Here is a 116,320-nt window from a genome sequence, read left to right on the forward strand (position 1 = left end):
CTTTAGATTAAAAGCTAAATGATCATTGACAAGAGATAAAAAAAATGTGTATAAGAACCCCGTGAGATTCCTCCGCTTCCTAGTATGTTCTTTTACCCAGTAGTTCTCTCCTGGTTGAGCTGCTTTGTCTGAGAAGTGTGAGAATCACAATAAAATGAACGTATTGCCAAACACTTTTGAACGTATTAACAAAAACGTTCAAACATACTGTCGTATTGTCATTAAAAGGAGGTTAAAGTGTTCATTCAATGATATCATAGCGGGGAAATAGGGGTGCGATCTCTCACCTAGTGGATCATGGGTAGTCTCGCACAATGTATATAAATATCCGTGCTCCATGTGACATGTTCTCTCGGATCTCGGGGTGGGTTTCCTGCCTCATGTCACATGGAAGACCCCTACTTGAACATGTTTGAGGTGGAGTAAGATTATGTCTCATCAGCAGCCGATGGAGGTCCCTCATCTGCAACGCCCCAACTCTCGCGACCGGCCAACTTCAGCGTTCCCTTAAAACTACCAGAGTTTTGGCGCAGCGATCCTGCTCCTGCTCTTGACCAGAAGTCCACGTCAACCGGTGGAAAATACACCGTACTGAAGTAGCTTCTTCTAAGACTGGCTACACAGCATTTTTCGTTTTTTGCTCGAAGGCCATGCATTTACTCGACCATAAACCGTTGACATTTGCAATGGCTAAAGTGACTGAGCCCTGGTCCGCTCGCCAGCAGCGCCACCTGTCTGTGGTCTCAGAGTTCACTACAGACATTCAGCATGTGGCTGGTAAGGCGAACTTGGTGGCGGATTGCCTTTCTCGGGTGCCGGTTTGTCCTGTTCACCTCGAGATTGATTTTTATGGCATGGCTGCCGATCATTCAGGGGAACCTGACATGGCTCTTAGGTCAAGCGGTACTGGTCTCAAGCTGGAGAAAACAGCGGTGCAGGATGGTGGTCCAGCACTCCTGTGCCATTTTACAACTGGCCGCCCCCGACCATAGGTGCCTGTTGCTTGGCGTCGTCACGTTTTCGACTTGGTACACACTCTCTCCTAGCCAGTAGTCCGGGCGTCATTGAAGCTTGTCGGGGGGGGAAGTTTGTCTAGCCGGGCCTGTGTATGGATGCGAAGGGATGGACAGTTACATGCGTGGCATGTCAGCGTGCTTAAGTGCACCAACACACCAGGGCGCCTCTGGAGCCTTTTTAGGTTCTAGCCAGACGCTTGTGCACATTGATCTGGTAGGTCCTCTGCCTCCTGCCCGACGAGGCATTTGTTTCCCCGTCCAAAATAACATCCGATAGAGGTTTGCAGTTTGTTTCCGAGCTATGGTCAGCGCTGGCGAGGTCTCTAGGTGTGCAGCTTCATCATACCACGGCGTTCCACCCTCAGGCTAATGGCATGTGTGAACGTTTCCACCAGTCACTTAAAGCGTTGTTGCGTGCGGCACTCATGGATGCTAACTGGGTGGATCGTTTGTGTTGGGTCAACCGCTCCGTGTTCCTGGGGAGTTTTTTTGCATGAAGGTCCGGCAGCCTTTTGGTTTTCCCGTCGCCCACAATCAGTCTTCAGGCGGTTTTGCTCCGGTGCCGATGCATCATTGTTTTCAAAGTAATTTGTGCCTGCGGAGCACAAACGTTTTGTTTTCGTTCGCCATGAAGCTGACCCTTCAGCCCCCATAGTATGTCCCATTTCGGTGCTCGAAACAGGTCAGAAAAGTTTTGTGCTGGAGATGGGTGGGCGTAGAGAACTGGTGTCTTTGGACCGACCAAAACCAGCCTGTTTTGTGGTAGGGGAGGAAGTCGTGCCACCTTATGTTCCACGTCGTGGATTCCTTTCCAGGGATCCAGGTTTACGTTTTACTGTAGTAACAAAAAATATTAAACTTTTTCATGATATTCTAATTTTTTTTAGATGTACCTGTATGTATACTGTATATATATATATATATATATATTAGATAATATTACAATATTATATATGTATTGACGATCTACATCTAGTTTCTTCGTTCATTAAAACACTGACATCAGCATTTGTTGAAAGCGGATGACATTTATGAGCAGGCAAAAGTGCAGATAAATGTAAAGAGTGCTGTAGACATGAAGCTGCATTTGTAGAGATTAGTATTTTTTTACGTGAAAAAAAAACATCACATTGCCTTGGCTCAACCAGCGTGATTCAAAGGGTCTGATGTCACAGCAGCTGGTAGCTACAGTTCATGCAGTGTGAGGAGCTAGCTAAAGTGCACTGTGAGTTGATTTTAGCCACAACTTCTTAAACTTGTAGAAGATATTTGATGTTCTATAACATTTGGAATGAGGGAAGGAAAGGGACAGCTGAACACAAATGACTGATGAATCCTCAATCATTCAACAAACAAACTTCATCGGTAAAGTCACTTTTATTCATTCAGACTCATTTCATTGAAGCAATTTTAGAAAATAGACTACGTCTTCAATCCTGCAAAATCATTAAAACTGTGGGCGATCCACTAACACACACGTGACCCTGGACATAGCTAAGTGCACAGCAACACGTTTCCTCATTATAACCAAAGCTAAAAGCAAAGTTAGACACACATGTTATCAAATGACATCACAAAAGAAAAGCAGACAGTTGTGTGGAGAAGGTTAGTGCAGACTCAAGATTGTAGTGACACCTCTATTAGAATAAATAAGGTAGAGATGTCTTAAAGATTGTCATTTAAAAGAGGGCTCATGTAGAAGGGAGGACATTAACACACTGATTTCTAACTAAGGGACACGAAGAAGGTCAGCAACACTGCCTGAGTATTAACCCCAATCAAGTGCAATTTGTTACAAATAAAATCATACCACACATGCATCCTCAGACTGTCACACAAATAAGAAAGAAAGAAGAGTTAGAAGCTGGTCTCAGTCCAATCCTCTGCGATGTGGGCTCTGCTGGCAGCAGAACTCTGTGCAGGTGGGTTGTAATGTCATAAAGCGTCTCTGTTACCGAGCTGTGGGCTCTCCAAACCTGATTCGACAAACACAAACATGGTGTCAGCAGGACAGAAACTGGAGCATGATTACACTCACAATTGTATTTTAATTGCTCCCCTGAAATGTTAGCGCGCTTTATGGAAACAAATTAGACATTTAAAAATGCAGATCCCTTTAAATGTGGCCGAAGTCTCCAAACAAAATCTGTTTGGAGCATCAGATGAGTCACAAACTTGTACAGTTGGTGCATTTAATGAAATAAATGAGTTAAAAAAACTCTTTAAATTGTGGACATGAGTATTTTAAAGACAATATATACTGTATATATATATTGATTATTTTCTAAAATGTACCATTACCATTATTTGTATACATTAAAAAAAATGTGATGAAACATATATAATTCATACCAAGTACAGATTTCAAGAACTTCAGATCATTTTGCTAATTGCAAAGAGGAACATAGGGGTGCAAAATCATTTGTTCAGCCCCATGCCGATGCAAATAAAGGATCTCGTCTAAGTTCCTGTGCAAGTCCAAGAAGTCAAAGTGAGTACTTCATATGAAAACATGGCCTCTGATCGACCTTTGTAAAGCACAGACTCTCCAGTGGGGGTTGCCCGGGCAACGCTACGTAGTAAAGAGCATTATTGATGAAAAAAATAAAGAGTTCTACTCCAATCAAACTGTAAACAGCATGATTAAAAAAAATAAGCTTTTTTTAATAAAATAATTTAACTTCACAAGATCTTAGGTAAAGTATAATATGTTGAGCAGGAAAAAATATAACTATCTGTTTTTTAACATGATAGCATCTCAGGCTTTAATGGGGAACTAATGTGTCGATTTCAGTGTCTCTTAATTGATCTTGTACCTCTGTTGTACTCACCAGTAGTGATGCATTGATCACCCAGCTGATGCTATTTCATACATACAGCATACAGTTTGATAGACCACTAGATGGCACTCTCAGAGAAAATGTTAGGTTTAATTGAATCAGAGCCAGAGATTACAAAGTAGAGTGCCATCTAGGGGACTTTCATAATTACAACACTGATACAGCGTTATTATGACGACATAATTGGCTTTGCTCTTGTTACCTTTTGTTTGCCGAGATTTCAGACGGGGGAGAGCTTTATAAAGTAATTACTTCAAAACATCATCATGATGAAGAGCTTACTACATCTTGGAGAAGAAAACTTCAATATTTGAAAGATTTGAGCGAAGCAGGAGAGTTGGGTTTTCACATTAGTTGCTCTTTAAAGACTAACATGTGTTCTGCATGATTGACAAAGCAGGGGTCTTCATCTGTAATGGGAGACAGCTGAGTGGTGAATCTGAACTCATGAGTCAGCCTTCTTGCCTGCCGATCACACCATTAACACAAAATAGATGAATAGGAAGTGGATTTACTCAATCAAATGATAGGACAAAGAGCCAGCTGCGTGTTGAAATACAGTCAAATGATGAGGATTTCTATGCCGCTGCATGCAACCTGTGCGGTATGAGGCAACCACATGCAAGGAAAAGCTCTTAATCTTTCAAGCAAAAACTTGGATGGGAGACGGATACATACACCTGGTCCCGGGTACAGAGTAGTCCAGAGATCTGTTTCTGTACTGCCGGAAACTGGGATGTTTCGCATGGACTCTGCGATCTGAAGACCTCTCCAGATCGTAGAGGCTTTCCCGTCCCATGCCTGGTGAAGGGAGAAGCCATGAGAAGGGGCGCAGGTGTGTGGAAGTCAGGCAGGTGAGGATGCAGGGAGAAGCAGTGATGTCGCTTGAATATGCACAATAACCATGATGTCATTGAAATCTTCGACTTCAGTTTCCACTATAATCATTGTTTCTCTGTCCAGCATGACACAATATCTCTGCATTATTACTGCAATATTTAGGGTTTCGTCAATCTCTGTGGTGCAGAGCAACAGGCTGAGTTCTAATGCCTGCTGTGTGAAGAAATGCTTCTACAACCTGCTCTTTTAATCAGGCTCATTGTTTTGAATGATATCTCAAACGCCTAACAATATAACATTCAGCAATGTTTGCTTAATATCTTTTTTAAACAACTGAGCTGAAAAGTGGAATATTAGTATCTCAATATTAAACCTGAAACATTGTTCACATGTGTGAATGGATGCTGTAGTATAGATCCTGCATGTACAAGTAAATACCAGGTTTTCAATATAAATTGTGCAGCATGGACATCCCAGCCACTGATCCACTAACATAAATAAAGGTGAGCAAACAGTGAGATGACATCCAGGCCAAGTGCTCAGCAGGCTAATGACTGACTGAGTACACAGAGTAATCCCACGCTGTGACAGTACCTGTGTCGAAAGAGCTAGACTTCCTTGTCTGCTGAGATGCTGCCGCCACCTCATTGTGGCCCTTTTCCTCTGCGAGTAAAGGAAAGGTGGATTAAAACCTCAATAAAACATTTTGTCAATATCAAACAACAATTGCGAATGAGATGAGACTCAGTTGGAGAGAACATTTCAAAACATAAAACACTTTTCTTGAGCCTCACTATAAAAATCCAATGATGATTTGTTCGGCCTAGTTAGACACAGCATTGTAGAATAAGAAATCAGTGATGGGACATTACTTTTATTTTAGTTTCTAAATAACACACCAGCTCAAGCTAATGTGTGCCTGGTCGAATACCACCTTTACCATCACCTTTTGCCTTCAAAACAGCTTCAGTTCCTCTAGGTACACTTGCACACAGTTTGTGAAGGAACACGGCTAGTAGGTTGTTCCAAACATCTTGGAGAATTAAACATAGATATTCTGTACATGTAGACTTTCACAAATCCTTCTGTCTCTTCATGTAATCCCGGACAGACTCGATGATGTTGAGATCAGGGCTCTGACTAGTCTCAATTCAATTCAATTCAATTTTATTTAAAGTGTCTTATCATAACAAAGTTATCTCAAGACACTATACAGTTGAAGTAAGACTATAGTTGATTAAGGAAAAATAGATCCCAGCAATTAAAGATCTCAAAGCATTTCCATTTTTTACTTTTTTTGAGGGGGCAACACAGTTGAGTGCCTCCCTGTTAGGGAGGAGCTTTTCATCTCGCACATGCGCAGAACATACACTTTTGTCGGCAATCTCTTTGTTGTGTTCCGAGGCAGACCACAAGGGACTGCCCGATAATCCCCGCGGTGTGTCCAGACCTTAAGGGCTTAGGTTCATGGACAAAGTCCAGGTTAAACATAACAAAGGACTGATCACTCAGATGGACATCATGTACAGACACACTAAAAGCTTCAGTTAACAAGTTAAAAGTTCTTTAGCAGATTGAGATGGGATGTCATCAACGTTTAAAGTCTCCAAGAATAAGAACAGATTCTATTTGAATAATGGAAGATAAAAAGTCACTAACGTCCTTCAAGAACACTACCCTAGGACCAGGCGGTCGGTAGATTGAAACACAATAGAAAGGTTTTGTAGAACCAACCAAGATCATCTGAGACTCAAATGAAGTGAATCCTGTGTCTGAATCACTTTGCATGATCAACTACCTCTATTAACTGCAGCCAAACCACCCTCACGACGTCAGGGACGAGGCTTCCCTATAACAGCACAGCCAGCAGGAAAGAGTTCATTAAGATGAATTAACTCTTCCTCTCTCTGCCATTTCTCTGAAGGACACTATAAATCCAACTGTTCTCTAGTAAAGAGATCTTTCAGATATAAAGATTTATTTGCAATGGAGCGAGCATTCAACAGTCGGATGTGCAGCGCTGATGACATCACTGAGGCAGTGACAGCGGAGCACTGCGGGACCTTTCGAAGGCTACTCCAGCGATCACGTGGGTTACAGCTCTCTCCACGATTTCTTGTAGAACATGCCCGGTATCCAACAGAGCAGCAGATATTCTGGAGAGTCCGTGTCGATGACAAATGGAGAAGGAAACGCTCGATCATAACTATCCTGTGTGTAAAAGTCCTCCAACCAATTTCTGATGCTAAACAGAGAATCACATCATACATCTGTAAGGCTTGAGACATATCCTTTGAGAGATGAGCATAATATCAGAATAAATAGTTGTGAATAGCACTCAATAGCAGAAGCCGACTTCAAGTGCTGCGATCACTGGCAACGCCGGAAGCGGAAATAAAACTATTACACCTGCTTCGCTATGAAGCTTTTTTGGTACATTCTGCCCCTTTAGTTAATATGCTAAAGGTGACCAACTGCTACTCTTCCTTTTGTTTTTCTTTTTCCTCTAAAACCTCTTGCATGTGTCCCCTCAGTTGGAGGAAACCGGAGTGCATGGAAGACTTCAAAATCAAACCAGGTTCAAACTGGTACCAGGTTAACCCAGATTGCTTTTAAACTGGAAGATGTCGAGCTGTGAGGCTTCAGCATTAACCACTACTTCTCTGCCCTGATTGTAATTCATACATTCATTTTTCAATTATTCTAAGACCCAAGAAGAACTAATGTGGTTAACTGTTGCAGGGTGATGTAAAAGGCAAGGACAGAGATCAGTTGATTTCATCCAGGTGTTCCTCAACAAGCACAACATTTTTCGTATCAAATGTAATCTAGTTACCAAGACTGCTGGCAGGATCTGGTGTTTCCAGACTGGATTTGGCAGACGGGCTCTTCCTATCCATGGCCACCTCGTCATAGATCACAAGCTCACCGGGCGACATAATCCTGTCCATCTCTCCATCTCCCATAGGACTGGCTGGTGAGCTTTTCAGAGAAGTTCTGGTGTTTTGTGGAGAAGTCATCAGTTCTAGACTGGGCTGAAGGTGGAGATGTCAGTGATGAGAGGATACACATCTTTAACGTTTGTATAGCCATATAAACACCTTGGTGGGGATAAGAGGACGCTGCCCCTCTGGTCCTCGAGCTACTTTTTTATCGTCACTCTTCCATTCACTCTGGTCCTTCTCTACTTCCAGACGTCCGGCTTCTTCTGCAACAACAAACCACATAAATATAGAGATTTGTCAGTAGTCAGACAACCTCAAAGAATTCCAGGTTAATCACAAACAATTTAATATTTTTGGAGTATCATGTGTTTAATCCACAATTGATTTAATGTCAAACCAAAATAGCTGTGCTGATGGTTTTATAAAACATGATTTGGGCCACGTGAAACTTAAATAATTTAGAAATACACACCGGTAACCAATGGAACCAAAATATATAATGTATGTCCTGAGTGCCCTGTGGAGGCTTAATCAAATGTTTTTTATTATAAAAGTTAAGGTTAAAATTTCAGATAATGGAACACTTCCATGTCTACTAGTAATGAACAAGCTTATATGCAGCCAATATACATATGAACAAGTACCCTATGTATTACTAATGTGTTTCTTAATCTGAATTGTTACAATGATTTCAAACATTTCCGTGCACTGTTGCGGGGAATTTCTATAGAAGCAGTTTATCAAGTGACTGCTTTAGGCTGGCTACAGGAATACAGTAGACACAGACACCTGCAGACCAAAAAAATGATGACGGATGAAGTAATTGATTTTACGATCATATCTTATACAGTCTATAGTTGACATGATTGTTGCACAGAAAACATGGAAAATGTTCAAGACAATCACATGAGAGGTGGAACCTACCAGTAAAATAATCCCCGTTTATTGTCCGACTTCAAACTGTTATCATCACTAACTATAATATGGTATGAAAAAAATTGATCATTTCACAACAGAAATGAATAGCAGTGAAGAAACCAACTGGAATAAATGGAAGAAATACAAAAAGTAGTTAAAAAAAAATAGATAAAATAAAAATAAATAAAAATTCTAATATAAAATGATAGGGAAATTGTTAATTGCAGAATCGTTTTTTTCATTTTTACTAAGTTATTATCAGCAAATAAATGATAGCTGAGCCGCCATTTCATTCGAGTCCTTCCTTCTTTAAAAGACCAGACAACGCTACCATCCGTACAAGCTCTGGGCTACTGTGACTGCTGCCCCTAGACATATTTTTAAGAGGGGATTTAGAGTCAATTAGAAAAATATTATAAACTCTGTGCTGTATGCAGGATACACAGGATACAAAGAATACGCTGACTCAGTCAAACTCCAACCACAGTGCAAAGACAAACCCACCCTAAAGATAATAAACTTTTCTTCTTAAAAGATTCTGCTGCTGAAACAGGTGAGTCTGTTTCTTTTATGTTATCCTTGATGCTAAAGAGTTGCATGTAATGAAAGTAATAATAAAACTCAAACATAAACCCAGAACCTTGGAATATAATGCATTAATCATATTTTCATCAATTGTCCCACAGAAAAAGCTCAATATGACTTTTCTAGTTACACTAAATTGAGTAGAATTTGAAAACAATGACCTTAACACAAGTTTTTAAGATAAAAGAAAGAATTGAAGCACACACACATAATTCATTTGATTCAGAGGAGCCTGACTTGATTTTTATATTCCTAAGCCATCAGGTTAGAGAGATGCACAAAAAAAGTTAGAGTAGTACCTAAACTCTCCTGCAGATGTCGTTGCCTCATTGCCGACAAACTGGGCTTGACATTTTGAGGTGGGGGCTCCGGCCTCACCACACTAGGTGCTCCATCCTCACTGCTGTCCTCCTTCATCTCAATCCGGGAGGCTGTCAGGGCTACTATCCTCTCCTGCCTGCTCGCCTCCATCTGCTTATCCGTCTGTTTTTTGGAGGACACCACATGGCCGTTCGTCCGTGCCACTTCAAGGGTTTCAGAGATGGCCATGGATCCATTGCCATCGTGATCTGAAGCTTTGATATCGCTGGTGCTGCTGCTGTCCGAGTCCTCGATCTCAGCCCCGATGCAGCTGTACACCATGCTGACCAAGTCTGTGGACTGAGAGGTAAAGACACACATGGTTCAAACATTAGGCTGCTCCCTCTTATTGCTGTTTGGCATGAACACTTTCATCAAATTTCCAAGTCAGGGAATGCCTTTGGCTTGATATCTCACGAGGACTGTGCACATGAATCTTTTATTTCCTTCAAATTTTCCCAGATATGTTTAGACTTACTGAGACTTTAGCCAGAATCATTGGTGCTGGATAAAAGAATACTTTAGATCTACATGGCGTAAGAGTCAGCTTTAGCAAAATGGATGAACAGGACTTTTAAAAGAAATGGAATACCTGTCGCTGAATGAGGCATGTGGGGCTGGAGGTTCTCAACCCTTGCACTGGAGCCCCATCGCTGACACAAGGTGATGGCATGGCCATCGTCCCGTTAGCACCAGAAACATCGTCTGCTTTCCCAGCATCCTTTGTGTGCTGTATCATGGAATAGACGTTCTCAGAGGCGCAGCTGAAAGAACACGAGGAAACATCTTTTGTGACGTACTTATTGCAGCAGAGAACGTGTTTCAGAGCCGACATAGCATGGTGTGGAAATTCACTTTTCTTTCTCTTCAATTTTTAACCCCAAAGCTGTTCTTAAGTTAAACAGTAGCAAGTTTCAATCGTTACATATTTCCAGTTGCATTTAAATAATTATCAACTTATTAAACAATATGTTTTTAGAGACTGAAAAGAGAAAATAATAAACTTCATCAGAAACACAAACATGAGAGTCAAATGTGAGGGCCGGAGTTGATCAAAGTTTTTTAAACAACAATACAAAATGCATTTGCAGATCCATGGATTGTTTTAAAACAAGCATAAAAAAATAAGTTTGAAAGAAAACATTTGGAACTTTTCTGAGCGATAACTAGAAAATATTTAAACTCCTTGCATAGGATTTTTTTCTCCTGACTGTGCTGTGCGTAGTGATATTGTGTGTTGAAGCCCATTTCACACCAACATGATTCCAATTTCAAGGCAAAGGTTTGGACTGACAACAGGAGCCGTCAAAACCCCGAACAAGCTACAGTCTGGGTCAGGTTGGTTGTTGCACAAGCAGAGAAACTACAAAGCAGTAGAATCCGGGGATGCTTGATTTAGCTTTTCTACCTTCCCTTTAAGTTCAAACCCATTGATGAGCTGAAGGCTGTTGAGAGCTGGATCACAGTGACAGCAGAAGGTTCAGCTCCTGTGTCAGTGCAATTCCACAGCTACACTTCAGATGTCAGAGGCATATGCCAGACAAAAACAAACAGTTCTGTATCTCAATGTCAACTTTCAGAAACAACCAATGAAGACGTTTTTGTTCATAGCTGTCACAGAATCGGTGTGTTCTTCCTAAAAAAAGTTTTAAAACATGTGGAAATCAAACATGGATTATGTCATTCACAACACTCAAACTCACATTTTTCATACTTTTTATACTTTTTATACATTTTTACGGGCTCATAGAGATGTAACACCCCTGGCTGGATGTTCAGCTAGTCAGAGGGAAGCCATTGCTTTCGGGAAACCTTACACAGTAATGAGTGTGAGACGTAATGTATTCATACACTTGGATTTAAAGAGAAAGATGAACTGCCTTAACCTATTTTTCTTGAAAGCATTATAGACAATTAAATCAAGGTACAAATATATTCAAACAAGATCAACTGATGTGCATCGATGTCAATGTTGACCTTGTTGTTTCTCAACGTAAAAAGATAACTTTAACGAAGCTGTCAAAGCTTTAAAGGAAAACTATGTAACATTCTGACATTATATTTTCTATAATGATCGGTTTGATCATTATTCATGTAGTAGAATTCTCTTGCCGTTGTTTCAATGATGAGCTTTACTAGTGATGGGCGAAGCTGTTTATTTTAGCAACTTGGTTCATTCACCTTCGCTTACAAAATCAAGTCATTTGCAAGCGATTAATAACTGTAGTTCTTCCGTTTAGCCACTAGGTGCCGTCATTCATGGTTTGAGTGTGTAATGGGCACGTGAGCAGTGAGGACTATTTCTCTTCCCAGATCCTGTGGTTATGGTTTTAGGCATGAGCGATTGAAGTATATTCTTCTTTACATGTATGAACAAAAACCAAGGGTGACAGTATATAATAATAATTGTATTTATAAAGCACCTTTCAGATATTCTGTAGTCTTGGAAGGGAATTTATGAAGTTCACTTCAGCTATTCTGACATTTAGAACGACTCTTAAGAAGACGGTGATTTGGTTGCCCCTTTTCAAAATAAAATTACTTTACTTTGAAACCAGAAAAAAAATCGGTATCAACACATGTGAAAAATGAAAGAGTTGTTCAGTCCCAGTCAATTTAAATACTTATAAATACTATTAAAAGTTAATTTTAATGTTGAAAACAACATTTATACAGAATTGGCAACAGTGAAATAGAAAATTTACGACATTGCAGTTACAGTATTGTAACACAAGGGGAGCCAAAAACACAATTTTAAATACGATTGTTTGGGTGTTTAGATTAGATAAAATTTATTGATCCCTCTGGAGGTCTCCTCTGGGAAATTGTTCAAGTTGTTTAAGCCTACCTTTTTTTATTGCAGCAATTTAAAATATATAAATAGTGAGAGCATGCACCCTCTAATGACTTACTCAGAATCCTGGTTAGAGATGGTTGAGTTACGATTTTTTCTGAAGCCAGAAAAGATGGACAGCATACTGCGTCTTTTCTTCCTCCGCAGTGACTGGCCTTGATGGAGGGATGACAGCTGACTGGTAGAAACAGAACAGAACATAGAGAGTTTAAGGGTTAAGCTGAAATACTAGATTGACTTCAATCTTTTGCTGCAACATTCTCTGCAGCATGATAAAGACTAGAATTCACTCAGCAAATATATTTTATTCTTTGCATAAAACCAATTTTACATTACCCAGGATTACAGTGAAATAAGGATGACTCTCTTTAAATTGCAACCAAAATAAAGGTTTGTGAGTTTAGGTGATGCATAAAACATGTCGAGTTCAGCATAACCAATGTAGTCAAAACTGTTTGTTTTGTTTTGGGCTGCATAAGTGGACACAATTCTCTTGCTTTGTTGAAGATCTTTCACCTCAGATCTCATTCTCATATTTCAATCCCACACGTGTCTAAAGTTCCGTCTCATCTAAACATGGCAAAATCAATTCTCCTCGAAACGTAACACAGCTTCAGATTCAAATGACCAACTTCACATCCAGAGCAAACATATGCCTTCATACCCCACCCAGCTTAAACTTCAGGACAAACTGCCATAATTTAGATTCAAAATGTAACCTTTTAACGTTTACAAACAATCTCAAATACATGCCTTAATCTCATTCATAAAAGTGTATGAAAAACTGGGATCTTTAATACAACTGTGACTTATAAACCCTTCATAATAGGATTAAATTATTAAAGTTACAAAAAGATTTAATACAGTGATGATCATTAATCGTTACCATCTGTTATTTTACCACTGTATTAAAATTACTTCCTTTGATGTTAAGATATGCAACTAGTAAGTAAGTAAGTCATTTGTATTTATATAGCGTGAACAAAAATTAGCTTGTGAAAGCTTTAAAATGACTGACATGGAATATTCAAAGAAAATACTGTATATTAGTGAATTGTTTTAATTTACCTTCATCTTTATTCGTTAAAATGTTTAAATATATAGTGAGAGATTTTTTTGCTGCTCCACATTTTACTTTATGTTCTCACTGTGCTTTCCATTTTAATGAATGATAACACATAGTTTATAAGAGACCAATTACAAATGGATGGTTATATTACACAGACTCATCTGCAGCCAACATTAGCGTTGGGCAAGAACACATGCACTGTATATACGGACTAAGGACTGCGACCGTATCCCACCTGTCAGGTAGAACTCTTTTGCTGTAGAAGTCTGGCAGTCCATCCTCAAACATGTTGAGTCCTCCGTTCTCAGAACAGTTCTGCACAGGTAGAGAACAACATAATCACATGAGACAATTACAGACCTTCAAATGTATTTTTCTATGGCAAAACGTCATGGTAACATAAAACATGTAGTCTGTGGCACAATTACATTTATTCCTGGTAAAATGTATAGTCATGACTCTCAAACTAATTAAAACTCTCTTCACTTTACTTAGGAAACTAGGAAACAAGGGCATTTCTCACGTGTTGCATTGACGCAATTACAGTGCTTTGACAGTGGGGGGAGCCAGAAACAAACATGTACAATCTTTCCTACTGCCGCTTGAAAGTACACGAGTGCTACACTAACAGATGGCCTGCTTTATTTTTGATGTACGAATAATTGTTAAAAATGTGCCCTCAGTCAGAGCTTGTGACATTTTTAGATAAGATTAATTAAATTAACCACATCTGGCAGTTATCCTACATTACTGTGTATTTGACTTTGTAACAGTTTCAAAGGAGAAAAAGAGCGTCAACTCAACATACATTGCAAGAACTCTTGAATTAGAAGAATAAGAAAACTGAGATGAGAAAATGTTGTTATTGTTAATATCTGAGATACTTTACTTTTTAGTTTTTGAGCTGATTAAAAACTGCAATATTCCAGTTATATTCTGCTGGTGTCTAAATAATTGAAACAGTTCCTAAATGAATATTGCTTAAATCATAGTTCTGGTTGAGGCTCTCCCTCAAGAACACTGTCCAACTAGCCTTTTTTCTAAAGTAAAATTACATCCATACTTGTTTTTGCATTTAATAAACAGTGTAACACACACTTGCTCTCAGTTAACTAAAACCCTGTAACAGCTCCTTCATTACTATGACATGTATCACTGCAAAGGTCCTTCTTTCCACAATTTGATGAGGAGTTCAGTAGTTATTGAATAGAACTGAATAACCTCGTAACTCTTGATTAGAGAATAGTGAAGTTGTGTACAGCTGGAGCGACTGGAGACGACATGATGGCACAAAGCCCGAGGCATCTCTTTTTAGTTGATGTTAAAGCTTTGGAAAGAAAATAAATCTCAGAGGAGTTCATTTAATAAAAAATGCACATTAAAAAACATTTACAACCATGTCACTGTGAAGAAAATATTGTCAATCAATCATCAAAACAAGGAAGCTGTCGAAACAAATAGGGTCTCGTTTGATGTTAGACACATGGCTTCAGCAACCAGACATGACTTGCAGCCTTGATTTGTAGGTTATGACCAGCAGACAAGTAGAGCGAGATGATCTATCTAAACTGTGGGAAGGGCGGTGGGGTGGGCTGTATGGTGCATCTCTGGACAAAGACTGCCAGAGGTCTACATTACTGTCAGCTGCCAACAAAGAGCCTGAAGTGGCCACTTCACTGTTAGGTCTTCATTAACCAGCACACAGATTCCTAATCTTCAGATGCAAGTGCCCTCTATGTCACAGTAGAGAACCTCTGCAACTGAACCACAGATACATTTAAAGAACAACAGAATTAAGTGTTTTAATGACCAGATTTACAGAATACAAGCATGTCTTTAATGAGTAATCAATAAAAATAAAAATAAATTATAAACTGTATATATATAATACACTTTAATATATATATAATACACTTTAATATTCTCCAATTTACCATTTTACCATAAAAAATAAATCTCATGTTGCTGTTCAATTATTAATCTCTACGTGTGGTAGACGATGACGGTCTTTAACCGGCACACACATCTAAACCGTTTTTGTGTTCCAAAAAGTCAAAAAAGTCAGCAACATAATTTTTAGCAACATTTTATTTAAAGTCACTTGTTTATTTGTGACTAGAGCTCAACACTTGTTTGCAGTTGTATAGTAGATGTTAAAACTGAAGTTCAGCCAATTTGAAAACAACTCACTGCCACCATCAAATAAAGTCTCAAACGAGTAAACAAACAAACAGCGGAGAGATTCTCAGAGCCCCCGGTAGATCTTGGTTCATGACTAACATTTGAGTCACGGCGAGTGCGACAAGTTGCTCCTCAGAAACTTATTTATGGAGCGTGCCACCGGCTGTGTTAACCAGACAAGTTACAAAAGTTTCAACTCAGGCACAGAAGATAAGAGAAGAAAGACGTTCTTATTCTTGCAAGAAACACTCTCAACACTTCAAATGTGTAAAAGAAATGCTTCCTTATGGTCTCCAGTGAATCTCAGGGTCTCAGAATTGGGTTGGGACGCGACAAGGACAAACAAACCCCACAGCCTAGTCAAAGGTTTCCGATGTGTCAGTTGCAATTAACTCACAGATTCTGGTGGAAGGTGACCGGCTCTGTGCCTCCGTGGTGGGCGTGGCCGGACGTGGGTCACGTGGCGTAAGGGTGAGCCGTTGGTCGGGAGGGTGGACAGACACTCCCAGGATGCCGAGTGAGACAGAGGAGCCGAGTGTGGCGCAGAGGGGGGGACAGGGGAGGAGCTGGGCTCGTCTCCCAGGCCTGAAGACATGATTGTCAGACAGGATGTCAACATGGCAAAGTACACTTTAAATTTTTTTTTTTAGTTTGTAAAAACATCTATAGGTTTTTAACAGGTTTGATTTTGTCATGGAAAACATCGACAAATGCAAGCAAGTTTGGCATTGATAAATTGATGGTGAGATGTTGGAGATGGAAACCACTTAGCATAAAATAAATAATTTAACTCAGATGGAAATGTCTCCAATGTGAAACCATAAAATGTGTGACGGTGAAAAATTATTCAGGGTTATGATTATAGCACTATAAAACAATTGAAGATTTATAAGGACAACTGTTTTTCTGTATTTCTGCCCCTTATTCACTGAACCAAATATTTCGTTGAGTGAATTTATGTTTTTTTATTGTTGGTGGTTTTACTGAATTTATTGATGGTCCTGTGAATAGTTTTAATGTTTTTATCATCACGAGTTTTGTTTTCAACATATGTATGTTGCACTGCATTCTCTGGTGTTTTGTTTGACTTTAGTTTTTTTGGTCTATTGATAAGTTTTGTTCAGCTTCTCCATTCTAGTGCTCTATGAAGTTCTTAATCTTATCTTGAGTTACAGTTTGTCTTTGAAGACTCTTTGAAGACACATTGGTTAGCTTTCTTTTCAGTTGAATAGAGTATCACAAAAGACAAAACAATGTTGTTTGAAACGAAATTAAGAATTATTGAAATAACAGAACTAACTAGATTAAGAATTAATTAATTAATTAGTTAAAATGGGCTATGTCACCCATGACTTTGCAATTTTATATTAATGTAAAACTCTAGATTGAAAGAGGAAACTTAGAATATGTTAAAAAAAATAGTCGCCAGTCGTTGCCATACATGATTATTAACTGTGATAATGTCTACTATAAGGTTATAAATACATGTTTTTAGTCTTGTGAATATGTTTGTAGCTCTCCATATAAAGATACAATAAAGAAATTGTGTGACACTTTGCTGTGAGAGTTGTGGGAATATATGAAGACACTTACTCAGTCTTGTGGACACCGGGCGTATTCTTCTGGTTCTGGAGCTCCGTTTCTTAATCGCCATCGTGTCCTATTGAGGATTAAATACACATTAAACTTGATTTCAACATTTTATATTGAACAGTCAGTTACTAGTGCATATATATTTATATAATATTATAATTGTCGCCACCAAAACACAAAATAAAGTGTCACAGTAATAATTAATTTAACCATTTTGAGCTTTGATTGCGATAAACAGCCTCAGGTGTTGGATTTAATTTCACCAATATCTTGTTTTGCTAGGAGAGTTTGACCATTATGTTTAAAATCACATCCCAAAGATTGTCGAGAGGGTCAACTTGTAAAGGTAATTTGGATCCTAAATCATCCTAAAGCATTCTGAAGCACTCATTTAAACCAGGTGTTTACCTTTCCAATGATGCCATTATATATTTACATATTTTTTAAATTCATTGTCAAAAGGGCTTACAACAACATTTCCATTTTTTTTTGTAAATTATCACAATGTTAAACATAGATAAAGTATGTCTTCTTCTTTTCCTTTCGACTGCTCCCTTCAGGGGTCACCATCTAACCTTGTTCTATGTATCTCCCTCTCTCTCACCAACCAACTTCATGTCCTCTTTCACTACATCCATAAACCTTCTCTTTGGTCTTCCTCTAGACCTCCTTCCTGGCAGTTCCAACTCCAGCATCCTTCTACCAATATACCCAGTATCCCTCCTCTGTACATGAGCAACCCATCTCATTCTGGCCTCTCTGACCTTATCATCTAAAACATCTAACATCTTCCTCTGATTGACTCATTCCTGATCCTATCCATGCCTTTTCCTCAGTGCCAAGTTCTCTAGACCATATAGCATCGCTGGTCTCACCACTGTCTTGTATATCTTTCCTTTCATTCTGGCTGATACTCTTTTATCAAACATTAATCCCTGACACTTTTGTCCACCCATCCCACCCAGCTTGAACATGTTTCTTCACTTCTTTTAGCACAATCTCTACTGCTCTGGACTAATTATTTTTCCTCCACCTGGTCTCAGCTCTCAACACGGATCACAATGTCATCTGCAAACATCATAGCCCACGGAGATTCCACACCTATAGCACACCTCATCGCTGTCTCACAGTTGGCCTCCATGTCCTGCCCCAGTCTAACAAACTTCTCTGCCACTCCAGACGTCCTCACACAGTACCATGGTTCCTCTCTCGGCACCCTATCATAGGCTTTTTCCAGCTAGGACATATGTTAAGTATGTAATGTGAGATAAATGTGTATTCTCTTCATTGTTATAGTATTTGCACTACCATTCAGTTGAAGATGGTATATAAATATAAAGTTACAAAGATACTTGTGCGATTTTGATTAGATCTGACTATGGGTCAAAATCGCAGTGTAACATACTAAGTAGGGGAGATTTCCAAACTTTAAGCTCCTTATGTTATGAAAAGGGAGACACCCATGAAAATCGAAATAGGTTAATTTTTGATACAATTTATACCATGTTTAAAATAAATAAAATGATGATGTTTTCCATAATTTAATCTACTTTCGGCAGATGTAAGGTCCATAATCCGCCTGTACTCTCTTTCTTCTCTCCTCCTGCTCTTTCTTGTATTTGGGGTAATTCGTTCTACAAATTATTTTTATACCTCACTGAGAGCTTCAGCTCACTATAATTGTCAGCTTTAATGTCTAGTGAAACGATTTCAGGGGCTACAGAGTTTAAAATTTGGGAGTGTTTAACACATACTTCCATTAACACAGCGTAACACAATATCATTTCAGAGCTCCAGCTGTATCATAATGGTGACTCTAGGGAGTGAGCAATTATGTATACACAGCACACACACACACACACAAGCACACACACAACACTTACGATTCCCAGGTTGACCCCAAGCTCTTCATCCGGAAAATCTAGAGACTCTGCCAGTCTGGGCTGACGGACGGTCCGACGGCCTGTCCCGACCTCATCCCAGCGCTTGGCCTGAGACACCTGCCGCATCTAAAGAAACACACACACAAACACACTTTCACACCGCATGACGACACATCACAACAGTGAGCTATGATCTAAGAGGGCATCTGCCCTTGTTCTCCACAACCTCAAGCTGCTGCAGAGAGGAAGAGTGAAGTGTTTCTGCCGATTATAAAAGCAGTGAAGACTCAGGAGAGGGTGAGCCCGGGCTGTGGCTGCCTGACCAACAGTACGATGGATGGAATGCAAAGCAGAGCATCTATTTCTGCGGGCTCTGCAAACATCGGATTTCAATCTCATCACGTCTGCTTTTCAAAATCTCATCCTGGCAACACACGTGTACTGCCGTCCTAAAGGTGGTGATCAAATATGTTTTATGTCCAGACTGAAGGTGGTCAAGAAAACTGACAGAAAAATGCAGAATTTACTATGTGACTGACATGATCTGAGTTGAATGTAAAAGGTCAGACAAATGGAAAAAGAAAAATGCTGACTGTTCAAAAGGCTTCAAAGACCAAGTTGTTCAACTCACATGTCGTCTGTTTTTAATCTTTCTTTCCTCGGACATCGACCTTAAAGGGCAACTAATGTGTAGATTTAAGTGTGTCTTAAATTGATCTTGGATCTCCATTGTATCATCAGTATGTGTCCGTTTGTACAAAACTCTTTTAATTGAAATATTTACATTAGAAAATGTGCTTAAGCCCCGCCCATTGAAAACTTTTGTTTTTTTCTCAAACTAAAATCTCGTTTACCATAACCAAACCCACTCTGTTGTGATTGGTCAAGCAGCAAGGTTTTTCACCGCAGGGCCATCAGTCCAGGAAGTCTCAACCTTCAAGGGAATCATGTAAAAAGAAAGAAGCGGCACGTTCTTCGCTCCGACCATTATTACGTCAGAACTACGTTTTCGTAACCTCTCGTTCTGTGAGACGGGGGAGAACTTTTAGTCTGAGTTTAATTCACTTAAATATAAACAACTGGCCTTAAAAAAAACAAAAAAACAAGCACGTAGCATTTTATACTTCTCAGAATGTATTTATTTTTATAGTTGAAGGGGATGCACATTAATAATTACTCGTATTCAATAATTAGGTTCAGTGTTTTTAATTATACCAGGGGAAAGAGTCGATGCTGAGGCAGCATTTTCCTCAATAGAATAGTTCAATATTTAGTGAATGTTTATTTTTACGAGAAAGCAGGGACACATGACAATAAGTGAAGCATGCTGTCCATCCTTAACATCAATAAACTAAATGTATTATTCAACTAATATTGACTGAACATTTGATATTCAAAATTGAAAAAAGTTTATAATCAACTATTGAGATGATTGGAAATATCAATATTAACAAAAAAAATCAAAAAAACACATATACTACACAAACATTTTCCTTAATTCGAAGCAAAACACATAAGATCCCATTGTAAAAATATGTTCAGAATTTGAAAACATACATATATATATACAGTATATATACTGTATATATATTTATAGCATTTCATGCAAGTACATTTTATGCTTAAGTCAATTAACAAAATGAACCAAAAAGATACATTTTTTAAACAATTACATTAAAATGAAATTACTAAATCAACAAAAACGGTACAGAGTTAAAAATAATTCAAATGAAAATTGTTAGATTACAATAAATTCCGGGTTATTCACAAGATATAGATTATTCTTTAGCTTCAAGTATATTATTAGTATATTATTACTATGTGATTGTTCTACTGTCTACAAAGAAGGCATGCAGGAAAGTGATATTACCAGTACCAGGGATTTATGGTTGTTGTACAGCTCTTGGAGGATCTGGTCCACAATTGAGTTGGTTAGATAGGAGACAACAGATAACTTCACCTCCCTGAGGACGAGAAATTTGCAGTTGCAGGTTTGTTAGTAGAAGCAAGTGAGACATACGGAAAAAATTCTTACTCCAACACTGTGTTGATATCCTCGGCCGCACGCTCCATTAAAGCGTTGCGAATCGATGAGCGAGGGATGGAGACTTGCTCCGAGATGGAGGACAAAGGTGGACTGATTCTCTCAGCTGCAGAGCAGGACATGGGGCACAGCTCGTGGCAGAGGGACACCATGGAGTCCACAACCACCTGGATGCACGGGAGATGTTCAATTTGGTTTAAAATCAATAAATGCACACAATCTACAAACATTTTTAGATGATAGCACGACATTTGATTATCTTAACATTCCTTCTCCGTCTTCACAAGCACCAAAAGTTGAGACAGAAAATGGAAAATTGACCCAATATGAGCCAGTTCATTTTAAATTATGATGGCTTTCATAGATTAAAAAAACAAAACGCTAAAATATATTTGGCTTTTACTTAATGTTCCAAAACTGATCGTGGTGTATAACAGAAGTTTTGATAGAATGTAACATATCCTCTGCATTTGTTTTTTTTTAAATAATTGAACTTCCTGTTCAACACTAAATTAAAATTAAAAAAAAAAAATTTTTAAGTGCATTTCCTAGAAATGTTTCATTCTATGTTTCTTCGAAGTCTGCTCTGACCTTTGATACATTTACAAATATACATTTGGTATGTTGCCGTCAGAAGAGGAAAGAGACTATCAAAAAATATACATTTTCTTGACTGGCAAATTTTCATGTGTTCCGGGTTATGGATAAATAATTTCAAAATCTAGAATGATAATAACCATTCACTAATTGCAGGAACAGCAGTTGGGAACAAGCAGAGCCAGAAAAATTAGCATCAGTCTTACCTGCAGTTCCTTGTCAGCAGCCTTGGCCAGTTCTCCGGCAAGATTGTCGAGACGCTGTCGGACTGGACCGTCCACAGACAGCACGTGTGCCAGTTCACACAGGGATGGATACAGCTACAAACACAATACACACACACATACACACACATGTACAGTCAGGAGAAAAAAAATGTGTAAAATTGAAATATCTTCTTGAAGAATGATAATGAGCAACAATAACCATTTGAAGCTCAAATAACTTTTGACGTATTTATAACTCAATATTCACAACTTACAGCCTTAGAGTTCCGGGCTTCTTTGAGGATTTGCTTGGCTGTCTGCACCTCCTCTCCGTCATCGCTGCCCTTGAGCATGCACACCTGCTGCTGCACTCGCACACACAAGCGCTCCATCACCTACAAATAAAGGGAAGCAGACAGATTTCAGTTTTCTCAAGTTAAGAACGAGATCAATTAAATCAATGTTAAGTCAGTTATAGTCATCTTCCTAATTCAAATGAACACAGAAAGTGGTTTGTGTCAACATATTTCTGGTTTGTGGTGCTTTTTATTCTCGGTTGAGGATAAATTGTTATTTTATTTAGAGGAAATATTATCACTCTGTTTATACCGTCACATTATGTGTCTTTTTCCGCCAAATTTTGCATTATATATATATATAATATGACAAACAACAATATAACGGTATATTGAGAGAAAATGTTTTTTTCCTTTTTATACATATGTTTCAGTATATACTAGACTGTACATAGACTGCATGCCTCTTTGTTCTATCTCTTTGTAACATATTCTGGAGCTGCTGAACCGTGAATTTCTCTAAGCAGATGAATAAAGTATCTATCTATCTATCTATCTATCTATCTATCTATCTATCTATCTATCTATCTATCTATCTATCTATCTATCTATCTATCTATCTATCTGTTGTTGTCTATGAAATATGGCACAATATAAGGAATATGGATTTTATCTTTTATTTTTTTCAAGAATTTCAAGAATTTAGCAATTTGTAAGGAGGTGCAATGAGAGGTTTGTGTGTGTATGTATGCATGTATTTTTAAAAGATCACGAAATGGATATATAACAACAACAACAACGACGACACAATGACTTTGGCGAAGAAGGATGCGAGTTATGTAATCTGACCTGCTCAGCTGTGCTGGTGACGAGTCCCTGGTGCAGCCGCAAAGCCTGCTTCTGGGAGAAACGCTGAGTCTGGTTATTCCTCAGCAGAGCCCGTTGGATCTGTCACAGACACAAGTCAACAAACGAGACGGAGGTGAGGCGGGGGATGTTCACAAACAGCAGCGTGGAGACAAGTCAATTTGCATGGTAATCAGAAGACCTGCGAGAGGTCTGTGTGATCTCAGCAGCCACAGAGCTCTAGTTATCTTGACTCAGCAGTCAGAGGCGTTCACAGCCTAATCATCTCTCGGAGAAAAAGAGAACAAAAGCCTCCTCAGAGAATTTGGGGTTTCTTCTTTGAGCACCTCAATCGAAAAATCTTCAACCCCTACATATTCATCTAACCACATGATGAATTATTTAGAAGACTCAAATAAGTGCTCACCTCAGAATATCTTGCACGGAAATGCTAATGTGGAAACAGATGTGGAGACAGATTGACGGGAAGTTTAGTCGGCAGGAGGATGATCTATTTATCTCCATCAACAGTGGTATTTCTCATGTAATAACATAAGGGAATGTTGTAAGATATGAAAGACATCTCATATTTCTCTCGCAGTGACAAAACTTATGATGAGTAATGATGTTTCGAAACAACTGACTATGATTTTCTGCCGATAAAAGACTCTTCAATGTCGACTGGTGGTTGCTCAGTGTTGAATGTGTTCAATTTTCTTCCATCCAGTTTCCATTTTTTACTGAGAGAGTCAAGTATACGTTTCTGTGTGGAATGGTTGAACAAATATGAATTAACAACGTCTTATTCAGGAGAATGAAAGTCGAGCAGCCATTTTATGTCTACGTTCTAACAGAAATGTGCTCTGAATTGTCAAGAAACATAAATCTGAAGACAGAGGAAGAAGGAAATGTTCCTGAGGGGAAAGTAAAAAGGTACCAAACAATGCCTCGGGGTGAGGCACATAGTCTGCAGTATTTTTGATCTTCTGTAAATGACTTTGGCAAACAAGTCATTTTCAGGAAAAAGGATAATACTGTGCCTCCAAAAAAATGACTGGCAAAATCACTTTAATCAACATTTCTAAAAAATGTTTCACCTTTCATTTTATTTCATTTCATGAATGGAGATATTATCCGTTTTCTGTCCTTTTTGTTTAATGTTTTACCAGCATATTCCAAGTTTCATGTTGTGGGAATTATTAAAAGACATCGAGGGATTTTATTTTTTTCCAACAACACTATGCAACATTGTGATTTTTTCCTTGTATTTTCTGCGAAGGGTCACCCAGAAGAAACCTCTAGCTATTATTATAGAGGTTCTTTACTACACAACTTTGGCAGAGTGACTCGTCTGGTCATGACAGTGGGTTGAGAAAGCATGCAGTCATTTCCATAATGGCTGAAGTACTGAGAGGACTCATAATTCCAGGCAGACAAAACGGGTAACCACCCAAAAATAATCTTTCACTTGTTTTGAAAAAAAACAAGTGAGGAGTGGGGGATTTCAAGACAATGCTTTAACACAGTGCAAGAAAAGTCGTCAAATCTTTGCCTAGTGCCACTATAGCACTATATGCTGTGCAAAAATGTTGTGTTTTGTTTTACATTTCACCTCAGTCACTAAGAATTTAACATGCCAGTGCTTGCCAATTCATAGAAAAGCACATCAATATAAAATAATAAAAATAGTAAGTAAGTAAAGTAAGTACATTTTTATTTATATAGCGCTTTTCCAGACCAGGGTCACAAAGCTCTTAAACAATCAATACAGTATATACTTTAAAGGGCAAGATAAAACTGATAACACAACAGGAGTTCCAGAAAATCAAGCAAAAGCCTGAACAAATAAAAACGTCTTAAGATGTTTCTTGAAGGAGTCAGTAGATCCATCAAGCGCAAAGAGAGAGGAAGATCGTTCCAAAGCTTTGGAGCAACAGCCTGGAAGGATTTCTTTCCTCTGGTCCTGAACCGTGTACGAGGAACTGGCTGGATCAGATCAGTAATGTAAGGAGGAGCCTGACCATGAATAGCTCTGAAAGTAATAACCAGAATTTTAAAGTTGATCCTGAAAGAAACTGGAAGCCAGTGAAGAGTTTTCAGGATCGGAGAAATGTGAGTTCTTCTACTAGAGCGGGTCAGAATTCTCGCTGCAGAGTTCTGAATCAACTGCAGGCGAGACAGCTCCTTCTTGTTAACACATGAAAACAAACTGTTGCAATAGTCCAGGCGAGAAGACACAAACGCATGGATTAGAAGCTCCAGATCATGTTGTGACAACATTTTCCTAAATTTAGAGACTAACCCACCGTTTCCAATATATTCAATTAAAATAATTGTCCTCTGATCCATCTCTCCATTTTTTCCCTATTTTTTTATATCACATCCAATTGTTATGCGGACGATACCCAATTGTACCATTCAGCCAAAACCCTCCAGTACCCTCTCTTGCATCTCCCTCTGTGACCGCCTTCAAGATTCAATTAAGTCCTGGTTCTCCTTAAACTTTATAAAACTCAACCATAGCAGAACTGAACTTATTCTCATTGCCTCAAATCCCCCTGTTGCAAAACGAAAACCGTCCATCAACTTCTCCTCTTACACCTCCAGGTCTTACAGGTTAAAAAAAACTTCGGCACCATCCTTGAGAGCATCCTTTTCTTCCACGCTCACATCAACAACATCATCTGGTCATCTTTGTATAGTCATCAGCTCCTTCTTTTAGCCCCCAAATTATTGCACCTCCATACCCTCTTCACGAGTGTCCTCACCTTAGCCAGCGCTTGGTCAGTCTTCTCGGGGGCATTTCGGTGGGCCTGAGCGACATCGCTTAAGGGGAGTGGCATGTACTGCAGAGTGAAGTTGCTAACAAGCAGAGAGAAAGAGAAGAGACATTTGTCATATTGCTGCAGGATGGCAATGTTAACAAGGAGGAAAACCAATGATCTGATTTTCCAATCAGTCAGAGACACTTACAAGCTTCAACATCACAACAAACCTTACACATCCACATGGACGTTTGATTGACACCCACTTGTAAGGAGTGATGAAATGTTGTGCAACAGAAAACTCTCAGTAGTTACCCATCTGTCATGTTGGTGCTTATGTCTTTTGCCGTTTTATGTGTGTATCCTGCTTCAAAAATGTGGTGTGTTGCCTTACTGCTCCAGCGCCCGCGCCACATCTTGGAAGCCCGTCGCTGTTGTGTTGTTGCGGTCCCATGTTACACTCCTGAGAGGAATCAAACCACCGGCAAATGGAGAGAAAGAGAGAAGAGAAGATCAGTGGCATCTGACTCAACACATAACAAGGAAAAATGTTGTTTGAAAAAAGGCAAATCTAGAGGGAGAGTTGTTAGCAGAAACATATATTAGTGTCAGACGTGAGATAAACTATCAAATATGATGCAGCTATTCAATGACACAGTGGCAGGCAGGAGGGAATGAGACCAGCAAATAGTCGCAGACACATTCAGGTTTACATCACAACTTTGGGAAACTTTGTCTGTACAAGTAAAGACACTATTTTATTGTTTTTATTATTTTTATGCTCGTCTTAACGGAACATGGTCCATGGCTGCTGCAGTTTAAAGACAGATAGGTCATTGGTTGATCTAAAAAAATCCTGATTTGGATCCAAAAGTTAGACTGTAAAATCTAAAAATAAAAAATATATTAAAATCTATTCAGAATGTTGATGCTGTTTACAAACCTACAAATCCAAACATTTTAACAGATTGTCCTAGGTTGTGGTGATAGGTTTCAGTTGAAAAGAGGATGTAATACAAAACTTCTTCTAGTCTTGTTCAACACATTTCTGCCTCTGGGCCTTTTTTTAAGGCTCCTTTCACCCTTCCCTCACCCCCACACAGACTCTTCCAGCTATCTCCTGGGCTCAACTCAGACTTGCTATCTTATTTCTTTCACAGTTCACTTAGTCTCTGAAACTTTCAGCAGTAAAATTTCACCATTTTTCATCATTTACATCCTCTCCCTTCTCAAAATGCCGGGCAAATTCTTCCGCACAAACGTTAAGAATATGTGTTAAGATGCTAACCTGAGTGTTGTGTTGATCTGCAGAGCTTTACTTAGCATCTTGGCACCAGTATCCTCCAAACCGTTTCCACTAAGGTCCACTTTTTTGAGACAGGTGTTGGAGCCCAGAGCATTAACAAGCACTGTTCCTCGCTGGCGGAGTCTGGAGTCAGCAAGGGACAAAGACTGCAAGGCCTGGATTGAGATGGAGGACAACATAAATGTGTTCATTTTTTCCCCAATCACCTCCATACTTTACATGTTCCATTATTCACTTTGCTTTATTCTTCTTACATTCTAGGTCAACTCAACAAACTGTTTCCATCAAAAAGCAGCTATTCAATTTAGCGGTTTCTAATGTCAACTATTTGCTTTAATGTGATTATAAATTAAATGTTTTAAATGCAACATTGGAAAGAATGTTTTAAACATTAATGACATGGTTATAAAAACCACATAGTGTCAGGAACTTGGAAATCACCTGCTGCTGATAAGATGAGGTTTGCCTGAAATGGGTGTACAAAGTTAAATATAATAAAGCAGACATTGCTATCTAGTGGCCTATAAAGAGTGAGGCCATTGACTGAAAAGGCTCCATTAAACAAGGTGGCTGCAGGCTGTATTTTCCTGGAGAGTGGTCAGCTGATGGAAATTCTTAGAGCAGTTAATTGCAGGGAATTCATGAGGACACAATTACCGGTGGACCACTTCATACCACTTTATGTATCTTTGAACGAAGCATACATAGGCGCCACTCATGTCGCTCATCCTACAATCAATAAAAATATACGACACACTGATATAAGACAAAGAAGTCCCTTTAAGGTGTTGAAAGTCACGATCCATACTTAGAGATGATTGTTTCCCGTTATAAGAACTGAAAAGTCCTTTTTTTTATAGAAAAATATCTGCATTGCACATCGGCCCGTTTGCTGAGTAACTTTGATTATGCATTCATAATATTAATTATTTAATTATTATTAAACATCAGGCAACCCGAAGGCCATGAACAGCCTTTTAAGCCTTTTGTGAAATTTAAAATAGCAGGGATACATGAACATGTCGCTGATTTATTTATTTCTTTTGTTCAAGGTTTCTATTTGTTTATTGAATTTTGCTGAAATATCATTTATTTAAAAAGGTTTTAACTTAACATTAACAATACATTATTATTATTATTATTATTATTATTATTATTATTATTATTATTATCCTTTTACAACATAATGTTTTACTCAACTATTGTCGACTATATTAAGATTTTCTTTACAGTTACAAAACCATGTTACTAAACCTACTAAGCCTTATTCCAGCTCGTACAAACAATTTGGAATATCCTCATAGCCCACTGAAGAGAAGTCTTGAGTTATTCAGATTTTTTATTTACAAATTATAACTTATCTGAAATATTTACTTTTACACGTTATTTATTTTTTCAGCTTTTTAAACAAAGTAAATAACGTCAATACATTTTTTTTCCCTTAATTTTAGAATATCTCAGGGATAGGGATCCGAAGGGAAATTAGATTTATTAGTGTTTTCAGTGTTTCACATTTAGGTGCATAATGTTTTTTTTTTTTAGAAAAATCATCTCAGTCTAAATATTTTACATCAATGTTTAATACTGAGAATAAAATTTCAAGTATTAGTGTTACTCTCTCTCTAAGCTGGTTGTGTAACACAAAGCCACATCATCCCATTAAATTTGACCATTGGTGCTGCTGTAAATGTAGTACTACACACGCATCAGTGCAAGCGGAGCTCACTTGTGAGCTATTGCTACCAACAGTGTTAAAGAAATGAGCTAGCTACTTGTCAAGATGAATTTACTGAGAAGAGAGTGGAAGGGATGCCCCAGAGGTCTGAATAGAGACCAGATTATCAACTTTGTGGAAACATACTGTAGAAAAAGCAAACAGAAGAAGTGAGCCACGGTCAACATTAGCTGCTGATGCAAGTGATTAGAGGTTCACTCTTAAATTGCATGACTCTGTGTACGCCATGTTTTGTAACCGGAAGCTTTATCGATTAAGTTCCTCCTGCAAAATAATTCCCATCCCTGTCTATCAGAGCACAGGGTGGTTAGATGAGAGGGAAATGTTCACTTGATGGTTCAATAGTGATTCAATATATGGCTAATTTCTGTCCAGTTACTTCAAAACGTCAGTCAGAGGAGTAAGTTTATATTCATTATTCTTTATGTAATTTATAGATTTTGAGCAGATGGCTAAGATGTCAGGGGACTTTGCTTCTGACTGTCGTGGTAAAGACCTCAGCCCAAAGTCAAGTGTCAAGATCATTTGAAGTGGTAACTGTTTTTTCTTCTGGTTGATAGACTCAGAAGGTTAACATTTATTAAAGTCAAATAAACATATTATAGCTATATCATTAAAAATAAAATAATTCATATTATGGAGCGAGTTTACAATTAACTGACAATGTAACCCTGATCCTTGTTCAGGTGCTTCTATGGTTAAAGTGTTAAAGGCTACCATAATGGCAGTTACTTGAGCACAAAGACATGGTTTGAGGCTTCAAGTAATTATGGTCCCTGAAAGTTTGCCATGGAAAAACCTGTTAGCAGCCACAGGAAATTCTAAAAAGGTTTAAATTCAAGGCCAGTGTTTAAATATTGGGTGTGAAACTTACAAACAAGGCTAGGTTCAGGTTGTTTGTGAAAGAACATTTTTGCTCCGACACGAATGATGGTGCTATTACATTCAGTGTGATTCCTCTTTAACAAACACATATTTGCTCCTCACATGAACCATTTCATCCATTTGCTTTGGTGTGAGCGTGGGCATGTGTGCGGGGGTTGCATCTGCGTAAATGTGTACGCTTGTGTTCAATACGTTACATAATACAACTCACACAGTCTTCCTCCTGCATCAGCTGAACCAATTTCTGCAGAATCTCCTCCAACACCCTTAGGAGGCAGAGAGAGGAGAGGAGAGAGTCAGCATCGGCATCATCTACACCGACAACAGTGTTTTGCTCAATTATTATCAATACCGGCCCTTGATGTTAAAGTTCTTTCCCAGCATTAAGTGTCTGAGGGACGGGTGGCGGGAAAACGCTGGGATCACAGAGAGCAAGTCGGCATCCAGACCTGTAGAACAAAACAGTTTATTCCAACAATACATTGTTCAGATAAACACTTTTTTCCAGAAAATGTTTCTGAGAACATTAAGCAACCTTTAAATGTTTTTTTCTTCCTGACACTACAATCAGAAGGCAGAATATAATCTTAAAAAAATCTTGTAATTCCAGGCTGAGGAGGTTGATTAACCAGTTAACTGTGAATTAACCTAATATATAAATCAAGTAATAAATGATCAATGTTAAAACACTTTAGAATTAGAAAACATATTTTTGTTCAAAAACAATGTAAACATTGTGCAAGTTAGCTGACCAAAGTGCGAAACCTCTGAACTATTACATAATAAATAATAAATAAATAAATAATTAAAACTAACCTCAATCAAACTGGGTCAGTCAATAGAAAGTTATTTTAAGAACCAATGGCCACATCCTGTGTATCTGTCCCTGTCTTCTGTGTAGCTGACAGCAATGCATTGTTGAGATTTTTTACTATAAACAATATTAAATTGATCAAAGATCAAAGATCCCTCCCCTTTTGTGTGGAACCTCTGCTGTCACTGAGCCTGTCTCCACCTAGTGGGCCTTCTTTTAAACCTATAACTCTGGCTGATATTTCGTCACTGGTGAGCAAGATGAAACCCTGTTCTTGCTCGTCCGACATCCTTCCCTGTAGGCTCTTTATTAAAGTATTTAATGTAATTGGCCCCTGGGTTACCAAAATGGTAAACCTCTCCCTTTCCACAGGGGTTTTTCCCAATGCATTTAAACATGTCATTGTGGAGCCTTTACTGAAAAAGCCAGGCTTAGACCCGACTGACCTCAGTAATTTCAGGTCTATTTCTAAGCTTTCATTCTTGGCCAAGATCTCAGAGAAGGTGGTGTCTGAGCAGTTATCATTGTTCCTGGATCAGAGCGATATCCATGAAAAGTTTCAGTCTGGCTTCTGCAAACATCACTCTACGGAGCCTAACTGAAAGTGCCCAGTGACATCATGATGTCTGCTGACACCGTTCTGGTTCTCTTGGATCTGTCCTCAGCCTTTGACACAGTTGATCACCCGATCCTGCTGAGAAGACTCTGTGACTCTGTGACCTATCTGGGCGCAGATTCAGTGTATCTGCCAATCAAATGAATCAGCGGATCTATTGTGTGGAGTACCTCAAGTTTCTGTTGTGGGTCTTTTATTATTTTTGCTGTACTTGATTCCCCTGGGTAAAATCATTCAGAGATTTCCTGATGTTTCTTACCACATTTTTGCTGATGACTTCCAGCTCTACTGCTCTTTTGATCCAACTGAGCCCCAGAGGCTGAACAGCTTAGTCAATTGTTTGCTAGAAAATCAAACAATGGCTGAGTGAAAACACTTTGCAGCTAAATGCATACATCAGTGATCTGATCCAGCCTTACACCCCAGCTCGGGCTCTTAGGTCTGTGGATCAGAATCTGCCGATGGTTCCGTGCATACGCTTCAGGACCAGAGGAGAGAAATCCTTCCAGGCTGTTGCTCTTAAGTTTTGGAACGATCTTCTTCTCCCTCTCCCAACATCGACTTCAGTGGGTATATGAGCCGTTATTGTTCTTCTGGATCATTAATAAACCGGAAACTGGGTCATGTAGAACCATAAAACATCTATATTTACCAGCTTCTTCCATCTAGACCCATAAAGATTCTGCATGAAGAAGTTTTAACATGTGAACATGCCTGATGCAAATTATCAGAATATGTTGGATTAAATATGATACATTTACTACATCAAATGGAAAACACTATTTATATTTAAACCTGAAACTCTATATTGAAAAAGGATGCAGGAAAAGAAACTCCCTTAAGAAGTATTCATAGAAATATGAAACATTTCCCCATTTTTTCCTAGTATGTATTCTTTAGGGCATGATGATTATGTCAGACTTGTTTGCATACCAAACCATGGAAATGCAATTGATTATTACATAAAATGTAAAAAAAAAGATAAAAGGAAAGTCATTCTGAAATGGTGTATTACTGATTTATTTGGATATCATGGTTACAGTTAAGTTTTGGTTAACATTAACTTAAAATTGCTAAAGCCTGACTGACCAATAATAAGTACCTACCAATAGAAATCTCTGTTCAAAATTGGGAGAATACATGTCAAAGGGCTCATAAACTATTAGCTAACAAACTTTTGTCTTCAATATAAATGGTGAATGAGAGTGTATATGACTCCAGAGAAACTAAATAAGTGCAACTCAAATATCCCAGACCAAGGGAACATATTTTCATGGGAGTGTCTACAGATTCTCAGATTTTTGAGTGATCTAGTCTCTGATTTAGGGAAAATGTTAGATATTAGAATTAAATGTGACCCTTCATTATGTATCCTTGGTGTTCCACTGATGTGGAAAAGGATAACTGGACCCAGTATTGGTTGCTGGTTGCAAGGACATATTTCCATATGAGAAGATCACTTATTCATTGAAGGAAAAAGAAAAGTGTTTTAAAAAAAATGGGACCTTTTTTCTCGAATATCTTACAAAAAAAAACTTTTCTCACCTATTGGAGGTACTGGATTAAGGAAAACAAATTGTATAAATGTGTATACTTATTGTACTGAAGGCAAAGTGCAGTTTTTTTGATTTCGGTTTTGCTTGTCAAAAGAACATTTCTGGGCAAATTCATTGTGCTGAAGGTTTAATTGTTTAATTGGGGCATTAACATATTTAAAAGTAGAAACAACAAAAAATGACTAACCAACAGAAGTATTTGCATGACTCTTAAATCTTACATTTAAGAGTCAACACACTCAAAACAGTAGATTCAAATAAGTTGTCTTTCAAATATTTGTAATTGGTACTAGATTTTACATATTTAATTATCAAATAAATATAAATTTTAACGAGTTATCAACAAGAGAATAAATATGTTGCTCAAGGCCCACATAGCTGCAAGAAAATAACTTTCCCTGCAAGAGAATGTTTCAAGGCCTAAAATACTTGATCATGTGCTTAGATTTTCTCCTTTATTCAGGTAGACATTTGGATCCCAGAATCATTAAGACAAAACTTACCGTTTTCAGAAATGTCTAACGTCCCAACACAAGTCACCCGAGGGAAGAGCTCCTGGATCACTCCAGCGCCTGCTGATCTTAACTTTGGGGAGGAAATAAAATATAACAAGTTGATGTGCAGATGGATCTATAGAGCCAACACAGCATGGTTGTCAGTGTTTACCTCACAGCAGCTGATGTCCAGATTTACATCAGATAAATGAGGGTTATTGGACAGGCCGATGAACAGAGCCCTAGAACAAACAAGTGATAGTTTAAACTTAGTAACCCACATTAATGACAAAATAAAAACAACGCTTTAACATGCAGATCAGTTTTCCTAAAAGAGCGGCGGAAGTATTTTGGGAGAAAAATAAAGTAAATATAATATTTTTTTTAGGATGCTTGGGCAGAGAAAACACTACCTCTTTTTCTATTTCTTACATTTTAAGTGACATTTGTACTTTACCTGTGACAGTGTGGCTGTAGATGCTTTTTTTGTTTCACAATCTAGGAAGACATTCTTGACACAAACCCCCTCGAGCTAAGGCATGTCAAACAATTCAATGTTGAGGTCAGTCTCTGGCATATTGATGTTGCATGTAAAAACCCCAAAAAGGATGAAGGAGCAACGTCCTGATCAAAAATGTGTTTTTATTTTTGATAGACAGTTGGCTTAATGATGACGGACATATGACTGATCACAAAGCAGATCGTGTATAGTTTTAAAAATTGTAAATATTCTACTTTGGAACTGATCTTTAGGTTTGGTCACCAGTTTGAAATAACTACAATTTTTTTTTTATAAAAAGCCTGCCCTGTGAGACGTGTCCCAGTAAGTATGAATATAGTTTCAAAACAAGCAATAGGTACACCAATGTGTGGTCAAAGTTCCCAATGTGGTTACCTCAGTAATTTTAGGCCTATTTCTAAGCTTACATTCATGTCCAAGATCTTAAAAAAGGTGGTGTCTGAGCAGCTGTCATTGTTCCTGGATGCTGTGTTCTTCTGTGCAATGACAATAAAAATAAGTCTAAAGTCTAAGAGTGGCTGATCATGATGTCGGCTGATTCGGGTAAATACACTGTTCTGGTTCTCTTTGATTTGTCATCAGCCTTTGACACAGTAGATCACCAGATCCTGCTGAGAAGACTGAGGGATAAAGTGGGACTGTCTGGGTCTGTGTTCGGTGGTTCTTGTCATACCTTTCTGGGCGCAGTTTCAGTGTATCCAATGAGGTCTGAATCAGTGGTTGTGTTGTGTGGTGTCCCTCAAGGTTCTGTTTTAGGTCCTTTATTATTTTTCGTAAAATCATTCAGAGATTTCCTGATTTTTCTAATGACATTTTTGCTGATGACATACAGCTCTACGGCTCTTTTGATCCAACTGACCTCCAGTGGCTGAACAGCTTAGTAAATTGTTTGCTAGAAATCAAACAATGCCTGAGTGAAAACACTTTGCAGCTAATTGTGTGCAGCGATAATTCTGACCTGCTCTAGTAGAAGATCTCACATTTCCCAGATCCTTAAAACTCTTCACTGGCTGCCAGTTTCTTTCAGGATCCATTTTAAACTTTCAGAGCTATTCATGGTAAGACTCCTCCTTACATCAGTGATCTGATCCAGCCTTACACCTTAGCTCGGGCTCTGAGGTCTATGGATCAGAATCTGCTGATGATTCCGAGAGAAATCCTACCAGGCAAATTTTCCTAAGCTTTGAAACAATCTTCATTTCCCTCTGCATCTGATGTCTACTGAATCCTTCAAGAAACAAGACATTTTTATTTGTTGAAGTGCTTTGTGACCCTGGTCTAGAAAGGCGCCTTAGATATAACCATTACTTAATTACTCACCTACTTGCCTCGTCAAGATAAATCAAAAACAAAATAATAAAGCAACAAAAGCAGTTACTGGGGTTCTTACTTTGTGACTTTCCAGAAATAACTAAATCATTTTTTGAATAAGAAATCATAATAATAACATTTTTTCCAAGTCCAATATTGAGGATTTATGTCAATGACGCCGTGAAATTGATTACTTCAACTTTGTTAATTCAAAATCTTTCACTCCTTTCCATCCTAATCCACTTAAAGTTCAGTTTGGCTTCATTTCAATGTACTGTGATTTTTGGATTTCTATCTATGTATCTATGTATCTATCTATCTATCTATCTATCTATCTATCTATCTATCTATCTATCTATCTATCTATCTATCTATCTATCTATCTATCTATCAATCTATCTATGTATCTATGTATCTATCTATCTATCTATTACATATATATTATATTACAACACATCCGCCATAACAAAGCTCTCACAGTTGGTCAGTCGCACTTACGTAACTTTAAGGACTGCTGTTTTAGATAAAACCAAATGCCACTTTAGAGGTAAAGCAGACGAAAAGATTTCAGAAGAACCTACTAATTATGATCAGGGTTCATTATGTGTCTAAACCATATCAACCCAAGAGGTAGCCTGTAATTGATCCTTATATGTCATAATAGTCCAGCAGGGGAGCACAAATAATTTGCAGATTAAGGCTTTGCTGGCAGTTGCTTGTGTGTAATGAACATGAACATGTACCAGGAGTAGGTAATGAGCATCCGTTCTAAGTGGGGTGTCTATCTATATTGGCTTGGCTCCATTATGCAGCACTGTTGACTTTGCTGTTGCTGGCAGTTAATTTTGTTTGTAATACTTTAATTGTGTGTGTGTGTTTGTTCGTCTAAGAGAGATATTGTGTATAATTTCTGGCAGCATCAGCTACACCTGAGCTCTTTAAATGTTTTTTTTATAAATATCTATGAAACCAGAACGATCGAATGCAACTGGACTGATGTGAGGAACTACACTCTGACTTATGTTGCAATTCATGTTCAACATGCTTAAGGCAATTTACCCTTTTTGTCTCTGTGAAGTTTGGATTGTCAAGAAAAGAGACGTGTTCATATAGAGAGTCTTCAAACACACATTCATCATTCATAAATCATTGGCTATACCTTTGAGATCATCATCACAAAGTTGTCAAGCTGAAGTTGAAAGCAATAAAACAGGGCCTCTGGGCCAGGGGTGTTAAACCTAATCACACAAGGGGCCGAAATCCTTTATCCGTCTTAAACACAGGCTGAACAAAATGTATATTTACCGAGCTGTCCATAACAGTATACAGTAGTATCAGTAAAGGTCACCATATCAATATGAACATTCATCTACTTTGAGGCGACCATGAGCTTGACACATGTGTTTCACGACTTCCTAATGTCTGTACTTAGTCATAAGATACGAGCACAGTGGCATAATGGCGAATCCCAATCCTGGAAAAAGCCAGTCATGCTGCTTGGAGATCAGGCGCACTAATGGTAAATACTATTGTCTCTTCTGTCCAACTGTCATGGTTTGAAAGATTGTACAAATTGTTTTGTGCACTATTGACATGAACTTTTTCACAGGTGCACAACTGCTGCTGCAGTTAATCTAACACGAAAGAAACATTCCAGGTGATGATGTGATGCTAAAGCATCCAAAACTGAAAGCAGAACCCCTTCAGGTATTTCAGACTGGTGCATCATACAACATCAAGAGGAGGAGCATTTTTAGAACAAGTGGCCAATTGGGAAATTTCCGCGCCCACATAATCCTAAATTTGTCAGCAGCTATTGCACATGTTTTTGACAGAGAACTGTGATCAGTGAAAGACATAAAAAAAAACTGAAACTAAACATCTGAAACATGTCTGTCAGTAAATATTGCTACCTAGGAACTCAACATGTGTGCCATAGTGTTTAAGATGAAAATATTTTAAATAGAACAATATAATATTATTAAAATATAACACCAGCCCTCAATTCAAGACAAAACATGTATTTCAAGGCCTATTTGTACAATCCCTCAATTCAGATAATTACCAATAATTGACGTATCATCATCAGTCAAACAATTTTATAAAAATGTTTTTACATCACTGTCTTATGATCCTGCCAACAGTTAATTCATGATGACAACAAACCATATTTTGTTCAACCACATTCAAGTGGGAACAATTAATTTTCCCTTCAGGTACTGACAAATAATAAAATAATAATTATACATTTTATGCATTTTGCCCCTTATATGCAAGACTTATGCTGATTATTAAGCTTTTTTTTCAGGTTTATTTTTTTCCTCTGTGCCTCCCCTGGAGTCCTCTGGCGGCACCCAGGGAAGTCGCACCTCGCGCTTTAAACCTGCTGGTTTAGAGGGTTCCTTAAAAGGAAAATAAATACAAATATCTGTTGTTTTTTGCAAATTGTGTTTATTATTCCTGTACTTTTGTATCACTTCTTCAAAATGATTGAAATGTGTATTTTTGCAGAATCAACCCATTAGCAAAAGATAGACATTTATTAATTTATTATTTTTAATACCCAATCACGGATTGCACGTATACTTGGGCTACATGTAGACTTCATAGGGAAACAATATCACAAATCCATGCTTTCTTGACTAGAATAAACTAATAATAAACAAAATGATGAAACAGTTTGCTCAAACCATACCATCACCAGATTTCTGTTAAAAATGTGAGCTGGTGACTCACCTGAGGGAATCAGGAGGGACCTTTATTGATGCCAGGCTGACATGGGTCAGACTGAACGCAGAGCTGAAGAACTGTCGGAAAGCTGGCAAATAATCTCTTGCTTTCCTGAAACAAGAAGAGACCAGATTAATGTTCTGTGAAACCATAAGCCCTGGCTTAGCAGTTAAAATACAGGGGTAGGAGAGAGAGGCAAAAGATGAGAGAATTTGATGACAGGAGGATGTGATGAGATAAGGGAAAGTTGAACACAATGACATCTAAGAGGATAAATGCATGATGGGTAAGGAGGCACGATTTAGGTCCTCATCACGTTGACACTTTTATTCGAGTAGTCATCCGCCTGCACATACCGTCAGTGAGAGCAGCACACTTCTGTCCTGAGAAAACACCTGAATGATTGAATCCCTCCTACATGACGATATACAAGAAACGTCCCAATCTCTGTTTAGAAATTGTCAATAATCCATTTTAGACTCCACTGAACAAAAACCAACAGGAGAGCAGATCTTGAAGACTGCAGAGACCAGACTTGTTCCGGAAACATAGGTTTTCTTTTCTATTCCAGGATTTCTAACAACGTCTCCCAAGGCAGCTGATTTGTTGTTTACCTTCACCACAGAAAATGCCTTTTTTACGCTCCATGTGTTTCCACCCACACCTGGGTATTGTTCTCAGTAATGAGGCACTTACACACCCTCTCACACAAAAGCCCAAATACACAGATACACACACACTTGCAGAGTCTGCAAATAGAAACTCAACAGTTTAAGGAACTCATTTTGTGGAATTTAAGAATTTTCTCTGAACTTAAACACCACAGTGAAAATAAAAATGGACAACGATCATGGAGCTGACACTATAAAACAAAACATCATTTAATTAGTGATGCCATACACTTTGATAGGAGTTGTTGCTTCCACAGAGTGGCAAAACTGGAACTAAGTTATCGTAATGTGCAAGAGTATAAAACACTAACTTTATTGATACAAGTTAGGTTCATTTGTCGTTTTCTTCTTCTCACAATATCTTTATAATATATAGTTTTTTAAGACTTGATGCACCATCAATAGAAACAGCAAGCTATACCCGACTATACTCGTCAGTAAATACAACAGTTCCAGTGCATGTAGGAATTAGTGCTAAGTTAACATAGTTTTCCTCGGTTTTTCAAAAAAGAAAAATGGATTGGAAACTACTACAGTTTCTCCATATAACATCAAATGGTATTCACTCTGAGTCATTTTTTAGGTTTTCTCCGTTTCAAAGAGAATAATGTTTTCAAGATGCTTTTAAAATGGTTGTGAAAAATGGATGAATAACTGATCCAGAAATTGGCATTGCTGATGAAAGGATGAATAACCTGCTCTCACCAGCAAACTTCTGTTTAGGTTTGCGATCACAAAAACTTTAAGCACTTTTGTAAAACAACCAAACAAGCATTGGTATACAAGTATACGTTTATATACTGTATAAGTTTATATTTTTTATATACAAGCAAAACTGAGTAGCAACATGATCAAAAATAGAAAAAATTCCATTTCACAAAAACAATATACTAGGGGAGACAAAAAGATAGTAATGAGGACATCAGCCAAGAAGCTATATTAGGAGAATGGTACTGTGAGGACCTCCTGGTGTGTAGAAGGCTGGCTATGCCTCTACTCATTTGTCACTAACCTAATTGTCATAACTGTTCTGAATATATTGTGACCATATTTAAATTGTAATACTCCGGTAATACTTTTTTTTCTATTTATTCAATGATTTAGGACAAGACATAAGAAACTGTAATTATGTATGCATTTGTAAGATGTTGATACTATGGGGCATACTATGTACCAATTCTCGAACAGTTTTGATTCTTAAAAAACATTTGAGTATATATATTTTTTTACATTTACATTTTGTGGATGGTGGATCACAACAATTCACAACAATAAAGAAGAAGGAGCTGTCTCACCTGCAGTTAATATAAAAAACTCTGACTCTGAAAAATTCTGACCTGCTCTTGTAGAAGAACTCACATTTCTCCTCGATCCTTAAAACTCTTCACTGGCTTCCAGTTTCTTTCAGGATCAATTTTAAAATTGGTTCTTACTTTCAGAGCTATTCATGGTCAGGCTCCTCCTTACATCACTGATCTGATCCAGCCTTACACCCCAGCTCGGGCTCTGAGGTCTGTGTATCAGAATCTACTGATGGTTACTCGCACACGGTTCAGGACCAGAGGAGAGAAATCCTTCCAGGCCGTTTACTCCTAAGCTTTGGATCTTCCTCTCTCTCTGCGCTTGATGGAGTCTACTGACTCCTTCAAGAAACAACTTAAGACATTCTTATTGGTGCAGGCTTTTCCCCGACTTTCAGGGACTCCTGTGTCTGTCTTATGCGTCTCCTAAGTATATATTTTAACTGTGTATTGCATGTGATTGTTAAAGCGCTTTGCGACCCTGGTCTAGAAAGGCTCTCTAGAAATAACCATCACTTATTTACTAACTTACAATACACTTTTGGTTTGAAGTAGTCCAAGTCCATAAAAGGACATTGCATCTGCTTTGTAAACATACTGTATATACTAATGTAGAGCCAACTAATTTTCTTTGCAAACAATCAGAATTACATCAACTTAAATCTACAGTCTTGGGTGTTCAATTTAATTATACTGTATATTAGTAATGGGTTAATGTACTACTGCCACTACTGTATATATCATTATTGGTAATTTCCTTACATAATACTTTGTGATAAATACAAAACACTAAAAGGAAATAATATCAGAAATGAATCATACTTCAGATAACAGTATGAAAATAAACAGTGGCTGGAATCATTCTTCATTTTGAATATGGGCTCAATTGGATTTTGACTGAAAAGCAGGCTCGTCATAGCTTTAACACATCTGTCATGCATGAACCGCTGACAAGCTCAGTTCAGATGAGGACGAGCATTGTTATGCATACGATAGAGCCCGGAGCAAATTAAAAAAATCCTCAGACCAAACGATTTTGGACCAGAATTGGATGGAAGTCAGGGAAGGATATACATCAAGAGTAAAGTGCAGAGAGTTAGCGTCCCAGAAATCAAACCAAAAAAATGTGTTTCTCCTCAACGAAATTTCAAGGTGAAACGGATGCAAAGGTGGAGAGGCAGATAAGGAAAGTAATAGATGAATGCATATGATAAAAAGAGAACAGGGGGCGCAAAGATGAAGCTGTTGATGCCTCTAGAGCCAGACGATAATTGTCATCTGAAATTAGATTCATTTTCACAAACTTTTTCCCTTAGCATACTGTGACGGGAGCTCCTGTGTGCCAAGTTGTATAAAACAGACACTTATATGAAGCCAAGCCACAAATTAAAAGTGACAAAGGGGTAACAAGTGAACCAAACTATAAGCTGCATATACAAGATGAAGTGGCAAAGCAGAACAAATCAGGAAAGTAAGTAATAATATTATTGGGGCAAAGCACTGATCAGAGGGAAAAATGAACAGTCTGGACCAATGAATGTGTGTGGAGGTGTGAAACCCACCTGTGAGAAAATGAGTTCTTGGACAAATTCAGGAATGAAAGATCTGCACAGCATCCTCGCAGCAAGGCGCCAAACAACTGGAACAATAATTGTGGATTAGTTAGGTCACATGAGAGACATCAACACCCAGAATTAGCATGCTAATATAAATAATAATAATAATAATAATAATAATATAAAATACTGTAAGTGAAATCAATATCTTCTAAATAGCTAAAATTGAACATCCAAAATTATTAGTTTTAACAATGTCCCCCCCTTTTCTGTAAGATGCGGTGGCCAAATGGTGGACTTTAAACCATGTCGAACAGGAAGTACAGATATAGCTTTACATATCGCAGCAGAGGTCAATATATACAGCAATATGTCAATTAATGAGGTCAACCTACATGTGGAACATCTGCTAACTATTATATTATATTAGATATATGTTAGATGTCTCCAAGTGTATTTTAATGTATTTTTAAATATTCTTTTCTCACACAGAATATTTATAATACATAGTCACATCACCCATAATCTAAGTATTCGATAAATAATAAATATACCTGGCCCATGATAATATTTTTTATATTATTCTAAACAATTGAAGGTTTACATAGTGCTGTCACAAAATTAAATTAAATTTTATTTAGAGTGTCAAATCATAACAAAGTTATCTCAAAACACTTAACAGTTAAAGTAAGACTATATGGGAAAAAGGATGTGTCTAAATACTTCCTTCTCTGCAACCTCTAAAAAAAAAAAATTAATTAATATTTAAAGTGCTCTTAATATTTTCTCCTAAGCTTTGGAGCCATCTTCCTCTCTCTCTCTGTGCTTGATGGATCTACTGACTCCTTCATGAAACATCTTAAGACATTCTTATTTGTGCAGACCATTGTTGAAAATAACAATCCAGGCAAAGACAAACAGCAATGTTTTATAATGCATCATAAAGGGCTTACGAATGCTGACTGAATAACAGCATCAAATAGAATCTCGAGACAAGTGAATCACACCACTGGCAAGATTTTGACCTAGTAAAATGGGTTTGTTAACCAGAATCTCCAGATCTTCAGTTCAAAGGAGCCCTCTTAAGCGATATACTTCCACTCCCAATATTCTGATGTTGGAATGTTGGATAAATGCATTATCTTCAGCAAAACAATCCATCAATTCAATTTAATAATTGACTGTGTTCAGAAGCCATCTCAGATGAAGACAGAACTGTATTTAAAATTGAATCTGGCAAACTAAAGACTCAAATGAATGAAGACTTGGCTGAGATTTCTTTTATGCATTTAACATAAAAGAACATGTGTAGCATGTTCAGGCTTGTATGCTTATATTGACTGATGTCAATGGTTTCAATAAAAACAATGGACAGTATAGCACCCATTCCAAGATCTTTTGGAAATCATAGTGGAATATTTATTACTGGAGCTTATAAAGGTTCTTCTGAACTTTGAGGCTAAATACATGAAATCGCTTACGTTTTCAATAGGAAAGTTATGGAGTGAACCGAGGACCACTTAAAGGAACATAATGTTATTTAACAAGGGCTTCTGACTCCCAGCAGCTGTGATGACGGACCTGCCAACTTTTAACTTTACAATATGGCTAAGCTATTTTGGTTCCAAAAAACAACATCTCACTAGCTGTGAAGAGAAAATATGTTGAATGCCCTTCTTTGATTTGGAATTCAACAGCATTTTTTTCATATTATGGTGCCCCCTTATGTTCACTTGACTTTCTTATAGTGTTGCTCTCTCTAAATGTCTTAATCCATTCGTGACCCTGCAAACATCACCAATTGCAACATCTTTATTTCCCCCTTAACCAATGCAGCAGTATTTTTAAAAATGTATATTCAAGACATAGTAGACTTGAAATACAATACTCTTTTACAAAGTCAATAAAACATGGGAAACCTTTTGAGAAGCATGTATTGTTCCCGAGAATTTTGGATTATAGTGATTTTGTGCCTTTGGACTGTTCCTGACCCTTTGTGCATGACGTTTTGGATTTTTGTCTATTTATGATCAGTATATTAAAGACCGCGGGAACTTTTCTCCAGACTTCCCCTCTGACTGTTATACATAAGGATCTATGTGTCTCATAGTGGTAACAGAAGACCCAGTAGCAGCATACCAGCTCTCTGTTTCAGAGTAATGTCACAAGTCTGCATCAATAAGCCTCACCAATTTTCAACCCTTAAGTTACCCCCCTGTCGTCCGCCCAAATGTGCATCAAGTCTAAACAAATAACCTCTGTGAATTGTGTTTATGTGTCTGTAATTCAGCCCTGTCCCTCCTTTTCTGACAACATTACAATTGTGTCACAGTTGGATTGAAGCAGTAAACTCTATTTTAATTGACAATTAAAGCGTGACCAACTTCTATCAGAAATTGTGTGTGTGTGAGTGTGTGTGTGTGTGTATATGTCTGTGTGGGTACGTGTAGCAGACGTGCTAAAATTAGAGGCAGCGTCATATTTCTTCTCTGCTGCTGTCTAACTTGTTTTCCTAACTGGAAGGAGTCAGCAGAGAAGAGGCAGATTCAAAATCATTTTCTATGTATTTGTCCGAAACTTATTTTAAAGATATGATCAGTGAATAAGGAGATAAATGAAGTCCACAAACCGAGTCCACTGTGCAATCTGTTATAGACAAATCCAAGTGGACCAGGCAGTTGGGTTGTGCCAAAAACAGGTACAGGTTCTGTAAAAAGAAGAGAGTGGGCAATTCTATTAAAAGCACAACTTTATGATTAAACAAAAACAGTATTTTTAAACTAAAAATAATGTTAAAGATATACAGTCATAGAGAAAAAACATTTTACTGCAAAAAAATGTGATTTTTTTTGCATTGTCTTTTCCATCTGTCATTCACATGACACAAAGACAAGCTACTACATAAATTTGAAGCGATTGTTTGAAGAGAACTACAGTTGTCTAACCATGTTTCTATGACTGTATATAGCAGTATTGACAACAGACAAAAAAAACAGCATCAGGATGCAAATGATGGACAGATGTAAAACCAGAGCTTAGATTACTAATAGAAAAGGAGGTACGGTTATTCAAAAAATGAAAAAAGATAACTGAAAACTAAAGGCAAAAACTGGAATTCCTATGTCAGGTGGGAGAAAAATAATTAATTGTGGGTCTGCTCCAACATCCCAACATTCAAACACATCTAGAGAGGGGTTAAAGAGGCATAATAAAAATGTGGCTGAGCCACCTCAACTGGTTTAAGTAGAGAAAGTAGGTTAAATTGGGAGTCTCAGTTTATTTAAAAGGACAATGTGCAGTTACATTAAAAAGATGGCTGCACCAGATTTAGCACAAAGCTACTTTCCATCTGTAGTCTTCAACAAAGATGCAGACAACTTAGTTCAGACAACTAGGGGAGAGAGCCCAACCCTCACACTGATTATATGGGTACAGGAAGAACAGAAGGATCTTTTATGTATATTATGTCCCGGTTCCTATAGTTGAACTTTACCTAATCATGTACAGATAATTCATGTACAGTCTGGTTGTGGTTTACTAGTCTAATAAGTAAGTAAGTAAGTATATATTTATACATGTATATTTGTTAAACGAGGTTATAATATCCAATAATTGGTATTGGTGGAATTTTTAAGTAAGTAAGTAAGTAAGTAATTTTTATTTGTATAGCGCTTTTCCAAACCAGGGTCACAAAGCGCTTAAACAATCAAAACAATATTCAATAAAGTATATATTTTTAATCCGATTTACAATTAATGTTAATAAACTGTGGATGTGAATGCGTCTTCCAATTGAATATTGAGGTTGACCGTTTCCTGGTTTTACAGCAGATCAAAACTGATCTGTTGCACCATGAAAGGCTGTCCTGGGAAACCCCCTAAAGCCTTGTGCAGCAAACTTGGAGGATAAGTTGTCAGTGTGTAAAATAACGAGTGTTTCTATTGTACTTTGGAAACATAATTAAAAGCTTTTCTGGAATCAGGTGTATCCAATCGACAATCCATCAATTTGTAATGCACAATTATTACATTTTGCAAAATTTCAAATGTTGTGAAAAGTCCGCTCATAACCTTTTTATAATTGACCTTAAGATGGCTATACAGAAAACTGTCACAATCGAATGATGTTCAAACAATACTTTGTTAAAGTTTAGAAATATTTGTTTTATCTTGAGAAAAACTAGAATAGAAACCCAGGTTTTGGGTAATCATGCATCTTCAGGATCATTTGAAAGGGGTTAAAATAAATGTTTTCAATCAATAGAAATATTTCAATGTTAAAAGTTACATGTCGCAAGGAAGTATAGTCATAAGCAATGGTTTTACAAATTATATTTATATTAATGTAAAGCTAAAGGTAAACTAAACTTAATGCTTTGCAATGATTGTCTCATGTGTATTTTAACATTAATTTGGTTCTTACTACTCTCAATTGCCTGAATTTTCCCCATGTGAGGTTGTTTGGTTATTACTTTTTATCACAAATCTGCATTAAGGAAATAAAATATATCATCATGATTATGTAAATACATGCAGTCCTTTTTCTGGAATCTGGGCGGTAGACCTGACTTTTTTTTAATTCATTTTTATTTTGCGGCGATAGCATGGATGGCACTTTGATCTAAAAAAAAGCTAAACCAAAAACCTCTCAATTCAATGGTATTACTTAAATGAAGGACAAAATAAAAGTACGTAAGCTCATCTTCATGAATAATATGTATGGTATCTAGGGCGTTTGACATGACTGGAAATCGAAGAACAAGCATGATAATGGAACAACATGCGTGTATGTGATCATGTGTGTGTGTGTGTGTGTGTTTGGGACTCACTGTAGCGTCCTCTCCAGACAGCAGCCCTGGGTTTTTGCTGAGATCCAGATGCAGCAGAGAATTTGAGTAATCATCACTGGAACACAGGGCCTGGGACAGAGATACCAAACCTAGCGGGAGCCGAACACAGCGCAGATATCTGCATCAGCACTTGATTCGTGCCAAAGTACCGTTTATACATGACAACATGGTCTTAGTGACGAAAGAAAATAACAGAGCACATCAATTTTTGGGGAATATTTCAAAAAAGAAAAAGGTTACAGCAAATAAAATCCCAATAGTCACTAATGCATATGAAAGATTGTTGCCATAAAATTCAGATCATCATTAGACACAAGTAACTACATGAGTCAGCAACACGCTAAGCAGCTTTTCATTCCTAATATGCAGTGATTAGGGCAAGAATGAGCATAAGTGGAGCCAAAGAGTATATTTCCATTATCTTTATCTGGCTCATCAGCTGCTATATTGTATATGGATGGATTGTTCATGTAAAACTGTCCATGCCGGATAGGGATAAGCAGAAGTTTGTGAGTATGGATGAGCTACGGCTGTATCTAAAAATAAAAATAAATAAAGTACTGCAAATATTCACTTTTATTAGGTACTTTAGAACGACAGTGAACCTGTCTTGTTTAACTGTGTAGTTCCTGTCAAGCGTGCACCATCTATCTATCAATGTGAAAACTCAACTCTCCTGACACACACCTTCTGCCTCTCTAAGAAGCAATAAGTCCATCATCATGAAAATGTTCTGCTTTGATATCATTACTTTATCATTTTGTTTATAAAACGAGTCCCTTGGAGGTGGAGACATTCGGGATTGATAACACTAAGTGACAAATCTTGATGCTTGACCAATCACAGCAGAGTGGGTGTGGTTATGGTTAACTGGATTTCATCTCCAGAAAAAAAAAAGTTTTTCAGTGGGCGGGCCTAAGAACATTTTCTAATGTAAATATTTCCATTAAAATATAGTTTTGTACAAACAGAAACATTCTGATGAGTACAATAGAGGTCCAAGATCAATTTATGTGAATTTACAGGTGTGTGTACATATAGTTTTGACGATGTATCATGAGTCGTAATTATACATTTTTATGATACATGTGTAACATGTTTATTATGTTTCTTTAAAAGATTATGAATATAAATGCTTAATAAATACAGTATATACCGAATATACATTTTTCTTAGACAAAATGTGTTTACCTTCTAAAGGGAAATGCATTCTCATACATAATGTGAGTAGTTGTTATCCTAACAAGTCGTGAAACTAGCAATAGGATGGTTTTAATAAAAATTACAGAAAGGGACGGCAAATTGGAACAATGTAGTTGAGTTCATTAGTATCTCCATCCTGCTTTTCATTGACAAAAGAAAAGCTTATTCCGGAAAGAAGCCACAACCAAACAAAAAATGTTGAAAGAGGTTTAAATGAAAGTTGATGATTCAACTTCAGTAAAAATTACAACAGTACTATGTAGTAGAGAAAAGTAGATAAATGTTAAATACTTGAGTGATGCATGATATTCAAGTGATCTGCACTTCAACTGTAAAACTGGATCAACATATCCACAGTTACGTAAGAATACCTGCAGGAATCAAAAGTGAAAAATGACTGTTAATGAACTCCCCTGGTGGATATGATGCCAGCACGACTCTGAGGGAAGTTTTTGTTTTTGTGGAAACATGGTTTAACAGCAGCGTTTCTGACGGCGCAATACCACTCAACCAGCTAGCATGCTACAGGGCAGACAGAGCTCTTGTCGAGGGAGGTAAGATTTGCGGAGACAGGCTGTGGTGTAACATCAACCATGTCTGGTGCCGGAAGGCTATCGTGGTCAGTAAACACTGCAGTATGTTGTTATATGGTTCAGAAAGTGTCTGTTTTATTTACGTTTTATTACGCTGAATCATTTATTTGCACTTACACAAACTGCCATTCAATTTGCACTGTGTTCTTCTTTATCTTTGATATGACACAACATGAACATCTCTTATCTTTGATATACTCAAAATTGTATTTTATATTCATTATTTTCTCTTATAAGTAAACTTTTGTAGTACCGTAGGCCTTTGAGTACAGTAATTTTAGCATTATACAATCCAATCTGATTTAGGCTCTTGTTGAAAGCGAGAAAAACATTATAAATAAAGTTTGGGTATAGAATATATAGAATATAGAATATCAGAACTTGTATAGTAAGTAAGTAAGTAAGTAATATATATTTATATAGCGCTTTTCAAGACCAGGGTCACAAAGCGCTTTAACAATCAAAACAATACTCAAAACAGTACATACTTCAAAGATCAAGACAACACCGAGAACAACACAGGAGTTCGAGAAATTCAAGGAAAAGCCTGAACAAATAGAAACGTCTTAAGATGTTTCTTAAAGGAGTCAGTAGACTCCATCAAGCGCAAAGAGAGAGGAAGATTGTTCCAAAGCTTAGGAGCAACAGCCTGAAAAGATTTCTCTCCTCTGGTCCTGAGCCGTGTGCGTGGAACCATAAGTAGATTCTGATCCACAGACCTCAGAGACCGAGCTGGGGTGTAAGGCTGGATCAGATCAGTGATGTAAGGAGGAGCCTGACCATGAATAGCTCTGAAAGTAAGAACCAGAATTTTAAAGTTGATCCTGAAAGAAACTGGAAGCCAGTGAAGAGTTTTAAGGACCGGAGAAATGTGAGTTCTTCTACTAGAGCGGGTCAGAATTCTCGCTGCAGAGTTCTGAATCAACTGCAGGCGAGACAGCTCCTTCTTGTTAAGACATGAAAACAAACTGTTACAATAGTCCAGACGAGAAGAAACAAACGCATGGATTACAAGCTCCAGATCATGTTGTGACAGCATTTTCCTAAGTTTAGAGATTTTTCTCAGTTGAAGGAAACAGTTTCTGGTCAGTTTTCTACAGTGTTGAACAAGAGACATGTCTTTATCAAATACAACACCCAGGTTTCTCAGGCTCAGTTTGACAGACTGACCTAAGTCACCCAAGTACTGACTCAACCCTGGAATCGTATCATCAGGAGCAATCACCAGAGTTTCAGTTTTGTCCACATTAAGCTGTAAAGTGTTTTCACTCAGCCATTGTTTGATTTCTAGCAAACAATTGACTAAGCTGTTCAGCCTTTGGGGCTCAGTTGGGTCAAAAGAGCAGTAGAGCTGGATGTCATCAGCAAAAATGTGATAAGAAACATCTGGAAATCTCTGAATGATTTTACCAAGGGGAATCAAGTACAGCAAAAACAATAAAGGACCCAGAACAGAACCTTGAGGGACTCCACACAACAGATCTGCCGATTCAGACCTCATTTGATTGGCAGATACACTAAAACTGCGCCCAGAAAGGTAAGATGAGAACCATTCTAACACAGACCCAGACAGTCCCACTTCATCCCTTAGTCTTCTCAGCAGGATCTGGTGATCAACTGTGTCAAAGGCTGACGACAGATCCAAGAGAACCAGAACAGTGAATTTACCAGAGTCAGCCGACATCATGATGTCACTGGACACTTTCAGTAAAGCTGTCTCCGTAGAGTGATGTTTACGGAAGCCAGACTGAAACTTCTCATGGATGTCGCTCTGATCCAAGAACAAAGACAGCTGCTCGGACACCACCTTCTCCAAGATCTTGGACAAGAAAGGGAGCTTAGAAATAGGCCTGAAATTACTGAGGTCAGTTGGGTCTAAGCCTGGTTTTTTGAGCAGAGGCTCCACAATGGCATGTTTAAATGCATTGGGAAAAACCCCTGTGGAAAGGGAGAGGTTCACCATATTGGTAACCCAGGGGCCAATTACATCAAATACTTTGATAAAAAGCCTACAAGGAAGGACGTCATCTGAGCAAGAGGAGGGTTTCATCATGTTCACTAGTGCTGAAATATCACCCAAAGATACAGCAGTGAAGGATGACCAAGAGGAGGAGATGGGCTCAGAGACAGTAGGGGTTCCCAACAAAGGGGGAGAGATTTTCTCTTTGATCAATTTAATTTTGTCAATGAAAAATCTCAACAATGCATTGCTGTCAGCTTCACAGAAGACCGGCGTGATTTGAGGAGCAGGAGACACGAGAGAATTAATCGTGTCAAACAAAACTTTGGGGTTTTTCCTATTTGCTGCTACCAGTTTTCTGATGTAATCAGATCTAGCAGTTTCTACCATCTCATTGTAAGAAGTCAACAGATCCCTGAGGTGAAGTCTGTGCACCTCAAGTTTAGTAGACTTCCAGAGACGCTCAGTCTTTCGACAAAGTCTCTTCAGACTCAGGAGATCTTCATTTGTCCAAGGGCACCGTTTTTTCTGAATTTTCAAGTTCGATTTAACAGGTGCCACTTGATCCAGTATTTCAACACAATGATCAGTAAAACAGTGAATCAAACTGTCCACATCTGGACAGTCATCAAAGGAAAGACGGTCAAACATAGCAGAAAAACTGTCTGCAGTATCGGCTGAGATGACACGCCTCTGAGACCTAACTTTCAAAGGCTTAGGTTCAGGGATGAAGTCCAGGTTGAACAAGACAAGAGAATGATCACTCAGATGGACATCATGTACAGATACATTAGAAATGTTCAGGCCAAGAGTAAAAACTAAGTCTAAAATGTGGCCTTTTTGATGAGTGGGTTCAGAAACATGTTGCTCAAAATTAAAGGCTTCAGTTAAAGTTAAAAGTTCTTTAGCAGAACAAGATGTGACGTCATCAACATGAAGATTAAAGTCTCCAAGAATAAGAACAGATTCCATCTGAATAATGGAAGATAAGAAGTCACTAAAGTCTTTCAAGAACACCGCCGCAGGACCAGGCGGACGGTAGATTGACACACAATAGAAAGGTCTTGTAGAACCAACCAAGATCATCTGAGACTCAAAAGAAGTGAATTCCTGTGTCTGAATCACTTTGCAAGAACAACTCTCCCTAAAAACAGTAGCAAGACCTCCTCCACGACCAGAGAGGCGAGGCTTCCCCAGGACAGCGCTCCCTACTGGACAGAGTTCGTTCAGATGAATAAACTCTTCCTCTCTCTGCCAAGTCTCAGAAAGACATAATAAATCCAAATTAACTCTTGTGAAAAGATCATTAAGAATAAAGGATTTATTAGTAATGGAGCGAACATTAAGAAGTCCCACATTCAGCACCGATGACGTCACTGACGACGCCGCGTCACTGACAGGCGCGCAGAGCGGGATCTTTTGAAGCGAACAGCGGTCACGTGGGTACCAGCTGTCACTGAAGTTCAACTCGGTTGTAAAAGTCGAATTAAAGAGAGGAAATGAAAAAATCTTACCACCTTTCGTTGAGGTCTGGACAGACGGCAGCGCTGATGTGTCGTCACACACAGTGAGAGGGATGTCGATCAAATATCGATGACGTTCGATGACGTCAGAGTTGTTCCGAGCGATCGCAACTGCACGTCTCATCCTGACCTGTACTCCAGCCCGACTCGATCCCTTGTGGAAATCGCCCGGTACTCGAGAGATCAAACGATATTCCACAGAGTCCGAGTCGATGAGAAGCGGAGCCGGAAACACGTTCACCGGACGTTGGTAACGGTCGCGAGTGAAGTCCTCCATCGACTCTCTGATGTTGAAAAGAGCATCACGATCATAGATCCGAGATGCTTGAGACATATCTTAAGTGATATGAGCATAATATCCGGACAAGTAGTCGTTAAAACGACTGTTTTTGGCAATTATTGCAGGAGCTCACGTTTCAAGCAGCCGATCAAAGGCTCACCGGAAGCGGAAGTGAGTAACAATGTAACATTGTTACTTGAGTTTATTGTAATTCAAGAGGAGTAGAAAACAGCAAAATCTTAGTGAGGATTTTAGAAGGGAAAGAGGGAAAACAGATCAACTACTTGTGATTCTGGCCTGATTATGGTTTGGAAGACGGATGGTGGGAGGAGAGGCCTGGCCGAGGTTATCAGCGTGAGGAAGTAGCAGCCAGATTACATTTGATGAAGGCACCATAGACTTTCAATTCCCAGCGAAAAATATTCACAATGCACTTTTGTTTTCACTCTCATCACTCTGAAGATGGAGATCAAAGATCACTTCGCTGTATGTAAAAAAGATGCAATTGGGGCAAACTTTGTTGTGGCAGATGTTCAAATATTTGTCAGTGAGTATCCATCTATAATTAATATAACACATCAACCTGGCAGATACTCCGGCTTAAAAAAGCCAATTAGGAAGCAGGAAAACACCTCCGATTTGATCAGAGACTTCAGTTACTTGAAAATCAGTGCGACTTTTGTTTAGCACTAAAAATGCTTTACACAAAGTCAACCATTCAAGATCACACCAAGGGGAGTTTGCTAACACAGTGCTCCTGCTCAGGGACACAACAATGTAATCATGACAAGAGCTGGAATTACATCTGCTTAACTTCTTAGCCGCAAGACAATCACTCTGGGAAAACTTAATAGATCAATAGAACATGATGTTTTAACTCTGGATTCTTTTAATAAACACATTACAATTAGATTTTTTATTAAGTGGCAAATGATTCAATGGGAGCATTCCAAAATACCTTCAGAAATCACAAATCATTTAAAGAAAATCAAGCATCTGTCATTCTGGAGCTCATCGCTATCAATGATATTTCAAATGCTCAAAATATATCGGATTATCTTGATAAAATGGATAATGTAAAAAAAAAAGGGTTTAAAGACCTAAGCATTATATTTAGAATATCATTTATTTAACAAATTGGGTTACACACAAGAGTTGCATGCCTTCAAATACAATTTGAGGTATATGCGTCTATCTACTAAATTATTGTCTTTTGGCATAGCTATATAAAGCTTTTTAGAAGATTAAAACCTTGACGCAGTAACATGCAAAAGTAGAGTCCACACAATACACAAAATAGCTGTTGAAAAAACAAAATGACAACAAAAGAACTGAAACTCACAGTCAGGTTCTTCTACAGTCCACAATTATCTAGAGGGTATTCCTGAGATCCAGAGAAAGTAAAAGTGGAAAAGGTAGGATGTTCTTTACCTTTCACTGAGTTTTTAACTGGTAATCCACAGGTCAATCATTCTAGGTGGTTTTCTACAGATGTTTCCTCTGGGTTATGTAGATAACACCACTTTTATCATTACATGCTGTGCACTAAAGAGTTATGTTGGTTGTTTGGCGGCGATTTTGATTCCTTAGACGTCAGAGTAAAGTCTCCAGCAAAAAAACAACCTCATATGATCTTCAAATTAAAACAACAGTGACAAAAATGTGTTTCTAATCATCTTTATTAACTTGCACATTTAAATAAGAATTTCTGTTGCCCCAAATGCAAATTGTGAATAAATAATTACTGGCGATAACGCTCCATCATTAGAGAAAGCCAGGCTTTGTATTTTTAGAGTCTCATTTTTTTTACTTTAAATCTTAATAAATAAGTTAGAAGCACTTTTGTTCAGCTTTTTGGAAAACAGTCTCGCATTTAAAATACGTTTCATGAAAATTTTATAGTCCCTAGTTTTTAGCAGTTCAGAAAAATACCACAGAAATGTCAGGATTGTTTTCATTTTCATTCATCAATTAGTGATCACGACCAAGATAACATTAACTGTGTCCTAAATAGTTTCTATAGTTTATTATTTATATGAAAGCAACCATGCAAGCGTTGAAGAAAATATTATTAATTATTTAGAAAGCAAATACGTTATGTTAAAGCCAATTTCACGATATACGACAAAATAATATTTAGTACCTACAAAACTACAAAGAATAAAGTGTATTCTTTCAAACAAATAAATATATATGGCTTGTAATAAAAAATGAACTGCAATGCAAATGGTATTTGAGAGAAACTAATTGCTAATTGTCTATGGTATTGACCTAAAAAGTTGAAAAAAATATAAAGGAAATTAAACAAATGTTTTAAATAAAAGTATGCGTGTGAACTCACCCTTGGAGGACAGCGATGTCTTTGAGAGATTGAGGAGGCGCAGGCCTTTATTCAGGCGACACACTTGTTGAATAAGATTAGAGACTCCTTCATGAAGACAAATCGAAAACAAAGGAGAATTTATCATTTAAAAGTGATGAAACACATGAAACAAATAACATTAGAATATTAGATAATACATTTGGGCGCATATAAATCTCTGAAAAACATGAATGTTCAGAATGTTACGCCCACAAGCCAGCAGGCAAAAGCCTTGCACTAGTGACTTCTCCCACACACGCACAAACAGAAAAGAATATGTGTCATGCCATGGCTAAGCAAAAATAAGTCAGCTTGAAATTAAAAAGACAACTAATGTTACTATTAAACCATTCACTAAAATACTTTTCAGTATAATGGTTACAAGAAACTTCATCAAATACCATGTTAACACAATCATGATTGTGTCAGAATGTGGAGACAACCTTCGTGCAAAGAGGCCTACACTTTTCTCCCCCTAGAAACATCTTCCAGCGCTTCTGGAAACCTTGTTCTTTTGGTCAGTAGGAGTTAGAAAATATAAATAGGTCGGTAATTGTGCTCTCTCTGTTGATGCACCTTAAAATATTGATCCTGAACTTAACCTGCCTCTGCATTTCTGGTCTTGCTAGAATATACACTGTGTGTGAAAATGGCATACAATCTGGGTTTACAATTTGGGTGCAAACACAGACTTAACAGTGAAAATGGAACATGAGAGAAACAGCAGGAATGGACAAATACCTTGGCTATCCAGTGTGTTGTGAGCCAAGTTGAGAGAGTGGATCACAGAGGCTGGATTCTCTGAGAGCGCCGATGCCATCTTCTGTGGAAAGTCTCTGCGGAAAACATTGAGCGAAAAATGTAGAAAATCCAGATGATAGCTAATGTTGGATCAGGAACCATTTGATAAGTTTGTTTAACATTTAGACAGACACAAGGTCCCTTAAACCAGCGTTACCAACAGCAAATATGTTTTGTAAAAATCTCAACTTTAATCAACTCTGAAAAATGGAAATATTTTATTGAAAAGATGGAGGAAGAATTTACAGGCCTCAAGGGTCATAAATATCACTCCCTGCTCAGAGTGTGTAAGTGTAAAAGACTAAAGTGCCGGATTTTACAAAAACAACGTGATTAACTTAATTTGTCTGGATCTTAACTGAGCTTTTTGACGCAAGGAAATCCATAAGAAAAACTTTTATTGTGAATCTCTTGTAAGAAATAGCAGACATCTTTGAGGATCCCTGTCGTCCAAAGCCAGACATATCAGTGATATCATGTAATCTCTCTATAAATGTTCACCTTTTGGTGCAGTGGTGCAGAGACAATGATAAAAACTGCTGTCCCTTTTGAAGTGGATATAAAACTGGCAAAAGTATAAAAAAAAAAGTTGTTAAATTCATAATTATGCCGTGCTAAATCATCAAGCCTCGAGCAAGCCAATTCATCTCTATTAATTCTGGATGAGAAAAGTTGGCTGAGGCAAAAAAAACGTGCACAGGAGTCATGCCAGGTAAAGGGTATACAGATGCAATACAAGATGCCATCCAAGGAAATAAACGAGAGGCTTTCAAGGCGTAAGGGAAGAGAATGGGAGGAATTTAGGAGAAAGAGTTGAGTGGGAGCATGGGGACAGGTTAGTGGATAAATACCAGAGGTAAGGTTGTAAGGGAAGATAATGGGATCGGGAATGAAGCAAAAAACTTACGATTTAAGTCCAGCATTTTCCAGTGTGAGCTCCTCTAGGCTGTTGGACTTGCTGATGGTGTGCAGTACTTGGTCCACGACCTCCGACCCCTGTTGATAAACATACGCCTGAATAAGTGCAGGGCCTCAGGGCAGTACTGCAGTATTACACAATAATAAAAAAAACAGTTTAGTTACTTGTTATATATGTAACTTCAAAACGTCTAAAAGCTTTTAAAAATGAAGGTGTAGGATGATGGCAGGTCAAGCATACATGAATCGCTATAACAAAGTAGTCCATATAGGTTACAAAACATGTGTAATGAAGCCTTTGACACAGAGGTCAGCATGGAAAACACCTGTGAAGGGGATGGAAGATGAACGATCCGATATCCTGTGGGAGAAACAGGCTGACAAAATGGTAATGGCCAGCCAAAATAACATTGTGATCAAGAGGGGATCTTGGAGATTTTGGGATTATTGCGGCTGACACAGTAACTCTGTATTGGTATTGTTCAGTCATGGTTGTCCTTTTTAAATCATGCGATTGGAGGGTAAGTAATTAAGTAAGTAAGTAAGTAATATTTATTTATATAGCGCTTTTCCAGACCAGGGTGTGTTCCAACTCAAAGAAAGGAAGGTCTGTGGGATAGTCAAAGCTTGGATTCAGGAGGGGCAATGTGGTTTTCACCCGGGTCATGAAATTGAGAATCAGCTCTATGCCCTTGGAAGGATCTTTGAGGTTTCACAGGAGTTTGCCAAACCTGTTAACATGTCTTGTGGCTTTGGCTAATGCATTCAACCGTGTCGCCACGGAGAGTCCTGTGATGGATAATGACAGAACTAAGTACGCATAGCAGGTAGTAAGTTGGATCTGATGAGGGTTGGACTAGCCAGAGCTGCACTTGCCTGTGACAGACAAAAATGCCAGGGTGTTGAGGAGGTCTGTTTTGGTGATCTTAGGAAATGGTCAGATCGATTTATAATGAAGTTGCTGCACATATCTATGGTGTTAATAAGAAGCACAGTTTTTGGACCACACTGTAAAATCTTTTTTTAAATACCATTAGATTCAGTTTTTTTGGCAGGGTGTGCATGTGACCCTTTCTGACAACAGCCAAGCCTCCATTTTAAACTGAATTGCACCTTTGTTCTGAGACAAAAAGAGAAAAATTACAGCTATGTTGGTAGAATATAAGAATAGAAACTTTAAGTGTCTGCAGACAAACCCAATTAAATAAATGCACATGAAAACACAAGCTATCAGTAAAGAACACCTGAAAATAATGTAAAATGATGAAATGCATCCATCTGTCAAGAAGCTTCATGAGCTTGGAAGATATAAAAAAAAAGAATATTTACAATTCTCATGTCCTTGCAGTACAGCTTGGTGAACCAGGTGTTGTACGCAATGGATGCCACAATCACCGCCAGGTCCCTGTAAGAGATGCACATCACACACACTGGTAAACTCCATCTGCTCACTACATCACTCATTGATCAATAAATTCACATTATTGCAGCAAAACTTTTTGTGGCTTGGCGTTTTGCAACAAACAGTTCATCATGATGACATATTGAACAGGGATGCATTCCAGAGAAGGAACGATGATGCAGCCTCGGTGGAGAAGAGCAGCAGTGGAGAAGGAGCGAGAGAAATGGGCAGATCAATGTTAGGGTCATTTAGTTGTTTAATAAAACCACAGTTTGATCTCAGCTGGAGACCTTAAATAAAGCTAAATCTGCTGTTCTTGAAATGGATACAGAAAAAGATCGGTGAAAAAGAGATGAGAATTCTCCAAGGTCCAACTAAGGCCGAACTAAAGCTGCACCTGTGATAAATCGTTGGAAAACCGGCAGCAAAAACAGAATCACAACGGACCTAAAGGCATAAGGTTAGAGAAAGTCCTGCTGGTAAACATGCTCGCATATCTGCAAAACAGCTCAGGGCTGTAGTATTTTATGACTCCATGTGAGCCACCCATTGTAACAAATCCCAGCTGAACCTGCTGGTGAGTGGTGATACACATGTCAGAATGTATCACCATTGCCAGCTCTTGATGTAAGTGATGACAGTGGGATGTGGGATTGACCTCTATGATGTCTCACTTAGCCATGCAGTGTGTTAGCTGGAAGTAAAAGTGTGCCAGCAGATCAGTCATTCCGGTTTTCATTCAGCTTTGCTTCCATCATTTAATTGTGGGAGCTGGTAGTTGGAAGAGATGCCCATGTAACATAAAACAGCCTCAGGAAAATTATCATACATTGTAGCGACCTACATACAACTACAACACAGTACAAAAACATACAGAGGTTGATTGTGTGTGTGAATGGCTGTATATCTTTGTGTGCCCTACGACAGACTGGCAACCTGTTCTGGGTGTCCCTCACCTCTCACCCAAAAGATCCCCACTATCAATTTAACTATTATGATTTGGTATTGTTGCTCTTGTCACATTAATAGTTGACAATTACATATTACTTTAAATCTATATTATTATTGAAGTATCAGACCGTAATTACTTTTCTCAAAAGCAAACCCTGTAGAAATATCAGAAACATCAGCATAGAAGTAAAACATGTGCAAATACATTCACGGTCATCGACATTGATTACGATACTGTCTTAAATGGTGAGTGTTCTCAACATCTAGGCTCCTAGGCCTGTCTCACCTCCACTGGTGGACATTGTGCTAGCTGTGTCTTCGTTCCTTGAACCATATCTTTGTGGCGGGTCAGTGAACAGTGCCGTCTTCCATTCACCCCACACTGCTATCCTTCTTAGGAGTCGCTCGCTCCCCAAAACCTTGTCCCGCCTCCTAAGACAAAGCCAGAATATTCCCTTCTCTGCCTCCTCAGCTAGCCAAATACAGATAATAATTGTTCTGCATGTACACATCAAAAATAATCAAGATTGTAAAAATGGTCAAGAAATTAATGAACAACATAAGTTTGCATTTTAGATCATTTTCTAGTATCACAGCTACAGGAAGCCAATTACTATAGCTTAATGCCTTCATTTAATTTGATTCAAGCCACATTAAGTGGGTAAGATGAGCTCCTCAACATAGATGAGAACTTTTACAAAATTCCCTTTTCCTACTTGCATTACTAGTTAAACAGACACATAACATAACATCCACCATTTACTCTACTAGGTCAACAACAACAACATTGAATATTAAAGAACATTTGTATATAGACATAGAAAACAACAATAACATAAATGTGTCTTTGTGCCATTCATTGGTCAATAACCAGAGAGCAAACCAAGTGCAATACACAAACAAAACAAAGTATTACCTATTACGTAATTTCATCCGTAAATGTATCACTTTTCTAAGCCAAATGAGTATCATCTATGTAAGTTATTTCCAGTGGTCCTGTCAGATATTCCTAACTTTGTGCATATTTTTACATGTAAAAGCACATGTTGTATAAAACAGCAAATTAATTTTAAGTCAGGAGAGTTTGCTTTTAACATTAGATTCCCTTCAATATTCGAAAATAATTTCTCCAATTCTGTTAAAGTTAAGTATCATCCGGTACACGTTTAAGGCCACTTGTGACTATAATCAATTAATGAATAAATACATACTCTGTGAAAAGTTGAATTAATTAGTTCCACAATATGTTTGCATAAAAGTGTGATTTTCTATATATCAGGAAAATGTTGAAGAAATTTGAACTTTTGAAGAAATTTGAACTTCCCGTAAAACTATGCAATGAAATTCACATGTGGTGTGAGGACATCTGACTGTGACCATAATGGATTATATTATGAAGACAAACTTTTTTTATAGTGAGAATATAGTTGGTGTTGTAGCAAACTACTTGATGAATATAACAAGGTGAAACAAGCACAAGGACAGCTGGAATGTGTTTAAAAGGCATTCAAATTACATAACATTTACATAATCAAAGAAACTCATGTGCTATGGTAAATCGGACTGTGTCATTATCCAGCTGGCTCGAGGGACTCCATCATCAAATATGCAACCATTGACTAGAAAAAGTCTTGAATACTGCTTACGGCTCATTTTATAATCATGCAGATGTTAAAAGGTCTCCGCATTTTTGCATTTTGGATTAAGATACATTGGATTCTTCAGCTTTTTATGTAGCATAAAATATTCCCCAATAGGTAAACAACAAACTATCCAATAGTGGCTGTATTTTAACAGAAAGGGCATCTTGTCCCGGTTTTAAAAACCTGCTACACGTAAACTAAAAAAAATGCACGGAAGGTACACTGACTGGGAGAGCCATTTTTCCCTAGTCCCCCTGAGGGCTTTCACCACTTTGTTTTTTCTAAGGTGGTGTAATAACTTCCAGTGTAGATAAAGTCTTGTGTTGAGTTTTCAGCCTCAAACCAGGTGTAACAGGGTAAGTGTCATCGAGGGCAACTGGGACTGCTGTCAAAGTGGAGTTTTTTTGGGTTATTTTTGCTCCTCCATGTCCGTTCTGAGGTTATTCCAGTGTGAGTATTCAAAGCATGATTGCAGTGCTTGGATGCTGTCCTTTGTTTAATGTGTTTAGTGACTTGTCAATGTGTGCCTTGGGGTGGATATACAACAGGATTTAAAAGAGCACTGAAAAGAGGTGCTTGCAGAATTTAGAGAGAATGTTTTTTTTTTTTCATTTGAGAAAGAGTTTACAAAAAACAGAAATATTGTCTATACACAGCAGAGTACATGAACCTTTGCTAGATTTTGATTTTAATTTCATAAACAGGACAACTTAAGAGACATCAGTGGGGGGGACTACAGACCATCAGGGAAACTAAGTAAGTATATAAGTAATTTATATTTGTAGAGGGCTTTTCCAGACCATGGTCACAAAGCGCTTAAACAATCAAAACAATACTCAATAATATATATACTTAAAAGGTCAAGACAACACGAGACAAACACAGGAGTCTCAGAAAATCAAGGAAAAAGCCTGCACGATAAAATGTCTTAAGATGTTCCTTGAAGGAGTCAGTAGATCCATCAAACACAGAGAGAGAGGAAGATTGTTCCAAAGCTTAGGAGCAACAGCTTGGAAGGATTTCTCTCCTCTGGTCCGGAACCGTGAGCGTGGAACCAGAAGTAGATTCTGATCCACAGACCTCAGAGCCCAATCTGGGGTGTAAGGATGGATCAGATCACTGATGTACGGTTGAGTCTGACCATGAATAGCTCTGAAAGTACAAACCAGAATTTAAAAGTTGATCCTGAAAGAAACTGGAAGCCATTGAAGAGATTTAATGATCGGAGAAATTCTTCTACTAGGGCAAGTCAGAATTCTCGCTGCAGAGTTCTGTATCAACTGCAGGTGAGACAGCTCCTTCTTGTCAATACATGAAAACAAACTGTTAGTATAGTTTAGTATAAAAGGCCAGACAAGAAGACACAAATGCATGAATTACAAGCTCCAGATCATGTTATGACGACATTTAGAGATTTTTCTCAGTGGAAGGAAACAGTTTTCTGCAGTGTTCGACTAGAGACATGTCTTTGTCAAATACAACACCCAGATTTCTAAGGCTCAGTTTGACAGACTGACCCAAGTACTGACTCAACCCTGGAACCTTAACATCCGGAGACATAACCAAAGTTTCAGTTTTGTCCACATTTAGCTGCAAAGTGTTTTCACTTTTGTTTGATTTCTAACAAACCATTGACTAAGCTGTTCAGCCACCGGGGCTCAGTTGGATCAAAATAGCAGTAGAGCTGGATGTCATCAGCAAAAATGTGGTAGGAAACATCAGGAAATCTCTGAATGATTTTACCCAGGGGAATCAAGTTTAGCAAAAACAATAAAGTACCCAGAACAGAACTTTGAGGGACTCCACACAACATATCCGTTGATTTAGACCTAATTTGATTGGCTGATACACTGAAACCGCTCCCTGAAAGGTATGACGAGAACCACTGTAACACGACCCAGACAGTCCCACTTCATCCCTTAGTCTTCTCAGCAGGATCTTGTGATCAACTGTGTCAAAGGCTGAGGACAGATCCAAGAGAACCATAACAGAGTATTGACCAGAATTAGCCGACATCATGATGTCACTGGACACTTTCAGTAAGGCCGTCTCCGTAGAGTGATGTTTGTGGAAGCCAGACTGAAACTTCTCATGGATGTCGCTCTGATCCAGGAACAATGACAGCTGCTCAGACACCACCTTCTCCAAGATCTTGGACAAGAAGGTGAGTTTAGAAATAGGACTGAAATTACTGAGGTCAGTCGGGTCTAAACCTGGCTTTTTGAGAAAAGGCTTCAAAATAGCATATTTAAATGCATTGGAAAAACCCCTGTGGAAAGGGAGAGGTTTACCATTGCATCGGACGAGCAAGAGTAGGGTTTCATCTTGCTCTCCATGGCCTAAATATCAGCTAGAGTTAGACCACGAGGTGGAGACAGGCTAAATGACAGCAGGGGAGGGATTTTCTCTTTGATCAATTTAATTTTGTCAATGAAAAATCTCAACAATGCATTGCTGTCATCTTCACAGAAGACAGGCATGATTTGAGGAGTAGGAGACATGGGAGAATTGATCATGTCAAACAACACTTTGGGGTTTTTCTTATTTGCTGCTACCAGTTTCCTTATGTAATCAGATCTGGCAGTTTCCATCATCTCATTGTATGAAGACATAAGATCCCTGAGGTGAAGTCTGTACACCTCAAGTTTAGTGGAGAGATGCTCAGTCTTAAGACAAAGTCTCATGAGATCTACCTTAGTCCAAGGTTTTTTATAAATTGTCAGGTTCGATCAACAGGCACGACTTCATCCAGTATTTCAACGCAATGATTAGTGAAACAGTGAATGAAATTGCCCATGTTAAGGCAGTCATTGAAGAAAAGAGGGTCAAACATAGCAAATTAACCTTTAAGGGCTTAGGTTCAGGGATGAATTCCAGGTTAAACAAGACAAGAGGATGATCACTCAGATGGACATCATGTACAGATACATTAGAAATGTCCAGGCCAAGAGTAAAAACTAAGTCTAAAATGTGGCTTTTTTGATGAGTGGGTTCAGAAACATGTTGCTCAAAATTAAAGGCTTCTGTTAAAGTTAAAAGTTATTTAGCAGAGCAAGATGTGATGTCATCAACATGAAGATTAAATAGTAGATTGACACACAATAGAAAGGTCTTGTAGAACCAACCAAGATCATCTGAGACTCAAAAGAAGTGAATTTCTGTGTCTGAATCACTTTGCAAGAACAACTCTCTCTATAAACTGTAGCAAGACCACCCCGACGACCAGAGAGGCGAGGCTTTCCCAAGACAGCGCCACCTGGGCAGAGTTTTTTTAGATGAATAAACTCTTCCTCTCTCTGCCAAGTCTCAGAGAGACACAATAAATATAACTTTTCTCTTGTGAAGAAATCATTTAAAGAAAAAGATTTAATTGTAATTGAGCGAACATTCAGAAGACTTATGTGCAGCACTGATGACGTCAATGAAGACATTACTGAGTCTCTCACAGCCAAGCAGAGCGGGATCCTTTGAAGAGAACAGCAGCGGTCACGTGGGTTACAGTTGTCACTCACGTTCAACTCTGTTGTAAAAGCAGAATTAACAAAAGGAAATGAAAATATCTGACCACCACTCGTTGGGCAGACGGCAGCGCTGACGTGTCGTCACACTCTTCAATGAGAGGAATATTGATCACACATAGAGCATGTGCGATGATGTCAGAGTTCCGGCGAGCGATCTCTGATGCGCGTCTCATCCTGACCTTAAACCGAGATCTCCTTCTCGATCCCTTGTGGAAGTCGCCCGGTACCAGAGAGATCATGTAAATGTAACCTTTGTCATTGGGACTTCATCATTTACAGTTGCCACCACGGAGAAAACTATTTCTAATAAGAAGGCAAACTGTTTGATAGCACGAGTAACTGCCTGTCATAATCCTTTTTTTACAAAAAAACCTATACCATATCTTGCAAGGTTTCTAGTTCTGTGACAGTGTCGGATGAATCGTATGGATGCAAGAAGCTGCTCCCGGCCCAGAACAGCTTGTCAGAACATTTATGAAAAGGTGAGCTGTGCTCTACCTTGCCAGAGGAGGCAAAAGAAAAAAAGACATATGAATGACAGAATAAATGAGAAGAAGAATAGGAGCTGTTTGAAAAGGGATTAAGACGGGAATGGATAGAAAAAGTGTTCATCTTTGGTGTGTGCACACATGTGTGCCCTGACACTGTCAGTGATGTTAGATGGAAGGAGATGAAGAAGAAGAAGATATTAATGTTCTACAAATAGCTGCGGGCACATGATCACGGCTTTGTAGATCCTTCTTCCGCCCGTTTGTGTCACTATCTATCTGGCTTGCTTATTTGCTTGGTCTAATTTTAGCAATTTCCTGTGTACTCCTCGTCGATCCCTCACTTCCTCTATCCAATTTTCTACTTCTAAAATGCCTAATGATGAATAGAGGGCTCAAGGGAACAGTCATTTGAAGCAAAACCAGGCATGTTTTTCTATGTATATTAAAAAAAAAACAGCTGTAAAAAAAGGGTTTGTTTGCTTTACAATTAAATGTATTAATGTATTCATGAGATGCTGCTGTAATTGTGCAACTGCAAACGGTATGTTTTTTTTAACTATTTGAGTTAGCAGATTCTTGTTCAGGGGATGAGAAGCATTCTTTTCAAGTGTGAAATATAAATAGTTTATACCCCTTACACCCCTAAAACTCAAGGATTTTAAGGACAGAATATGCATTGAAAAAAAAACATGTAGGACTAGTTTGATTCTCCGTTTACTTGTCACCTGTCAAATCTTTTCATGACCTGCAGGAATTGAAGAGAGGGTTTGAACATTCGCCTGCTTTCTGGGACCTAAGATACTATGCTAGATACTTTGTGGATCATTAAAATGTAAATCCAGGTTCTGAAATAATTCCCTAATCTACAACTGTATGACAAAATGAAACACTGGTGTGGAGTGGGACAGAATGATACAACCGTGCATGATCTTGTTAGATGAAGAGATGCATGTACTTCGAGACGAGAGTATAAGTGACAGGGTGACAAGACACAAGCAGTGAATGGGGAAACATTTTAGGGGAACATAGCAATGAAGTGAAGTAATGGAAAACTGCAGTACTGGCAAAGGAGATCAGGCAAGTGAGTTTTGATGGCAGATGATTTAGTGCTTTGGAGAAATGCTTAATAAATAACAGAATAAGATAAATTACGTAAGACAGGCAAATGGTCTCTGAGTTTTTCAGAGAGAAATTCAGAATGTTAAAATAATCATGCATTCATTCTACATTCTACTAACCCTTGTCTTGTCTCTGGGTCAAGGCGACCCGGTGGAAAATACAAGGGATACCTCAAACATATTTGTTTTCGGGCCACGGGTCACCTTGAAAAATATAAAAACTAAGGTATCTTCTTCTTGTTCTTCGGTGCATTTTGTGATATTTTGTTTTTCTTACTTTTCATGTTATTAAAAGGAAATCAATGATAAGGTTGATAGAAGACAACTGAATGTAAACAATGAAAAGAATAATCAGTGATATTGTGCAAGAAGGGGGAATGACCACACATGAGGACAATGTAAGCTATTCAAAAGTTTAAAGAAAATGTTTAATAAAATATTTAAAGCTAAATACAATTTCAAGAAAATATATTTAAAGGTGTAAAGATAAACAGACTGAAAAGCTGGATCCATCGATGAATCAAGACAGAAGGAATAGGAAAGACAGACACATGTTCTGGCCATGGTTGGAGTTTCTGTTCTTCGAGATGATCACATTAATCAGCCATAGTGGGACTTTAAAAAAACAAGTCAACATCTGTCACTATGCCACTTCTTACTCTGATCCTCATTTGTGTGTGTTGGTGATAGTCTTCTTTTACAGATCACCCTTGATAGTCTGTCAACCCCTGATGGTTGTTAAATACCTGAACTAATCTACCTGTCCTAAACCTGAATCTGAATTAGCATATATAATCACCCCTGGTTCTGTGCAGTGCTAGTGCCATGATAACCTTTCCAAATCTATTCAGTATCTCAGACAGCCAGTCTCAAAGAGTACACAAGAAAAATGATGTCACCTGCTGTCAAGATGGCTGAAGTCCAGCAAGTTGAACTCTCTGTTGTCCTGAGAGTGGTAGATAGTGTCCACGTCCTAGAGCAAAGATTTGCAACAAGCTTAATGGTGTAGAAAAAGATGGGAGAGAAACTGTAATGGAGCTCTAGAGACTTGGGCAACAATATTGTAAAGAAACTTGAACAAATAAAAACTTTTCCTGCTCACCCACTGCACTTCCTCTTTGCAGCCAATTCCATTGTAGTCACATAGAGCTGCGTAGGTCTCTGAAAAACCTCCTGGAACAGATAAGGGAAAGACGACAAATCATTTGGGACCATAGCAGATCAGAGATGAAGAAGATAAGAAGTAGTGCGAGAGTGCAAGCCAGAGATGAAAGCACAATTTGGTGAAAAGCGAGCTGGAGATAGTGAGCGGAGAGATTAACTGAAAACACGAAGGTGAGATGAAAGTAAGACACCATGAAGCTGTGCATCTTGCAGATCAATGGGATTAACAACAGAATTGAAGTACATATTGCAAGTTTGCTGCTCTGAACCATTCAAGCCGGAGCCATCAAAAGACATCATCAGACACCTTATTGTATATCAAGGCCAGAGGACTTACCACAATTTTTCTGGGGTTCCAATGTCTCCGAACTTGGTGAGAACTTGAGACCTCCATCTGTCAGTTCCACTTCTGCCCGACATATAGGTGGTCTAGAGGAGAAAATGAATGGGAAACAGACATGAAGGTGAATGATAAATTAAATGTACCCTGGTTACGAGCATAGCTTTCTAGGGATCACAAACATAGGCCAGGTGTAGCTCATCAACTGTATTTGTGTGGTCCTAGAAACATTTTTACAACAAATCCATTTTTTTTTTTTATTATTTTATTAATAATTTCTCGATTAGGACTAAAATAAAAAGTAAAACATTTTGTTTTAGGACAGATTTTATTTACATGTAATTTAAATAGATCATTAAAGAAAAATAATTAAAATAAATTATAACATTTTAGCTTAACCATGGGATGGCAATATGATTTCCATCTATTCTTAATGTTAAGCATTTGGGAGTTCTTTCTTCTTTATTTTTTCCTAATTTTCCTGATTAAACTACTGATGTCTACAAACAAACTAGGCCTCTGAATCACTCCAATTAAGCAGCTCTTAAGGCTGAAGCTTGGTTGATGTGGGTAAACTAAACAATCCTTGCCACAGTGCCAGCTCACCAACCCAAATAGATTATATTTAATTTGGGTTGAATTGAATATAGCAGGCAAAATACAAAATACCTACATAGATGTGGCTGCCTGACTTTGCTGCGTAGAAGGAATACACACTTGTACATGATATGGTTACTGATGCAGAACAAAGAAATCCAAATCAACACAATAAAAATTGTTGCGAAAGAATATCTTGGAAGTTGTTTCATTGCACTTGCATTATATTTCATTAATGTTTTAAAGAGATTAGATTTGTGCGTTTGTGTGATTCGTGTACTTTTTTGCTGTGTTTGGTGCTTCAATGTTGAACTATCTATTTGGGAGAGTAATATTTGTTTTTGTGTTTACTTGTTTCTTGTTTTTAATAAATCTGTTTTTGGTGTGTTGTATGACGTTATTGATTTAATAGCAATATAGACCAAGACTCTCCATCTCAATAGAAATTTGGAATTCATTGAGTAGCAAGCGGATGACAGTCCTGCCGGTACCCGTGTTGACTTTATCAGAGGATTACACCGCCAATGCTGTTGAATTCACACCATCCTTTATCCCATTTGTCAACAACACCTCACTGCATCCTGCGACCTTAATCCCGCTTCATCTCTGCCTCCAACATCATCTGCTTCGATCAGTGACAGAGTGAGCGCATGTTATCTTGCCTCGATCTGATTCCACGCTACTTTAACAGCAATCTTACTCAACACTGCGCAATCACAACAAAAACCAGACGCTCTCTGATCTGTTCACCTTGAAGAAGAATAGGTAGTGAGCACTGAGAGAAGAAACATGGCCATTGATGGAGATTTAAGAGGGCAATGAACATGTCAATAGACAGACCTCGATTAATTCTTCGCTGGGAAACCATTAGATTACGTTAGATCACATTTCTGCCTTAATAAATTGCATTTTTAAAATAAGTTTCAAATTAAATACATTTAATTAGTATTTAAAATATAGGTATACAAGTCTTTGCAGATATTTTCTAAAACGAAAATTCAATCCAATTCAAGTTAAATTTTACTTGGCAAAAATAATATATATATATATATATATATATACACACACACAGTATTGTGACTGTGTGTTTTAGGCAGGTGTGAAAAAAAATGCTGCAAACAAAGAATGCTTTAAAAAATAAAAGAGTTTATAGTTTATTTTCATCAATTAACAAAATGCAGTGAATGAACAGAAGATACATGTAAATCAAATCAATATTTGGTGTGAGCACCCTTTGCCTTCAAAACAGCATCAATCCTTCTAGGTACACTTGCACACATCTTGGAGAACTAACCAAAGATCTTCTGTAGATGTAGGCTTTCACAAATCTTTCTGTCTTTTTATGTAATCCCAGACGATGATGAGGTTAAGATCAGGGCTCTGTGGAGGTCATACCATAACTTCCAGGATTTCTTCTTTACACTGAAGATATTTCTTAATGACATTGGCTGTATGCTTGGGGTTGTTGTCCTGCTGCAGAATACATTTTGGGCCAATCATACGAGGTGTATGATGGTTAAGTACCTGCCTGTATTTCTCAGCATTGAGGAAACCATTAATCCTGACCATGACTCCAACTCCATTTGCAGAAATGCAAGGAACCTCCACGATGTTTCACTGTTGCCTGTAGACACTCATTATTGTACCACTCTCCAGCCCTTCGGCAAACAAACTGCCTTCTGCTACAGCCAAATATTTTACATTTTGATTCATCAGTCCAGAGCACCTGCTGCCATTTTCCTGCACCCCCAGTTTCTATGCTAAAGTGTAGTCGCTTGGGACTCTGGGAGAAACCTTGTTAATGCAGTTTAACTACCTTGTGTCTTGTTGCTGTGCTCAGTCTTGCCTGATGTATGACCTGTGACATGAAACTGTCTTCCACAACCACAGCTTGGTAGCAGAGTTTGTTCTTCACCCAGTTTTAAGCTCCTACACAGCTGTATCTTTTTCACTTCATGACTGTGTTTCAACCTACTTGTGAAATTTATGATCATTAGCACCTGTTTGGTATAATTGGTCGATCATACACCTCACTAGAATCCTACAAAAACACTGACTTTGTGCAAGTGTAAGAATTGATTCTGGTTTGAAGACAAAGGGTAGAAACAACAAATATTGATTTGATTTAGATTTCTCTTTTGTCACTTTGCATTTTGTAAATTAATAAAAATAAATAATAATTATTTATATATTTATTTATGAAAGCATTTGTTTTACAGAATTGTTTCACAATATATACAGCACTGTGCAAAAGTTTAAGGAAATTGTCAAACAAAACCTGTAAACTAAGAATATATATATATGTATATATATATATACTGTATATATATATATATATACAGTATATATATAAAAAAAATCGGCATACAAACATACAGAGGTTAATTGAGAACTTTGGGAAATTGTCCATAGGTATGAGTGTGTGTGTGAATGGCTGTCTGTCTTTGTCCCTGCGACAGAATGGCGTCCTGTCCCTCTCGCCCTAGGATTCTGGGACAGGCTCCAGTCCCAACCCCAGGATATAGCGGTTGTCAATGAATGCATATATAAAATAATTTTGTTATTAATATCGTATAAGATTTTCTTCATCTTACAGAAAATATACATATATATATATATATTAAAAATTTGCACGATAAACATTATCAATACATCATACAAATAAAAGTTTTGTAAAAAGATTGCTTCATTTTTTTTCTTAAATTCATCATGAGGTTGCTTGGCTTTAATGAACTCAAAAAAAAGATGGGTTTGCCTGATAGGTTGTTCTATACAAAAAGTAAACCTCTCTGCTTTTTTAAAGAAAATTAGTTATAGAAAATACAATCAAATAAATATAAGCAGCATGTCTGCCTCTTCTGCAAGAAAGGGATCTATAGCCATTGCTGTCTTCAAAGGACTGCATGCATTAAATTAAAATACTTGGGTCAGACGCAGTCAAGCATAACGTTAAAGCGCACTTTAAAAGCCAAAATATGCTATAAAATGAACATTCAAGCAAATACTTTTTGATTGTGCTGTCTCAGTCTGCTAGTCTCTTACACTGTCTCTGATTCGTCGCTCAAAAACAGCCCAAAGTTTTTCTCTTTAAACTTTGTTTGAAAATCTTGCAAGTTATGGTTTTATTGAACATGTCAAATGTAAAACGCTCCCAAATTTTTTCAAGGTGTTGAGAGCGAAGACTCTCTGCAAAGATCATAATGAAGTAAGCTGCCACCCTCCACTGGGGAAACCCTTATTTTCATTATAGATTTTTGTTTGCAACCTCGACTCATCGTTGCGGCCCTTGTCTCATGTTACACACAGGAGTACTTGGCTGCCAAAGTAGTATTGCTTCCCAAAAGTGTCACTGCCAACATGCCTGACTCCTCTTAATGCTGGCAAACCCCCCTCTGCCCATCAACACTTAAAAAAAAAAAAACATCCGCCCTGGCAGCAGGCAGACATGCTTACGCATAAATGGAGTTGTTGAAGACTCTGGACAGTGCAAAGTTGATGTGATTGACCATGTGGTCCAACTGGTCTTGGGACTGCAGTCTGAGAGAGTATGTTGTCTTGTCTGTGTCGATGATGACCTACAGAGAGAGGGGGAAGTGAATGAGTGGACTTCACTGGGGGTTTAAACAAGAGTAGAAAACAAACCTGATAGTCTGGATACGTGTTCATTGCTCGGACTTCCAAGAAGTTGAACGTGACTTCCACCTGTAACACCAGAGACAGGTAGATGGTTGAGACGTCAGGATGTAATGAGCAGCTTAGTTGAGCAAATAAAAATAGAAAATATTCACTTACAATTACTTTTAGAGATTATCTTTTTGGGTTTGATTAAATGTTAATGTTGTTCAGCTTGTGACTAAGTGTGCTACAAAGACTGAGACTGTGACTGAATAAGCTATCAATAAAAATGGAGATTCCATTGTCAACATGATGCTCTCATCAGTTACCAAATTAGAAATGCAGTGCTTTTTGTCCTTTTGACCACAGAGTTGGGTTTGCAATTTGACATTATTCATAAACAAAAATGAGGGGCTCACTAGTGAAAGGAAAAAAAAGTGTTTCTTCTTGGAATATACTCAAGCATAAGTAAGAATCCACTTGTTCTCAGGAAAAGAGGAAATTAAATCAAGGTAAGGATGCAAGAGCCCTGAAAGTGAGGACATCAGGCTTTTCACCCTGTTCTAAACGAGAATGAAAGTGATATATCACAATAATGTCAAAACGCAAAGTTGGAAGACTAATAGAAGTGGAATATTAAATGTAGTTGTACTGATTTATCAGTTAGATTACAGTGATTGAATGTTGCAATGGAACTTTTTGAGGGTGCTACAAAGCCCCAAATTTACATTTAGATATGGGTAGCAACCATCCTTTCATCTGCTCTCAGCAGGAAAGCTAATTAGCATGCTCTCCAAAATCCCAAACACAGTCCCACTGCAAGTTGCCATCTCTTTTATGCAATCGCTGTCGTCACTGCTTTTTTTTTTTAACTGATGTTTTTGAAACATTTCTTTGCTCATATTGAGCTGAAGGGTAGAAAGCAAAAAGAATTCCCCTGAGAGTGAGAGAACATTTACCTTGGCGGGCACTTTGACAGTGAAGAGATACAGTCTCCATGTTGCCAGGACCTGGAGGGAGAGCATTTTAATTGTTGGTGTTAATGAGCAGATGCAACTCACAAAACAGAAAGTTCTAGGTGGATGAGCATTCAAAAAAAAAAGTAGAACTGTGGAACTCAAAAGCCAAATCTACTATGTCATTCAATTCAGGGAGGATTTTTAAATAACTCATTATTATTTTTGTATGTCTATTGCTAAGTGAAAGAAAAATGGCAGAGCCCAGACAAAGCTGCAAACATAATTTTGTGCAGCTGTGAGACTCAACAGCCACTTTTGTTTAGTCTTGTTCATGGTCAAGTTGAATGTAATACAGCTCTGAATTGGCAAGCACCTGGCTCAGGTCCTGCCTACAACATTCTGTACACATATCCTTTGCCTGTGTGAATCAAGTTAAGCCCTGAGGCTACAAGAAATATTCAACATTATAAATCAAGGCTCAGAAGTTCTGGTTTTTAGTGAGTTCTGAGCTGTGAGTCCAGCGCTTCAGTGGTTTCTTTCTAATGTTCTGAAGACACAATTAACAGATATAAAATCAAGTTATTAAAGGTTATTTGTAAAGCGTCTTTCTACATCGAGGTCACAAAGTGCTGTAACAATCTAAAACAATATACAGCTAAAATACATGCTTTAAAAGGCCAAGACAAACACAGGAGTCCCAGAAAATCAGGAAAAAGCCTGCACAAATAAGAATGTCTTAAGATGTTTCTTGAAGGAGTCAGTAGTCTCCATCAAACCCAGAGGGACAGGAAGATCGTGCCAAAGCTTAGGAGCAACCACCTGATCACTGATGTAATAGTTGGAGCCTGACCATGAATAGCTCTGAAAGTAAGAACCAGAATTTTAAAAATGGATCGTGAAAGAAACTGGCAGCCAGTGAAGAGCTTTAAGGATAGGGGGAATGTGAGTTATTCTACTTGAGCAGGTCAGAATTCTTGATGCAGAGTTTTGTACTAAATGCAGGCGAGACAGCTCCTTCTTGTGTAGACATGAAAAAAGACTGTTATAGTCCAGGCGAGAAGACACAAACGCATGGATTACAAGCTCCAGATCAGGTTGTGACATCATTTTCGTAAATTTAGAGATTTTTCTCAGTTGAGGGGAAACATTTTCTGGTCAGTTTTCCGCAGTGCTGTACTAGAGACATCTATTGTCAAATACAACACCCAGGTTTCTCAGGCTCAGTTTGACAGACTGGCTTGGAACCTCAACCCTGGAACCTAACCATCAGGCGCAATACCCAGAGTTTCAGTTTTGTCCACATTTAGCTGCAAAGTGTTTTCACTCAGCCATCGTTTGATTTCTAGCAAACAATTGACTAAGCTGTTCAGCCTCTGGGGGTCAGTTGGATCAAATTAGCTGTAGAGCTGGATGTCATCAGCAAAAAGAGTGTGGAGTCTCTCAAGGTTCTGATTTGGGTCCTTTATTATTCTTGCTGTACTTGATTCCCCTGGGTAAAATCATTCAGCGATTTCCTGAAGTTTGATAAGACCGCGCCGATTCGACTGTGGCCTTTACAGCAGCTCTGAGGAGTTTTTGGAGTTTTCTACCTTTTCCTTTGGGTTAATTTTCTCTTTTTAAATTTTTCTTTTTTTCATTGTCCCTTTAAAGGCCTTGACCCACCGCGCCGATTATTGGGCATCTGGCGCCGTCAGGCAGTCTGCGCCCCGAGTCCCTGTGGTGTGTCACCCCCAGTCAGGAGTCGGCGTTTATATATACAGTGGTATGAAAAAGTTTGGGCATCTTCTCTGAAGGGTGGCAACATGGGAGCCGCAAAACAACTCTCAAATGACATGAAAACAATGATTGTTTAACATCATGGTTTAGGGTAAGGATATAGAAAGCTATCTCAGAAATGTAAGCTCTCAGTTTCAACTGTGAGGAACATTGTGAGGAAATGGAAGACCACAGGCACAGTTCTAGTTAAGGCCTGGAATGGCAGACCAAGGAAAATCAGAGGCGCAGGATGGTGAGAACAGTCACAGTCAACCCACAGACCAGCTCCAAAGACCTGCAACATCAACTTGCTGCAGATGGTGTCACTGTGCATCGTTCAACTATTCAGCGCACTTTACACAAGGAGATGCTTTATGGAAGAGTAATGCGGAAAAAGCCTTTTCTCTGCACACACCACAAACAGGGTCGCTTGAGGTATGCTAAAGCACATTTGGACAAGCCAGCTTCATTTTGGAATAAGGTGCTGTGGACTGATGAAACTAAAATACAGCTATTTGGGCATAACCAGGGTGGAAAAAGAACACAGCATTCCAAGAAAAGAACTTGTGCCTACAGTAAAATTTGGTGGTGGTTCCATCATGCTGTGGTGCTGTGTGGCCAGTGCAGGGACGGGGAATCTTGTTAAAGTTGAGGGGCGTATGGATTCCTCTCAATATAAGCAGATTCTGGAGAACAATGTCCAGGAATCAGTAACAAAGTTGAAGTTGCGCCGGGGCTGGATCTTTCAACAAGACAATGATCCTAAACACTGCTCAAAAACTACTAAGGCGTTCATGCAGAGGAACAAGTATAACGTTCTGGAATGGCCATCTCAGTCCCCAGACCTGAATATTATTGAAAATTTATGGTGTTATTTAAAGCGGGCGGTCCATGCTCGGAAACCAATAAAACCCAACTGAACTGGAGAGGATCTGTAAAGAAGAATGGCCCAAAATACCTTCCACCAGAATCCAGACCCTAATTGAAAGCTATAGGAAGAGTTTAGAGGCTGTTATTTTCTGAAGAAGGAGGATGCACAAAATATTGAGTAATTTTTCTTTTGTGATGCCTAAATTTATGCACATCCCTAATTTTGTTTAAATAATTATTGCACACTTTCTGTAAATCATATAAACTTTATTTCACTTCTCAAATATCACTTTGTTTGTCTCCTATAAAATATATTTAACTGGAATTTTTTATCCAAACAACCAATGATTTATAAAGGAAAATCATGAACATGCAGGGGTGCCCAAACGTTTTCATACCACTGTATATACACACATATATATTTACACATATATATGTATACATGTATAAATATATACAGTACTGTGCAAATGCTTTAGGCAGGTGCGAAAAAATGCTGTAAACTAAGAATTATTTCAAAAATATAAATAATAATTGTTTATTTTTAATCAATTTACAAAATGAAAAGTGAGCAAACAAAAGAGAAATACAAATCAAATCAACATTTGTTGTTAATACCCTTTGCCTTCAAAACGGCATCAAATATTCTAGGTACATTTGCACAAAGTCAGTGGTGTTGTAGGATTCTAGCGAGGTGTATGACCAACAACTTATACAAAACAGGTGCTAATGATCATAAATTTCACAAGTAGGTTGAAACACAGTCATTAAGTGAAAAGATACAGCTCTGTAGGAGCTTAAAACTGGGTGAAGAACAAACTCTGCTACCAAGCTGTGGTTGTGGAAGACAATTTCATGTCACAGGTTATACATCAGGCAAGATTGAGCACAGCAACAAGAGTAGTACACAAGGTAGTTATACGGAATCAGCAAAGTTTCTCCCAAACAAAGATTTCAAAGCAGACTGTGGTTTCAAGATGTGCTGTTCAAGCTCTTCATGGAAGAGTGGCATGCAAAAAGCCATTCCTCCGACATGAAAACAAGGCCAAGCGACTAAACTATGCACAAAAGCATAGGAACTAGGGTGCAGAAAAATGGCAGCAAGTGCTCTGGACTGATGAATCAAAATTTGATATATAGTGGCGGTAGCAGAAGGCATTTGTTCGTTGAAGGGCTGAAGAGCGGTACAATAATGAGTGCCTACAGGCAACAGTGAAACATGGTGGAGGTTCCTTGCAAGTTTGGGGCTGCATTTGTGCACATGGAGTTGGAGATTTGGTCAGGATTAATAGTATCCTCATTGCTGAGAAATACAGATACTTATCCATCATCAATAGCATCAGGGAGGCATATGATTGGCCCCAAATGTATTCTCCAGCAAGAAGACGACCCCAATCATACAGCCAATGTCATTAAGAAATATCTTCAGTGTAGTGATGGAATGACCCCCCACAGAGCCCTGATCTCAACATCATCATCGTCTGGGATTACAAGAGACAGAAGGATTTGGGAAACATCTACGGAATATCTGTGGTTAGTTCTCCAAGATGTTTGGAACAACCTACCAGCCGAGTTCCTTCAAAACGTGTACCTAGAAGAATTGATGCTGTTTTGAAGGCAAAGGGTGCTCACACCAAATATCGATTTGATTTACATTTCTCTTCTGTTCATTCACTGCATTCTGTTAATTGATGAAAATAAACTATTAACACTTCCATTTTTTAAAGCATTCTTAGTTTACACAGTTCTTCACACCTGCTTAAAACTTTTGCACAGTACTGTATATATTTTGCTTTTAATTTTTATTTATTTATTTTCATTTATTTTTCTTACATCAGCTTGACGGCCCCCTTACAAGAGTCAGCCGTATATGATGTATGGAAATTGAATTGCCCAGCCCTGTATACACAAAGAGCAACTATAAAGGTAATCTTTATTTTTAACTTTAATCTAAACATTCTTTGTATTACATTTTACATCAGCTTTGTAGAAGGACAGAATAAATAAATGAGGAATAAAGACATATTAAAAAACATTTTTTAGTTAATTTATTAACTATTGCTGATTGTTAAATTCGAACGAGTTGAGTTGTTGGGTGAGGAGGAAATAATTGAGTCACCTTCCAGTCAACAAGAGAGAATAGTGTTTAAAAATGTGGAGTTGGCCTTAATCTATCAATCTATGAGAGATGGGTGACTCTTTTCTTTTGAGGGTTTTTTGGGGGACCCCCACTGGCAAAGACAAATTGACACTGTACCCTTGCTCATTTTGCTGCCTTCCCAATTCGTTCCCTTCAAGGATTCCCAGTATTACTAATTTCTCATTCCACTGATTTCTCTCTTGATCTCCATGGATACATCTGCTCATTGACCCCTCCCTCATCATTATTCCTTAATCCCTTCTCTTTGCCGTATGCTACAGTGTAATGTCTGGTTCTCTCACTCCATCCTGCCCTATCCTATCCTATTTTTTCACCAACGGTCGCTGTCTCTATCTCCAATCCAGTTTTTTTTTCACATTTCTTTCTGCCTTGTCACTTTCGATTCCTCAAGGCCTCTCCATGCTGAATAGCTAATGGCGCCCCGTTGAGTCAAGCTGAAGAGAAGAAAGAAAATGAAAGATACAAGGAGAGTGAGTGGGGAGGAGGATTCCCAGAGAGCATCCAATGCCAACAAATTCATAATCTACTAAGGAAGTCTCGTGTATCCAATCGACAGAATCAAAAGAACAACAGCCAAGAAGCAGATATTATAGAACACTAAAACATATGTGAAGCAATGGGCAACCCCCCCACAACCAAAGCTCATCAAATGTGTCAAAAAAAAAGATCTTGGTTAGATAAGATCCATGGAAGGAAAAGAACAGTGTGATGCAAGCAGGAGTACTGTCAGCACAGTACCATCTACAGTCTATAATGCAAACAGACGCATCTATAATGCATGACCTCGGACAAAAACCCATTTGATCATGAGGCGCAGGACAAAGTTTGTCTAAGGTTATGCCTCCCAGAATATCCTCAGTAGAGTAGATATTTTCAGGCAAGAAAATATTTCATCACTGTATGAAAAAGCAGCAGTAATCCAGTGTATGAAACAAGGAAGGCAGGAAAACATCTGTTAAATCGCTGTTGCTATTTCAACATATTCTCTGAGGTTGATGATAATGAAATATGTAATTTGATAAACTGGAACATTAGTGATTTGACTTTAGGAGAAAAAGTAAACAATGTTTGTATTCATGATTAGATAGTTAGAAATTCATTTTAGTACCGAGTTTTCTCCTGGATTGCTTGCACAGCGAGCGGTGTTTATTTGTTGGTGGTCTCAATACATGAAGCAAATATTATCACAAGCATACAGAAGTTATGTTCTTTTTTCAAAAGTTTAACTTATAACATAATTATGTTTATTCAGTTTATTCTCTTTATATTTAGTTTTACTGAAAAGTATTGACAGTACATTAAATAATGTGAAAATGGCAATGGTACATTCAATCGATGTGTGAGGCCAACCATATGAAGATAATTGGCATACCTGCGCTTTAAGCCTTTGAGTAGGGTAGCTACCTGGCCTCATGTAAACTGAGATTTGCGTGTCCTGTTATTGAATAGGAATCAGAACGGACAATTTACATGTTCGTCTGGTGTCCTGTCATTGGAAAAGCACTTTGTTAGCGGCACAAGATATTTCAAAATATAAACAGTGGCTGAGAGAAGAAATCGTAAATAACGTGGTGTGCACAATTTTGCAAACGAATACGTTAATTTTGATGTTGCAGTTTAGTTTCATATTGATGCTAATATGAAGTGTATTTATTTAAGTTAGACCAAGTATGATATCACTGGCCTAGAGCTGATTGCTCGGTCCATCACTGCTGTAAAGGTGGTTGACTGATCTAGGCAAGATGTTTCAGACTTCCTATGAAGATTTATCAGTCAGACGACCCCGTGAAGGGAATATGTCACAGGATCACTACCAAAGCTCATTTAATGGTAATGATTTTCTTTATGAGGGATATATAGATAACTTTTACGGATTACATTACTAGCAAAAAAAGTTTCCTCAGCAGGTGCTTCTCTTAGAAATTGGAATGCATGTTGTCTACAGGAGGGCTTGTTAGGTGTAGCACACTGTCAAACTCACTTGTTTAGAGAGCCAGTCGGCAAGAGTGTGCAGAAAGTTGGTGGATGTCACACAAACAACAAAACATACGCCTAAATGGACGTGCGGTTCCAATTCTGCATCTACACACACACCAGTGAGGGCAGAGGGCGGGGGCTTATATTAATCATAAGCTGTCAGGCTATGTATCTTGCACTTCAAACGAGATGGTGCAAATCAAAGTGCGTCTCTGGGTCGGGTCTGTTTATGTTGGTATGGATAAGACTGTGTGTATGCACGGGTGTCTGTGTGTGTGTTGCATTGCTGCATCTGACGGCACATGGTGGGGATCAGTGCCAGTATTTCTGGCTCGGTCACAAGGGCATTATAAGCGCAAACCCACAAAGCAAGCAAGGTGGCAAACTAAACATACCACTGCAGATATTAAATTAAATGTTAGCTTTTTAATTTGGCTGTAACATCTAGTAATTCCATGTTTTAAGGTAAAGACAAATATAATGTACAACTTCCATCAAAAGTGCAGAAGTATATATATATATATATATATATATATATATATATATATATATATATATCTGACCCATTTAGTTTAATTTTCTTGTTGATGATATAAATATGTTTTCAAGCATTCCGTTTTAACCATTTTCCATCTCAGCTGTTTCATGCATATAAATAAATAAATTGTATAATTTGCCATTTAATTAGTTTTTGTATAATTGGAAAATATTTAGAAAATTACTGTATACATGCCATATTGAAAATAAACTAAGAAGAAGAAGGGGAACGAAAGCAGAAAATGTGTGTATGTGTCCCTGTATACAAGTCTCTTAAGTACAGAAGCCCCAGGACAGGGCTTTAATAGGTCTTCCCTTTGAGTGGCTGAGGGATGGAGTCAAATGAGAGTACTCAAACCCAAGAAGTTGTTCCACATTCTCTCACAGAAAACGCAGCAAGATGCTTCAAAGCACAGATTCTTAAGGATGAGAGAGAATGAGGAAGAGAAAGGGGCTTGCACTTGCCAGAGAGATGGGCAAGAGTTTATAGGAGGTGAAAAGAGGACTGAAAAGTGAGGGAGTTTTGGCGCATATAGTAAAGAGAAAAAAAAGACAAAATACTGTGAGCCTAGGAAAGAAGGGGGAAGTATGAGAGGCCAAAGTGCCAAGGGAAAGAATGATCTAAACCCAGGAGCATCACTACATTGAGAAAGAGGAAAAGGAAATGAAAGGGAAGAGAAAAAGGTTACTTTGTGTGAATTGGCAAGACTGAAAGGCAACGTCCTTCTCAAGGGAAACGGGAGCCGTCACACTTGATAAACTCTCTGCCACAGTCCACCAACATGTGCTATGTTTATTAAAGAAAGCAGAGTTTTAATTTAGGCACTGAGATAATGAACAGTTAGTTGGAGGATACGCCCCATTTGACAAAATAATACATTAGAAAAGGAAACGGATAAATCCTTTGCAATGTTGAGAATGACTCAAGCTTATTAATAGAAGAAAAGGGAGTGGGACAACAGAGGTGTCAGGCAAAGTCTTCACTTTCCAAAGTTCAGTGGGATTCTCCTTTAAACATATTGCCTTGAAAGCTTCACACCTCGATTACTTTGTGTCCTTCTATTTTGTAGGTGAACTACTATGAGGGGCAAACCAAACAGTTGTATTACTTTATCCTTGTTGGTGTTGGAAAATTATTAGTGTTACAATGCATCACTTTTGTGGGAAAACACTTCGGTGAAGCAATGGACCATCACCACATGAACTAATGAATACTAAAAGTATTTATGTCACAAATTTATCAAAGTAATCACTTGCAGTCAGTTTATGATTTACACACTTTAGTAAAATGAAATTATAACTTGTAAAAATATACATATATATATATATATATATATATATATATATATATATATCAGAATAATTTATGGCCAGTGTTGCAAACACAACAAAGGCATTGTTTGTGCTGATTGTATAGAATAAAATGAATGAAATAAATATTTATATAATAATATCAGATAAATAAAATACAATAAAATTAGCAACATTACATTAAATGGGTCTATAAAAATGTCTTCTTTTAAATAATTTCTAATCAGTAACATAGCCTAAATCTGTTCCATGCAGAATAATAATTAGTGAGGCAAAATATTGTGTATTTATATACAAGAGTACCGTTGGATAAACCTTTTACAATGCAGCGATGGTGGGGTCATTGGCTTGCACCAAAGGGTGGCAGCAAAAACAAATTACTTCTTCAAATACAGAAGGCAAAGTAACCTTGCAAAGTAGTTGCAGTTGAAGAGTACAAGCATTTTACTTAACTTGTAAGCATATACAAGAGCTGGTCACCAGACCATAACGTTCTTGCAAACAAGTTGAGGTAGGTTGGGGCATAGCACTGCCCATAGCACTGCCCATAGCACTGCCCATAGCACTGCCCATAGCACTGCCCATAGCACTGCCCATAGCAGATGACACAAAATAAGAGCGTAATTGTGTAATTTTGTTATTCATCAACATACAATTATCATTACATTATTTTTGATGTCTTGGTAAATAATGTAGCTCATAATCCAGTATTCAGTTTTGTTTCAGAGTGCCTCGACAGAATAAATTACACAGTACTAAAACAATCCAAGTTCAGACAAAGATCAAATTAAATAATTGTCCAGTGTCTGTTCAGATCACATCCCATTCTGGCCAGACTCACTGGGTATGGACTTTAACTGTAGTCACGCAAGTGGGAAAGAAACCTCTGATTCAGTAAACTAAGCTCAGAACTGTCAAACTGAGGCTCTCAAAGTCGGTAATAGGACCATTATTGGCCAGAAGCAAGGCAACAAAGCAACCAATCGAGAAAATAAGTGGCGGGAGAGCAATATCGGCATCTAGGGCATTTTCACATATCACAGACTTCCCCCTCCCTTGTTCTTTCTCCTTCACTTCTCTTTACTGCTGGGCTGCCCTCTACACTCATCTTTTTTGTTTTAGTTTTCTAATATGTCCAAGACTAACAAACAGATTTATGCATGTATTTCTATTTTCTACAATATATGCCAACAAAATTGTTCAAGCCCAAATATGTTTCTGGTTCTGGTTGCTAGGTTATGGTAGTAGGATATGGTATGGTCAATAATAGGATATGGCCACCATCCATCATGTTTTTCATTTGTTATCTATACACATTTATATTTCTTCTTTCTTCCTTTTTTTTTTTTTACATTTAAACAGGAACTCAATGCGCACAATTCACACAATTCATGACTGAGTTCTAGGTGGATTAACAACCATTCTTTTGATGTCCATAATAGCCCAGCTCAACACAACATAGTGATAGGGTTTTTACATAAAACTTTTTCTCATTGTTTATTTTCATGTAGTAAAGTGATGTGTACATAAGATTGTTGGTGGGGTCAAGTACTCCCACTAATACAAACATGCAAGATGATGCCCTGAACGATGTTGTGATGTCACACTCCTTGTGTGTCTGCATAAGATGGGTGACGGACGAAACCCCTGTGTGTGTGCGTGTGCGTGGCAGCATGACGGCTGGTTGAGTTAACACACGGACAGCTGGGTATCAGCAGTCTCTGCAGGGGAAAGTGCAAGATCCAGTGGAAGAAACTAAAGAATATCATGCAATCTTAGCGGATCTCAACAGTGCTTCTCCTCTTTAAAACGTTTAACTTAAAGAAGAAGGGATGAAAGTTAATGACTGATGTCAAGTCTATGATTCTGCCCCGAGTGAAAAAAGATATACGAGTGCCACGCACATCAGGAATGATTTAGATCAAGATATGAAGACAAATGCCCCATTTAAAAACTCAATCATCGGTTAACCTTCATACTTTTAGTCATATTTATGCATTCTTTGGAAAATAAACTGCCTTTTAGAGGTTATACCTTGACAACAAGCCATTACAAATTATCATGTCCACCCTTTTTACTACTTAGTAAAAGAGTTTGAAGCAGCATTTCGGCAGCCAAGGCCAATTTGGACTTTTAAAGTCTTTTAAGGCAGCCATCTAATTGAATTGCTTCTGATGGAAAGAGGAGCTCAATGTCCTTTTATAGGTTTGCGTAAAGAAAGAGGGATGAGGAAAGGGCACAAGGGAGAGGGAGGCGAGGAGTGGTGAGTGTCCCAGTGGTGGTGAAGTTGAGTGGGGGTGGGTGGTGATGACAGGGTAGAGGATGATTGAGATGGACAGTTAAGTAGGGAGGGGCAAAGGAAACAAAGAAAGGACGAGAAAAGGGAGGAGATTGTAATGACAGCGATAAAAGGGAGGTGTGGGGGGCGGTCTATGCATTAAATATAAGAGGCAAAACAATGCTTTTGATTGCTAATTATGTTGCATTCAAGAGAAAGAAGAAACTGGCAGAAAGTAAATGATATATGGATTGCTACAGCGGCTGACAAATTGACAATATAAACAAACTCACAGGTGGCTTTGGCTGCCCACACACCCCATGTCACACATGATCACCTTCTTATTCTCAGAAGGCAGCAAAAACATGAAATAAATCATGCGTTCATACAGAACCGAGTCATGTCACATACGCGGTGGCACACCAAACTTTGGCCTGCGGCATTAAGGCCACCCTGCCACATCTAATAAACTGTAAAGGATGGAGTCAGTAGGCCGCAGCCCGGTGTCCACTTTGCTCTGCTAAGCCTGCATCTGCCTTAAGCCAGTTATTCAACACGTCTGTTGTGTCTTTAGATGTGATATCTGCAGCTTTTGGTCAGTCTTTTCAATTTGCCTCAATTAGAATTAATGGATTTTTGTGTAGTCTCGTATCAGTGTTATTGTCCATCTCCTGTTTATTTAGGAGCTCACACAAAGATGTCACAAAAGGCTACAGTGTGGTTGTATGATGTTGGTTTATGCGTGGGACCGAGGACACTCACCAGAATCCTGTCCTCAATTTTTCCGCTCTTTGTGTCCTGTTTGATGGTTCGCACAAACTTAATGGGCTGTTTGTCCAGCACCTTCCTTATGCTCTCTGAGGAAAGAAAAACAGTTAAAAAGGAAGAGGATACAAAATACAATTAAATGTGCAAACTGGTGTAGCTATGAAATTACCCACAATGCTTTTAGATGGTGTTAAAAAACAACAACATTGAATACCCATTGATTCAAAAAGAAACAAATTAATTGGACAAAGATTAATCTCAAATGCATGTGTAAGCTTGATTTCAAATGCATGAATACATTATAGCATCATCTAAAGGCCTGGGGACACAGCGCCTTTGGGCAGCACTGTGTGGTCTGACGTAGTCTGGCCCCATCTCTCGGAAAAAATGCCTCGTACTCACCAAAGAGACTGTCGGCAAAAGTGTACGTTATGCGCATGTGTGACAGCGGGTGACGTCAGACAGAAGTTAAAACCGGAAATGCTCTGACACTAGTTGAGAACGGTCGTTGTTTTCACCCGTTGAACGAAAGATAGAATAAATATACGATGGATAACGACACGAAAATGAAGCGACTAGCATTGTCAACCGATGGTTTTCTTGTTGTCGGAGAAGGACGTCGCAAAAAAAACGCCTGGATCTCACAGCGACAGCTCGTAGGGTTTTTCCGTATATGTCGAGCAAGATATAAGTAAATAATTGTGATGATCTAGCTGTTCTGTTCTAACTTTACTTACCATTTCAACAAGTGTTGAGCAATATGACAATCATATATCAACTCTTCATGGTTTATGTCAATAAAGTGTGTGTAAAATAAAATAACTTTTTTTTTCTTTTAAAATTTGCAGCGTTTGAGCATTCTTGTGTTGAAATTAAACTTTCGGACACTAGATGGCAGCAGTAAGTACATTGTTAAGTTTTATTGAATTATTTAATTGAATAGTTAAATTATTTAACCAGTATTGGTCAAAACCCCATTTAGAGTCTACACAAATGTCAACACCACATCACATGTTTAGTTCCACACTGATATAACCGCTTCACAAGCGCCAAAGACAGACAGAGGTAAAATTGCAACTTAGTCTTGATGCCAAGCCAAATCTTTCATTCTATTCACGTGATCGAAGCTCAAGGATTTATATAAGAGACCATTAAAGGTCTGGAGCATAACTGTACTGCTTTCCACATCATCATCAAAACGGCAGAAATGGATGCACTCCAAAGTTAATGTTGTAAACAAGACTTGACAGTGCAATTTCAAATCCAGCTCAACCATTTCAGAGTCATGTATAAGAGAGGTTTACCTTAAACTGGTTTAATTCTTCTTCAAAGTAAGTTAGTAAGTAAGCTAGTACAACAATCAAGATCATCCAAATGGTTCAGTGGTTGGTATAAACATTTAAATCTAATTAGGGGGGGATTTCTGCCTTTCCAAAAATATGCAAATATTTACCCTAATAAATTTTCAGATTTTTAAAGCCTGTTTTCTATGAAATTAAATCCCTAAATTTTCTGTAGACAAGATGGTAGTGATGGGTTGATGAGGCATCATGATACAGCATCCGATGTGTGATGTTGTATCATGATACAGTGTGTACATTTTGAAAGGCCACTAGTGGTGCTCTCTTCACTAAAATATCTAATATACAGCATCAAGCAGGCTTATCAACCCATCAATGGTGTGTAGATACTCCTAGGTTGTATTTAGTTTGATGGTTTCTCCAAGTTTCCTCTCTACCTGTTGAGGCTTGTAGTTTGTATTGACCACAACATATTAAGAGAATAATATAATAACAATAGGTGGCAGAAAATTAGAAGATGGATTTCATAATAGTCTACAAAGTATCTACTAATTTGATGCGTTATCTGACTCAAAACTGTCTTTGCTTTGTAAATCATTCAGACAGAAATACAATGTAACAATTAGTTGCAGTGACAATTGTATTATAATGAAATATATTTAGCAAAAGTGGTATTATGTCTCTCAGAAGAAATTAAGTCACTCTAGTGTCATCGCTGAATCTGTGGCCAGTTTCCTGTCAGTCTGACCGCTTAGGAAGAAGACATATTATTTCTTCAGAGACGGCCGCACAGGGATGAAGTGTCACCCAGTAGACGAGCAGAATAGACGAAAGACGAAACTTACACACAAGGAGAAAAAAAAGTCCGAAGTTGAGCAGTATTCATATCAGCTATTTTTAGCACCGGCAAAAGATAGAAGCAGTCCAGCTTATTTTAATGAAGCAAACCACCGAGAGAATTGAAACCTTCAGAGGCCGCTTCCTCAAAGTGGTGGTGATACGGTTCGCTGAACCATAACCAGTAGGGCCTCCCCCTATATCACCAAAACCTTAGCTGACCACAATTACCATCAGGAGCACGATCATATGTATAGATCACAACACAAGCTCAAGTATGAATATGCCCTAAAACTCCCACCAGGTGGAGGCACCACTCACGATACTGTTTCATAATCCCCCCGGCATGTCAGCTGCACTAGGTGTAATTCTCGCCCATCACAGCCAGTCATGAAGTCAACATTCACACTCCAATGCCCAGCAGCGGATGTGGAAGACAACGGAAGCAATAAAGTGGGGGCGAGCATGGATAGAAGAAAAGGATAAGCCAAAGACGGAGAGTTATTGACGTTAAGCTGGTAAAGACCCGGCCGCTTAAACCTTTTAACACCCTCTGCACAGGCCCCCCAAAGACCTCGGCATCTGCTACCAAAATAATGTATCAAAGAGGGGTCAGGCAGTACGTCTGTCTAACACCCTCAATTGATCTGCTTCATTACTTGCTCAGCAATGATCATGAGTGCTAACTTGTGTATAATTTGCGTAACAACAAAGCAAACATTAAACTGAATATTAGCTGAGCCACTGTAATCCTGGTCCTTCATTTATACAGGTCTATTAAAATGTTAAAAAAAGGTGTACGGTACATTCAAACATGTATATGGATTCTTTTTCAATGTTATATATATATATATATATATATATATATATATATATATATATATATATATATATATATATATAGTGGAATAGAGGCAACGGGATCAACACAGAGTTTGGCCTGTTGGGAATTATGATTTGAAATATCCAATATCTGTCCTGAAATTACAATGTAGCAGAGAGCGGACCACTTGTGAAGCCTGACCACACTCCGCGGACCGGTCTCCCATGCTGGTGGAGTCAGACCATAGATGGAGTATGCATCTCAACTCTAATAGAGATGACAAATTAGGCTTCAGTAACGCTACCGCGAGCCGTCACCACTGTAGTTGGCAGTTTCAGTAACTTAAAGTACTGAGTTGTGATGATGATGAAAAAGATTGTCCGAACGTCACTGTGCTTCATTATAATGGGCTCAACTGCAACAGATGCACGTTTTATTAAAATTATAGAATAAACTTAGACTGCAGTAGAAACAATTAAACGCAAATCATTTAGTTTGTTGCATTATATAAACAGATCTTCGTCCTTATATACGTGCGTTAATAATTGATAAATATTGTAGTGACCAATTAGCCTTTGTTATTGGGGAGGGATGCATCATGGGAGATTGCAGTTCTGTGTGCACCATTAATAAGTTAGGTTGGATCACTATCCCCTTCCCCCAAGTTCTGACAGCAAGTTTAAATTGTTACTGATGGCAATTAAAGCTAATTGTCTATCACAATGTGGCGAAGGATATCAAACCTTCAGGGTCCGTCTACAGTCTATAGTCCATCTCAGGGATCCTCAAGATAGTATAGTCTATCTTGAGGGAGCCTCAAGATAGTATAGTCTATCTTGAGGATCCCTGAGGTAGTCTATACTTCATGGTCTGAGACCAACTTGGTATTCTCCCAGAAGATCTGATGGAGGTCATTCTGTGCATAAATCCACCAGCCAGATACAATTTGTAGCTAAATATTTTGAAAATAAGAATACGCTATAGTCAATAAAGGATGCATTTTTTGGTTAAGCGACCGTAAAAAGAATTCCATCTGCAGAAAAAGGACAACCACATCACATAGTTGTGTCCTACACAATATGAAGAATGTTTTACCATCAATGAAAACAAGAAGCCCAAAATGAGAAATGTAACCACAATACTAAGAAACGGGTCAGGAGAGATTTGTGTCTTCAAAATATGTATCTGACAAACTGACTATTTACATCTCGAGCTCTAGAGCTCTTGGTCCGTCCTTTTAAATCAACTCCATCTCACATGTCAGGTGTGTTATTGGCTTAACGTGCACTAGCTGTTGACAGAAGGATCTTGACCAGGTCGGTAAACAGCGGGATTTAAACGCACCTCCTGCGACGCTGACAGCAGACGTGTGTGTTGGCAGTCTGCACATAATCGCAGGTTCAGACCCAAGAGTTGAAAATAGTACTTCCTCTGGGGGGTTCAATGATGGCCCGAGACAAGTACTCTGTGATGAAGTCCAATCGATCGGGAAGTGAGACCTGCTCATTCATTCGGTTCTAGTGCAGTTTTTTCACCTCTTCATGGACGTTAAGAGTTCTTGACAAATGATATTCGAGAAGGAATCTGTTGTCACGACACAAAAGGACGCTGGACTTTCCAACAACTAATGCAAACTTACCTGTGATTTCTCTGCTGACGCCGCCGCCGGAGCCCGCCGAGCAGCTCTCCTTCGCGGCCATGGATCTCAGCGACACCGAGAACTCCTCTCCTTTCTCTCAATGGCTAGTAAGTCCCAAAGATGCGGTCTCCCCTCCTGCCGATGCTTTGCCTCTGCTGCTGCTACTGCCTCCGCCGCTGCTTCCAGAGGAGGGTGGCGGGAGGCGAGGGGGCGGGGTGGAGATGAGCTACGGCGGCTTTTATTTTGAAGGAGCCTCGTTTATGGTCCCGACTGCAGGCAAGGCTTGGAGTGGACAGTCAGTTTAGCAATACAGTCACAAGAAGGATACGGAAACAGCGTCAGGAGCAATGCAGGGGCAGAGATTTTGAATTGGATTCATTCCACTTACATTCATTTGTATATCGTTGAATTAATAATTTAAGAGCTACTGATATAAAGTTAGTATTTCTATAAGTCATACTAATTGTATTTGGATTTCTCTTGTCATTTTGTACTGTAAGACTAAAACTTGTATTCAATATTTATTATTTCATAATCAGTATCAGAAACAATTATTGCCATTGTATTAATGCATAAGCATAAGTAAGTAGGTAAGTTCATTTTATTTATATGGCGCTTTTCCAGACCAGGGTCACAAAGCGCTTAAACAAACTACTGTCCATTAAGGAACAGTCATCCTCTCAACACTGTCATCAGTGAGCAGAGAAGCAGAATGAGTGCACGAATGCTCCTTCCCAGGTGTAAAACAAATAGACTCAAGGACTCATTCATTCCTCGGGCTATTAAATTTTACAATTCTGAGTTCGGGGGCAGGAGTGGAGTGAAAGTATCTGGATGTTCTGTTAGTCTTTGTATCCTTTGTCTTGTTGTTTTTCTTTGATCTATGTTCTTTGTCTTTACCTCCTGAGGGATCAATAAAGTGTTACCTTACCTTAAACAATCAAACAATCAATAAAGTATATACTTTAAAGGGCAAGATAAAACTGATAACACAACAGGAGTCCCAGAAAATCAAAGAAAAGCCTGAAAAAATAAAAACTTCTTAAGATGTTTCTTGAAGGAATCAGTAGACTCCATCAAGCGCATAGGAATTATTTGTGGTGTCAGTACATAATACAAGATTGAAATAGGATTATAGTGTATTTAAAAATGAGCAGATTCAGTTCAGCTTCGTGTCTCACAGATACACATTTTAGACACAAATAGTACTGGCAGAACATCATGAATACAAACTCAACTGAAAATAAAAATACAAACACCGTTGTTTTAAAAATGATTTAATTAAAACATTTAAACACCTGCACTGTTTAAAAAGTACCACTGTTCCATAGAAATCAAATAAAGCCGATGACAACCATTTGAAATAAATTACATTAATACTAGAAACAACTGCAATACTTGATGGGATGCTGAAACAGTACTCGTTTTTACAGATGGTTAAAAAAAAAAACATGAAAAAGTATTAACATGAACTAAAGGTCTATACAATTGTTTAACTTGGCGTGGAAATGAAAACAAGGCATAAACGAAAGATATAAAAATATTGCTTCACAAGAATAAGCCTTTCATATAATGACTGCCATTTCAACATTTGGCTGCAATTAAAAGCAGCCGTGAGCTTCAGGATCTCTAAACTTAACGTAGTTGTAAAGGAGAATTACAAGCCATTATCCTCATCATGACAAAGAGTCTTAGACAGATATTTTAAGCAACATAAACAAAGGGGCAAGTATGTGACGTGAGAACAAAAAGCAAATAGTGACAATTCATGCAAAAAGATAACACTTCACAACACAAATTTTGTTCTTGGTCCTAAACCTGGTTTTGTGTTCAACTTGTGATTTTGTCAAGCTGTTCCAATGTAGTGTTAAATAGCCAGAGATTATCTCAACTCTGATTATCATTGATCTCTATCTAATTCCAACATGTTTTCATTGGTGCCTCCATTAATGTTTCTTAGTAGAATCCACAGTAAAACTTCATCTCCTTGACTCATTTTGATTCTAATTTGTACCAAATATTACTTTACATTGCAACTGACCAGAAGCCTCGGTGAACTTTTAAGGCAAATCTACTTTTGAGTTTAAGTGGAAATATAAGCCGTCAGCACATCCTTAGAGAAGGTCCTGTGTCCACAATCATTCATGGCCCACTGTCCTTAAAAGTCTTACTGAACTTGATCAAATAATGGCAAACCTCACAAAGCCTATGCATAAAAATAAGATTTGGTCAAGCAATTAGATACTACTAAAAGCCCAGAGCAATGGCAATAACAGTGGATGCATACTGAATTTTCCTTTGTGTTACAGATGAAAAAAGATATCTGACATTCAGCTGAAGGGAATATTAGCAACTTTCACTTGAACTGATGAAATCTGTGTCAGCAGACATAACAAAGCATCTGTGCTTATGGAGCATTTGTGTTGAACTGAATAAAATTGAAATGTTTATTAAACTATTATTGTATATAACTATTTACTAGAAAACATCACAATAGTTGTTTATAGTTGTGTATTTTATCATGCATTCTAGTATTCTTGCTATAGCTAATGAGTCATTCTTGCAGGCCTAAACTTTTGGAATCACAGTAAACCAATCTCATTCAGAAATTGAGAGAAGAAGAGATAGGGGCACGACAGAAGAGACAACAAACTTTGGTAAATAGTGAATTTTCTAACTCCTGACATGTTGATTTAAACAATTTATAGGAAAAATCAATTTTGTAAATATATTAAGGAAATAAAGTATATATATATTGAATGAATTGTCTTGTATTGAGATCTTGTTCATTGGTACATTTCTTAAGCTACTACATGATGGTCACAAGCTGTGGAATAACAACAGCAACAACAACAAAAGCTTGTAATTATGTTTTTCAAGTTAACTCCATCTGCCTATGAATGAAGTCAGAAGGACAAGGCATTATGTCAGGTTATCGTTATTTATTTATTACTTCACTCTCAGTTTTTTTTATATTGTTTCACTGACTTGACTCATAGCTTTTTTGTATGCTTGACGATATAAATTGACCAGAAATCCGAAGAGATAGTAGTGAAATTTTTGATGATAGGGCACACAAATTCCCATCTTTTTTTGGCGGTTTAAGTATAATGCTCGTAGACTTGTCAAGGCCTGTCGGACACTGCCCTCTTCTGGTTGAACACAGTCCTAACATTCATCGCATTTGAGGCAGTTTCATATATTTTATTTCTCCTTTTTAAACCTCAACCAAATGCAGTAAAAAGAGGAGAAATAGAACTAGCTGCTAATAGAAAACATCAGCTTTTCTTGTTGTATTACATATAATAATCTGTTTCTATTATACAACAGATTATTATAGCAATAAAAATAGAAAAATGTTGTCATTTCTATAATAAACACTCTCGAACACATATGTTAGGATTCGTATCAATTGTTATCAATATTTTGTGGGCCGAAATGTTTATTGATTGGTTTTCAAGTGCGGGGTAATTCTTTTTTTTAATCCAGTGTTTAAAGAAAATGTAAATACACTTTTAGCAGCATCTGTTCAAAGAAAATCGATGCAAATTACCTTTGGGAAATGCACACAGGAGCCAGTAATATGTGAAAATGAAGGCGTTAAATACTAGATAAAAGACTACATGAGTTGGCGAAGAGAAGACACTTCTTGACGGCACTGATGCTCCAACAAAAAATGATGTTGACATCCCGCCGACTTGGCTTTAATATATATATATATATATATATATCCAATTTTTTTAATTGTTTTTTTAAACAGTGACGGCATTAAGTTTGTAGAACTCTTTACACTGAAAAACTTTATTTTCATTGATAAGTTCACATTTTGTCTTTCATGTCTTTTTATCGAACAAGGTCTCTTGTTTTATTTTAATTCATTGTATTTCATTTTATGAATATATTTTTACTTGATTCATATATTGTAATTTTATGTACAACAGATTCAAAAACATTTTTTTCTTAAATTGTTTTCTAATTCTGAAGTAAAAATCTACAAGTGGCAGAAAGGTGTAAAAAGTGAGTGAAGCGTGGACAGAGATGTGTGCATCGCCATGGCAAAGTTAAATCTGCCCAAGCAGTTAAACTTTCGAAGCCTGACGTGTGGTAAGACTAGAGACAGAGGTCCCGAAGATATTGGGATAGTATTCAAGCTAATGGATAAGGATGAAGTGGTGCAGGTTAATGTCCTAATCTACTCGATGGAGCACATATTCAAGTTTCTCACGTTTTAAAACCCTGCTGACCGCAACGTGTATCATAGTGATAGCAAAGTTTGACAAACATTTCGAAAAGTAAATTTCTAACATTTATGAACAGTAAATGTTTATGATACGATTATGGTACAAAACAACATGAAATTGTTTTTCATCAAGGTACTGAAAACTTCTGTCGCTGGCTGGATAGCTTCCTACACTGTGCATGAAGTGGGCCGGTGTGTCAGTAACGCCCTGGCCAATTTCCCCCCCCAGTCAGCCCATGTTGTCTGCATATCAATAGGAAGTGATGTTGAATTGCGAAAAATGTGACCAAGGGGGAGAAGGTAGATAATCAAAAGAATGGGACCTAGAACAGAACCTTGAGAAACACTGGTGGAGATGGGAGAAGGATCGGAGGAAACGTTTTTAATTGAATTAATTAGTAACGTACAGAGAGAGAGAGAGAGGATTTGAACCAGAGAAAAGAGTGTCAGAATTGCCAATTGAGGAGGATGTAGTGGGAAATGGTGTTGAAGGCTGCAGTGATGTTGAAAAGAACAATAATGGATAAGAGTGTGAGTGTGCGCAGAGACGCAGAAGTGCCAGCTGTACACATCTGCAGGAGGGGAAAGAGGTACCCAGTGACACGTTTTGCAAGTGTGGAAGAAGAAATATGAGAAAGGAAATATCCTTAAAAATATGACTTACAAAACTTACATCGGTGTAAAGGTATAACCGAGGGGGTGTCGCTTTCAACGTTTTCTCTTGCTGCCTCCATTTGAGTGGTAGTGACGTAACTTCCGTTTACAACGTCAACGTCACTAAGATGGAGGTTGTTTAGTGTAGAAAGTGTCCATCGATCCATACTTTTTTTGTGGGCGTTCTAGTACGCCAATTTAGTGTGCATGGCACACTACATTTTGCATACTTAGAATTGAGACGCACTTATGCACTAAAAATAATAAGTGTAAGTACAAGTATGCGATTCCGGTGAGTGTCTCCCGGGTCATAGGGAGGCCACGGTCGTGTGGGCAGAGAAACCATAAAACAGCCAGCAGAAAGAGGATGACACATCTTCGGTGCTGATACTGGCGTAAATATCTTGGGAATATTTAGTTTCTCATATTTTTTGATCCAAACTTGCAAAACGTGCTTCCACCAGGTGTTGGTGATAGACCAGCTGGTTGCAATCAAGATTAAATAGTAGTAGAAGAAGAAATTGTTGCATCATTTCCAGTTAGTGCTTGGTTTGATTTGAGACATACTATCTGTCAAGAATTTGCGTACTAGTTAGTACGAGAAGTAATCCTTTGCCAGTGAGCGGTGACAGGTCTAGGGGACTTAGCTAGGTTAGGTAGCACATGGCAGTTTGCTTTCTTCTTTCTTCGCCAGCGACGTGTTGTGGACCAGACGGAGTTGATGGCGGAGAAATCACCAAGTGGACATTTTTTGCGAGACCCGCAGGGACATATTTCCGTCAGGTGAGAGGCGCAATGTCTGAAAACAGATGCAGTAATGGCGGTGGATCATACAGGTAAGAGCACAGATGGAAGAGCTCAAGAGCAAAGATTTGTAGAAGAGCAGTCGATGGTCCAAGAACACTAGATACTGTAATCCAAACAAGCACATACCATACTGCCAGATCTTTGATCCTCATCACGGTTGGGAAGAGTTTGTGGCTGGCGGGTAGCAGCAGCCAGGTAAGCGGTGTAAAGGTTGTTAATAGTTTTCCTTAAACATTTTTTTTTATAATTTGGTTTACTTTTAATGATGTATAATATAATTGAAATGTTTATGAAGTATTATAATTATTCATTATTATAACGGGCAATGTTTTGTATTTCCGTGTGAAATTAATATTGTCTAAGTTTAGACTACTAGTTTAGTGTTTCTTTCGTCTGTATAGTCAATAAAATGTACTGGCTAAAGGGGCCCATCTAGAAGATTTTTTAAAAGCTGCCCCAGCATTGAAGGTAGTTTTTAACACAAGTAGACAGCTTTCAAAAAGGTTCTTTCCAGCGTAAGAACATCTCCCTGATGTTCTATTCCACAGCTCCACTGATCTGGTAATGCCACAGAGCACATAACTGAACAAGCTATTGATTAGACTTGATGCCTAAAGGGCTGCGCTGTCCTTTTCAGAGGCCTTATATGTCTCATTACAGACTGGATCTGACACAAACTAGACTTGGAGGGAGAATGACACACTTCACTAAATGTCAGAGTGGTCAATCCCATTTGAACCGTTTAACAATTGCTTTGAGTGTAGTGATGTGCAACTTTAACCCCTGTGGATCTCTGACCCATTTTTGAGGAGGACTAGAACATTTATTTTCTACAGCAGATTGTTATGTGGGTAGATATACTAAAACCTAGCATGATTCTATGGTAAAATCAAAGCTATATATTTTGGCCTTATAACTGTTTGGTTGCACGTGGGCCCACAGCTTTCCTAAAGTGTTGCCTCCCTTATCACGGCAGAGTAGCTAGGGGGGTGGGGGGGAGATACCAATGGCCACAGAAAAAGAAACTTAATAGTAAAGAAATAAACAGGGGAAAGGGAAAGCTGAAGACGACCGTGCAGCGGACAGCTGGCTGACTAAGACCTTGTCTTGTGCAAGAATGATGTGTATGCGTTTAGAAAAACATAAAAAATCTGATGTATCTATTGTTAACTTTTTTGACTACAGTCTTTCTGGCATCAGAAATTAAAACAAGTTTGTCTTTAACTCACGCAAAGGATCATTGGATCAATGACGCAGCTTGAACTTGATTTCTGTTTCTGGCTTATATTAAACTCCACTTTATAGTCCAGAAATGTTATTATATTATTGATCAGATTTTCCATCCTCAGAGAAGAGACTCCTCAACTTGAGTGTATATTTTTCTATTAGTTGTAAATTGAAAACAAACAAAAAACGACATAGTTTTGTAGCAATATATTAACCTTTGAAAACCAGTGATTTTCTGCTAGATCTAGAACTACTGTAGTCATAACAGCAAGTTTTCCCTCATGCAGAATGTGGGCAGCACTTAATAGATTCAAGTCTTCAAAACTAGACTGATCCTCCTGGTGGAATACTCGGTAGTGGAATCGGTCGTTTTTTAAGTTTCTCACCTTTTTCATCCTCCACCCACACTCCCAGAGATGAACAGATGGACCAGATAAATGAGGGAATGATTAAAGTCCTGTGGCGAAGCTTCATCAGTGAGTAATTTTTGACTCCTGAGAGTGTCAATAAATTGATGTTTTATTTCAAGTTTTTAGTTATGGAAACAAAATTCAAGATTTTAATGCTTAGTGCTGATACAAACTTTTAAAAAAGATGGTACATTAATACGATGATAAAACTTTTAATTTATTATGTTGTTCTGCCTTTCGTAGTAGCTAGAGTAACTGTAGCAAACCCTGAAGCAACAGATACAGAATATTAGTAGTGAGGGACTAAAATAGTTTCACAAAGCAGTATTATATGGTGGCAATAATGTACAATGCACAACATCAAACTGCACCCAGCCACATTACCCAGCTACATAACCACAATATATTATATACAACTACCTTGAACTATACAAAACTAGATTCACCTATACAAAACTAGATGTTTCTTGTCCAAGATCTTAGAGAAGCTGTCATTGTTCCTGGATCAGAGCAAAATCCATGAGAATTTTCAGTCTGGCTTCTGCAAACATCACTCAATGGAGACAGCCTTACTGAAATTATCCAGTGACATCATGATGTCGGCTGATTCAGGTAAACTGTTCTGTTTCTTTTAGATCTGTCCTCAGCCTTTGATCACCAGATCCTGTCAGGTTGTGTCATAGTCTATGTTACAGTGCTTCTCATCATACCTTTCTGGGTGCAGTTTCAGTGTCTGAGCAAATCAAATAGATCATTCATAGATTTATCTTACCACATTTTTGCTGATGACATCCAGCTTTACTTCTCATTTAATCCAACTGAGCCCCGGAGGCTGAACTGCTTAGTCAATTGTTTGATAGAGCTTAAACAATGAATTTGCAGCTGAATGTTGACAGAACGGAAACTCTGATAAATGCCAGGGTTGATTTGGGTGAATTAGGACGGTCGGTCAAACTGAGCCCGAGAAACCTGGGTGTTGTATTTGACAAAGACATTTCTCTGTTATAAAACACTGCAAAAAACTGACCAAAAACTGTTTTTTTCAATCTCTGAACTCGGAAAAATGGTGTCAAAAGATGTCTGGGAGCTTACAATCCATGAGTTCATGTATTCTCGTTTTCGTGTCTAAACAAAAGGGAGCTGTCCAGCTGCAGTTAATACAAAATTCTGTAGCCAGAATTCTGACCCACTCTATGGGAAATGTGAGTTCTCATGAGTTGTCCTAAAGGATAACTCACATTTCCCCGATCCTTGAAGCTCTACATTTTCCTTTCAGGATCAATTTTAAAAATCTGGTTCTTACTTTACCTTACATCAGTGATCAGGTTAAGCTCTGAGGTCGGAATCTGCTGATGGTTCCAAGCTTCTGGACCAGAGGAGAGAAATCCTTCGAGGCTGTTGCTCCTAAGCTTTGGAACGATCTTCCTCTCCCTCTGGGCTTGGGACCTACTGTCTCCTTTAAGAAACATCTTAAGACCTTTTTATTTTTACAGGCTTTTCCCTGCTTGTATATATTTTAACTGTGTATTGTTTTTTGATTGTTAAAGTGCTTTGTGATACTGGTCTAGAAAGGCGCTTTACAAATAACATTTACTTACTTTCTTAAAGAAAAATACACAACTTCTACCTGCAAATTTGCTCTGATAACGGCTGTCAATTTAGAAGGGGTTTTGTACTACAATGTACCTGATACAGTACCTGTATCGGTATCTTGTCAAACCCAAACTACCATGTCCATGTCCAAGCATCAGTAGTCCACAATCAGCTTAAAGGCATTCAGCCATCTTTGAAAAGCACTGTCAAGCATAAGTTATTTGTAAGAGGTTGATCATTTTAAGATCTACATCACTTTAGTTGATAAGATGGTTAAAATGTTAAGTCACTATTATATAGGTGTATGTCTTTATTTTTTCAAGTTGATTAAAATATTTTATTGATCAGAGTGACACATTTTTATACATTTTGTAACCCTGGGTATACCCACAAAGTCATGCTGAGAACATGCAAACCCTTGACAGGAAGTTCATTCTGTAGTCAAAAGGGGTCTCAATGTGGAGCTGTTGAGGAGGAAACAGCTGACCGTGGAGCTGCACGAAATTCAGTTCATTATTTTGAAGAGTTATAAAACCTCTGTATTCATTATTTATTGTAAGAATTTTATGCAGAGACATCACAATGTTCAGAAGCAAGGATGCCTAACACTGACTTTAAAATGTGAAGAACTTCAGACTGACTTCTTAACAGTCTGTAGAAGAAGCCAAGGATGAACTTGTATTCACTAATGGTCACACCGTGGTCAGCTCACTGGCCCCTCCCTCACCTGTCTCCTCCCCGATTGCCTACTGTTTCCACCAGTTCCCCTTTACCCTCACATGTTTAAATAGTATTTTGCTGTGTCTCAAATCGCATACTTCTCTTAGTATACTAGAAGTTAGTATGCATCAGGATAGTGTACGTACTAGCTAGTACGCAAATTCTCGACAGATGAGTGTGTCTCAAATCAAACACTGCAAACAGGAAATGACAGCTTCTTCTTCTACTACTATTTAACGTTGATTGCAACCAGCTGTTGGAACGCTATCGATACCTGCTGGCAGCACGTTTTGCAAGTTTGGAAGAAGAAATAAAGAAAAAATATGAGATATTTAGATATTTACGCCGGTATCAGCACCGAAGATGTCTGGCTGAAAATGCACCTGTACGTATATGCATTTATATATATATATGTATAGACAGATAGATATAGATTTTTTTTTTTTTGCCTGATAAACTGTGTTCTTTGCTAATAAACTTTATGTTAAGGAAGGAAAGAAGGGAAAAGGGAGGACAGGCTAGAGGTAGGGAGCAGGTCAATGGATTTCCTTTTCTGGCTAGCCAGAGGGACCTTGTACCGTGTGGTGGGAAGAGCCTTTGGAATGCACCGAGCCACAGTCCACCGTGCCATTCATAAAACAAGCACGAAAGTCCTCACCCTCCTCTCCTAGGTTGTCCGTCTCCCATCCAAAGAGGAACAGTAACTGGTGGGAGCTGGTTTTGCCCATTTGGCTGGGACAGCAGCCTTCAACAATAACGTTGGCAGCATTGATGGCTGCCACATCCGGGTGACGCCACCCACCCCACAGACAGTTACCTGAATAGAAAACTTTTTTATTCTGTTCAGTTTCAAGCTGTGTGTGACCACACATATACAAATTCTAAATTCATAGACATTTTTGGGGAGTTCCCAGGGTCTGCGTATGACACAATGGTGCTGAAGCACAGCCCCCTCTATTATCAACGGAGGTACCCCCCACCAGGGTACTATATCGTCGGTGATGGTGGCTACCCCTGCCCGAGCCAGCCCATCGCCCTCTTGACGCCATACCGCCAGCCTCTCCACAACCGTCTTCAGGCCCGCTACAACGGCCACCTGTACGAAGCCAGATGTGTTCTGGAGAGAGCCTTTGGCATCCTAAAAACAAGGTGGAGGTCTATCTTTATGAAGGCCTTAGAGGTCTGCTATGTCCCGGAGGTGGTCGCCTGCTGCATCATACTGCACAACATCTGCTTCAGCAACGGCGATGAGTTTGAGCCAGATGATGCTGATGATGAGGGAGCAGCAGGAGACCACCACCACCCAGAACCAGCAGCCCCAGGTGCCATCTGTGGAGCAGATACAGGCATAGGATGACTACATGTTGTAAAATCATGTACATAGCAGTCACGACTCCTTATTGAAATGTGTCACAAATATGTGCTTACACACATTTATTTCATCAAAAAACTACACAAAATAAAAAATTTTTTTTTTTTTTTACAAATGAAGATAGAATATCAAGTAGACGCTCCTCCCTGGCAGCAGTCTTCTTGTCTCTCCTCTCATCCCCTGCCCTCATTTTCATCAGGATCTGCTCCTCTCTATCCTTCATGATCCTGATAACACGCTCTCCCTGTACCTCCTCTCCTCTCTCTCCACGCTCTCCATGTACCTCCTCTCCTCTCTCCCCAGTCTTTCCCTGTACCTCCTCTCCTCTCTCTCCATGCTCTCCCTGTACCTCCTCTCCTCTCTCTACATGATCTCCATGTACCTCCTCTCCTCTCTCTCCATGCTCTCCCTGTACCTCCTCTCCTCTCTCTCCATGCTCTCCCTGTACCTCCTCTCCTCTCTCTCCATGCTCTCCCTGTACCTCCTCTCCTCTCTCTCCCTGCTCTCCCTGTACCTCCTTTCCTCTCTCTCCATGCTCTCCCTGTACCTCCTCTCCTCTCTCTCCATGCTCTCCCTGTACCTCCTCTCCTCTCTCTACATGATCTCCATGTACCTCCTCTCCTCTCTCTCCATGCTCTCCCTGTACCTCCTCTCCTCTCTCTCCATGCTCTCCCTGTACCTCCTCTCCTCTCTCTCCATGCTCTCCCTGTACCTCCTCTCCTCTCTCTCCATGCTCTCCCTGTACCTCCTCTCCTCTCTCTCCATGCTCTCCCTGTACCTCCTCTCCTCTCTCTCCATGCTCTCCCTGTACCTCCTCTCCTCTCTCTCCATGATCTCCATGTACCTCCTCTCCTCTCTCTCTCCATGATCTCCCTGTACCTCCTCTCCTCTCTCTCCATGATCTCCCTGTACCTCCTCTCCTCTCTCTCCATGATCTCCCTGTACCTCCTCTCCTCTCTCTCCATGATCTCCCTGTACCTCCTCTCCTCTCTCTCCATGATCTCCCTGTACCTCCTCTCCTCTCTCTCCATGATCTCCCTGTACCTCCTCTCCTCTCTCTCCATGCTCTCCCTGTACCTCCTCTCCTCTCTCTCCATGCTCTCCCTGTACCTCCTCTCCTCTCTCTCCATGCTCTCCCTGTACCTCCTCTCCTCGCTCTCCATGATCTCCATGTACCTCCTCTCCTCTCTCTCCATGATCTCCATGTACCTCCTCTCCTCTCTCTACATGATCTCCATGTACCTCCTCTCCTCTCTCTCCATGCTCTCCCTGTACCTCCTCTCCTCTCTCTACATGATCTCCATGTACCTCCTCTCCTCTCTCTCCATGCTCTCCCTGAACCTCCTCTCCTCTCTCTCCACGCTCTCCCTGTACCTCCTCTCCTCTCCCTCCATGATCTCCCTGTACCTCCTCTCCTCTCTCTCCGATCCTCGTTTCTCCTCATCTCGTCTCTCTCCATATGTGTTTTGGCGTTGGCCTGCTGGAGCTCCAAAAACTGTCCTTCCTTTTGTTGGAGTTCATTTAGCGCATCCACAAAATCCACCCGTCGCCTTTTCAGGGTAGGTGCTGTGGATGCGCTTTGTGGTGAAGTCTGCACAGAGGGGGGTTCATTATTATGTTATTGAAGGCTTGGCCCCAATCGCCTCATCCATCAAGGTGTACCACTTCCAGGATGCGGCAGTGACCTCACTCCCCTCTGTGCTGACTCCAGGCGTTAATAAAAACCAACCTTGTATCCTTGCTTAAGGTTTTCCCACTTCTTTTTAACGTAGGCTGGGGTCACCTTCCCCCCTACTCCCTAGCATTAATGAACATCCTGATTAAAATACAAGTGGACTCAACTATGCAATGACACTCCTTACAATAACATCAACAGTCAATTTTCCAAAAATACACATAAACAAACGTTACTGACACTTTCTGTACAACAACACTAGTGCAAAAATATGACATGAAAAACTTTAATCGGTATAAAGATGAAACATTAACCGAGGGGGCGTCGCTTTTAACTATCTTTTTTACCGCCTCCATTTGAGTGGTAGTGTAGTAACTTCCGTTCACACAACAACATCATTAAGATGGAGGCCGTTTAGGGTAGATAGTGTCCATCGAACCATACTTAGTTTTGTGGGCGTTTTAGTACGCCAATTAAGTGTGCATGGCACACTAAATTTCACATACTAAGAAGTTTGAGTACGCAAGTATGCGATTTGAGACACTGCTTTTGTCTCCATTGTCTTGTGCCAGACTGTTTCATCTTGTTCGTTCACCCCAGCCTTACCACAGCCACAGCTCTGTTTGACCAAGTAAGATTGTTTTCCTCGTGAGGAGTGAGTTTTTTTGTTCTTGTTGAATTTGTTTTCTTAGAAACCGTAACCCTTGTTCTTTCCTCCCACGGAGCACCCTTAGTTATCTGTTTAGCAGCCTTTGAGCTCTGGGCTCTTTGAATCTATTAAAAGACTGTTTAACTGTCTTCTTCTCTGCGTCTGAGTCCTGTTAAGCTAAATCAAGTAACATTTCAACAACCTTGGGCCAAAATAAAAACAAATAAAAAATGTAAGGTCTTGAGGTTTTTTCCAGGTGAGGAATGCCCTTCCGCTAATCTTCAGCCCAAACCTTACTGTGACAGAGGAGAGCAGAAATGAGGGCAGAAGAAGGCCATGGCCTTAAAACAGGGGTGTCAACTGGTCCAGAAAAGGGCCAAGATGGTGCAGGTTTTTGTTCCAACTAGTCAAGCACACTAGTTAACGAAGCAGGTGGGAGCATAGACATCTTGGTAGAGTGCCACTCGCTCCTACAGTGCATTACGTCTGTAGAGGAATGATGTGTTTACACTATCACTAATCGCTCATTTGTCAAGCTATTTTCACGGGGTTAGTTTGCTAGATAGACAGACAGACATGAATAATAATATATAATATAATTTCAAACTGCCGCTTCTATTGCCAGGAAATATCTAAGGTCTAGCCATAGTTGCTAAATTATCAGAAGGAATCTTTTTTATTATTGTTATTATCCAAGCACCCTGTATCATAGCTACATGACATTTAGAACTAACCAAATGGTTTGAAAATCTGTCCAAAATTCAGCGAATAATTGTAATTTTAGATTGAGAAGTACCTCTTTCCCTGTAGTTGTTAATGCACTCTGATGACACTGTAGCAAGATGGCGGCGCATTAGCCACGTCCTTCTACAGTCCATGTGGCGTCCATGTATACATGTCTATGGGTAGGAGCTTTAAGAAGCAGCACCTGACTGACAATCAATGATTACTGTCTTCAGACACCTGGATTCTCATTGCATTGTGGGGTTGTTGCTGGGTGAGATGATTTAAACCACTACATTAAACCTATGACTGCCGAGTGACAAAATTAAACTTCCTTAAAAGTCTTAGCAGTTTAAGCATATTCCAAAGAACACATTAGGAAATCCCAAAGCAGTCGTGTTCATGTAAATTAGTGCTTTAATGTAGCTGTTAAGGAATGACGCAGTGGTGGTATCAAACACTAAAATGGTTTATACCCTAAAAGCTTTATTACCATCATGACATATTTTGGCAATCTAACACTACAGCGTTTTCTCTGAGCACAGGAAACATTCATGGCTGAGTACACTGCTGAAGAAATGCTGATGGAAAGTCCAAAATTTCAATGATTCATCCTTTTATAATGGCAACATAGCTTCCATTTTGTAATTTATAGTATTTATGTGGAAGAGGGAATATTTGTCTCCCGTGTCTTAAAATACAGTAGAAGTTTATGGCTGTAGTGTGCAAGTTAGTATCAATAATTGCTGAGTATTCAAGAAAGTTCTCAAATTAGAAATTGCTAGTGTTACAGCTAATACAAATAACCTCACACAGGGATGTTTTTAACCCAATCCTGTGAGGGCACTAAAAAATGGAGAGAGATGTAGGCAGAATGGATCAGAGGTCATGTTGTGAATGGTGATTTTGTTGAGCCCTTTTTCTTGACCACAAAGCAGAAACCAGCCCCCCAATGGGGAAGACGAATGATGCCAGCACATGGGGGGGACAAGGATACTCAATCAAATGCAACACAATTTTCTTCAGGTGGTTCCCAGAATATTCTAAGGAAATGATCAGTCTTGTAAAAAAATGTAGTTAGTCTCACAATATTCAGAGTTTGGGCCCCTGGAGGGCCCTTTAACTGTTTTACTAAATCACTGACTTAACACTTTACTTCTTCCCCAGGGTCCAATAAGGCAGTTACAGAAAGAATAATGCATTTCCAACACAAGGAAACAGTCATTTGGAAACGTTAGGGGGTCGCCATAGATATCTGACTCACCGGCGAGCCGAATCCTTTGCTGAACAGGTATGTCCTGGGTTTCTTTTTTTGTTTCAATATTTTTATTGGAAAATGAGAAATTAGATCGTACTATACATCAAAAAAAAACTTTCTTTGACATTTTCCTTTTTCTTTTTTTTTTAACATACATAGAGGACAAAAAACGAAATAAATTAAAAAAAACTAAACAATTCAATAATAATAAAAAAATAGAAGGAAAACAAAAGGACAATACAAGAAATGAAACAATTCACCCATCCGCACCCTCCCCGTATCCTGGCTTTCGTAATAAACCTCTAGATACGTTAAAATAATGAGTAATACTTCTAACCACTCTCGGGCAGAACTTGCAAAGCTTTATTTAGCAAAAAAGGTTCCCAAATACCTGTGAATTTTTGTGTTGAGCCTCTCATTGTATATTTGATTTTTTCAAGCTTGAGAAAAGATATGACATCTCTCAGCCACATTGAGATTGTTGGTGGCTTGGGAGATTTCCAAAGTAGCAGCAGTCGTTGTCGCGCAATCAACGAGGTAAATTTCACAATCGTTTTTTGGGAAGAGCTCAGATTCAAGTCTTCCAAAAACTGCTATCAGTGGGCATGGCTGAATTGTTTTCCCCTATTGGACCTAATGGGGATAAACCCAAACAATTAGTGTGTTTTCTGAATTGATACCAGATCTTAATTGTGTTCAAGATCACAGGGTTTTTAAGATATAATGACAATTTGGTTGGAATGGAAGCAAATATTAATGCTAGCAGAGAAGAGGCAGGTGAACATGATAATCTTTCTAATTTACACCATTGTGTAGTGGGATTATATAGCAAAGAATGAATTTTGTGAATATGGCATGCCAAATAATAAAATTGAAATTTCGGTAAATAGAGTCCACCACAGAATTTTGTTCTTTGGAGAAGTGACTTGCGAATCCTTGGGTTTTTCCCAGACCAAATAAAGGCATTTATAATTGTGTCCATTTGATTGAAAAAAGATGTTTGCAGTAACAATGGCAGAGTTTGGAATAGAAATAGAAATTGAGGTAAAATGCTAATTTTAACAACATTAATCCATCCTATTAGGGAAAGTGGGAGATTGTTCCATCTTTGAAAATCAGATTTCATTTTGCGTAGCAATGGAGATATATTTGCATCGAAAAGACCTGAAAACGTAGGTGTGATATTGATGCCAAGATACTTAAACCCTGTTGTGCTAATCTTGAAAGGTAAATCTACTTGCTGAAGATTCAGACTGGCTTTATTTATGGGGTAACACACACTCTTTTGAATATTAACTTTATATCCTGAGAAAGAGCCAAAGTTGTTTAAGTTAGACAAAATATCAGGAATACTTGCGAGAGGATCTGTTATGTATAGTAATAAGTCGTCTGCAAACAGAGACAAGCGGAGCTCAGTACTGTCCCGCACCACCCCTTTAAGGAAGGATGATGTTCTTAATAAGATAGACAACGGCTCGATGGCCAAAGAAAAAAGAGATGGAGAAAGTGGGCAGCCCTGTCGAATGCCTCGTTCTAAGTGAAAATATTCAGAATTTATGCCATTTGTTTTTACACTTGCGTGAGGCGATGAGTATAACAATTTTACCCGATTAATATGTTTTTCTCCAAAGCCAAATTCCTTTAGAACGGCAAACAAATAGCTCCATTCAACTCTATCAAAGGCCCTTTCAGCATCAATTGATATCACAACTTCTGGTACTTCTATATTTTTTATAGAATGGATGATGTTAAGGAGAGCTCGCACATTAAAAAATGGTTGTCTTCCTTTAATGAAACCATTTTGTTCCTCTAAAATAATGGTTGGCAGTACCTGTTCTAATCTGAGATCGATGCATTTGGCAAGGATTTTAACATCTAACATTCAACAAAGAGAGTGGCCTATATGAAGTACACAGTGTCGGGTCTTTACCATCCTTAAGAAGGAAAGCTATAGTTGCTTGAGTAAGTGTGGTTGGTAATGAGCCTCCTTCCAGAGATTCATTATACATTGTTAAGAGTAATGGTGCCAATTTATCTATACATTTCTTATAAAACTCAGTAGAAAAACCATCTGGACCTGGTGTTTTATTCGACTGCATTGCTTTTATAGAAAAGAAAAGCTTTATTCATCCCCAGAGGGGAAACACACTTTCACAACAGCGCAGTTGGAAAAAAAAAAAATAAAGTGCAAGGGAAAGGAAATAATAAAAGAGATAATACAAAATAAAATAAAAACGATCTTAAGAATATACAAATTATTTACAAAATTAGAAATTGACACTATTAACAAAATAAAATAGAATAAAAATAAAATAAAATAAAATAAAAAACGGAAAAAAAAAATAAAATAAAAAAACACACAAGAAGAAAAACACACTACGGATTAGCATCAGGATATTTAAAGTAGAGAGTTAAATATCCTGACACCAGTTGGGATGAAGGACCTTCTATAACGCTCCGTCCTACACTGGGGGTGCCTGAGCCTGCCACTAAAGGAGCTGGCCAGCTCCTCCACGGTCAGGTGCAGTGGGTGGAGAGCGTTGTCCCTGATGGAGGATAGTCTGGAGAGTGTCCTCCTCTCTCCCACCTCCTCCACCGAGTCCAGCGAGCGGCCCAGGACAGAGCCGGCCCTCGTGACCAGCCTGTTCAGTCTCTTCCTGTCCCGGTCCGTGCTGCCTGCTCCCCAGCAGACCACAGCGTAGTGGATAGCAGAGGCTACCACGGAGTCATAAAAGGTCCTTAAAAGTGGTCTGCACACTCCGAAGGACCTCAGTCTCCCCAGGAGGTGGAGGCGACTTCGGCCCTTCTTATACACGGCGTTGATGTGTGTGGACCAGTTCAGTTTATTGTTGAGGTGAACACCCAGGTATTTGAAGCTGTCCACCAGCTCAATGTCCGAGCCCTGGATGCTCACCGGTTGATGTGGTGGGGACTTTTTCCTGAAGTCAATCACCATCTCCCTTGTCTTACCGGTGTTTAAGCAAAGGTAGTTGCTCTCACACCAGTCAACAAAGTCCTTGATGACTGACCTGTACTCCAGCTCGCCCCCCCCAGACACGCAGCCCACAATGGCCGAGTCGTCAGAAAACTTCTGGAGGTGACAGCTGCTGGAGTCATAGGTAAAGTCCGCCGTGTAGAGGGAAAAAAGGAAAGGTGACAGCACTGTCCCTTGAGGCACCCCGGTGCTGCAGATGGTCACCTCAGACCTGCAGTCCTGCAGCCTCACATACTGCGGCCTGTTGGTGAGGTAGTCCATCGTCCATGCTGCCAGCTGTGTCCCAACTCCTGCGTCCTCCATCTTCTTCCTTAGCAGCGCCGGCTGGATGGTGTTGAAAGCACTTGAGAAGTCAAAAAACATGACTCTCACAGTGCTACCGGCGGCTTCCAGATGAGTCAGTGCCCGGTGCTGCAGGTAGATGACGGCGTCGTCCACCCCCATCTTTGGCCTGTAGGCGAACTGCAGCGGATCCAACGCAGAGCTCACCGTCGTGCGTAGCTCGCGGAGTACCAGCCTCTCCAAGGTCTTCATCAGATGGGAGGTCAGGGCGACTGGTCTGAAGTGGCTCGGCTCCTTCGCGTGTACCGCCTTGGGAACCGGAAACACACAGGAGGTCTTCCACTGGACCGGGACCTTCTCCAGTTTGAGGCTCAGGTTGAAGATGTGTGTGACCAACTCACAAAGTTGATCAGCACAGTCCCTGAGCAGTCTGGGGCTGAGTCCATCTGGTCCAGCAGCTTTCCTGATCTTCAGTCGCCTTAATTCTCTCCTCACCTGTTCAGATGTAACAGAGAGAGGTGGCTGTGGGGGGTTGGGCAGCTGAGGCAGTAGGGCTTGTTGGGGGGGAGAAAGGTGGCTTGGAGGTGAGAACAGTTGGGGGGAGGGGGCTGAAGCAGGGGAAAAACAGCTTTGTGAAGAGTGGGGGGCAGAGGTGGAGGGGGAGGGGGCCCCTGATCAAACCGGTTGAAATACTAGTTCAGTTCAGTGGCCCATCTTTGGTCTCCCCCTGCTGTGGCTCTGGCTCCACTCTGGCCATGACCTGAGATGTTCTTCAGGCCTTTCCACACATCCCTTGTGTTGCCCTGCGCCAGTTGCTCCTCCAGTTTCCCCTTGTATTCGTCCTTGGCCATCCTGATCGCCTTCTTGAGTTCACGCTGGACCTCCTTAAGCTCCTCTCTGCTCCCTGAAGCAAACACCCTCTTCTTCTTGTTCAGCAGAACTTGAAGTTGAGGGGTCACCCATGGCTTGGTGTTGGCAAAGCACCGCACCTTGCGGGTCGGCGTGACGTTGCCCTCACAGAACTTTATGTAATCCGTGGAATGGTCATTGAAGGTGTCGATGTCATCACCATGAGAGAACACGCTCCAGTCTGTAGACTCAAAGCAGTCTCTCAGCCTCTCCTTGGCTTCATCATTCCACATCTTAACAGTTCTTTTCTGTGCAGGCTGTCTCCTCACCATGCCATTTTATGGCATTTTTAACTTCCTCCAGTGATAGTGGGGACTCTAATTCTTTAGAATGAATATTGGCAATTTTTGGGATGTCAAGATCATTTAAAAAAATGTTGCATTTCAGTTTTATCATTTAGGGCATCTGATTTGTATAATTTAGTAAAAAATTATTTAAATGTTTATTTAATTTTTTCAGGGTCTGATTGCAAATTGTTTATGTCATCCCTAATTTGAGGGATAAGACGAGAGCTGGACTTTCTCTTTAATTGATGAGCCAATAGTCGACTTGCTTTCTCCCCATGTTCATAATATGTGGCTCGAGATTTTAATAAAAGTTGTTCAGCATCTCTAGATGATGAAAGATCAAATTCCGATTGGAGATCGAGCCGTCTTTTAAATAAACTAGGGTTTGAAGCACATTCCTGGTCACAGAGACTAATTTCAGTCATTAGATTTAGAAGTTTTTTGTTTAAACTTTTTTGAGTGAACGAGGTGTATGAGATAATTTGACCTCTAAGGAAAGCCTTCATTGATTCCCACAATAATGAAGAGGATGTTTTTCTATTAAATAATGAGAATTCTTAAACCGATTTTAAAACTGTATCACAAAATATTTCATCTGCCAGCAATAATTAATTAAATTTCCAAAGACCACGAGTAGCCTTGAATGTAGTAAATTGAATATCCATAAGTACAGGTGCATGATCTGATATAAGAATGCTTGAATAGTCCGAGAAGGTGACATGAGGATCCAGACTACGATCTATGAAAAAAATAATCAATACTGGAGTACGATCGATGAACAGGGGAATAAAAAGAAAAAAAATTGGAATGGTGATTACGAGTCCTCCAGGGATCTACCATGCCGTTTTGTGACATGGAATCATCAAAACACTTGGACATTGATGAGAGGGAGGATGACTTTGGGTTGGAACGGTCTTGTATTGGATCAAAAACACAGTTTAGGTCAGCTCCAAAGATAAGCAGGTGTGTATTCAAAAATGGTATATTACTAAGCAAGGTGTTGGAAAATGAAGGATTATCAAATTTGGGTGCATAGACATTAACCAAAAAAACTTTCTTTTGCATCAGAACACCAGCAACCATTATGTACCTCCCATTCTGGTCTGAATTAATGATACACCTCTTTAACCCATGGCAACTATAACCTACTGTGATCTTTAACTCTCAAATGAGTTTCTTGCATGAACACAACATCAGAATTGAGAAGTTTTAGATGTGTGAAAATCTGTGACCTTCTTGTAGGGTTTCCCATACCTCTGATGTTCCAGGAGACAAAACGAACAGATGAACCTCGACTGAGAGTGGCTAAGTTCAAATTAAGCGAGGTCATTTATTCTTAGACAAGAATCAAATGTACCAATAAATGCCAGGATGCCCCACCCAAACCACCCACAAAAACACCCCAATAAAATAAAAAGCCCCAAAATCTCCAAAAGGGAGACAGCAGTGTCGAAAAGGAAGAACTGCTGTTTCCACACTAAGGTGACACCAACTCGGGAAAAAGCCATAAGAGCACTATGATGTGGGAAACCCCCACAGATTGATTGTGAAGAAAAAGTATAATTAACAATACAAAAAAAAAATTGACTTCTGACAATACACACAACATATAGTTATAGACTTTTGTAGATAAATTGTACCAAGCAAACTCCAAAAAAGACTTAATTAGTAGGAAACATTACTACTTATTACTACTAAGTCCACCCTGTCCTGGGTTCCTACAGTAAAGACAAAGGTTTGTAGATTGTTGGTGCTCATGAGGCGTCAGTCTCCCTCGGCCTAGTTGACTTATGTCTGACGGATGTAATTGGGCTGGATCTTAATTGGTTATCAGGGCTTGGGTTGAAGATTTCTCTTCTGTGCTCTCTCACTCTGACAGTCCTGATTGAAAAAGGCTTGGTAAAGGCTAAAAACTCTTAAGTCGCTTACAAAAAAAAATATAACGAGGGCAAAATAAATGCAAACCTAATCCTGAACCATGAATCAATGAAATATAAAGTTATAAGTTATAGAAGTAAACCTAACAATATTCAAGACAAAAAACTACCCTTACAAAGTTCAAGGGTACTAATCTGGGTGAGCAGGAGCCTGATGGCGATGTCAGATTCAAGTGCAGGACGTGGATGAAGCCAGAGCAAGACTAATAAGGACGAAGGTGAGACACTTAAACCGTGGTTGAATATCTTGAATGCAGAGGCAGAAGGCCAGCTCTCTGAAGGACACATTTTCTTGTCCACCAATTTTTTCTTCTAATGAGCAAAAACAGCCAAAGATACTAACAATTAGTGATGGTCTGAGCAGCACCGATGGATCGCATCGAGTTGAGAAGGCGAATACTCATTAGAGGCTTACTTGACTCATATATGCCAGTACATTAATACAAATATACAGTTGTGTACCTCTTTGTTGGGAGTACAACACCTTCCATTAAGTCACATTACTGGCTGTTTGGCCGAGGACAAAAGGAGCATGATGGATGAATGGGCACCAAATATGGTAGCATCCACAAAACATCTCCAAATCCGGCACTATGTTAGCACACACACTCATTTGAATTTTGAAGAAGATAATGCAATCAAATTCCTGCATTTACACTTGCAATTAGACAAAGATCTAGGCAAACTGTGACATATTTCAGGTCCAGCACCACTGCTCAGGAGATGCTTGCTCAATTGCAACAGCAGATGGGACCTCCAATCCTGAAACTCATCAATGAGGTACCCATGGTAGAATTGCACATATCAGATGCTGTAAAGGATAAATAATGAAAAGGAGCCAGTGTGGCTATCTCTAGCCTCACTTGCAACATAGAGTTGTCTGAAGAGTACAAAGGTCATCCCCATGAAAATGCTCTGTCACTCACTTGATCATAACGCTTCTTTGCACACACAGAGTCGAATAAACCATCAAAATGTGAAACTCTCTGGCAGCAGCTTGACTATGAAGCCTATATGCAAAAAAAAAACCACTTCCTTCTCTACAACTGAAAATCGTTTCCTTCGGAGAGGAACATTACAGGTGCCAGGATCCGCTTTTATATTGGTCTTTGATGCGAACCACATATCAACAACTCTATGCGTCCTCGGTTCCCAAAGCTGGAGAGATGTCTCAAAACTGCTTAGGTGCAAAAATCTTGGGAAACCTTTTTTTTTAATAAGAATTTGTGAATTTGTAAAGAGAATAAACAAATACAAAATAAGGATCACAATTCCCTGTCCAAAGAATATCGTTCACAATTGCCCTTTTTTTGACTAGATATACATTTTTACACAATACAATAAATACTATAAATTTACATGTTCGTTTGTGTCATTTCATTCAAGGGCCTTAATGAGCCAGCAGATGTCAGTATTGAGTAACAGTGATTGTATCGGCACAGTATCAGTACAGTTTGGTCAATGTACCCCAACAATTCATGAGGTCCCATCAACCAATCACTACTGATGATGTCTGTATCACGAACTGACGAGGAGTAGTGACTCGTGTCTTCTTTTAAACCAGAGAGCAGACTGCGAGTCGAGTGCTGTGTTGCCGGTGTATGTTTCTTAATTACAGATTACCTGAACCTGCCGTCGGCTACAGTGACACTGTACCAAGATGGCCGCCCTGTATACACACCGCTCTAGTGGGCGGCAGCAGTCGATGCGGCGTCTATGTATAAATGTTTATGGGTGTAACAGCTTTTGCGTTTGTGCAGCTTGGACAGTGGAGAGAAAACCCTTTCTTCTTCCTCTTCCTCCATTTGATGTCTCTGTGACTCCAGTGTTGACACGTTAGCCAAAAGGTTCTGTTGTTAGAAATTCTAAAACAGCAATGAAAATAAGCTACTTAACATGCAAATCACTTGTTCACATTCAGTGGTGCTGGAAATAATGATTTCCACAGAAACCATAATCAGCGTTGTTCCATTTTGTTTATTTATCACAGAGAAGCAATCGTTAAAACTCCTTTTCTTTGATTCTACTGCCTTTGTGAGCAATCAGATTTTAAATGCAAACAAAGGAAGAAATGTTTCTTTATTATTTTGAGTGTATTACATTTCTTCAATGATGTATTCATATTTGTGTTGAGGTCCACGAATGTGTTCACTTACACTCTAAATATTGATGCACAATATTGATTATAGATGGTATAAATGGTTGTTGAGCTCAAATGAAAAGTGCAACAATGATCTGAGTCAGAGCTTGAATAAATACATGATAATTACACAGTTAAAAGTAAATGGCCTCCATTTTTTAGGGGACCATCTGGAGTACACACAAGGACACTTAAGCATTCCCATCTCCAGACGAAACACTTAATGTAGCTTGTGTAAAGATTTATCACAGCATTAATTATCTGGCACTGATTCATCAGTGCCATTTCTTCATTAACACTCAGAGGCCATTTACCATTTCCGGTTTTCTGCTCCCTGTTCTTTTGACGGTCGAGACAGTCCATCCCTCACCGTGGCTCTCAGAGAGAGAGCCAGCTGCCATCTATATTTCCCCGGCGTTGCATCACCAGGTGGACTGATGACAGAGAGCAGACATCAGGGGTGAACATATTTACAGAGCTTCTGAAAGAGAAGAAATAGAGTTTTCACTAGTTGAAATATATCACTCTGTGTGGAATGAATAAATAAATGTAATGATGAATTGGATGAAATTACTGAAATAAATGAATGATCCCATGATTTCATGATAATTTTATCATATGACCAGTGCCTGTGTATATATATTGTTTTTTCAAGCAGTTTGCAATACTATAAATACTAGGATCAGGAGGAGACACAAAAGTACAAACAGACACACATACTATATATATAGTAGATGGACTATCTTTTAAACTGCTCAATACAATTGTTTGAAAATGAGCATGTAGAGGGAAGGGAAAACTTACTCAGGTAAAGGGAATGGAAGTGAAATTGTGAATGAAGTAAAATATGAATACGTCCAAATTTATGCCAACTTCAATCATGCAATCACGCCTGTACTCTGTAGATATAATTTGGGGGTTTTAACTCACAAGTTCAAACAAAAAAAAAACAACCAGGCACATATGTTTTCTGTATTTTTTGTCATTAGATTTGCTATTAAACCAACTTTTAACCAATTAAAATGTAAGATAAAGAAATAAACCTAATAACTGACAGGTTGCCTACAAGCAAGCTCCAAAAAACTTTAAATTGTGGATGGTGAACTGTTCATATAACAAGATACTCTATCATATCCTTATTGTTATCCTAACGTTACTAGCGTTTTATATATATATATATATGTATATATATATATATATATATATATATATATATATATATATATATATATATATATATAGTTAACATTACAGTTTTAACATTAGTAAGGCTAATGTCAATTTGTTGTTTTACCATATGGTCAGTTAGTCAGGCTAACATACAACAATACACGCTAATGGAATTAGACAATATAATGCTAATGTGAACCTGTTGTTTTAGCATATGGTCGGCTAAAGGTAACGTACAACAACAAGTGTTTGTAGTATATTCTACATACCTGCGTTTGATCCAGAAGTTTGACCATGCGACGAAAAACTCTTATAAATATTTCTGCATCTGACAGCAGATGTATGACGACTTATCTGCTTTTAAGGCGCGTCCCATTTCTAAATTCTCTTCTTCTTCTGAAGATTGGGGAAAGCCGTTGAGGAGAGAATTGGGATTGGGCCTCAAGTCTAGTTCTGTAGAAAACACAATCACGGGAGAGACTGCTGACTTAAAGGTTGTCCAAAAGATGACCATTGACATGATGAACAAGGAGGGCCAAAACCCATTCAAAAATGTTAGGGGGAGATTCACAAAGAGTGGACTGCAGCTCTATTCAGTTGGTTCTCTGATGAAAGTACATTTTGCATTTCCTTTGTATAATACATTTTCTTGCTACTTAACATTTATTGCTTATATTTGTGTTACATACAATTCTCTATTCTGTTTGAAAAACAAAATCCCAGGTATTTATTTGACAATTTGATACAGAATGTAGAAAATGCATCTAATGTTCATATTAATATAGCCTTAAATAAGCTGGTTTGCACCACTCACATTTTTGTGATGGAACATGTATAGGTTTATGTTTAATCGCTTTTTCTTGGCAATCAATACTATTTACTTGAAAAAAATACCCATAGCTAAATGGTTTAGAGCTGTCTCACACACGTTTATTAAGTTCATTTTGCAGACATTTTTTGTCTGGCAACATTCAAGAAGTAAACCCAGTTACATCATAGAGCAGATTAAAAACCTTAATATCAAATCTATCATGATCAGAATCAGAAACTTGTATTGCCAGTGTGTTGCCAGTAAACAAAACTTTTTTTTTGTGGTGGCAGTACAGAATAAAATAAAATTAACACATCAGCACTGTATGTACTTTGTATATACTATTAATGTCCATGATTATATATATTATTATATATATATATATCTTATATACATATGTCCCTCTCACAAAGCTTTGATCATATGATGCGTCAGGTGACCTTATCTCAGATTTCTATTCTATATCTACAATACATGCATTTCCATCAGCCTGTAATTCCTTAATCAATTGAATCATATTGATGCAGAGCTGGTGATTCTCAATGAGCAAGATGAGGTCAATTGCTTTAATGCCTTCATGTGACAACAGCGTTGGAACTCCAAGCGCAGTAATACTTGTAGAGGAGAAGTTTGATTGCCAGTAGAGGGCAGCAGACACAAACTTATAACTACGAGATGTTCATGTAAATAATTGTACGGTTTTTAAGTGGCACGACTGCTAGTCTGGATCTGGAGTCATTTCCGGAGTGAAGGGAGTCGGTCATGGGGGTCTTTTTTATCAAGGCAGGGGGGTCTTGGCCGAACGAGGACTTTCTGTGTGATATCTTTATACGTGTGTATATTCTTTTGAAGGATCTGATCTATCTATCTTCATAGACAGCAATTTTGGCAGCGCAATAGTGTGGCTTGATAAAAGTCGTTTCCAGACCTATGTTTTTTTGCAACTCACCTGCACAAAAAAAATTATCTACCTGCATAGGGACGGATTAAGTATCATGATAAATGTTATAAAATGGGTTGGAAATCCAGTGTTCTTGCTGAGGAAATTAAGTCCTAGATTATTTGGTTCATGACTCTGTTGATTGGCCCTAAAATGGTCTGGCACCTTTTTGCAGGTAGCTCCAAAACACTGACTGTTTTATCCTATGTTAAAAACATCAGGTTGAGTTAATACCATATATCCTAGTCCTCTTCTGACTCTTTAGATGTTTACCAACCTTTTTTGCAAGCACAGCAACATTCCAGTCCGTCAAACATTTTGCACAGGGCATCGTTTTAATCATTTTCCACTTTTGAAAAATAGGTCCAATAGTTGTCTTAGTGTTTCTAGAGAAGTACCTCAACATCCACATAATTATTATTACTCATAAGAGACAATTCATTAAATTACAGGTGCATTGTCTGTATTTACCTTTGTTTTTAAAAATACAAAGTTATTTATTTTCTTTTTACTACATTTGACATCCATATAGTTAAAGAACTTGCAGGTGTTAACTTCCTATTTGTTTACAAAATATTTAAACAAAACCTTTATCAGGCGTTACAATCTGGAGCTATGACCGGGTTTATTACAGTGATGTGGGATTATTTAAGGAGGAGGTAACTAACCCATTGTTAGTTACATACCTACGGTTGGAGAATGAGCACTTATAATAAAAGTAATAATATTTATTTGAAAAAGACAAATCAGGGTCTGATGATGTTTTATGAAACAGTGTCCTAATTTATTAAGTCCACTTAATGTTAAATCTGTGTCACATTTGGCTTAAACAACTAATTAAATGAAATCTGACTTGATCGGAGCGGCGTTTACTTAATGACACGATGACATCAAAACTCATCAGGTGTTTCATGAAACAGCATCAACCTATCAATGGTGTTTACATACCAAAACAATAATATGATTCATGTGTGTATTTTAGAGTACTTTAAGAACTTAATCAAGCCAATGTGGATGTGCAAAAACTCCACAAGTGGTGTACACACTCAGCAAAAAACAACAGACTTTTATAGCATAAAAACATATTTGCAGGCTTATGTAATTTATTTATCTCCCTTTTGATATATTCCCATTTATCAGTTTTCCTGAATTTGTATATTAAGTGGCGTGGATGACTTCACTTACTGTTGATCGAGTATTAGCTGCCATAGCCATAACCAAATGGCTGTGGTTTCATCGGCTAAGCATCATTTGGTCCGTCTGAATTCCACCACTTGACTGGGGTCTGGCTATACTGACAAACTGCTGCATAGTTCTTGGTCCATGTTGACTAGTAAAACTAGAACACTGCAGTATGATTAAAAGAAGAAAGAAAAAATACTATTAAAAATAAAAGACTGGCTGAGTCACCATGTACGTGTGAAAAAGAATGAGGTGCAAATCCTTCCTTTCATTCGTTTCCTGCTTAAAAAACATTTTCCGAGTTATGATGTCTAAGAGCAGTTCAAGATATCTGGCCTCTTTAAATAATCATTTGGTTTGAGGGCATGAGGGGAAAAACATAAATAAAAGGATGACAGTGGAGAGAAACAGAAAATCTGGAGCTCATCAGAAGGATTAGTACCCTCCAGTGAAGAGTTC

At 38.6% G+C, this 116,320-nt stretch overlaps 1 protein-coding gene across 1 annotated transcript; it reads right to left on the reverse strand.

Annotated features, from left to right (window-relative positions):
- Positions 1-2,374: 2,374 nt before the first annotated feature.
- carmil3 (capping protein regulator and myosin 1 linker 3) lies at positions 2,375-88,028 on the reverse strand. The gene is made up of 40 exons (XM_087810729.1): positions 87,881-88,028; positions 83,275-83,369; positions 71,624-71,674; positions 70,692-70,751; positions 70,503-70,624; positions 66,450-66,541; positions 66,051-66,121; positions 65,848-65,921; positions 57,152-57,227; positions 55,812-55,900; positions 54,845-54,939; positions 54,083-54,169; positions 46,162-46,271; positions 43,963-44,040; positions 41,340-41,416; positions 37,812-37,916; positions 33,417-33,486; positions 33,254-33,335; positions 30,117-30,213; positions 29,976-30,030; positions 27,127-27,299; positions 26,233-26,301; positions 25,842-25,935; positions 23,077-23,175; positions 22,207-22,326; positions 21,932-22,045; positions 21,120-21,295; positions 20,961-21,048; positions 19,085-19,210; positions 17,202-17,268; positions 16,006-16,193; positions 13,663-13,742; positions 12,417-12,536; positions 10,097-10,268; positions 9,444-9,804; positions 7,798-7,904; positions 7,533-7,731; positions 5,291-5,359; positions 4,535-4,657; positions 2,375-2,992 (listed from the first exon to the last, which is right to left on the reverse strand). The coding sequence occupies exons 1-40, from the start codon at positions 87,939-87,941 to the stop codon at positions 2,952-2,954; spliced, it is 4,233 nt and encodes a 1,410-aa protein (XP_087666855.1). The 5' UTR covers positions 87,942-88,028; the 3' UTR covers positions 2,375-2,951.
- Positions 88,029-116,320: the final 28,292 nt, after the last annotated feature.

This window comes from Callionymus lyra, chromosome 16 (genome assembly GCF_982586985.1).
Source record: "Callionymus lyra chromosome 16, fCalLyr1.hap1.1, whole genome shotgun sequence".
NCBI classification, from domain to species: Eukaryota; Metazoa; Chordata; class Actinopteri; order Syngnathiformes; family Callionymidae; genus Callionymus; species Callionymus lyra.

Excerpts from the sequence above, each read along its gene's own strand:
- carmil3 (XM_087810729.1), bottom strand. The coding sequence starts at position 87,941 with ATGGCCGCGAAGGAGAGCTGCTCGGCGGGCTCCGGCGGCGGCGTCAGC. Across the intron at positions 33,336-33,416 it reads TGGACATCAGCTGCTGTGAG|TTAAGATCAGCAGGCGCTGG; the intron begins GTAAACACTGAC and ends TCCTCCCCAAAG. Across the intron at positions 30,214-33,253 it reads GTTAGACATTTCTGAAAACG|GTCTGGATGCCGACTTGCTC; the intron begins GTAAGTTTTGTC and ends TTTGTTCTACAG.